The sequence below is a fragment of the Macaca mulatta genome, chromosome 9, assembly GCF_049350105.2.
Source record: "Macaca mulatta isolate MMU2019108-1 chromosome 9, T2T-MMU8v2.0, whole genome shotgun sequence".
NCBI lineage: Eukaryota > Metazoa > Chordata > Mammalia > Primates > Cercopithecidae > Macaca > Macaca mulatta.
In genome coordinates, this window is record NC_133414.1 from 87,496,303 (window position 1) to 87,640,481 (window position 144,179).

Here is a 144,179-nt window from a genome sequence, read left to right on the forward strand (position 1 = left end):
TCGGGGCAGTGCAGATCAGAGACAGCTACTGCCCAAACCCCAAACCGGCGCTCAGGGCAGTTCAGATCAGAAACAGCTACTGCCCAAACCCCAAACTGGCGGTCGGGGCAGTTCAGATCGTAAGCTAGATCAGATGAGCACCAGGGGACGTCTCCCACCGGTCTCTGCTGGCTGTCCTATAGCGCGTCCGCCAGGACTGTGCCAGCTCCAGTTTCAGACCTCGCGAGTCACAGATTCAGATTCAGAACAGACACAGACAGACAAACGGAGACGAGCCAGCTCACCTATCAGTAGATCGATCCTAGTAGATCCGTTGACCAGGGGTCTGGTGGGCTTGGGGGAATCCCGGACGAGCCCCCAGATGTTTTGCCCAGACCCTCTATTCCCCAAAGAAGACCACCAGAGTCCAGAGTCAAAGCCAAGCGGCAAGGATCTTTACGACAAGTTCGAACTTGGTCCCTCCATTACACAGCATACAAAAGGGCTCCGAACAATGCGAGTGTTTGCTTTTTATAGCCTGAAAGTTACAGGGGAACAAAGGAATTCTTTTGGTTCCCGCGCTTTCAGTAAAACTTTGAACGGCTGCCTCCTTATCGGAGACTTTTCCAGGTGGTGTTTGTACTGGGCTCAGGAAGTTTGAGAGATATATGGCGATATATGGTGGGATGGGAGGATGGGATGTGTTTGTATTGGGCTTGTTTGTTTTGAGCCTGGGGCTGAGGAATGTGCCCGGCTCCTCTCAAGGGCAAGAGCTTTATCTGTTTCATTCAGTGCTGTATCCTTAATTGTTGCGGGAAGTCAGAGACCCTGAACGGAGGGACCAGCTGAAGCTATAGCAGAAGAACATAAATTGTGAAGATTTCATAGACATTTATTAGTTCACCAAATTAATACTTTTATAATTTCTTACACCCGTCTTTACTGTAATCTCTGACCATAAATTGTGAAGATTTCATGGACACTTATCACTTCCCCTTGTAATTTCCTATGCCTGTCTTAAATCTCTTAATCCCATCATCTTCTTCACAAACTGGGTAGGATAAATGTCGCCTCAAGACCCTGTGATGATTGTGTCAACTGCACAAATTATTTGTAGAACATGTGTGTTTGAACAATATGAAATCTGGGCATCTTGAAAAAAGAACAGGATAACAGCAATGTTCAGGTAACACCAGAGATAAGACTTCTGGCCACCAGTGAGTAGGATGAAACAGAGTCATATTTCTCCTCTTTCAAAAGACAATAGGAGAAATATTGTTGAATTCTTTTTCTCAGCAAGGAACATCCCTGAGAAAGAGAATGCGCCCTGAGGGTAGGTTTATAGACGGCCCCCTCAGGGCGTGCTGTCTTTTATGGTCAAAGTGGAAAGGATGAAATAAACCCCGGTCTCTTGCAGTGCTCCCAGGATTATTAGGACAAGGAAAATTCCCACCTAATAAATTTTGGTCAGACAGGTTGTCTGCTCTCAAACCCTGTTTCCTGATAAGATGTTATCAATGACAATGTGTGCCTGACACTTCATTAGCAATTTTAATTTCTCCTCATCCGGTGGTCCTGTGATCTTACCCTGCCTCCATTTGCTTTGTGATATTTTATTACCTGTGAAGTATGTGATCTCTGTGACCCACACCCTATTCAAATTACTAATAAAAACTTGCTGGTTTTACGGCTCGGGGAACATGAAGGATCCTGCCAACATGTGGTCTCTACCCCGGACACCCAGCTTTAAACTTCTTTCTCTTGTGCTCTTTCCTTTTATTTCTCAAACCAGCGGAGACACTTAGGAAATAGAAAAGAACTCACGTAACTATCGGGAGCGAGTTCTCCCAATATCTGGCACCAATGTGGTCTTTCTTTTTTCCTAAGTGCTTGTGGGAACCTGATTCCCTTTGGCAGGTGCGGTGAAACGACATCAGCTTGGTTCACAGATATGCGTGTTCGACTCCCTGACGACTGGTGAGTAGTCTGTGTATGGTTGGGGTTAACTATGGGTCACGCTGAGTCCAAACATGCTTATCTCTGCTATATTAAACTCCTGTTAAAACAGGGCGGTGTTCGAGTGCCTATGGAAAATATGGTCACTCTATTCAGGACAGTGGAACAATACTGTCCTTGGTTTCCTGAAAAAGGAACGTTAGATGTAGAAGCATGGGATTGTGTTGCTGTAACATTCAGGGATCTGGTCTCCACGGGGAATTATGCTCCCGTCACTGTTCGGGGTGACTGGGCCTTGGTACCAGCCATCCTGATAACATACCAATCCCGCGACCCCCTACAGTTACCACAATTTTCTGAATCTGATGACCCTCCACCTCCTCCTCAACCTTCCTCTCCCACACTGCCTTCTTATCTGATCAGCCTCTCCTTCCAGCTACTCCTCCCCCACCTGATAATGTTGAAAATTCAATGTCTAACTCTGGGGACTTTGGATTACGGTCACCTTCTGAAGATCTTATTTCTTTTCATGAAGAGCTGGTACTTGCAGCTCCTGCGGCCCCAACTCACACAGCCCAGGACCATAGATATGCTAATTCTTCCCTCTTCAAACCTCTGCGGCATTTGCCTCTGGGAGTCACCTAATGGCTCCAGGACCAAACTACAATTTACCTGTAATTCTTCAGCCCCTCACCCTCCTGTCATTTCGGTTCCTCAACTGGTCATGTTGCCATCCACTCAGCCTGCTTCTTTGTACCCTTGTTCACACATAAACGCCAGTAATCACCAGTATACTTCTGCTTCTTCTACTCCTTCAATTCCCCATTCTCACGCTCTCAACCAGTCTGCATCGATATGCGCCACTCAATCTTACCTTTTTAAAAGAATTTAAGGATGCTTGTACTCAGTATGGCCCTACTTCTTCTTATGTAAAAATGGTATTACAAACTTTTTGCACAGAGGTCATTTTATTTCCTTTAGACTGGGACATTTTGGCAAAAGCTTATCTGACGCCATCTCAGCATTTACATTCTCATACTTGGTCAGAAGACGCCTGTCTGCAGGCTCAACTAAATCAGACTAATGGCATTCCAGTTACTCAGGCTCAGCTCAAAGGTTCCATAGTTTCTCTGATACTCATGCCCTATTAGGCTTTGATACTCTTACCACAAAACAAGTAACGAAGGTGTGTATAAGAGCTTGGGATAAATTACATGCCCCAGGCCAAACTCCTGTTTCTTTTACTACTGTAAAACAAGCTCAATAGCTTTTACTACCTAATAGCCTTTTCAACAAAGGAGATAAGACACGTGGCCCTGGGATGGACTCTGGTGGTGAAAAGTCCGCTTATCGGATTAATGTAATTTCTAAACAACGGCCCACCTATACCGTACACATTCAAGGAAAAAAGTTTTGAGGGCCTAGGTTTAGGTTATCCTTTCTAGTGGCGGTCACTGCCACACCTCCTGGTACTATCCTTTTACAATGAAAATCTGACACGCCTGTGTGGATTCAGCAGTGGCCGCTTTCTAAAGAAAAATTGTAGGCTTTAACTCAATTGGTTTCTGAACAGTTACAACTTGGAAATGTGGAACCCTCTCTTTCCGCCTGGAATTCTCCTGTGTTTCTAGTAAAAAAGAAATCAGGCAAGTGGCGGATGGTAACCGATTTGAGGGCCATTAACACTGTAATTAAACCTATGGAGGCCGTCCAACCTGGCATGCCTGTCCCTGCTTTAATACCGAAAAATTGGCCTCTCATAGTTATTGATCTTAAAGATTTTTTTTCATATTGCTTTACATAAATCAGATTGTGAAAAATTTGTCTTTACTGTACCATCTGTCAATAATCAGGAGTCTGCAGGTCATTATCAATGGAAAGTACTTCCTCAGGGAATGCTGAATAGCCTGACAATCTGCCAGCTTTATGTTGCACAAGTGCTTTCACCAGTTCGAGCCCGATTTCCCCAGGCCTATATTCTTCATTATATTGATGATATTTTAATTGCTGCCCCCATTGATAAAGAATTAATTGACTGATATCAAAGTTTGAGCCGCCGTGTTCCAGAGGTTGAATTACACATTGCTCAGGATAAAATTCAACAGACCACTCCTGTTCAATATTTAGCAATGATGGTCGACAAACAATGCATTCAACCTCAAAAAGTTCCAATTAGGAGAAATTCCTTAAAAACTTTAAATGACTTCCAAAAACTTTTGCGTAACATTAATTATTTAAGACCTACTTTAGGTATTCCAACCTATGCACTGTCTAACTTGTTTTCTACGCTGCAGGGAGATTCCAATCTCCGCAGTCCCAGGACTTTGACCCCCGAGGCTTTACTAGAACTGGAATTCATAGAAGAAAGAATCCAGACCGCCCAGTTATCTAGAGGACAGCCGTTTCAGCCTTTTCAGCTTCTGGTTTTTGCTTCATTATACTCCCCTACTGGACTAATAGTTCAATAAAATGATTTAGTAGAGTGGTGTTTTCTTCCTCATTCTGTGTCAAAAACTTTGTCTGTTTATCTGGACCAAATTGCCATAATAATTGGCCAGGCTCGGTGTAGAATACTTCAAATTTCTGGATTTGATCCAAATTTAATTGTAGTTCCTTTAAATCGACTCAAAGTTCAGGCTGCCTTTCAACATTCATTACTGTGGCAATTTCACTTGGCTGATTTTATTGGCGTTATTGACAATCATTATCCAAAAAACAAATTGTTTGATTTTATAAAAATGACGTCTTGGGTGGTCCCTCGACTAACCAAAGATCAGCCCATTCCTGAGGCCGTGACAGTGTGCACTGATGGCTCCAGTAATGGCAATGCTGGTTATGCAGGTCCTACAGACAAGCTTATTTCTACCTCTTATACTTCTGCTCAAAAGGCAGAGTTAATTGCTGTGATTACTGCCCTGCAGGATTTCTCCAAACCTTTAAATATTGTCTCTAATTCTACTTAACGTGGGAAAGAGGATATGCTTGTGTTTCACCAGGAGATCATCAAAAGAAAACCACAGGGAAAAGACGTCTGTGTCAGAGACCGCCCTCAGACGTGGTGAGATCTATGCCAACCCCTTAGAAGCTGGCACATGGGTCCAATTCAGTCCTCTCTGATGACAATGGAGATCCATCTAATTAATCTGACTTCTAATTACCTTTCTTTTTCTCCTTACAACCCTAAAAATCTCACCGTTTCTATTAGCCTCAAAATAACGTCCCTCTGTTTTTCTCTTCCTCCTTCAGCACTCAATCTTGCTTATAATGGGTTTTATTTAATGATTCTCCTCTTTATACTTTCTGTCTCACCAGTTTCCTCTCACACTGATTTACCTGCTACACATAATTATTCTTATTAGGCTTACGTGCCTTTTCCTCCACTTATTCCATCCTGGATGGACGCTCCTGCGAAAATCTACACCAACGATAGTGTGTGGATGCCTGGAGCTACAGATGACTGTTGACCTTCTCAACCAGTAGAAGAAGGCACCGCATTTAATGTTACCATGGGTTACAAATACCCCCCTCTGTGCCTCGGACATGCACCTGGTTGTATTCATCTAGAAACTCAAGTCTGGGCTGCTTATCTTCCTGATAAATCAGCTACAGAGGAACTGAGACATTTGGTCTCTGGCCTCTCCCTTTCTCTTTTAAAACAAATGAAAGAAGGAGTAATGGGAGATACCCCATACTTTCAATATAAACCTGCAGGAAAACCATGCCCTAAAAATTTTGAGGGCCCATCTAAAACTTTAATTTGGGAAGATTGTGTTAACTCACATGCAGTAATATTTAAAAATGACTCATATGGTTTAGTAATAGACTGGGCACCAAAGGGCCATTTAAAAAACAATTGCTCCTCTGGCGGAAGGGAATGCCTAGAGGCTACTTATTTTATTTCTTATCAGGAGAACGAGAATCATCATTCTACTTTGCATAGGAGGTTCAGCTCATTCTTTCCCTTAAAATGGGAAGATAAAGGCATTACACCCCCGAGTCCTCGTATGATACTCCCCATTCTGAGCCCAGAACACCCAGAACTTTGGAAATTGACTATTGCCATGTCTGGACTGCAAGTATGGGAAGGGGAAACTATTCTGTCTGTTGTCCCCACTACTGCCCCCGTCTCTCAGTATCAACTTAGAACCAGACATTCTGCTTTACTTACCTCCAACCTGACTGTCCCCATACAGAGTTGTGTTAAGCCTCCTTACGTGCTGTTAGTGGGAAATATCAAAATTTGGACGAACAATCAAAGTGTCCAATGCGTTGTCATTTATACAGTTGTATTAACTCCCATTTTGACTCCAGGAAAAGTGAAATGTTAGTTTCAGCTCGAGAAGGAATCTGGATTCCAGTAACTTTGCCCAGATTTTGGGAATCCTCTCCCTTGATACATTTAATTAATGAAGTGTTACAGCGAATTCTAAAAAGATCTAAGAGATTTGTTTTCACTTTAATCGCTGTGATCATGGGCCTAATTACAGTCACTGCACTGGCCACCACTGCCGGAATGGCATTACATCAATCTATTCAAACGGCTCATTTTGTTAATAATTGGCAAGCCAATTCCACCCAAATGTGGAATTCTCAAGAAGGCATTGATCAAAAATTGGCTAATCAAATTAATGATTTAAGGCAGTCTGTTACTTGGCTTGGGGATCGGGTAGTGAGTCTCAAACATCATGTGCAAATGCAGCATGACTGGAATACCTCTGATTTCTGTATCACCCCATATTCCTATAATGAGACTGATCATTCATGGGAAATGGTCAAAGGACACCTTCTGGGTAGGGAAGATAATTTATCATTGGACATAACTAAATAAAAGAAACAAATTTTTGAAATCTCTCAAGCTCACTTATCCATTGTTCCTGGAGCTGAGGCGTTAGATCAGGTGGCAGAAAATCTTCATGGATTGAACCCCATGACTTGGATCAAGTCTATTGGGGGCTCCACTGTAGTAAATTTTGGAATTATGTTTCTCTGTTTAATCGCCTTGTTTTTAGTGTGCCGGACCAGTCAAAGAATCCTGCGCCAAAATCGAGAGAACGAACAAGCCTTCATTGCCATGGCACATTTATATAAAAAGAAAGGGAGAGATGTTGCGGGAAGTCAGGGACCCCGAACGGAGGGACCAGCTGAAGCTATAGCAGAAGAACATAAATTGTGAAGATTTCATGGACATTTACTAGTTCCCCAAATACTTTTATAATTTCTTACGCCTGTCTTTACTGTAATCTCTGAACATAAATTGTGAAGATTTCATGGACACTTATCACTTCCCCAATCAATACCCTTGTGATTTCCTATGCCTGTCTTTACTTTAATCTCTTAATCCTGTCATCTTCTTCATAAGCTGGAGAGGATAAATGTCGCCTCAGGACCCTGTGATGATTGTGTCAACTGCACAAATTGTTTGTAGAGCATGTGTGTTTGAACAATATGAAATCTGGTCATCTTGAAAAATGAACAGGATAACAGCAATGTTCAGGTAACACCAGAGATAAGACTTCTGGCCACCAGTAAGCCAGACGGAACAGAGCCATATTTCTCCTCTTTTAAAAGCAAATAGGAGAAATATCGCTGAATTCTTTTTCTCAGCAAGGAACATCCCTGAGAAAGAGAATGCGCCCTGAGGGTAGGTTTATAGACGGGCCCCCTCAAGGTGTGCGGTCTTTTATGGTCGAAGCGGAAGGGATTAAATAAACCCCGGTCTCCTGCAGTGCTCCCAGGCTTATTAGGATGCGGAAAATTCCCACCTAATAAATTTTGGTCAGACAGGTTGTCTGCTCTCAAACCCTGTTTCCTGATAAGATGTTATCAATGACAATGCTTGCTGAAACTTCATTAGCAATTTTAATTTCACCCCATCTGGTGGTCCTGTGATCTCGCCCTGCCTCCACTTGCTTTGTGATATTGTATTACCTTGTGAAGTATGTGATCTCTGTGACCCACACCCTATTCGTGAACTCCCTCCCCTTTTGAAAATCGCTAATAAAAACTTGCTGGTTTTACGGCTCGGGGAACATGAAGGATCCTGCTGACATGTGGTCTCTCTCCCGGAAACCCAGCTTTAAATTTCTCTCTCTTGTGCTCTTTCCCTTTATTTCTCAAACCAGCGGAGACACTTAGGAAATAGAAAAGAACTCACATAACTATCGGGAGCGGGTTCTCCTGATACTCAATGCTTGCAATTATGCCTGATTCATAGTAAGTACTCAATTAACAATTGTTGAATAAATGAATGAATTGCCACACTAGTCCAAAGTCTCATGATTCACCCTTAGGGTTGAAGAAGAGGCCAATCTTTCCTATGGTCGGGGATCTGTCCTGTCTAACTGAACAAGTCGGACTATTAGCAAGAAAGAGGAGGAGGGAATGGCTACTGAGGAGGTAGCTTGTAGTGGCCGCCACAACATTCTTACTTGGGAAGCTGAAACAGTAGAAACCTTCTGTTGGTTCCACCCCATTTTTAAAACAACTAAAACCAAAATTATAGTACCTAGAAAACTTCCTGGTAACCAACATTATTGCCTCTCTATCTTTTCACCTTTGTCCTTCAACAGGACTAGTGACGATGGTCCTCTCCCCTTCTGCACTGGATGGTCCTTCCAGGCACATGACACTTCTTAACTGTCAGTCTTCTCTGCGTTGACTCCCTGAGAGCTTCCACTTCCCAGAGGTACCCTGTGGGCAGCTCCTTTTCCACACCCCAATTCCCACCTGCTGTGGAAGCTAGAACTCAAAAAACAAGGCACTCTCCTGTACGTCTTGATCATAAATTCCTAAGAAGTAAACCGTTAATATTGGCTTATAGTAGGCCCTTGAAACAAAATACATTAGAAGGCACATGCAAGAAAATATTTAGTAGCAAAATAATTTCAAAATTATTTAAGTAGAATTCCTAGAAGATAAATTCTCATTCTCTTTATGTACTGATTAGAATCGAGATATCAAGATTTTAGTCCTTGGTCAGCAACTGCCACTGGAAATGTAGTTAGATTCAAAATAACACATTCTGAATTTATCTTTTAACTCTCACAAATTGTATTCTACCTCTAAACTTTATCCCTGAGCCTCCACTCCTTCTCCCTGGGTTGTTCCAAACTTGCATTTACCTTTATGATTAACCTCAAAAACGTCTCTTTTTAAAGCAAAATGGTGATCTAATGCCAAGAAACTGGAAGCATGGTGCCTGATTCTGTGTTGCACAATTTGGAGAGTGGATGTACCCACAATGTGGAGAACAGTCGGCGGGGTTGTGGGTGGGAAACAAGAGAAAGGAGGACAGATTCTCCTGTCCCCAGCATGCACGGAACATCTGTTCCTTTATATTAAACGGAAAGTCAGGCTCACCACAGCATGATAAACCAACTTCTGAGGTATAATTGCATAGTTAATATTCAAAAGAAATAGTAGACTCTGTAAAAACAAACCATTTTCTGTTGGCAAGTGAGATTTTTGAAACTTTATGTAAGATTAAATAACCACTTATCATTTCAACACTGAATTTCAAAACCGACCTAAGGGTGTTTTGTACTCATTTGGTCTTCATAATTAATGGAGAGATGGCCCTGTCATCCCCCGTTCCCTGCTTGTTGCCCCAGGTGCATGTACGCATGGGCACGTGTGGTGGACACACATTCATTAAATTAAGACTTGAGTGCCTATGAGTGGGCACTCTAGGTGGAGATGATGGTGTTCAAGATCCATGGGGTCCCTGCTTTCACAGAGTTTACATTGTGGTGGGAAGTGACAGTAAATAACCATCATACAAGCAGAAAAATGTCAGATATAGAAGAATGTTATATCATCTGTATTAGAGGAATAAACAGGTTGATTTTAAGAGCTACTTTAGATCTGGTGGTCAAGGAAGCCATCTCTAAAGAGATGTCATTTAAGATGAGTCCTAAGTGTTAAGAAGTAGCCAGCCATGGAAAGGTCAGGGAGCTTTTTATTCCAGGAAGAGGGAACACCTACATCAAAGGCTCCAAGGCAGAGTAAGTGACATATTTGAAGAACAGAAAGGTCAGTTTAGCTACAGCAGAATGGAGGCAGGAGAAAATGGTAAGGTAGGCAGGACCAGGGCTTTGTAAACCATGGTAAGAAATTGGGATTTTATTCTAGTCATTGCCGTATAGGATCCATTATAGGAATATACTTGCATTTTATTTATTCATTCAATTGTTGATGGGCATTGAGTTGTTTCCAGTACTGTAATGACAGGTTTTACAATAAAGGGATATACGTACACTCCCTTACATGCACACTTCTCGGCCCCTAACACATGCTATGTTTGGATGTTCAGATAATATGTCTAGGGTTTGATAACACTTTTTTCCCACTTTAATGCATGTTCTTTCTTGAAATTTGGAGGAAGAAAACTCTATAATGAAAAAAAAATCATCATCACCACTAATCCTACCATCCAGATATACTGGATACCTCCCATGTGCCTCTGCAAATCCATTCTCCTGCCTTCTTCACCCTGTGTTGTGCCCGGGAGCCTGATCTGTATGGGCTGCATTAACCAGCTTCCTTGCCTTGTGGCTTCCTGTTGGGTTTGGACAATGGGAGGCGCCAGCAGGAGAGTGGAGGAGAGGGGCTAGGGTGTTTACTCTCCTTGTTCACTCCCTGCTGCATCTGTCTATGAAAGGCCTCAGCTCCTGTCAAACGGCCCACTCCACACAGCCACCCACTCGGGTTCTGGCAATCTCTCTCTTTAAATCCTTCTCACACTTTTGTAAAATGTTCCTTTATTAAATGCTTTTCAAAATACCTGGTCCGAGTGTGCTAACCATATCCTGTCAGGAACCTGACTCAAAGACCAGAGAAAATATCTTGTATATTTATTTCCAATATGTTTCTAGTACCAAACAGTTATAGTTTAGCTCATGCTTTTGTCACTTAATGTTATATTGCAAACATTTTGCCATATTATTAAATATTATTTAAAAAGATTACTCGCATGGTAATATTCATTCCGTTTATGATCTAAGCCTTTATGATTATTGAACATTTGGATTATTTCTAACTTATTATTATATAAACAACTGTGATGAATAGCCTTATTTGAATTTTTAATTATTCTGTTTAAATAGGTATTTCCCTACACTGAGGCTATGAACACATTCTTCTATATTGTCTTCCAAAAACTTTATTGTTTTGTCTTTCATATTTAGACCTACGATATAACTTGTAGTTGATCTTTCTTCTATATAGACACTCAGGCTGTCCCAGCACCATCTGTTTAAATGACCATCCTTTGTCCATGGCTCTGTAATGCCACCTTTTTCATAAATTAGATATCTGTCTATGCATAGATCCATTTCTAGGCTTTAGTCTATTTCATTGGTCTGTCTAATCTTGTGACAATACCATACCATTTTAATTAATATAACTTTAAAATAAGTCTGGATATCTAACAAAATAGGTCCTTTCACTGAGTTCTTTTCAAAATTGGCTTGAATATTCTATTTCTTTAGCAGCATAGGGAGTGCTGGGAGGGTTTTTCTATTTTGCTTTTAATTTTATTTATTTGTTTTTTTAAATTTTTTTCTTTTTTTAAAAATTATACTTTAAGTTCTAGGGTACATGTGTACAACGTGCAGGTTTGTTACGTATGTGTACATGTGCCATGTTGGTGTGCTGCGCCCTTCAACTCGTCAGCACCCATCAACTCGTCATTTACATCAGGTATAACTCCCAATGCCATCCCTCCCCCCGTCCCCCTATTTTTTTTTTAATGAACATGATAATATTGATTTTTTTGAAAGGGTATAGTTCTGTGAATTTTGACACAAATACAGATTCATATAACCACCACCAAAGTCAGGATATAGACAGTCCCGCCACACCAAAAACGTTCTCATGCTACCCCGTTGTAGTCATATTCTGCCTTAACCCCAACCCCTGGCAAACACTGGACTGTTCTCCATTGATGCAATTCTTTTTTCTTAAAAAGGTCATATACATGGAATCATATAGCATGTAACATTTTGAAATTTGCTCCTTTAACTCAGCACAAGGTCTTTGATATACATTCAAGTGGCTGCATGTATCAATAGTTTGGTTCCTTTTTGTTACTGAGTAGTATTCGATTGGATATTTGTACCACTGTCTTGTTTATGCATTCACTCTTTGAAAGGTGAACCACAGTTTTGTTTACTTATTGACCCTTTGGGTGGTTTTCAATTTTAGCTATTATGAAGAGAACTGCTATAAACATTTATATACAGATTTTTATTGGAACATAAGTTTTCATTTCGTTTGGGTAAATACCTAGGAGTGAGATTGCTGGACCATAAGTGTATGTTTAATTTTATGAGAAACTGCCAAACTCTTTTCCATGGTGGTTGTACCATTCGGTATTCCCACTGGCAATGTTTGAGAGTTTCAGTGGCAGAACATTTAGAGTTTCAGTGGCAGAACATTTGATATTACCTTTTTTTAACCTTCTAATAGCCTTAAAGTGGTATCTCATTTGTTTTAGTTGGCATTTCCTAAGTGTCTAACAATGTTGAGCATCTTTTCATGTGCATATTTGCCTTCTGTATATTTTTTGTGATGAAGTGTCTAGTCAAGGCTTTTGCTCATTTTTTAACTTAGGGAGTTTGCTTTCTTATTGTTGAATTTTATGTGTACTGGATACAGGTCTTTTTTGTAGAATATGTGATTTGAAAATATTTTATCTTACTCTTTAACTTCTCTTTTCATTCTCTTAAGTGTCCTTCACAGAGAAAATATCTTTTAATTTTGATAAATAATCGTTTATAAATTTTTCCTTTATGAATTATGCTTTTGGTATTACATATATATATATATTTTCCCTACTCCCAGGTAATGAAGATTGCTAACCTATGTTTCATTCTAAAAGTGTCAGGTTAAATTATTCATTTAAATTTAATTTTTGAATAAAGTGAGAAGTTTAGGTCAAAATTATTTTGCTTGATTTTGTTTCGTTTTGTTTTTGCCTATAGATGTCAAATTGCTCCAGCTCCTTTTGTTGAAAAGACTATCCTTTCATCAATAAATTTCTTTTGCACCTATGTCAAAAGTGTTATCTGCCTAAAAATTCATGAATGCGAGATTACTGAGTAAATTATGCCACCACCACAAAATCGACTACTATGAGGTCACTGAAAGTAGAGTCATAGGAGAGGGAGGAGCTGAAAGAGGAAGAAGAAGAGATGGAGGAGGAGGAGGAAGGAAGAGGAAGGAGAAAGAATAATACACATATAAAGTTATCTACACATAAAATACCTGTGAAATTGGTTTTCTCTGGGGAAAGGAACTATCTGGGAAATGAGGTGGAAGGAAAATTTTTCACTGCATTCCTTTTGGTGCCTTTTGAATTTAGAATCACATGCATGCATTACCTATATGAAAAACAGAATAACTTTTAAAAGCTATAGTGCCCTTCATTTTACAATCACAGGCTATTGAAGCCTGTTCATGGTGTCTATCCCTTCCACGTCTTGTTTTCTTGGAACAAGAAAGAACAAGAAGACAGTGAGCCAAGTCTTCAGGACAAGTGATGCTTGGTTGTTTTAATTGTTGCCTTTTTGTCAAAAGCAGAAAAACAGGTGGGAAGTTTTGAACCACCCCAAAGAGAAGTTTGATGCTGGTGGTGCTGTCAAAAATGACTGCAACAATAGTTTTGGCCAAAGCTCCAAAAAGTCCCCTGAGAGTCTCAGAGAGCTGTGTGTCTATAGTTGCAGGGGATTAGTACAGGGAGCCCTGTATGATGAGAAGTGGCCACCCTAAAGGTTTTACCTTCCATTTGCAGTGCATGCACACCAACAGCATAGAGCTGCAGCCAAGACAGTCTGTGATGAGCAGATTGAAGCAACACTGTCTGGAATTGATACTCTTAATAGAAATTCCCTTAATAGTGTGGGATTCCAAGAAGGGAAGACCCCTTTTGTTCAGAGTGATAAATCAAGGTGAGCTCTTTTATCCCAATATATATGAAATTGTAGTAATTTCTGTTTTTCCTGTCTTGGGTGTTCCACGTCACTAACTGAAGCAAGGTGAATATCCAGTTAACTCAGTCCAACCTAAGAACACTTAGTCTTCCAAAATAGCTGCCTGAGTTCATCTACAAAAGGTTGAAACTTTCTAATAAAAGCAAATACAAAGACCTGCTTTAACTGTGTGTGCCTTCTCATAGTTTCCTATGTCAGATTCCCAGAGAAGGCCCATTATTCCTCCAAATGAGTTTTCTGATCACTTAAACAAATGGAGCATTCTGTTCCTCTCATTACTTGTTATAATGAATATTTTCAAATTAATGTATCACACAGTTAATATGTCTGCCATTGTTGTTTTCTTACCAATTTGCTGTCAAACTTTGAAATAAACAGTCCCATAATAGCAGAATAACTCTATATAGTTTCAAATGCTTCTAACGCTCATTCTATTTCTCCCTTTCTAATTTCACAAAGAATAACAGAGGCATGATAAATATCTCCTTTCTTGAGTATAATTTCTTGAATCTGATGAAAAATACAAGACACAAAAAATGCTAAGCCTCAAGACTGAAATCTTTTAATGTTTATCCCACAAATATTAGCTTCTCTCTTATGTACAAATGTTGACTTTAATAGATATTATAATTTTGTATAGCTGTTGATGTTGTTTTGGATTATTTAAAAGAGAGGGTCAAGAAAAAGATTAGAATCTTTTTTATTTCTACAGAGGAAGATGTTTTCTAAGGTGAAGTTCAAGATAAGATTATTCCAAGTTAATATGAATATTAGGACAGATTTTAGAATAGTATAAGTTTTTAAAGGTGGGAGTTATTTTGCAAAAGTAATTTTATAGCATGGCCAAAGTCAAAAGTCAAGATGAAGAATAAATCAGTATTCATTAAATAAAAGATATTAAGAGAAAAAGTGATTTCTTTTTTTGAAGAATAAATAGGTGCCAAATTCAGGATGAACAGTAACCTGACTCATGTTTTTCACATTTCACCATAGGATCTGTCCCAGGAGACATTTTCTCTCATCAACTTTAACCTTCCTGGGGAGTTTCGGTTCCCTTACTTTCTTCCTCTTCACTTTCTGAACTTTACTGTAGTATATAGAGGGCTACAATGGGGGCTCAGTAATTCAGATTTTCTTTTTTTTTCTTTTTTTTTTTTTTTTGAGACGGAGTCTCGTTCTGTTGCCCACTGCAACCTCCACCTTCCTGGGTTCTTGTCATTCTCCTGCCTCAGCCTCCCAAGTAGCTGGGACTACAGGCGCCCGCCACCACTCCCAGCTAATTTTTTTGTAGTTTTAGTAGAGACGGGGTTTCACCATGTTAGCCAGGATGGTCTCGATCTTCTGACCTCGTGATCCGCCTGCCTCAGCCTCCCAAAGTGCTGAGATTACAAGCGTGAGCCACCACGCCCAGCCAGTAATTCAGATTTTCACAATAATTATATTAAATATGTTCCAGCCAATGAGAACACATTGACACAGGGAGGGGAACAACACACAGTGGGGCCTGTTGGGGAAGGGCCGGGGTGGGTGGGGGAGAGCATCAGGATAAATAGCTAATGCATGCTGGGCGTAATACCTAGGTGATGAGTTGACAGGTGCAGCAAACCACTATGGCGCACATTTACCTATGTAACAAACCTGCACATGTACCACAGAACTTAAAATAAATTTTAAAAAAAGAATGCATTTTTGCTATTAAAATAAATTTTTAATTATTTAAAAATACATATCTATGGCCTGGCACGGTGGCTCATGCCTGTAATCCCAGCACTTTGGGAGGCCGAGGTGAGGGGATCACGAGGTCAGGAGTTTGAGACCATCCTGGTTAACATGGTGAAACCCCGTCTCTACTAAAAATACAAAAAAATTAGCCAGGAGTAGTGGCGGGGGCCTGTAGTCCCAACTACTTGGGAGGCCGAGGTGGGAGAACGGCGTGAACCCGGGAGGCAGAGCTTGCAGTGAGCCGAGAGTGTGCCACTGCACTCCAGCCTGGACAACAGAGCAAGACTCCATCTCAAAAAGAAAAAAAAAGAAAGAAAAAAAAATATATATATATATGTATGTTCTAGCATATGGGTAACTGAGTGTGAATGGGCTGTTGAAGCCTCAAAGATCCAAGCTTCAAAGGCAAGCCAAGATAATTTTAGCTTTAAGATGACTTAAGTGTTATCAAAATATATGTCAGCCAAACAAAACAGAACAAAGCAACTCAAAAAGTACCAACTGAACTTTTAACTTTAACAGTATAGCTTCCTGGATAACTCACTGAGAGGAAAATAGTAAAATGTTATCTCTAGAAAATAGGCTATTAACTTTAAAACAGTTAATTTTAAGGAAACATGTTTTAAACATTATGACTTTGTTATTAAGTGGTTAGACTGAAGTACAAGAAGTTGTAATAGAATAATCAGATTCTAAATCTGTAAAAAAAAAAAAAAAAAAAAACCTTAAAACACATTTAAAAGTCCAATCCTGACTACCCTTTCTTTTCTTCTCAACCTACCCACTGTTTATTTTATTTTGTACAGACAAGGTCTCAGTATGTTGCCCAGGCTGGTTTCAAACTCCTGCCCTCTAGCAATTTTCCCACCTTGGCCCTCAGAGTGCTGGGATTACAGGTGTGAACCATTATGCCCAGCCCTGTTTATTTTTGATGAGAAAACAGAGAGGCTAGAACGTTTTTTCAAGTCCAAGAGTTGCATTAACCAATAATTAGCCAAATACACCAAAAGTTCACCTGCCTGTCTGATTTTGCACATGGTGTCCTAACACAACTTACTAAAACTCAGTTGTCCTCTCACCCACTCTTGGAAGATTTTTATGAAAACTTTCACTCACCCCTAGACTGAGGTAGATGCCCCTCTTCTTCCTTTCCTTCGCAAAACCACAACACACAGTACACAAGCATTCGTATGCTGCATTGTAATTACAAATTTCCCTCTATCTCCCTCGTTAAACTGGAAGAGCAGGTGCTCTGTGTTTTCATGTCTGTATCTGCAGCACTTACCTAATACTCAGAATATATTAGGAGCTTAATGATCGACGTCTTTAAAAGATTCAGTAAACAGAACCAAAGTCTCTCTACCACAATTCTGCTTTTTTCACTCTACCTCCTATACTTAGACAATGTAAACATTTATTTGTTTTATTATTGCACTGAACAGCTGGGTTTTTTGTTTGTTTGCTGATTTGTTTTATCGACAGAACATCTGCCTTCATTTTTCAGTTAATGACATTGGGAAATCATTCCACTCTCTGTGTGGTTTGGGTAGGATGGACCCCCACTTCTAGCTCTGGGAATGATCTGGAGACTCAGTCCTTATATTTTGTGTACGTGGCCAGAGGGATAGTTTCAAGATCTCAAGTATGGAACTCAAGTCAGATGAACTGACTAAATCCTAGGACTGCTCTAGAAATATTTTGGAGGAAGAAGCTCTCTTTAAACTGACACTGATATCCGTAAATAGGATATTATTAATAGTTTGAACCTGCCTGGGGCCACTAACTAGGGCCTGATAATGAAGCGAGCTCTGAGGAATATAGAGTTGACAGGAAGAGAAAAGATTTGGTAATATCCATTAAGCTTCTGAACCTAGCTATGCCTCAAGTCAACAATATTAGTTAGAATGCATTTGGCTGCAAATAACAAGACATTCCATTAAAAGTGAGCATTTATTTTCCTCATATAACAAAGAGTTCATCAGATAGGTTTTGCCAGCACTGATTCAGTAGAACAAATCAAGGCTTTCAGCACACATAAAAACTGCACTTAGTTGACTGGGAGAATTGAAACTAAGACGTTTTCTTCTCTTCAATAAAAGATGGAAGAAAAACCTAGCCTACTTCCAGTAAAAAATATATTTATTTAGTGCACTTTTTCTTTTTAATCTTTTTTGAGGCAGAGCAAGACCGGAGTGTAATGGTGCGATCTCGACTCACTGCAACCTCTGCCTCCCGGGTTTCAGCTATTCTCCCACCTCAGCCTCCCAAGTAGCTGGGATTATAGGCAAGTGCCACCACACCTGACCAATATTTTGCATTTTCAGTAGAGATGGGGTTTGACCATGGTGGCCAGGCTGATCTAGAACTCCTGACCTCAGGTGTTCTTTCCGCCTCGGCATCCCAAAGTGCTGGGATTACAGGCGTAAGGCACCGTGCCTGGCTGTATGGAACATATTTTGATCCTGGTTCATGCAAACAAAGTATTACAATTTATGCAACAACAAGAGAACTATGAACACACTGAGTGGATATTTGATGACAGTAAGGAATATTGGAATTATAGGACTATGGTTATGTTCTTAAAGAAAACCCTTTCATCTTTTAGAACACCTATGAAATACTTTCAGAATAAAAGATATGCTGTTTGAGATTTGCTTCAAATTGATCCATGGCTTGGACTGGGAGGAGGGGAGCAATTTAGATAAAACAAGATTGATTATGGGTTCACAGTGTTGAAACTGGATGATGGGTTTATGAGAATTTATTTTAATTAGTCTTTTTACTTTGGATTATATTTAACATTTGCCATAATACAAATTTTAAAAATATTTAGACATGTCTTTTAAAATAATTTTAGGGTCATACGCTATCCCTATATTAATGGCTTAATTTTTTCAGAAAGAGTGATTTAAGTCATTAATTACTAAGTTAATTGCCCAAAGGAAAACACAATGCATTTGTTTTAACTTAAATTGGCTGACTCTATTTATCAACTTTAAAAAGTGCTGCTAAATTGCTGTCTTATATTAAGTAGACAGCAAAATCTGGAACAGTGCCCAGTGCAGCAGTGTTCTAGTAGTGCCCACCACCAACCCTGGACTTCCACAAATATTTGATTCACATTTCACCTTTCACATATTTTCTAATTATGTTTAAAACTGTCATTTTAGGCCGGGTGTGATGGCTCATGCCTATAATCCTAGCACTTTGGAAGGCTGAGGCTGGTGGATTACTTGAGACCAGGAGTTCAAGACCAGCCTGGCTAACATGGTAAAATCCCGTCTCTACTAAAAATGCAAAAATTAGCCAGGTGTGGTGGCGCCCGCCTGTAATCCCAGGCTACTCGGGAGGCTGAGGCATGAGAATTGCTTGAACCCAGGAGATGGAAGTTGCAGTGAGCCGAGATTGCATCACTGCACTCCAGCCTGGGCAACAGAGTGAGACTGTCTCAAAAAAACAAAACAAAACAAAACAAAACTGTCATTTAAAAAACTCAGCTCGAAGAACTACCTGCCTGTTACCATGTATGCAGGTTAATTCAATTTTCCTGACTAAGGAGTAAGATTATTTCTGTCATCACTGTTAAATTGAATAAAGAACATCCTGAGACTGCAAGGTGAGTGGTTGGAAAGTAGTACAAAATTCGTCTTAACTAGTTTATGTGAATCTGAGTTTTCTCAACATTTTATAACCCTCCACAATTTTGAATGTTTTAAGTGCTTTGTGACTGCAACTTACAACCATAATATCCAAATATTAATTTTTTGTTGTTACGTTTGAGCAATATAGTAGCTATGGTCTGAATCTTGGTGTTCCCACACTCCACTCCAAATTCATGTTGGAACCTAATATCCAACATCCAATATGATAGCATTAAGAGGCGGGAACTTTGGGGAAGTGATTAGGTCTTGCAGGCTGTATCCTACTGAATGAAGTTAGTGTCATTATAAAAGAGGTTGCAGGGAGCTGCCTTTCCCCTTCTGCCATGTGAAGATACATAGAAGGTGCCATCTATGAAGAACAAACAGATCCTCACCAGACACCAAACCTGCTAGTACCTTGATCTTGGACTTCCCAGTCTCTAGAACTGGAAGTGCTAAATTTACGTTGTTTATAAATTACCCAGTCTAAGATATTTTGTCCTACAACCTGAACAGACTAAAACAGAAATTAGTAACAACAGGTGGGTTGTTGCTATATAACAAGTACCTAAAAACGTGGAAGCAGCTTTGCAACTGGGTAATGAGTAGGTGATGGAAAAATTTGGAGGTACATGCTGAAAAAAACCTGTCTTGCCATGAATGGACCATAAAGGTGATTCTGGTGAGAGCTCAGAAGACGAGAGCTGTACGGAAAAGCCCTGATATTCGTAGAGATTACCTAAGTGCTGGTGAAATAAGAAACATGTTGCTGGAAACTGGAGGAAAGGCTATCCTTGTTGTAAAGGGGCAGACAACTTGGCTGAATTTATTTGTGTCCGAGAGTTTTGTGGAAGGCAGAACTTGCTGCCAGTGATGAAATACAAAATCTGGTAGAAGAAATCCATTGTATTTTATTCTATTCTATTAATTAAAAAGGTAGTACAGTATGTTCTAGAATCAAACAGATCTGGTTTAAGTCCCAGCCAGGTTGGTCACTTACAGCTGTTTGAATTGAGCAAGTTTTTTTAAACTTTTGAGTCTTTGTGGCTTCCTTTTCTGTATTTACCTGCCTCAGGGTTGTAAGGATTAAACGAGATAAAACATATCTAACCACCATGACAGCAAAATTTAAAAAAAAAACTAAATATTAGCTGTTTCTGCTATCATTATTATATATAAAGTCTCTAACTCATACTTTATATCATAGGACTACTAAAAAGATTTAGTTTTCTAAGTGAATAGACTCCAATTCCATTTTCAAATGGGGAGAATATTTAAAAGGTGAAGAGAACACTTGGAAGGCGGGTATGCTTTTAGCTTATCTGTACTAAGGTCCATAGAAATAATTTAAGAGTGGTTGCATAAGCTGTTAAATCAAAACCATTAGGAAAAAAATACTACTTTTTAGTAATGTAGGTAAAAAAGTAATTGAGTCCAATTGAGTTACATGATAAACATTTTAAATTTTTTTTTTTTGAATTTTATTTTAAGTTCCGGGGTACATGTGTAGGTTTGTTACATAGGTAAATGTGTGCCATGGTGGTTTGCTGCACAGATCAACCCATCACCTAGGTATTAAACTCAGCATCCATGAGCTATTCTTCCTGATGCACAATAAGAATTGATTGGCAGAATTTTTTAAAAAAGAATTGAATTTTCAGGATAATAACTTTGCTTTATCTTTGTTCTGTAGTTATTTTCACTTGTTTGCCATTTTAACATTCACCTGTGACTTAGCAATTGCAAAATGAAGTGTCAAATCCTACAAATGCACAAGGGAAATGACTTTTCTCAAATATAGTAACCACGGAAGAAGCTTAACCCTTTGTAAGAAACCTAGCATCTTTTCAATATGCCTAAGATTCAAAGGTTTAATTTATACTCAACATTGTTTTAATCATATTGCTTTTATTTATTTTATTTTACTTTATATTCATAGAGACAAGGTCTCCCTTTGTTGCCCAGGCTGGGTTTGAACCCCTGACTTCAAGCAATCCTCTGGCATTGGCCTCCCAAAGTTCTGGGATTACAGGCATGAGCCATTGCGCTTGGCCCATACTCAACATTTCAAATCTGTATTCTTTACTATAGCTTCGTAGATAATATGACTCTTGCTCATATATCCTCTGCTAAAGAAAAATCAAGGCGTTTCATTCTTAATCTCTTGGATTCTTGCTTAAATCAATGAGAGATTTGTGTACCTAACATTGAGTCACAAATATCCAACTCAGGAAACAAAATGATTACAAAGTTAAAGACATGAATGTTCCCTTTCTATACTTTTAGCTAAACATCTTGAAAAAGAGCTTCTCCTAACCAGTAGTGTAATAATGAGAGGGATGTTTATACTGTGAAGTCAAATATGATTAATTTGAGAATAAATCCGTTTTTACAAAATGTATTAGAAGTAGAACTAATAAAATTACTGCAGTACTATTATATTAGTATATGATAATTAAAAAGAAAATGAGCATATCAAATTTAAGGGATGGAAACATGATTTATAATATCTGTAAGGATTAATAACTTATAAGAGAATAATTCTTTTAACCATTTTGATTTATTAAAAAATAGAAGTGTGAAATCACTAGGACTCATTTCATATTGACCTATTTTAGAAAAAAAGTAGGTTGATTATTAGGAAAGCAAATGAGAACCAAGAGAAATAATCTATAATAATTGATCATTAATTAATTTTGACTGGTTATTCTTGCTAGACATTTGTATGAAATTATTAATATTGAAAGTACGTCAATCAATTTAGCCAAGTATTTGACATAAGTTATTTTAATGACACATGAAAGACATCTTGTTAACATTCTGGATGAATAATTTTATTCAAACAAGCATAAATATGATGATCATAATAACAGAATCAGATTTGTAGTCTTATTTTTTAAATTGATGACTATGGTATCAAACACTTACTGTTGTGTCATCTTTTGTCATTACTCTTGCCAATTTGAAGTTTGCAAAGCAATGCAGCCACAGAAATAAATAATGGTGATCATGGAAATTATTTAATTCAACATATAGAACTTTACAAGGTATATGTAAGTATGAGGCTGAGAATGGAGGTGGTAGGACTTTTCATCGTACTTTCCATTTGAAAAATTAAAGACTCACAATTCAGCAGATAATATCCTATGTTTGGTTATACTACTAACAGTAACCTTCCTCTGAAGAAAGCTGAAAATGAACTTAGCAACGTTGAGACTGACTCTTGGCTTTAAAGAGATAGATGTGACTATTGTTCAAGAGCTGTATCTTAAAAGAGAGATTTTGCTTTATTTTTGAAGAGAAAAATTGCTGCTACTGCAAGGAAGAAACAAATGAGTTTGTCAGTGGATGAATGAATATATTTGTTCTGCGGTGGGTGCAGCTGTACCATACTGCAGTCGTGGCATTGTCAAGGAAGCATTTTATTTAAAAGACATTGCAGCTGTCATGACCACTGAGTTCCCAGTTGGTTAATGAATTTCATATAAATGGTGACAATTGGGTATGGGAGGCAGAAAAACAAGTAGCACACCAGGATCCTCAGCACTGAGCATCTCTCCTTTCTCAGTCTCTTTTCTTCCCATTTAACAGTCTGTTCCTCCAATAGCACTTACAGCTTTTAGGCTCACAGCTGGAAAGACAAACTGCACCAAGAGTCTTTCAAATGTTGCTGCTGTTGAGAGAGGAACATAAGGGGATGGGCCTTGAGGACATAATGTACCTGGGCGAAGTTTTTGCCAATACCGTGAGCAGTCATTTTTAAACAATGGAAAAATATAGTGGTCGGCAGCCATTAATAATCAATTCACGTCCTTTAGTAAATGCTGTCACGGAAAACGCCACATCAGAAAACCACTTTGTGAAACGTTGTTTTATCAGATACAGAAATTGTACCTGAAGATGCCATAGAGTATACATCAACTGTTACAGAAATACCATAGTAAGTGGAAGCTAACAATTTATCATATTACTAAAAATATTTTGTAAGAGATTGTCACCATGCCCCTGCAGTAGACTAAAGGAACTTAATAAATAGCAAATTATTTTGTTATTTTTATAACATTTTATAATGATTACATTCTATCTACTCTCTTCTAGAAAAGTGTGGTATAGAAGTAGGTAGATACTCTCCAAGGCTTGTTCTAATTTATAAATACTATGATTGAATCTTGTTTGCTTTGAAAGTCCTGTAATACATTTTCCCATGGGTCCTAAAATTCCAATCTAATTAAGTCATAAAGAAATGACATCAAACTAGATCTTTTATGCTAAAATTGTTGCACAGTAGGTTTTATTCTGTACCTTAGAAAAACAGCAAAACATCCACTTTGTACATGATAATAATTACGAAACCATTCTCGTATTCAAAATACATATGGCGGCCGGGCACGGTGGCTCAAGCCTGTAATCCCAGCACTTTGGAAGGCCGAGAAGGGCGGATCACGAGGTCAGGAGATCGACACCATCCTGGCTAATACGGCGAAACCCCGTCTCTACTAAAAAACACAAAAAACTAGCCGGGCGAGGTGGTGGGCGCCTGTAGTCCCAGCTACTCGGGAGGCTGAGGCAGGAGAATGGCGTAAACCCGGGAGGCGGAGCTTGCAGTGAGCTGAGATCCGGCCACTGCACTCCAGCCTGGGCGACAGAGCGAGACTCTGTCTCAAAAACAAACAAACAAACAAACAAAAAAACAAAATATATACGGCAAAATCTTGTATTTATTTAACAAATCTAACCAGTCATTATATTAAAATGAATTTTCTAGTACAACCTAAATCTGCAATTTTCCCTAAAAGTTTTTAGAGGAAAATATTTTGTTTGACTAATGAAAGGTGATAAACAAGATTAGTTTCTCCTTTTGTTTCCCATATTGACTTATTAAGAAATAGAAAAAAATCAGTAAAATATACTAAGGGATCTTAAGAATTGTTTTATTCCTTTCCACAGACAATTTCAATTTACAAACTCATTCTTATTAAAACTGCGTTATGTTAAAAAGTGATTTATGAATATCATGATTTCTTTAACCATCCTTTTTATTTTATTAATTTTATGAATTTAAAACACCAGCAATTAAAAAAAATTAGTTTCAGTAAATAAGTAATATCCAAAAAGGGGAAACTAATTTTATTTTAGATAATAAAATATATATCATTTTGTATATAATTTCTATAATGAGCTTGAACATAAGAAACTATTAAGTAAAGAAGTTCCAAGTAGAATTCAGTTAAATAAAAACTACAGAGAAAAATGTAATATTGGACATTGAAGAGAAAATCTTTTAGAAGTGAGATGACCAGTTCTTTTCTATTAGGAAGAGATCGTAAATATGCCCAGTAGTGTGCTTTTACTACATAATAAATAGTAAATTATTTTGTTACTTTTATAACATTTTATAATAATTACATTATATCTACCCTCTAATATTTATTAAGTAGTATCTGTTTCTGGGCATAGCAACATTTTAAAAGCATGTTTTGGTTCAACACTTTTCACATATGAATCAAGTATATGATTAATACACAAAAGTCTTCAAAATATTTAAAACTACACATTAAGCAACATACATTGAACTTGCAGATAAAATCTCACCTTTTACTTATATACCATGCTAGAAAGGAGTGATGTTGTTAAATAAATTTCCACGAATTCATATAAATGAAACAAATTCATATAAATGAAAGCAAATAAATAAAACGCAAAAGATGAACACATTGGTAGGACACAAAAAATAAAGGCATATATGTGATGACATATTCCCTGGCATGCACAAATGTCCTTTTAAATAATCAGAGCCAGCCTGACACAGTGGCTCACACCTGTAATCCCAGCACTTTGGGAGGCTGAGGTGGGAGGATCCTTTGAAGCCAGGAGCTCTAGACCAGTCTGGAAAGCATGATACCCCCCTTATCTCTACAAAAAAGTTAAAAAATTATCTGGGTGTGCGTGGTGGCACACAATTGTAGTCCCAGCTCCTCAAGAGGTGAGTGTGAGGGATTGCTAGAGCCAAGAGTTCAAGGTTGCAGTGAGCCGTGATCATGCCACTGCACTCCAACCTGGATGACAGAGTGAGACCCTGACTTAAGAAAAAAGTCAGAGCCACATTATTTGGGTAACGAGTGGCAAAAAATTCTTTGTTGATAGTATATACTATTTTACACTTTATTTACTTATTTCAACTAAATAATTTAGTAGGTACTTCAGAAATGAATGATTGCATTTTCCAAGTGACAGAAAAATGGTTTGAAGAAATGAAATTATATTCATGGCAGATTTCATAGATGGAAAAAAATTAGAACAGTGACCAGTAAAAAGCAAGCTTTCACTTAGCATTAGAAATTATTTAACACGAGGCTGGTCGCAGTAATCCCAGCACTTTGTAATCCCAGCACTTTGGGAGGCTGAGGCGTGTGGATCGCCTGAGGTCAGAAGTTCGAGACCAGCCTGGACAACGTGGTGAAACCCTGTCTCCACTAAAAATAAAAAAAATTAGCTGGGTGCAGTGGCAGGCACCTGTAATCCCAGCTACTCAGGAGGATGAGGTAGGAGGATCACCTGAAACTGGGAGGTGGAGGTTGCAGTGAGCTGAGATCTCACCACTGCACTCCAGCCTGGGCAAAAAAAAGTGAAACTCCATCTCAAAAAAATAAAAAAAAAAGAAAGAAAGAAAAAGAAATTATTTAACACCTATAATCAGTAAAATCTGTACAGCTCAAAATGAAACCCGAATATTTTAGGCCTCCCATTGCAAAACTAGAAAGGACAGAGATAAGTAATTCATTCCATGTGTCTAGTACGAGAAGGATCTCAGAGTTTCATGTATAATTATTCATTACACATCATCATCATTACTGTGATAGCACCAGTAAGTGTAGCACTTCATAGCATTACTGTGGGGGCCTGCCCTACCTGCCTGGACATTCATAACAGCAAATGGCAAGCCAAAAACAACATTCCGTAAGGCGCAGAGTTCCTTCTCACTGACAGCTTAAGTGATCAGTGGATATTCTTCATCAACCGATGCAGAACTACTAACAGGCTCACACACTCTGGAAAGTCATCATAGAATGTTCTCCTGCCTTTAGTTTTTCAGAAAATAATAAGAAGGGCACGCTACAAGAGTCTATGATTTGTTCTTTCTAATGTGGTGATTTCATTGGAAGGCGAGGATCAACCTGTAGGTGCTCAGAATTTGGGGGTGAGAGAAAGACAGATGGAGTTTGAAAACATAGCAGTTTAGAAGATTCGACTGCGGAATGTGTAAAAAGCAAGCCAACTCAATCAAGCTTCACTTTGCTATCACACAAAAGAAAAATACAGTGTTTTCTAAGTCCAAAATAAACGTTTTTTTCTTCTAAAAATACCTTTGGTTTTGGCTTTGTTAGTCATAACTTTTAACTTACAATAGAATTTAAAAAACATTAATGACTCTTTAAAGAATTTTATGGTTATAAAATAGGGTGTGCATAGTCATTGAAATATTTTAGATGGAAATATCTCCACTTCATGCTGAACTTGTCAAGTCTTTCATTCCACCGTTATCTAATTTAAATCTTTAGTTTTCATAACTTCTCTAATGTTTTCTTTTTTGGGATTGGCATTACACAGATGGAATAAACCAATTCAATGTTAATGACACTGCTGGCAGATATTTGTACATGCCCTACATTTTTCAAATACTTTCATATACACTGGATACTCAAGATAAGCCTATGAAGCAGACAGAGGAAGGATTATTAGTTGTATATTGCAGATTAAGAAACTCAGCTTTACAGATGTCAAGTGACTTGCCAAATGGATATTAGATGGCAGGACTGAGACTATAATTTAAATCCTCTGTCTCCCAGTTTGGTGCTTGTATCAAACCAGAACAAGCTAAGTAACACTGTAGCATCAAACAATTCCCAGATTCAGAGGCTCAAAATAATGCTAAAAATAACAGATTATTTAACGCTCAAAATAACAAAGATATGTTTATTGCTTTTAATGTGTGTTCAGCACAAGACAAGTGGGTTCTGTCTTTAGTTATTTCACTCTGAACCATGCAATATTATGCCATCTACAATCTGGAAAGTTGCCTGTCACTGGGACAGAGGGGGGAAAAAAATGACAGCAGGTCAAACACTTGCTCTTACAGCTGCTTCACAGACCCTTCTGCTCATGGTTCAGCAAAGAAAGCAAGTCTCATGGTCAAGGCTGACCTCAAACAGGCAAACCTGTGAGGAAGTAAACCAAACTGGAACTATGTTGGGTCACTGATTACAATAGTCTTCCTAGGCACTAAGTATTCAGTCCATTCTCTTTCCTGTTGGCAATATGCACTCCTGGAAGGAGAAAACCCAGAAGTCCCATGTGGTGATGACATCAAGCTCAAAAAGGAGGATCTTTGGTAATACACTGTAGTCCTTACCTCAGGGAACAATGTGCCTCATGTGAGGGTGGGAGTCTTCTTGAACCAGAAACCTATGAACATAAAGGGTAAGTCATCTGCCCCACATATATCCAATATATACTGGGGATACATGTTCAGGATAACCTCCATGTAACTTCCCATTTAGAAAGGAGAAGAAGGCGAGACACAGCAGTGCTGGTCTGTAGTAGCTGTGAAATATCAGCAAGTAGAAATTATAACGATCCTCTATCCCAAAGGGAGAGAAAGGTCCCTTGATTAGACCTTGGAGAGGACTCCCCAGTCTACTATTCCTCATAGCACTTCATTCTACCATTTGAAAAAGTCTTCCTTTTCCATATTCCTCAAAATGGAATATATTCAAAGTGACCATTAAGGAATCTGACCCTATTGGGACACTGACCAGTTTTTTTAGGCAGCTATATCTGCCGGAGAAAAATATAACGTGGTGAGTTTCCGTTAAAACCAGATGAGTGCAATTTAAAGGACAGTTCTTTATTCTTACATTTTATGTATTATTATGTACTTACTATATTTTGGTATTAAACTATCCTTTCTTGTGAATTTCTATATTAGAAGTTTCTGTGGACTTCTTTTCTTTGTGGGGGTGGGGGTGGGGGTTGCACAGAGTCTCGCTCTGTCGCCCGGGCTGGAGTGCAATGGTGTGATCTTGGCTCACTTCAATTTCCGCCTCCTGGGTTCATGCTACTCTCCTGCCTCAGCCTCCTGAGTAGCTGGGATTATAGGTACACACCACCACACCTGGCTAATTTTTTGTATTTTTAGTGGAGATAGGGTTTCACTATGTTGGCCAGACTGGTCTTAAACTCCTGACCTCGTGATCCGCCTGCCTCGGCCTCCAAAGTGCTGGGATTACAAGCGTGAGCCACCGCCCCTGGCCTGTGAACTTCTATATTAGAGGTACAGTGGACTTCACAAATAATGGATCCTCTCATTGATGAATAATTTTTTATAAAATAGATATATTTGGCATAAATATAACTTTTATAGCATTGCTGGTATCTTAGGAAAAAATAAACACCTTTAAGGAACTAGAAATAGAGTAACAACAAAAACAATCAATCAAAAAACTTGAGTTAAAACCATAGTGTAAGTTATTAGCGCACAAATGCATGTGCACACACACAAATGGTTTTTGCTCTGCCAATGGTAAGTGGAAGCACATGCACCTGAGATTCTTATATTATGCTTAGAAACCTGAGTTAACTGGTCTCAGGCATCCAGAGCCTATGACTCCCAGTAAAAGCATATGTAAATCCTCCCTGTAAGAAAGCTGGGATTAGGTAAAAATGAACACCCAGTCAATGATTACAAATCTCAAGGAAATCAATCACCTTGAGTAAATGTCAGTGGAAATGACATCAAGTTAATATCCTTAAGCACTACAAATATTACAATGATTAGAAACAGAATGTAGAACAATTGTAAGATATAAAGAAATAGAAGAATCACAGAAATGAACAGGTAACAAAAGATTGTTCAAAATGACCAGGGAGATTTGTAAAAGTCATTACAACAGTGCTGTTATAAATGAAAAATTTAATGGTTGAAATAAAAAACTCAGTGGATGGATTTAAGAGAAAATCAGACACAGATAAAAGAAAAAAATGAGCATCTGGAAAAATACTCGGAATTCAGCACAAAGAGTCCAGAAAGTAGAGAATATAAAAGAAAAGTTAGGAGATAAAGACAATAGATTAAGAAAGGTGTAAACCCAAAGCTGCAAGGTAAACGATGTGTACTTCGTGAGATAAAGATTAAAATCAGGAATAAAACAAGAATGCCACCTCCATTTAATATTGTATTGGCTGCCTTAGCCAATGTAGTAAGTCAAGTAAGAAGAAATATGAGAATCAGAAAAGTGTTAATATTCACACTTGATTTCATACAGAATATACCTAAAAACCTGTAGATGATTTATTAGAAATAATGAGCAAATTTAGCAAGTCACTTGGATGTAAGACCAACAGATAAAAATCAGTTTTATTTCTATACACCAGCCACAAACAGAAGATATGTTTTTTAAGTATTATTTACAATAGCAAGAAGAGATACAAGGAACCCAAGAATACATGGAACTGAAAATATGCATACGCCTATGTGAAAAAAACTGTAAAACTTCATCAAAAGACCTCAAATGAAAATCTAAATTTGCAACATACATGATGTTCATGGATTGGAATACCCAATATCCTAAATATACAATTTCTCTCTAAATTCAATGCAATTCAGACAAAAACTCGAACACACTTCTTTTTTGTTCCTTCAAACTTGAGGAGCTGAATCAAAATTTCATGTAAAAGAGCAAAAGCACACTAATAGCCAAGATACTCTTGAGGAGAAAAATGTAGTAAATATCTACAAAAAGAACATTTCCAGAGCCAAAGTAGGAAAAGAGGAATCTGTCCTTAGCCTAATTCATAATATTAATCCATCTAAAGAAAAAAAAATTAGCTAAGAAAGGAGCTGAGACTGGCCTGGAAATCAGAGGGGCATGTGAGAGAATATGAGGGATTGCAGACAGTGGCGGAAATGGTCAGAGGGGAATTTGAGGAAGTGGGTCTGGTTCCCTCTGCAAGTGGACCTTCTGCTCTATGTTAGTGCATCTGGGTATTGTTGTGGGTGCCATCAGATAAATAAATCAGCAGTTTTCAAACATTTTTATGCAAATACACCTAAAATATTTTTTCTTTTATTCATATGTAATATTTACATATATATGCAGTACATGTAAATATTTTCTATATGCATAAAATTTGTAATAACCAAGTCAGGGTATTTGGGGTATCCATCACCTACGCATTATCATTTCTATGTGTTGGCATCATATCAAGTCCTCTTTTCTACTTACTTTAAAATATACATAATATTATTATGTATATTATGATGACTATACTAAGTAGAGTCAACCTAGTCTGCTATCAAACATTAGAACTTATTTCTTCTGTTTAACTGTATCTTTGTATCCAATCGCCAATCTCTTTTCATTCCCCCTTCCTACTGTTTTCCAACCTCACACCCTTCCCAGCCTCTGATATCTCTCTCTCCCTCTCTCTCTCTCATATATATATGTGTGTGTATATATATGTGTGTGTATATATATGTGTGTGTATATATATGTGTGTGTATATGTATATATATATTGAGACAACATCTCACTCTGTGGCCCAGGCTGAAGTGCAGTCATATGATCATGGCTCACTGCAGCCTCAACCTCCCAGGTTCAAGCAATCTTCCCACCTCAGCCTCCCGAGTAGCTGGGACCACAAGTGTGTGCCATCACACCCAGCTAATTTCTTTTCTTTGTCTTTTTTTATTTTTACTTTATTTTATTTTATTTTTATAGAGATGGAGTCTTGTTTTGTTGTCAGGACTGGTCTGGAACTCCTGGGCTCAAGTGATCCTCATCCTCCTGCCTCAACCTCCCAAAGCACTGGGATTACAGGCATAAGCCATCGCGCCTGGCTATCATTCTACTCTCTATATCTCCATGAGATAGTTTCTTAGCTCCAACATATGAGAACATGCAGTATTTGTCTTTCTGTGACTGGCTTATTTCACTTAGCAGAATGACTTCCAGTTCCATACATGTTGATGCTACAAATGACATGATTTCATTATTTTAAAATAATTTTAAAAATCTTTTTACCCCTTACATATTTTTAAGGTGACATCTGTCATGTTTTACCATACATTTAAATAGTTACAAAGGATGTAATTGCTGGTATACTGAAAATAATTAAAATTTCAAATTTCAAAAATTCTATTTATTAAATGTATCCAGTGGAATCTAAAATGTTAACAGTTGATACCCATTCAGCATCATCCATGTAAAAAATATATAAACAATTTTATGCTGGAAATTGTACATTATTTCTTTTCCTACTTGAACTTGTATTTTTATTCCACTTCCCCCACAGAATTTTATGCTAAAATAAAATATTTTTATGCATGAGAAGTCTTTACTGCTCACCTTACAATATTTCTCTGCAACAAACATATGTATATAAATTGAAATTTTATACATCACATATCATGTGGTGGATGAGCCCTTTTTCCTCCAATGAGTTATGTATTCATAGGTAACTATTACCTAATGTAGAATCAATACCAATAATTTGTTTTCCTTTTTTTGAGACAGGGTCTTACTCTGTCACCCAGGCTGGAGTGCAGTGGTGTGATCTTGGCTCACTGCAACCTCCACCTCCCGGGTTCAAGCGATTCTCCTGCCTCAGCCTCCCAAGTAGGTGGGATTATAGGCACCCGCCACTGCGCCCGGCATTATTTTGTATTTTTAGTAGAGATGGGACTTCACTATGGTGGCCAGGCTGGCCTCAAACTCCTGACCTCAGGTGATCCACCCTCTCAGCCTCCCAAAGTGCAGGATTACAGGCCTGAGCCACCGCTCCTGGCCCAATATCAATATTTTTAACTGTCTCTTTGACCTCTATATGGCTTTTATACTCCAGGACAATGCAATGGGTGGAAGGGATGGCTTTCTTTTGTCAAAAGGGAAAAGGTGATTGTGAAAGGGTGACCAAGGGGAGGCCTAGACAGCAGGTAAGTTGTTAGGCCCATCAATTTCAGAATGAAGGAACCTAAGTTGAAGATCTTAACCACGAGTTCCTTTAAACAGCCAGACCTTTACAAATACCCAGGCCTTGCAAAGTCTTTGTGTGCCCCAATTTGAGAACCACCGATTCAAATTATACAACTAATTCCTGTGACTGATTTGCTTGGTGAGTAAAGAGCATTCTGATTATAATGTAACTTGAATTTCCTCAGGATTGTGTGTAATATGTAGGTCACACTGGCAGTAATAACTTAAATTGCGCTTAATTTTGTCCCCATCTGCTGACAAGAGCTCTCATCCCTTGCAAATTCCGCCAGACTCCTACCCCTTACTACTCCCAAGCAGTGGTTCTTAAGTGTTCAAAATAAATCTACATAGCCAATTCTTCAGCATCTTTTTTCTGGTTATAGGCACCAATGCTTTACAGTTGTGTTTTCCATGCTTTCACATAATAAAAATACCAAGGTAATGCATCAAATGTCAAGTCAAATTCTGTAAGCCAAAATATGTATTATTAGTTTTAAAATATGTATTATAATATTATAATATGTATTATTAGTTTTTTAAAAAACCACACATTATCACTATTGTTTAACATTTACAAGGACTTTTTTACATATTAAAAATTTCTTATTATGAAAGGTTTGATGGATACTAAATATGTGTTATATATGTAAGTTACCGGGTAAACATTACAGTTAATATTGATGAACCCATCATGCAACTTAAGAATTAACACATGACCAGTAAGGAGCTCTATATCTGCAGGCTCTGTGACTATCCTGTTCTCCTGCCTTCCTTCCAAAGCTGGGCATTAGCCTGAATTTTGTTTTTAGCATTCCTTTCCTGTTAAGCATAAACTTTTATCACACACCTGTTTCCTTAAACAATTTACTGTTTAAAGTCTCTTGTTATTTAAGTTTACAAAGATTATATATTCTGTGTACTCTTCTGCAACGAGTTTTCTTCAGTATTTCTAAGATTTAGTTATGTGTATGTTATTAAACATAATTATGGTTTTTTAAAAAGATATATGTCATTCTACTGGGTAAATCACCACAATTTATTAATCCATGCTCCTGAAATGAGCATTTGGATTTTTAAAATCCTTTTGCTATGATAAGCAATGTTGCCTATATAAATTTGCAAGAATTTCCCAGAGGATACATACCAAGGAGCAGAATTGCTAGGTAAACACATTTTCAACTTTACAAGACAGTTCTAAATTTGTTTTTCCAAAGTGATTGGACATATTTCTATCTCCTCCTCCAGTATATAATATCCCTTGGACTTGCATCTTTGCCAACCCCTAGTATTATCAGATTTCTTAATATTTCTCAATCTAGTGACTGTAAAATATCTCCTTGGGACCTTAATCTGCAGTTTACAGACTAATAATAAGGTTGAGCAACCTTTCACATTTTATTTGTTATTTGGATTTACTCTCCTATAATATGCCTGCCATAGCTTTTGACCATTTTCCAGTTGGATTTTTATTGATTTATAGGAGTTCTTTATATATAGCATATTATTTAGCAGTGGTAGGTGATATATCTTGAATATATCCAATTCACATAATTTTTTCTCATTCAGTTCTCATAGTTCTATAGGTCCTTTACAGTTGCCTTTTGGTACTCATGTTTTCTTCCTACAGTAGTAACCGCTCCTGTTTTTGTGGGACAGTTTACGAAGCACTCCCACAAATCTTATCTGAGTCTCCCAACAACTTTAAAAAACAAGATGGGTATTATTATACTTGTTTTACAAATAAGAAAACCGAGTGGCTTGCCCAAGGTAATCGGGCTAATAAATCCTCAGACTCCACATTCCATAGCCTCCTTATGATTATGTGATGCTTCAGCTATTCGTAGACCATTCATTTAAGAAAATGCTGCACTTCTGCTTAGCACCTTGACCTCAGTTCCTTCTCTCTCTCTGTCTCTTCCATATATAATTCAAAACATAGCTTTAATTTATTCAGTTCAACCTTAACACATTATCTACAAGATGAACAGATGAGTAAAAGGAAGCACCAAGAGAATTTTTAATAGCACTTTTTTTAATATATAAGAGAGGCTAGGAGGATATTCAAAATCACAAGTTACCTGTTCTGTGTCAAACCACATTTTTCAAAATAATGGATCTGTTATGTAACAGAGCTGATTTTAAGTTCAGTGTTTTCTTTGCCTTTAGCCTCTTAGTTTAAAACAAGAATACAGAGAATAAGAGAAGAAAAATGTACTTTGCATATATTAGTATTCTCTAGATTGGCTTCTGTAGTTTTTAATTTATTATAATACTATCTGTTATATAAGGAGTAACCAATATATGTATATTTTTAATTGGCATTAAGTATTGACCTTATAGTGAGAAGTAATATTGGTAGGACAGTAATTCCGTCACTCATCCTCTAGCTGAAGCTACTACATCTGGGCAGTTGGGTGGATATCAACCTTCTGTAAGAGCCCAAGGATGATGGGTTAAGAGATGCCCAAATGTTCTCTCTCAAATATTTGAGATGGTAAAACGTAGTACTTCTCACTTTCTGGGAGTTGTAAAATAAATAGATAGATTGAAAGATAAATCCTCAAGCTAATCAAACTACTGCATGTGAGCTCTTTAAACTTTTGTAGTTTCCATGAGTTATTATATTTTATGTATATTACATACACCAGAGAAAACTGTGTCTGATCAAACTAGCAGTAACAAGAAAGGACTTTAGGATAAATAAGGAAACAGAAGTCCTACTCCAAGGTATTTTCATCATCATATAATAATTAAGTATTGAAGCACTTCCTGGGGACTCTCCCGGTGTATAATAAAAGCAGGACCACATCATAACTTCTTCTCCAAAGAGAAAGGTCTTTTGTAACAACTGTATTCTACAGATAATTACTAAATGTGGCCTTTCCTAACCTTTCCTTCTAGTATCATAAATAAATGTATCTCTAGTTAAATATCTGGTTTTAACTCATCAGATAGTCCTATATCAGTGTCCAATTTTAAACTGGTTGACTCACCTCTGTTTTTATGAAGTGCTGGCTTCTACATGTATTTTGATCTGCAGCTGAGAGCTGTATGTGTTGTAAGTACTACGTGTCTGATATGGGCTCTCGGTGTATTTTTCTTTTGAGTCAGGTGCTATAGCTAGGCTCATGCAGCCTCACATTGAGTAGGGGATAATTACACCACAAAGTGGTAGCATAAGAGAGAGATGTGCATTGGAGGAAGGGGCATTTAATGATTCTGAAATTCAGACCTGTGTTGTAGAAAATGAGGTGAGCTCCGTGTTGGTAATTTTGAACACATCTTTTATTGTTGTAAGGAAGTCATTCATAATGCAAGGGGACCATCATTCCCAACTGGGAAGCTTCTAGTATCACCTAGTCCAAAGGTTCTTAAAGAGGCATTTTACCTATTTGAGGAAGGGTATCCATTATATTTTTAAAATACATTCTCAAACCAACTGCTTTTAAAAAGGTCTTGCAGTTAAAATGACCATATAATATCCACTTCGGGATAAGTGCAAGATTGGTGCAACATTGGGACAACCGACCCAGACAGGGTCTGTCCCAGGCAAATAAAGAACATGGGCACCTATTTATGGAGGAAAAATGCCCAAGGGTTTCTAGGCGATGAGGGCTGGAGGGTTGATTTGGTAGACTCTTCAAGAAGAAAAAATGTCTGAGGCCCAAAGAGGCTTCCTGTTGCCTTTTCAAGGGGGAAATCAAGATAAACTAGGGACAATGAATTTTACGGACTTTTCAAGGGTGTGAAATCTTTGCTGCTTTCATTTTGATTTTTAAAAATTCCACGTTTCCCTTTATAATTAACAAAATCCATTAATTAAAATGGGTCTTTGTGCTCATCTTTAGGGCAGCAAGAAATAGGGCTCTTGAGAAATAGTACCCCATTTTGCTGTCACCTTGGATGTTGGTGGGGAAACAAGGGGAGAGGGAAAGAGAGAGTGAGAGAGCTGAAAGAAATCCTTCGCAAGAAAACAGAGTAAGTGGACAGAGTAGTGGGCGGGGAACATCTGGGATTATAAACACTGGGGGCAAAGACAAGACCTTGTGAAATGGCTGACATAGTATCTTACAAACCTGATGAATAAAACCATTATCTCTGGGTGACCCTGGTGACAACGCTGGGCAAGGTGAGAGGAGACAGCGAGCGCTGTGTTTGAGAGCAATGTTACTGGTTCTCTGAGAGCGAGACCGTGGGCTCGTAGTGACACCGTGGGTTCCTGAGTTGTCTGGGAGTACAGGGACGGCAGCCTCGAGTCTGTCCAGCTACGATCACTTTGTAAGGCCTTCGGTGGGATGCGGGCAGAAGGCTCCCAGTGCAAAGGGCGTGCCACGAAAACCACCAGCCAGAAACCTGCGCTGCAACAGGTGCGCTCCGCCGCCTAATCTTTCCCTGCGGCCCCTCCCACTCCCGTTCCAGGCCCGCCCACATCCCTGTCCCGGCTTTAAGTCCGGCGCCGCCGCCCTCTCCCCCGCCCCGCCGCGCTGGAGCCTGGGGTCTCGGCAACTTCCGGCGGCGGGAGCGGCGGGGCGCGAGGCGTGCCCACTGCGCGTGCGCATCGGCCGGGCTTCTCCTGCGCCCCCGGCCCCTGCGACTGGGACTTGGTACAGCCGGGCGGTTGGCGTCCTCCGCGGCTACAGCCAGGGGCGGGCTTTTCAAATCTTCCTTTGAAAGAGTGGCGACGGCCCGGACAGTTCGCGCTGGAGATGGAGGGGCCGAGTCTGAGGGGTCCTGCGCTCAGCCTGGCAGGGCTTCCCACCCAGCAGGTGAGTTGCGGGAGGGACCCTGCCGCGGAAGGAGAGGGAGCCGGGGTTCTGTTCCTCGCGACTTCGCTTTGTGGAGTCGTCGGGAAAGCCTCTCCCCTGCTCCTCTGTTTCAGCGGTGGCCACAAACAAAGGGAGGGACTAGGAGACTGCACTCTTGGGGCTCTAAAGGGCCTGGATATCGGCACCGCCGGATTTCTCAGAGAGGGAGCTGAGGTCCGGAGTGGGAAGGCGGGGCCGGGGTCCCAGCGCGCATTTGAGGTGCACTTGTCTGCTGCCCTCCCCAGGCTTTGGACGCCTGTCTTTTTGCAAGTGTAGGTGATGCCGGGGAAATGGGAGCCGCTTGATTCCCAAGAAACCCAGCGAGGCCAGTGGAAGACAGTTGGCTTATTACGGATTTAATGGGAAGCACAGTAATGGAGCGATGTCTATGTCTACACACAACACAGAACTGGTTGGGGTGGGGGGTGGGGTTCGGAGTGGAGTAGAGGCAAACTGCAACCTCTGCACTTTAGAGAAAGTTGAAGGTTTGATAGTGGGTTCTTTCTCAAATCATTAGAAAGGAAAAAGAGAGTACACATTAAATTGGATAGAAGTTTGATGTTTGCTTTTGTGCTATGTAAATTGTGTTAGAAACCTTTTTATTTTGCTTTTTACTAGACCAACATTATTTCTTGGCAGCATCAGTTATTAAAATGTTACCACTTTTCACTCTTAACCGTAACTTTAGGGTCTTAAAAGAAAACTCTGATGTCTTTAAGCTGGATCTTCACTTCTATTTTAATCTCTACCTTCTTTTGCCTACTTCAGAAGTAGGTTAAGCCATATGAAAGTGCCAGTTTTGTAGGTCAAAATTGGTAAAATATTTGCAATTTCATTCATATGGAGGCACCTGATATCTTTGTTTAAAAATCTAGAATTTCCTTAGCAGACACAAAATTGTTAGGGAGTTTTCAATAATACTGTGAAAAATAAAGCAAGACATTAAGATTCATTATGCAAAAGAAGTCCAGTGTCTTTATCAGTAATTTTTATGCTGTTTTATGTCAGCATTTTCAAAAATTTCAAAGATTTTGATGTACTTTTTTTCGATCCTGTCCTGTTATATACTTTGGCTGTCCTGATTGCTAACAAAATCTTAATTTATAGTGAATTGGCATTCTATTGAGATTCTTGTATGTATCATATAGGTGTAGGTGTAGGTGTAGCTGTCCAGGTGTATTTATTGAGCTTCAGGTTGCAGGAATAGGAATGGTACAGAAGCGACAAGAGGATAAAATCATGAAGGAAGTTTAGCTGCAAGGAATGAAAATAATGTTTAAATATATATAAAGGCTTGGTTATTTACATGTGGGAAGGTACAATACTTAATTTTTTAGGCAGGACAAAATCGAAATGATTGAAATGCAGAATCTTCAGTTTAGATTTGGAGAAAAAACACAAAATAGTAGTAGGTTTCAACCTAACAGGAATATTGAGGGTCAGTCAGATAATTTTATACTTGACTAATACTGAATTTTTATTTGGCATTTCCTTTGATACATGAATGAAGCTGCCATGTTATCGAGATAAGGCCAAAGATTTTGAGGTGGCCACACACTAGTCAAACACCTCTACTGAAACCCTGGAGTCCTCTGCGACTCCTCACAGCATAGAGTATTGGCTTTGTAGTCAGATTCAGGTCAAACCAAACTCTTCTTGTGGTGCAACCTTAAATAAGTTATCTCTGTTTTCTAAGTTTCAGTTTCCACAGTTGTAGATTGGGTATTCTGCCTATCCCAGACAGCTGTTGGAATTCAAGAACATCTCTAAAGTACTTATCACAGCACCTAGCACTCAGGATGTGCTTGAGAGATGACTATTGTTGTTGTTATCCTTTGTCCTATTCAGCTGAGTGGTTCCGGCAGTCCCCTACCTTTTCTTACAAATGTTTAAGCTTTTGGAATTTTAATAAAAATAAAATTCAAAAAGTAATACTATCTCATTGCAGGAAAGTCAACATAGAAACATGAATTTACGAATTCTCTCTCTAGTTCCATTCCCCAGAATGGCCGCTGTTAACAATTTCCAGACTTTTTTCTGTACATAAACAATTCTTAAAATCCACACAATTTCTTTTAGCAAAATGAGAATGGACTGTATTTACTCTTTTCTTCTTCTTCACCTTGGTCTTTTGGTTAGCATGGCTTAACTATATCCATTAGGTGAATGGTAGTTTATATCTTGATTACTGCAGTTGTCTTTCCAGGAGTTCAACTTCAGGTTTTTTTTAAGTCAGTTTTTAATACCAACAATAAAGCCATTTTCTTTGCACTTCCTTCATACTAGGCTAGCTCTTAAAACCTAGTAGGTTTCTGTTTCCTACTTAATCTAAATTTTCGTTTTTAAGGTATCTTCCTATTTCATTCACAGCCTTGTCCATATATTTTTATCAGCCTAACTTGTTAAAGTACTTACGGGGTCAGGACAGTGACAAAGGCTTCTGTTTGACTTGATTAGAGGCAAGCCCTTATTCAGAAAATTGGAAAAGAAATAAGAGGATGATGGCCTTACCTCATTCTCTCCTCTTTCTGGAGACTGGCATTCAAACACTCCTAAAAGGAATGGTTACAGAGAGACTAGCTTTTGTCTTTGGTCCTAATCAGCCTTGACTCTACCTGGCCGAGCCATTATGGCTGAGGGAGCAACACTGGTGATTTTCCACTCTGTACTCATCCTCTTTGAGGTCAATAAACGTCACTATTGAATGCCCAGTCGGTGCCCTTATTACATGATCATTATTCTTATTGGGGATAGCACTAGACATCAACCCTTACCCCAGATGCACTGTGTACCCTTAGTAACTAAAGACAGCTCTAAAGGGTTTCAGTTCCATAAACCCTTCCTTGCTAGAGCTAGCATTGCTTAACCAGAGAGGCTTTTTCTGCATGTAAAGTATAGATGTGTACTAAAAGAAGTTGCATGGGAAATACAAAACTGGCTAAAACCAGTAGCCTTAAAAAAAAAAAAAAAAAAAACAAACTCAGAATACATTGAAAACCATATGTACACTTAACAACTCATCCTGCTTATGTTAGCCTTCTGGGATCCACTTAACTCACATTTGCCTGAGACCTGCCTCAGCGAGGGAGGTAAGATTATAGTTTACTATGTATGTTAATTTGGCTGGATTACGGGTCAGTAAACTATTTCTATAAAGGGCAAACAGTAAATATTTTCAGCTTCGCAGGCCACTCAGTCTCTGTTGAAGTCGCTCAACTCTGCCCTTGTAGCTTAAAGGAGCCATAGACAATACGAATGAATGTGTCTGTGCTCCAGTATAACTTTATTTACAAAATCAGGTCCCAGCCAGGCCATAGTTTTCTGACCCTTGCTCTAAAGAAAAAAAATCTTCACAGTAGTATCTGTTAGATACGCCTCATTTCCTTAATAAAGAGTACTTTAATCTTATATCATCTTCAAACTTTTTAAATGTACTTTTTAAAAAAATCCTGGCTACATTTTCTTTCTCTACTATTTCCCAAGCTTCTGTAGTTTTATGGAGACTTCATTGTAAGTGATGGTGAGAAGATACTCTTTATTTATGGGACAGAAACCCAAACTGATTCGTTAATGTGGCTGTAGCCACCTGCTGGTTCTTTAAGGTTGTTGCAACTTTCAAGATTGCTGTGGAATTTCAAATAGTCCAGCTATACTTCTCTACCCTGGCTGACCATTGAATCACCAGAAGAACTGTAAAAAAAAAAGGGCTCAAGCCCCACCTCCAGAGATCCTGCTTGGTCTGGGGTAGGTCACAGGTTTAGGTACTTTTATAAGGCCCTTCCTCTCTGCCTCAGATGGTTTGAATATGCAGCCAGCTTTGAGAACCACTGTGCTAGTTCAACTGCCTGTCTCATTGCAGCATTTAAAACCAAAATAGAATTTAGTGGCACCAGATGGTATTTGTTTATATTTGAGTTGTGGGGTAAAACTATTCATCCCAGCTTTAGGTTGCTCCCTATGTGCACTCCCCAATATAGTCAGTCTGCCAGAGTTTATTTCTATAGACATACGGGTCACATAGATAATTCTTATAATTAATTGCTAATTACATTAAAGAAGAATTTACTTTGGGGCTGGTTAACTCATAAAAAGATGAAATGGAGTTGTTGAAATTCAGTCATGTGCAGCGAAGGAAAACCAGCGAATGACTACATTTATATAGTACACCAGTTTTGAGTTACAACACTATATGAGAAGGTTTTTATGTGGTGATTACATGATGTAATTACAGGAGGTAATTAAACAGATCTGTTTTCTGTGTGTAAATAGTACAGTTGATTGATTTGGATAGTCAAGTTAAATCATCTGCAGTTTGTCTTTTGGGGTAGTCTTCAAAGACTGTTAGCTCTCCTAACTTTCATCTTTTCTTTTTGAAAAGGTTGTCTAGACCTTTTGTTACTAGATTTCATTTACATTTTTAAATTTACATTTTGATCCAGTCAGAAGGTAAATTATAGTCTTTATTTTGTTTACCATAGAAACTAGGGTGATCACTTTATCTTTAAGAAATAGACATACTAGAAACATCATTACATGTTTGTGATACAATAAAGAGTACCTTTGATTTATAATTTTTATAAAGTCATTGTAAATTAAATCAGAACTGTACATTCAGTGTGTAGAATTTTAATGTTGCATGTGAAACTTGTATGTAGAATCAGGCCATTAAAAGATAATTATATGGAATAAAAGACTTTCAGAAATAAACTATTTAGTAGTTTCATGGTGAACCCTAAAACTAAAATAAATGGTATGTCCAGAATTATATTATAAAGCTCTGTTCCGGATAGCTAAGGCTTCTGACATTTTCTATGTACAATGCTTTCGCTCTCTTGCTTCTGAGATTGTGTTTACACTGCCTACTATTACAAATAGCCTGTTTCCTCCCTGCTACTAAATGTTGGCTCCTTTACTCAGTATCCGCTTTTTCAGAATGTTTGTCTTGGTTAATTCACTGTCATCAACCACATTGCCATCTCTTAATACAATTTATATAATATATATGTGTGATATATTGTTCACGTTAGTTATTGTATGTTTTCTAAGGCTGCTATAACAAATGACCAAGACTAAGTGACTGAAAACAAGAAAAATTTATTCTCAAACTTATGGAGGCCAGATGTCTGAAATCAAGGAATTGGCAGGGTCACGCTCCTCTGAAGGCCGTAGGAAAGAATTCTCTTCTTGCCTTTTCCAGCTTCTGATTACTGCCATCAATCCTTGGTATTTTTTTGACTTATAGACGTATTAGTCTCTGTCTTCATATGTCATTCTCTCTGTATGTGACTGTGTCTTCATGCAACCTTTCTTTAAGGACACTAGTCATTAGATTTAGGACTTACTCTAATCCAGTATGTCCTCATCTTACCTAATTACATCTGCAAAACCCTCTATCCAAATAAGGCTACATTCTGAGGCACTGGGTGGACATAAAGTTTGGAGAGACACTATTAAACTTCATATAGTTATAGGAACACATAATGTTTGTCACCTTTGTTTATGTTCTGTTTATTCAGTTTCTTTAGATTGTAAAGATTTCCTAATGAAGCAAGAAGTTAAGAATTGCAAAGAGCACTTTAAAATAGCTATTTTTACACTACATATATTTATATTAAAACTTTGTTGCTTTCTCAATATGGTATACAATTATGATATCTAGTACATTTTGCATCTATTATGGGTTAAAATGTAATTTTGGATTTTTGCTATATTTTAAAGATGCATTTTTTTTTTTTTTTTTTTAGGACTGCAGCATTCAAGAAAAAATAGACTTAGAAATTCGAATGCGAGAAGGAATATGGAAACTCCTTTCTCTGAGCACTCAGAAAGATCAGGTTTTACATGCAGTTAAGAATCTCATGGTGTGCAATGCTCGAATAATGGCCTATACATCAGAGCTACAGAAATTGGAAGAACAGATTGCAAATCAGACTGGAAGATGGTTAGTAACATAGTTTACCTGTGACTTTTAATGTACTTAAATATGTAAATTTAAAACAGTATAATTTAAGCTTAAGTACACATGTCAAATCACCAAACTGTTTAAAAAAGCAAATACACTGAAGTAGTAGCTAACGTCATAAACAGTTTGCTGATAGAGCTCAGAGTGAACTTAGCAGCTTTTATTGGGCTGTTGTGTTCAATATGTAGTTATAGAATGAAAATTATTCAGAAGCAATGACTGAGGGAGCATTTTAAGAAGAAAGGACCAATATTGATAGAAATGTAGAGTAAGAAAATTAATTTCTTAGAAATATGTTAATAAAAAGGTACTAGCTGTGAGACATGGAAACTCAAGTATAGAAACTGAGATGAGTGAGCAGCAAAATTATGAAGAGATAAAACCTTATGAATGGAAAGGAACTTCTTGATATGGTGAATGTAAGTCCCAGAGAGGCAAAAAACCTCAAGGACATTCATGCAACAAGTGATGAAAGCTAATGAGAGTGAAGATTTGCTAAGTATTAATAACTTCTGGTCATGTTAATCTATCATCTCATGCTGCTCTTTTAGATAGATCGATGATTTGTATATGAAATTTATATCCTATCTTATTTACAATGCCAAATCTTACTTGAACCTAAAAATTGGTTCAGTTTAGTGGCTGGATATTGGTGTATTTTAAATAAAAACAATCTTACATTCCCTTTTGTTGATTTACAGCTCTGACACAAGGGAAGAATTTCTTGTTAGACAATAGTGATTGTTGAGCTGAGCATAGCATCATTAAATTCTTGAAAAGTAAGTTAAAAACACCAGAGTCTTGAGATTTCTGTAAAAATAAAATTTTGATGAGGATGTGATGTAAAAGAGACCCGGATACAAAGTATCCAACCGTATTAGCTATATTGCCATGGGATAGCCTTTTTTTTTAAGATGGAGTCCCACTCTTGTCGCCCAGACTGGAGTGCAGTGGCGCGATCTCGGCTCACTACAACCTCCGCCTCCCGGGTTCAAGCGATTCTCCTGCCTCAGCCTCCCGAGTAGCAGGGACTAAAGGCGTGTGCCACTACACCTGGTTAATTTTTTTGTATTTTTAGTAGAGATGGGGTTTCACCATGTTAGCCAGGATGGTCTCAATCTCCTGACCTCATGATTCGCCCGCCTCGGCCTCCCAAAGTGATGGGATTACAGGCATGAGCCACTGCGCCCCGCTGGGATAGCTATTTTAATCTCCTTGTGCCTCTCAGTTCCTTCCTTACAGTGGGCATGATATTTACATTTTGAAAATTGAGATTTTATATATTCCAAAACCTAATGTAATGCCTTTTACATACTTAGTACTCAACAAATGTCAGTTTTCATTGTTGTGTGCCCCCAGCATTATACAATTAAATCGTTCCATTATCATAATGTAGGAAAATATTTTTCAGATAGACATACATTGATTTAAGTCAGCGCTTCTCAAAGTTGGTAACATGTAGCACTGAGAGTACATGATGCAAAGTTATAGAATAAATATAGCATGTCTTCTTAGAACATGAATTTTTAAGATTAAGCATGAGAAGTTTAGAATAGTGGAGTATTTTGAGGTTCTGCTTTCTTATACCTGGGGATATATGTTCCCTCTCAGCCTTTTTATTAGGATATTTTGTCGAGAAGGGAAATTTCAGTGGAAAAGTTTGAGAAGCCCTGATTTTAGAAAGTATGGGACTAAACATTATATTATGTCATTATCACAATATCTGGAATATTATTTTTGGGACCATATCTGCCTCCATATTTAATGCTCTTTAAGTATTAATGAGTTATGAATTGACCATTTCTTAAATTTGGCAGTGTGGCTTTTCTGAAGTTGCTGATTTATAAAAAAATATTAAATAAGCCTAATGCCTGTTCAATCTATATAGCAGTGATGGGGAAAAATTAGGACCCCTAACTGGAAATGTGTTTGATTTTCAGTTTCTTTTAATATATCTGTGATCGATGAAAATATCTTTGTCACTATACACACACATATATATTTGTTCATCCATGTATAAACAGTTTTCTCTTAATTATTATTGCTGGAGTTTAAAAAAAATCTTGTATATTCTATATGTATTCTTTGTTTATTGCTTCATTTTGTATATGAAGATATAACCTGAGGTCACTGATCAGATGTAACTAGAAATTATACTTGCTTTGTTATCACAAAAATGACTTGAAGATTAATGATTTAGTTCCTTGAAGAAAGTTATGTAAATTATGCAGATATTTACTGAATATCTACTACTTGCAGAACACTTATTAAGCACTGTGCTAAGGTATCTATATTTAAAAAAGCAGTTTGTCAAAATATGACAATATTGTATATTCAGCAAATATTTTGCCTTTACAGACTCAGCAGTCTATTCCTTAGTTTGGTCAGTCCTTAAGGTGGAAAAATGCTCAGTTTTATATTGCTGCCAGAGTTAAAATTAATAGCATTGTAATGAGAACCCTAGTCTACCTTCTCTAAATTTTATGATAAACTGTCAAAAAATAATTATAGATACTAAATCTAGACTTTTTCAAAGAAGAATCAAGTAATTGTGAAGTGGTGGAATTGAGGAATATCTAATAGAACAATTGGGTTTGGATCTTCTGGATTGTGAAGGATGGATAGAATCCAGGTAGGTGAGCAGGAGGAAGGCAGCATTCCAAGAAAAATAGCAAAATAGGCCAGGCGAAGTGGCTCACGCCTGTAATCCCAACACTTTGGGAGGCCAAGGTGATCAGATTGCTTGAGCTCAGGAGTTTGAGATCAGCTTGGGTAACGTGGCAAAAACCTGTCTCTACAAAAAATACAAAAATTAGCCAGGCATGGTGGCGTGTGCCTGTACTCCCAGCTACTCGAGAGGCTGAGGCAGGAGGATTGCTCAAGTGTGGGATATCAAGGCTAGAGTGAGCAGTAAGTGCACCACAGCACTCCAGCCAGCTCAAAAGAGTGAGATTCTGTCTCAAAAAGAAATAGCAAAATAAAAATTTACATTGAAAAATCAGTATGAATTATTCAAGAGCAGTGAAAAGATCTATTGTGTTGAGTCTGAAGATCAAGGCAAAGATGAAAAGGAAGATCCAAGAAAGATCCAAGAAAGCCCGGAATGCTAGGAAGTTATTTGGTATTAATTAACAGCCTTTCCAGGTGCCAGGCATTGTGTAAGATGTTCACAAATATCACATTAAAAATGGAGAAAGATAGTGTATTAGTTCATTTTCACATTGTTAATGCAGACATACCCGAGACTGGGTAATTTATAAAGAAAAAGAGGTTTAATGCACTCATGGTTCCACATGGCTGGGGAGGCCTCACAGTCATGGCAGAAGGCGGAGGAGGAGCAAAGTCACGTCTTACATGGCAACAGGCAAGAGAGCGTGTGCAGGGCAATTGGGCCTTTATAAAACCATCAGATCTTGTGAGACTTACTATCATGAGAACAGCACAGGAAAAACCTGCCCCCCAGTGATTCAGTTACCTCCTAATGGTCCCTCCCATGACGCATGGGGATTATGGGACCTGCAATTCAAGATGAGATTTGGGTGGGGAGACAGCCAAACCGTATCAGATATAAACCTCTTTTAAAGGCTGTAACTCTTTAAGGATACACAGGGCTTTTGTGGCTAGGTCATGAATCCAGGTGACTTAAAATCCCATGCACCTCTGTCTCCCACTCTTTCCGAAAAAGAACCTGTACTTTTTTTTTTTTTTTAACTATTGCTCCAAGCTGCCATGGTGAGCTATTACAGGGCTTTATATATATTTGCTTACCCATGAAAATATCTTTTATGTTATATATACATATGTATATTTCTTCATCATGTAAAAACATTGTTTTTCTTAATTATTGAGTTCTGGAATTTAAAAAAATCTTGAATATTCTATATCCTGTTATCCTTTATCTTTTTTTTTTGAGATGGAGTCTCGCTCTGTTGCCCAGGCTGGAGTGCAGTGGCGCGATCTTGGCTCACTACAAGCTCCGCCTCCTGGGTTCACGCCATTCTCCTGCCTCAGCCTCCTGAGTAGCTGGGACTACAGGCGCCCGCCACCGCGCCCGGCTAATTTTTTTTTAATTTTTAGTAGAGACGGGGTTTCACCGTGGTCTGGATCTCCTGACCTCATGATCCGCCTACCTCGGCCTCCCAAAGTGCTGGGATTACAGGCGTGAGCCACCATGCCCGGCTTATCCCTTATCTTTTTTTTTTTTTTTTTTTTTTTTTGAGACAGAGTCTGGCTCTGTCGCCCAGGCTGGAGTGCAGTGGCCAGATCTCAGCTCACTGCAAGCTCTGCCTCCCGGGTTTACGCCATTCTCCTGCCTCAGCCTCGCTAGTAGCTGGGACTACAGGCGCCCACCACCTCCCTTGGCTAGTTTTTTTGTATTTTTTAGTAGAGACGGGGTTTCACCGTGGTAGCCAGGATGGTCTCAATCTCCTGACCTCGTGATCCGCCCGTCTCAGCTTCCCAAAGTGCTGGGATTACAGGCTTGAGCCACGGCGCCCGGCCTTCCTTTATCATTTTAAGCAAGGAAGGGGTATGATAAAAACTGGTATTTGGGGAAGGTTATTTGGCAGCAGGGTATTAAAAAAGGTGGTGAGAGTAAATAATTGAAATAACCAGTTTTTAGGGAAAATATTTAACAATAGGCAGACATAGAAATGATCTTATAAAGAAGTAACTTTTTGTTAGAAAAATGAGGAAATCAAAACTGTGTGTGGGTTTCTTTAGGGCTTTTCTAATAGATCTTCACTCAAGGTGCTCTCTGTACATAATCATTCTGCAAGAACTTTTCAGTTACTTCTCAATCCAATGAAATTATTTAAAAAGTCAAATAATCTTACTTCATTCTAGAGGCTTTTAAAACTGGGGTTCCAGGAAAGAATTAAGTCCTAATGTCCCAAGAACTCCATTGTATACATTGACTTAACTTCTGCATATAGAATAGTGCTACTTTTGTACTACCCTTGGAAAAATTCAATAAATGGTTACTCTGTGCTTTAGATGAGGAACCACAGTTGAGAAATCAGTAACATCATTTGTTGTTTTTTTAAAACCACACAATCCTGAGAATATTGACAACTGGTGAAATGTTCTATTACCATACTGTTCTAATAATATAACAAAAACTTTGTTCTAAATTGTGTTTGGGTATGAAACACCTAGTACACTGCCTGTTCTTTATGCTTGAATAAGCCAAAATATCCAGGCTTCTGTATGGTTCCCAGTGGAGTCAGGATGTAAAAACCTTTCTGGATTGGGTAGGCAGTAGGTCGTTAGGATGAGGTGCATAGGTTGCTTACTGCCTCAATTTAGAGAGTATCGTGGCTTGGTTACAGCAGTCTGTTAATTTGCTGGACTTTTGACTAGTAAACTATCATTGTACCTTTCTTTCTGCATGCTGTGGCTGGATATGGCTACTTAAAAGACGATTTATTTCAGTCTACTTCTCAAAAAATAGCTGTTACTTTCCGTTTACTGAAATAGGCATGCCAGAATCTTTGGGGTCTGATCCCAAACTACTTGCACTCTTATCTTTCAATTTCTGCTTTACAAATGTATTGCAGTCAAATGCTTGATCGTATCCCAAAAACAGTTCTTGGATTTTCTTATCTCCAGTGCATTTGCTTACCCTGAAGTACCATATCTTCCATTCCCACTTGATGAAACCCATTTGTTCTGGGACACCATACCTGCCTCAAAGTTTCCTTGATAATTCTATTCAGAAAGTAATTATTCCTTTATGTGCATGGTAAGGACCCAAACAATGACTATTTACCTCCTTTTACTTTTAGTACCATCCAAATCATGAATACCTCACTAGAACATACTACATTCTAATAGAGCTATTTATAATCAACATATGTTTTCATAAATTATAAGCTTTTGGAAACAGGGACAATGATTCTTCTTGTCAGTGAAACAGAGAGGATATCACCACTAATTTCACAGGATTATTGTGAGGATTTGGTGCCTGGAGCTTAGAGGGAACTCATAGCTGAGGCAACTCTTGGTTCTCTCCTTCTTTCTATCTTATATCCCCCAGAACACCAACAGCGTTGTGTACTTACTTAAGAACAATTAAATGTATGCTTCATAAATAAAGTTTTGCCCTGTATCCCCTTAATGTGTATGATGAGCAAATAGGGCTTAGAATTTAATAGGAGTTAATTATATACCAGTTACTCTTTTTTTGTCACCTTCTTTTATGTTCTTAGGTTCTTACTGTCATTTGTTGGTCCAAGTGTCTGCTTATCATGTTCCAGATTATCATTTATTCCCAACTATGTTTGCTTTTTAATCAACTTTTTATATGAAATTTGCATACATAAAAATTATAAGAATAGTACAATCAACATCATGTGTATTCTCCTCCTAGGTTGTCCAGTTAATAGTTTGCTATATATATTCACCTTCATCTCCTCTACCATTTTTTCTACACACACACACACACACACAAATACACATACAAGCGTGTGTATACATGCACACATTTTTCTTTTTTGTTGTTGAACCATTTAAAAATAAGTTGCAGACAACATGGCACACACACCATAATAATTTGGCATGAATCTTTAAAAAATAACATTCTTCTACATAATCAAAATATTATATATAAAATATTAGTAATTCCATAATAATAATCTAATATCTAGTCCATATTCAATTTTACCAAGTTGTCAGAAGAAAACTGTTTATCTTTTTTTTTCCCCAAACCAGAATTCAGTCAAGATCTGTGCAGTACACTTGGTTATATCTCTTCAGTTTCTTTTAATTACTCTGCCTATTTCTAAAAACCTCTTGTCATTTATACTTTGAGAGTCTCGGCCAGGAATGCTGGCTCACGCCCGTAATCCCAACACTTTGGGAGGCTGAGGTGGGAGGATGGCTGTAGCCCAGGAGTTCAAGACCAGCTTGGGCAACATAAGACCTTGTTTCTGCAAAAAAATACAGAAAAGTTAGCCAGGAGTGGTGATGTGTGCCTGTGATCTCAGCTACCCAAGAGGCTGAGGCAGGAGGATCACTTGCATCCAGAAGCTTGAGATTGCAGTGAGCGACAATCATGCCACTGCACTCCAGCCTGGGCATCAGAGCAAGACCCTGTCTCAAAAAAAAAAACAAAAAACAAAAAACCTAGTTTTTTTTAGCCTTTAAAATATCCTGCATTCTGCATTTGCCTGGTTGTTTCCTTGAGGTATCGTTGAACCTTTTCTTATATTCTCTGTTTTTGCCATAGATGGACATTGAGTCTAAAGGCTTTATCAGACTCAAGTTAAACATTTTTTTCTAGGTGAGGCTGGGGACCATTATATGCTCACAATTGATGCAATAGGATATCTGGTCTTACCACCAGCTAATGCTGAGTTTGAACCCTTGCTTTAGATGGCAGTTGCCAGCTTTCTTCTTCATGATAAAATGGTTTTCCCTTTGCAGTTCGTAAGTAATCTGTGGGGTGTTGGAACTGGGTGACTATTCTGTTATCCAGTGAGCTTTAACTTAATGGCTTTATCATCCATTTATGATTCTTGCCTAAATCAATTATATTTATAATGGGGTTTGTGAAACAGTGATTATCTAATTCTAGTATTCCTTCTACATTTATTGGCTGATATTCTTTTTTTTAAATTATTATTATACTTGAATTCTAGGGTACATGTGAACAACGTGCAGGTTTGTTACATATGTATACATGTGCCATGTTGGTGTGCTGCACCCATTAACTCATCATTTACATTAGGTGTATCTCCTAATGCTGTCCCTCCCCCCTCCCCCCACCTCACAACAGGAATCGCCACACTGTTTTCCACAATGGTTCAACTAGTTTACAGTCCCACCAACAGTGTGCAAGTGTTCCTATTTCTCCACATCCTCTCCAGCACCTGTTGTTTCCTGACTTTTTAATGATCGCCATTCTAACTGGTGTGAGATGGTATCTCGTTGTGGTTTTGATTTGCGTTTCTCTTATGGCTAGTGATGATGAGCATTTTTTCATGTGTCTGTTGGCTGCATAAATGTCTTCTTTTTAGAAGTGTCTGTTCATATCCTTTGCCCACTTTTTGATGGGGTTGTTTTTTTCTTGTAAATTTGTTTGAGCTCTTTGTATGTTCTGGATATTAGCCCTTTGTCAGATGAGTAGATTGCAAAAATGATCTCCCATTTTGTAGGTTGCCTGTTCACTCTGATGGTAGTTTCTTTTGCTGTGCAGAAACTCTTTAGTTTAATTAGATCCCATTTGTCAGTTTTGCCTTTTGTTGCCATTGCTTTTGGTGTTTTAGATATGAAGTCCTTGCCCATGCCTATGTCCTGAATGGTATTGCCTAGGTTTTCTTCTAGGGTTTTTATGGTTTTAGGTCTTTAATCCATCTTGAATTAATTTTTGTATAAGGTGTAAGGAAGGGATCCAGTTTTAACTTTCTACATATGGCTAGCCAGTTTTCCCAGCACCATTTATTAAATAGGGAATCCTTTCCCCATTTCTTGTTTTTGTCAGGTTTGTCAAAGATCAGATGGTTGTAGATGTGTGGTATTATTTCTGAGGGCTCTGTTCTGTTCCATTGGTGTATATCTCTGTTTTGGTACTAGTACCATGCTGTTTTGGTTACTGTAGCCTTGTAGTATAGTTTGAAGTCAGGTAGCATGATGCCTCCAGCTTTGTTCTTTTGACTTAGGACTGTCTTGGCAATGCGGGCTCTTTTTTGGTTCCATATGAACTTTAAAGTAGTTTTTTCCAATTCTGTGAAGAAAGTCATTGATAGCTTAATGGGGATGGCATTGAATCTACAAATTACCTTGGGCAGTATGGCCATTTTCACGATATTGATTCTTCTTATCCATAAGCTTGGTATGTTCTTCCATTTGTTTGTGTCCTCTTTTATTTCATTGAGCAGTGAGTGGTTTGTAGTTCTCCTTGAAGAGGTCCTTCACATCCCTTGTAAGTTGAATTCCTAGGTATTTTATTCTCTTTGAAGCAATTGTGAATGGGAGTTCACTCATGATTTGGCTCTCTGTCTGTTATTGGTGTGTAAGAATGCTAGTGACTTTCGCACATTGATTTTGTATCGTGAGACTTTGCTGAAGTTGCTTATCAGCTTAAGGAGATTTTGGGCCGAGACAATGGGGTTTTCTAAATATACGATCATGTTATCTGCAAACAGGGACAATTTGACTTCCTCTTTTCCTAATTGAACACCCTTTATTTCTTTCTCCTGCCTGATGGCCCTGGCCAGAACTTCCAACACTATGTTGAATAGGAGTGGTGAGAGAGGGCATCCCTGTCTTGTGCCAGTTTTCAAGGGGAATGCTTCCAGTTTTTGCCCATTCAGTATGATATTGGCTGTGGGTTTTTCATAAATAGCTCTTATTATTTTGAGATATGTTCCATCAATACCGAATTTATTGAGAGCTTTTATCATGAAGGGCTGTTGAACTTTGTCAAAGGCCTTTTCTGTATCTATTGAGATAATCATGTGATTTTTGTCTTTGGTTCTGTTTATATGCTGGATTATGTTTATTGATTTGCATATGTTGAACCAGCCTTGCATCCCAGGGGTGAGACCCACTTGATCATGGTGCATAAACTTTTCGATGTGCTGTTGGATTCGGTTTGCCAGTATTTTATTGAGGATTTTTGCATTGATGTTCATCAGGGATATTGGTCTAAAATTCTTTCTTTGTTGTGTCTCTGCCAGGCTTTGGTATCAGGATGATGTTGGTCTCATAAAATGAGTTAGGGAGGATTCCCTCTTTTTCTATTGCTTGGAATAGTTTCAGAAGGAATGGTACCAGCTGCTCCTTGTACCTCTGGTAGAATTTGGCTGTGAATGCGTCTGGTCCTGGACTTTTTTTGGTTGGTAGGCTATTAATTATTGCCTCAATTTCAGAGTCTGTTATTGGTCTGTTCAGGGATTCAACTTCTTCGTGGTTTAGTCTTGGGAGGGTGTTTGTGTCCAGGAATTTATCCATTTCTTCTAGGTTTTCTAGTTTATTTGCATAGAGGTGTGTATAGTATTCTCTGATGGTAGTTTGTATTTTTGTGGGGTCAGTGGTGATATCCCCTTTATCATTTTTTATTGCATCTGTTTGAGTCTTCTCTCTTCTTTATTAGTCTTGCTAGCGGTCTATCTATTTTGTTGATCTTTTAAAAAAAAAAAACAGCTCCTGGATTCATTGATTTTTTTTTTTTTTTTTTTTGAAGGGTTTTTTGTGTCTCTATCTCCTTCAGTTCTGCTCTGATCTTAGTTATTTCTTGCCTTCTGCTAGTTTTTGAATGTGTTTGCTCTTGCTTCTCTAGTTTTTTGGAGTGTGATGTTAGGGTGTCAATTTTAGATCTTTCCTGCTTTCTCTTGTGGGCATTCAGTGCTATAAATTTCCCTCTACATACTGCTTTAAATGTGTCCCAGAGATTCTGGTATGTTGTATCTTTGTTCTCATTGGTTTCAAAGAACATCTTTATTTCTGCCTTCATTTCGTTATATACCCAGTAGTCAACAACAGGTTGTTCAGTTTCCACGTAGTTGAGCGGTTTTGAGTGAGTTTCTTAATCCTGAGTTCCGGTTTGATTGCACTGTGGTCTGAGAGACAGTTTGTTATAATTTCTGTTCTTTTACATTTGCTGAGGAGTTCTTTACTTCCAACTATGTGGTCAATTTTGGAATAAGTGCGATGTGGTGCTGAGAAGAATGTATATTCTGTTGATTTGGGGTGGAGAGTTCTGTAGATGTCTATTAGGTCCGCTTGGTGCAGAGTTGAGTTCAATTCCTGGATATTCTTGTTAACTTTCTGTCTCGTTGATCTGTCTAATGTTGACAGTGGGGTGTTAAAGTCTCCCATTATTATTGTGTGGGAGTCTAAGTCTCTTTGTAAGTCTCTAAGGACTTCCTTTATGAATCTAGGTGCTCCTGTATTGAGTGCATATATATTTAGGATAGTTAGCTCTTCTCGTTGAATTCATTCCTTTACCGTTATGTAATGGCCTTCTTTGTCTCTTTTGATCTTTGTTGGTTTAAAGTCTGTTTTATCAGAGACTAGGATTGCAACCCCTGCCTTTTTTTGTTTTCCATTTGCTTGGTAGATCTTCCTCCATCCCTATATTTTGAGCCTATGTGTGTCTCTGCACATGAGATGGGTCTCCTGAATACAGCACACTGATGGGTCTTGACTCTTTGTCCAATTTGCCAGCCTGTGTCTTTTAATTGGAGCATTTAGGCCATTTACATTTAAGGTTAATATTGTTATGTGTGAACTTGATCCTGTCATTGTGATGTTATTTTGCTCACTAGTTGATGCAGTTTCTTCCTAGCATTGATGGTCTTTACATTTTGGCATGCTTTTGCAGTGGCTGGTACCAGTTGTTCCTTTCCATGTTTAGTGCTTCCTTCAGGATCTCTTGTAGGGCAGGCCTAGTGGTGACAAAATCTCTCAGCATTTGCTTGTCTGTAAAGGATTTTATTTCTCTTTCACTTATGAAACTTAGTTTGGCTGGATATGAAATTCTGGGTTGAAAATTCTTTTCTTTAAGAATGTTGAATATTGGCCCCCACTCTCTTCTGGCTTGTAGAGTTTCTGCCGAGAGATCTGCTGTTAGTCTGATGGGCTTCCCTTTGTGGGTAACCCGACCTTTCTCTCTGGCTGCCCTTAACATTTTTTCCTTCATTTCACCTTTGGTGAATCTGACAATTATGTGTCTTGGAGTTGCTCTTCTCAAGAAATATCTTTGTGGCGTTCTCTGTATTTCCTGAATTTGAATGTTGGCCTGCCTTGCTAGGTTGGGAAAGTTCTCCCGGATAATATCCTGCAGAGTGTTTTCCAACTTGGTTCCATTCTCCCTGTCACTTTCAGACGTCACCAGTCAGACGTAGATTTGGTCTTTTCACATAGTCTCATATTTCTTGGAGACTTTGTTCATTTCTTTTCACTCTTTTTTCTCTAAACTTCTTTTCTCGCTTCATTTCATTAGTTTGATCTTCAGTCACTGATACCCTTTCTTCCAGTTGGTCGAGTCGGTTACTGAAGCTTGTGCATTTGTCACGTAGTTCTTGTGTCATGGTTTTCATCTTTATCAGTTCGTTTATGGACTTCTCTGCATTGATTATTCTAGTTAGCCATTCGTCAAATCTTTTTTCAAGGTTTTTAGTTTCTTTGTGCTGGGTTCGTAATTCCTCCTTTAGCTCAGAGAAGTTTGATTGTCTGAAGTCTTCTCTCAACTCGTCGAAGTCATTCTCCATCCAGCTTTGTTCTGTTGCTGGCGAGGAGCTGCATTCCTTTGGAGGGGGAGAGGCACTCTGAGTTTTAGAATTTCCAGCTTTTCTGTACTGCTTTTTCCCCATCTTTGTGGTTTTATCTACCTTTGGTCTTTGATGATGGTGATGTACAGATGGGATTTTGGTGTGAATGTCCTTTCTGTTTGTTATTTTTCCTTCTAACAGTCCAGACCCTCAGCTGCGGGTCTGCTGGACTTTGCTTGACCCTATTTGCCTAGGTAGCAGCAGCGGAGGCTGCAGAAGAGTGAATATTGCTGAACAGCAAATGTTGCTGTCTGATCGTTCCTCTGGAAGCTTCGTCTCAGAGGTGTACCTGGCCGTGTGAGGTGTGAGGTGTCAGTCTGCCCCTAGTGGGGGATGTCTCCCAGTTAGGCTACTTGGGAGTCAGGGACCCAATTGAGCAGACAATCTGTCTGTTCTCAGATCTCAAACTCCATGCTGGGAAAACCACTACTGTCTTCAAAGCTGTCAGACCGCGACATTTAAATCTGCAGAGGTTTCTGCTGTCTTTTGTTTGGCTATGCCCTGTCCCCAGAGGTGGAGTCTATAGAGGCAGGCAGGCCTTCTTGAGCTTCGGTGGGCTCTACCCAGTTAGAGCTTCCTGGCCAATTTGTTTATGTACTTAAGCCTCAGCAATGGCGGGCGCCCCTCCCTCAGCCTCACTGCCACCTTGCAGTTAGATCTCAGACTGCTGTGCTAGCAATGAGGGAGGCTCTGTGGGTGTGGGACCCTCCAAGCCAGGCACGGGATATAATCTCCTGGTGTGCCATTTGCTAAGACCCTTGGAAAAGCGCAGTATTAGGGTGGGAGTGACATGATTTTCCTGGTGTTGTGTGTCACGGTTTACCTTGGCTAGGATAGGGAATTCCCTTCTCCCTTGCGCTTCCCAGGTGAGGTGATGCCTCGCCTTGCTTCGGCTCTTGCTTGTTGGGCTGCACCCACTGTCCTGCCCCCACTGTCCAACACACCCCAGTGAGATGAACCCAGTACCTCAGTTGGAAATGCAGAAATCACCCGTCTTCTGTGTCGCTCACGCTGGGAGCTGGAGGCTGGAGCTGTTCCTATTCGGCCATCTTGGCACGGATCCTGGCTGATATTCTTCTATAAAGAACATTCCTCTCTTTAGTCTCTCCATTCCTGGATTTTTATTCAATGTTTTATTATCGTTTATAGTCACTAAGAATCTCTTGCTTCCTGACACTAAAAGACGATCCATTCTTGCTTTATATTTTCCCTGTCCCATGCCTAGAGTCAGCCATTTTTCTGACACCTGGCTCCCTTTAATGGTGAATCGTATTTTGAATGCAAACCCTGGGCCCTGGGTATGCTCATGCTTACTGGGGTATCACTGCTCATGCTTACTGGGGTATCACTGCCTCTTCTGTGGACCTAGTGATGAAAGAGATGAAAAAATCATGAGTTTATGTCAATGTTTATAGGTTTGTGATTACAGTACCAATATTATTACTGACCATAAACCTACCTAGGCAAGTTCAAGATTTCCTTACAATTCTTTTTTTAACATACAGAAATTATGAAAATTTTCCAACATACAGAAAAGATGAAAGAATTATACAGTGAATACCCATATACCTACCACTGAGGTTCTACAATTAATATTTGTTTTATCCCTCTGTCAATCTATTTTATTTTATTTTATTTTTTAATTTTTTTAGAGATAGGGTCTCACTGTGTCTCCCAGGCCAGAGTGCAGTGACACAATGATAGCTTGCTCTAGCCTGAAACTTCTGGGTTCAAGTGATCTTCCTGCCTCAGCCTCCCAAGTACCTAGAACTAGAGGTTCATGCCACCCTACCCAGCTAATTTATTTTTTGTCTCTCAGCTTGCTTATTTATTTATTTTGTAGAGACAGGGTCTTGCTATGTTGCCCAGGCTTATCTTGAACTCCTGGCCTCAAGCAATCCTCCCACCTCAACCTCCCAAAACACTGGGATTACAGGCATGAGCCACCATGTTCAGCCTAATCTATTTTATTTCTTTATGACACAATTTAAAATAAGTTCTTTGCAATTCTTTGTGTGTGTATATGTATATGTACACATGTATGTACATCCCTGTAGATATAGCGTAGAGAGTATTCAAAAATTACTTGATTATATTACTTTGTTCTCACAATGCTATAAAGGACTACCTGAGATTGGGTAATTTAAGAAAAGGAGAGGTTTAATTGACTCACAGTTCTGCAGGCTATGCAGGAAGCATGGCTTGGAGGCCTCAGGAAACTTACAATCATGGCAAAAGGTTGAAGGGGAAACAAGCACTTCCTTCACATGGCGACAGGAGAGCAAGTGAACTAACGGGGAAATGCTACACACTTTTAAACAACCAGATCTCATGAGAACTCACTATCACGAGAATAGCAAGGGGGAAATCCGCCCCCATGATCTAATCACCTCCCACCAGGTCTCTTCCCCAACACTGGGGATTACAGTTCAACATGAGATTAGGGTGGGACACAGAGCCAAACCGTATCAATGAACTTTTTCTTATGGTCTTCTTATTAAATCATAAACGGACTTATTTGTTTCTGTTTGCTTTTTTTCTCTTTGAATTAATTACATTTTTTGGATAGATAGTGTTTCCGTGTGCTCCTTCCCAGTTTCCAATTAGTAGCTCTTGCCACAGTTCCCACCCCAAGAACCAGCCACTATTCTGACTTTTTTTTCCACTGTAGGTTAATTTTGCCTGTTCTGGAACTTAGTATAAATAGAACTATACAGTGGAGGTTTCTTTCTTTCAACATAATGCTTTTGAGATTCGTCATGTGTCAATTATTTTTTTTTCCACTGTATCACTTTTTCCAGTGTTGACTCTTTTCAAATTTCTGTATAGTTTTGGTTGCTTGCCAGTCACTTCAGGTAGATGTTTTTTAAATTTTTTGTTGTTTTCTGTGGGAAGATTTCTCCAGCATGAGCTACTCTGCCATTACCAAAAGAGGAATTTTAATTGATTAAAATTGCTTTTTAATCAAATAAATTTTTATTTTTTCTACTTTATGGAACATCTTGAGGTTTTCTTTATGACTTAATATGGTCTGTTTTCATGAGTGTTGCATTGGCTTTTGAAGTTACATTTCTTTTTATAAGAGTGTAACGTTAGTCAAAGGTGTTTGAAAGATCTGTGTTAATGACTACATTAGCTTTTCTGTAACCTTCCTTATTTTTTTGACCAGTTGAACTGTCTTATACTGAAACAGATAGCTTAAGATTTTTTATTGTTAAGGCTTAATTGTCTTCATCCTTGTATCTTCTGTACATTGTGCTTTAGGAAGATGCTTTGTAACATTTGGTACATTCGGTACTTGTGGTATATTCATTGTTAGTTGCAGCCTTTTGCATTATAAAGTGTCCTTCTGTTGTTGTCTCAGGTAGTGTTTTTGAACCTGAATTTTACATTGCCTGGTAACAAAATCACATCATCTATTTTCTTATTTGTATTTGTTTCATATATCTTTGTCCATCTCTTTATTTTTAGCCTTTCTGACTCACCTTTGAAGACTTGTTTCTTGTATTCATCCTAGAGTTGGGTTTTACATTATGAGCCAATCTGGAAATCCTTTTAATGGGAAAATTAAGACGTTTTATATTTGCTGATATAACTAATATATCTGATTTCAGCTACTATAGTATTCTTTTATATTATGTTAACTGTGGATATTATAATTACAGTCTTTTACTATGTGGTCTGTTTCCTTTGTTTTTCTTAAATTTTGGAAGCATTTTATAAGTCATAGTAGTTACTATAGTTTTATATAAAAAACTTTATATACTGATAACTATATAATGCCCTTAGTTCTTGTAAGTTTTTTATATATATTGCCCTTAGTTCCACGAGCCAACTAAACCTCTTCTTAAGTTACCCAGCCTTAGGTATTTCTTTGTAGCAATGCAAGAATGGCCTAACACAGGCTTTTGCTATTTTGATTTTTTGTTTTAAGTAATATCTTTTTTTTCCAGTTACTATCTGTGTCAAGATCAATGAGCTTATTGTATTTCCCCCTACTCCACTTTTTTTCAAGTTGTGTTTTTTCTACTTTGGTGGAATGGATAATATTTACATAGTAATCTTATAGTCGTATCTTCACCTTTGTTTTAGTCTTTGATATGCACTCAAGTAGGTATAATTTTCACTTCTTGTTCTTCCGTTGTACTTTCCAAAATCATCTCTTTTGGAAGAAGCTCATCAGCTAGAAGATTCTTCCATATGAGTACAGTTTTCTTCACTTTCTTGCATGTTTAAAGTGGTTTTTTTTTTAGTGTTTCTACTTTTAGGGTCAGTTTGCCAGTTATAAATTCCTTAGCCAACACATTCTTTCCTTGAGTTTTGTGAAGACTTTGCTCCATTGTTGTCTTGTTGTTGAGAAATTTAATCTTTCATTTTCTTTCCTTTGTAAATGAGTTTGACTTTTTGCCTGGAGACTGAAAGTACTTTTCTTTATCTTAAAGTCTGATTATTTTACTGGAATGTGTGTAAGGCTGACCATTTGGCACATTTTGGGACTCTTGATATGTGGATTGTTCTTTTTTGTTTTCAGAACGTCTTTCTGAATTATACAGAAATATTCTTTCTATCTCATTATTTTGTTTTTCCTGTTTAAGAATTCTGATTACATATAAGTTGGATCTTCTTTGCCTGTCCTCTATGTCTATCACTTTCTGATCTTTTTTAATACCGTATTTCATTTTTGTTCTTTTGGTTCTTTTCATTCCCATTTACTATGTCCCTTTGTGTACTTTTGCTTCTATATATTTATCCTTGGACACCTTACATTTTAATGTTCATTTCAGAAATGATTTTATTTTTCCAGTTTCTCTGCTTGTTCTTTCCTCTCATTCTCTCCTCTCTTTGCATATCTGCCTGTTGTTTTTTCTTTCCTAGTCTCAAATTTTGGATTTTAGGTTCCTGGTTTCTTTCATATTTGCAATAATTTGTATAAATGCACTTAATTCATTTTGGAGTATTGTGTTAACAGTTTTTGTTACTTTTTATATTTGTTGGAGGTGGAGTTGGTAGAGTATTTTAATCAAATGAAGAGTTTTGATTATCTACTTTTATTTATAGTAGCTTTCTATGGGTAATTGGAGTCCATTTTTGTCCCTAAGGAAATATGTAGGATTTTTCTGAGCCAAGTGATTAGGAGTCAGGAGTCAGGACCCCTTATCCTTAAGGGGTATGTTCCATCATCCTTCCTGGATTCCTGAAACCACAGATAATACTAAGCCCTATGTACATTATGTTTTTTTCCTACACATACATACCTATGATAGTTTAATTTGTAGATTAGGCACAGTACGAGAGGAACAACAATACCTAATAATAAAATAGAACAATTATAACAATATACTATAATAAAAGCTATGCAAATGTGTTCTCTCAGAATATCTCATTTACCCTTTTTGTGATGATGTGAGATGATAAATTGCTTTTGTGATGAGTTTAAATGAGATGAATGTCATAGGCATTGTGGTATAGCATTAGGCTACTATGAACCTTGTGCACAAGCACTGTGATACCTTGAGAGTTAGTCTGATAATCTAGACGGCAGCTAAGTGACTAATGAGCAGGTGATGTATACAGCATGGATACACTGGACAAAGGCATGATTCACATCCCATAGGGCAGCATGAGATTTCATTACAGTACTCAGAATGGTATGCAGTTTAAAATTTATAAATTGTTAGGCCAGGCACGGTGGCTCATGATTGTAATCCCAGCCTTTTGGGAGGCCGAGGTTGGTGGATCACTTGAGCCCAGGCGTTTGAGACCAGCTTGGGCAACATCGTAAAACCCTGTCTCTACCAAATAACATTAACATTAGCTGGGCATGGTGGCGTGTGCCTGTAGTCCCAGCTACTCAGGAGGCTGAGGTGGCAGGATTGCTTGAATCCGGGAGGTGGAGGTTGCAGTGAGCTGAGATTACGCTACTGCACTCCAACCTGGGCAACAGAGTGAGACCCTGTCTCAAAAATAAATAAATAAAAATAATAAAACTTATGAATTATTTATCTCTGGAATTTTTCATTTAATATTTTCAGACTGCAGTTTACTCTGGATAACTGAAACCATGTAAAGCAAAACCATGGCTAAGGGGAGAATACTGTATTTGGTTTCTTAGTTCAAGAATGTTTTTTATTATTGGAACTGTGAAGAGTAGTTTCCTTAATAAATGATGTCTTTTGGGATGCTGGTTGGTTAATTTTCTGTTCTTTGATACTAATGTGTTTCTTGGGATTTTAAACTTCATCTACTTTCTTCCTTTTTCTTCGTAGCCAAGGCTCCAAAGGACACCTCTCTCATTCTTGTGTTGCTCACAAGACTTAACTTTTGAACCAAAGTACTTTTGGAGCCCTTTCTTTCACCTCTCCAGGAACCAGTACTGTGGTACCCACTAGGTCTTAGACCCATTCACTCTTCTTCTAGGGGAAATCCTAAGTTGATATTGCTTGTGGTTTGCAATGCCCACCGCACTCTTATATGCAAGGCCTCTACAAGCTGGTTTTGACGGTTTCAGATGTTAGTTTCCCCATTTACTGTAAATTAAAATTCGTAGAAGTCTCTGTTTTTTAGTTATGCTGTTGGTGTTGACTGTAGGTCATTTTATTTGCTTTCCTTGTTGATCTGAAGGCTTTTGTAGAATGTGTGAAATAAATCTGATTTAGATGGTTACTCCTGTTGTACAGGAACTGGTAAGTCATTCTCTGATCACTTTAACTACTGGGTTACTGCCTCTTCTGTGTGAGCCCCAACCTAAATACTGAGGCCAAAAATATAAATACTCAGAAAGTAATCCTTGTATGTGTGTAACATTTTAAAGAATGACATAGGATACATTTAAAATATTCATTTAGTAGCTCTGTGAGATAGTGAATCTTTTCCCCATTTTACAAATAAAGATGCTGAGGCTAAAAGGTTAATAGCAACCCACTTATATAATTAGTTAATAATGAGTAAAATCCAATGCTAAGTATCCATGTCTACTGCCTGCTCCATCAAAATGACCATATCCTTATTTCATTTAACAGTCCCTAAACATTCATTGAGTTCTTTAGAATGTACTGAGCTGAGTACCAGGCACTGGTGATAGAGCACTGAACAAAATAGACACCCCATCCCCCCCCCACAAAAAAGTACACACGGAGCTTATATTTCAGCAATATCCTCCAGTCTGTGCCCTTCCCACCACCCGCACCGCCCCGCACCCCGCAACCCCTTCTCAACCCGGTTCATCTCTTGACTTACTTCTGAAATGCTTTATTTGGCTTTGTAAAAACAATACTAATCAGTGTCATTTATAGCACTTAATTATGTGTGTCATTCAACATAATTGTGATTTTTAATTGTGCCAAAATAATTTTGTGAGTTTTGTATGATTGTTATACTACTCTCTCATCCTCCAGTTTTTTTGTTCATTGCTCAGGTACTATAACTCAAAAAAGAAAAGTATAGGTTGGAAGTGAAAATTGTGTACTCTTAGTTCTATAATACTTGTATTTAAAGACATTACTGATTTTATTTTTAAGATATTTATGAAGCTATAAATTTTATACCATAGTTTTAGGATGCGTTAAAATTTCATGCTAAATGTTTCTGAGTATCTTAATCTTTACTTATTTGCATCAGAGGTAAAGGATTTTATAACCTGCTTTCAAATAATAGACTCCCATTTAGAATTATTTTAGTGCTTCATTAAGAAAATGTAAAATGCTTTCATCATTGGGCTATTTCTTATTATAACTTGTTAATTTTGGCAAAGAAATGCTGTTTTAAATTCCCACTTGGAACAGCATAAGATAGGATAATCTGTATTTACTTAGTCAGTTTTAATACAGATTTTTGAGCAACAATGTGGCAGATTGGCACCCTCTTTTGGTCATTTTATTTACCTACAGGCAGAAATATAAGTAATACAAATTAAGTTGTCTTTTATATGTTTATCTCTATCTTTTAAGTTAGCATTTACAAATCTCAACCAAAATAATGCTCTAGACTGGGTTCGTATGAATAAGGTACACTATTATCTAGCTGTGCTTTGTTTTGGTAATTTTGTGCTTATTTTCTGTTTCCTCAGGCTGGCTCTCTAATTCTAGCATTCAGAATTAGCATTAATATTGCAGATTTTTGAACAAGTATTTATATTAAACTATTAACTACAGTAGCACATTATTAGACAGATAGTGTCTAACAATTTCATTGTCAATTTGGATTAATTAGAAAAAACATCACATTTTAGTACCATAAATAGCAGTTTTGTTATTTGAATTGAAAGTAATTCAAGCTTCAGAAAATTAAGGCTGAATTACTTCAGTTTTTCTCCTCTCATTTTTTAAAAGACAGACTTAATTCTCTAAGATTATATGGTTAATTGAATTTATATTATAGTTTGACAATATTTGTGTATAATAAGTTTACTCACCAGTCCTGGAAATGCCTATGCAAATAATTTATAATTGCAGGGGAGAAAGCTATACTCTGCCAGGTAGTTGAATAGTTTGGAAGGGGGAAATTTTTCTTGGTAAATATTCAGCAAGTTTGCTTTTGGTAGTTCTAGTATTTCAGAATTTCGTTTGCCTGCCAAAGCCTCAAATTTAATCCAATTTAATAATACCTAATGGATCTCAACTTTAGCATAATCTATGACCTATTCCATAATACTTAAGTTACTCACTATATTTGAGCTTCCTTGTGCTTTTTCACTAAAATAAGTATTTTAAGAATTTATATTATGCGTTGCTCATATAGGCATTTTTAGAAATATTACTTTCAAATGCCAACCAATTATGTTTGTATTGTATTTCTTGTACAAGTTCGAAGAAATTGAGATTTGTGTTTGATTTCTAGTGGGCCTTTCAGTATATTATTTCACTAAAATAGATAATAAACTGTTCGATTGAACTGTTGAATTGAACTTAAGTAATAAGCAAGATAATCTTCTCTGACATGACAAACTAATATAAAATGTTGAACTTCACTCTTTAAAATTTATGATTCAATGAAACTTTATTTTGAAATAAACAATGAGTATTTGTATGTTTCACTGAGTGAATTCCCTAGTTTTAATACCAGATATGGCCATAAAGTAATTAGATAGAATTCTGAGAATATATGGCTTTAAATATACTGCATTATTTTAGTGATACCTAATGTATAATTCTATAAATACTATGTAAATATCTCATAAATTTATGAACTTTACATCAGTAAATTATTTTAGCTCATTTGAAATATACCACCTATATACTTATGAGTTTAATCCAGTAAAGGGGCAAAAAAGTGGGATGATATATTTGTTTTCATATTTGGATGCATTATAATGAATATATTGGCAGTGTTTTTAACAGACCTACTGAAAGCAGTGTGTTGCTGTCATCTCCTTCTGAAAACGTCCCATATCAAATTCCCATCCAGTCTTTCTCCAGAAGCCTTCTTAGAATCCAACAGTATCCAAATGGCAAATTTCCGTCTTATCACTTATTTGAAGTAACAGATTAAATTAACTGGTAGTTAATTAGCTGACTAAATTAAATAGGAATGAAAAATACAAAGAATAGTCTTGGAAATATTGCCCTGTAAATGGAATGCTAATCTCTAAATGCAGTTTATTAGGAAAATAGGATATTGGGGAAATAGTCAAAGATTGGATTGTTTCTATCTATTTTTAAAGTTTTCATGGTAATAAAATATTCTAACTTCAGATTTGTAAGTGTCTTATATCCCCATAATTTCCTTTGAATCATAATATTTTTCTCTCTAAATTTTATTCTGTCTACAGAGCTACTCTGTTTCTCATCTTAGTTTGTTACTTTATTGTTTTAGCATACACTTAGTTCTTTGGAATCTTGAAGAAATTAAATATGATATTAACTGTAGATATTTATACAGCAGAGGGTACTTTTTTGGATATTTATCAGATTCTATATGTATTAGATACTCCTGGACAGCAAATTACATGATTGGGAAGTTCATTACTGTTTCAGGCCACTGTATTTAGTAAATTAGAAATGTAATTTATGAAATTGTGATCTAAGGTATTATGCTTCTGGGGACATGGACAAATATTGTACGTCTTGTTTACAGATACAAGTGATCACAAAAGTCTTTCATCGTAAAGTAACCAGTATACAGTCATCAAGGAATATAAAGTTTATATGAAAAATCAGGGAGTGGCTCCAAATATTTCTTTTAACTTGCTAACTGTTGACTAAACATCTTAAAGTTTGAGTCAAATAGTTTACATTAACTGGAAGTCATTATTCATGGATACACATTTGCTTTTAATATTTCGACATTTGTGAAACACTGTTAAAACAATTGCTTATTAGAAAAGATCTTTTTTTCCATAAGGTTTTTTGTTTTGACAGTGATGTGAAATTTGAAAGTAAAGAACGAACAGCGTGTAAAGGAAAGATTGCCATATCAGGTATGCTATAAATGAATCTTTTATATTGCTGAATAAATTCTATAACATAACTACATGGTGGATTTTGGTTCATGCCCTGTCTCCATTCTCTTCATTTTGTTTTTCATGCCTCTATCAGAATATTTGTTCTAAAACACTGTTTTCAGCATTATGTGCTACATTTATATAGAACTTTAGAGTTTAAGAAAACTGTTTTATACATTACATACTCTACAGTTTTCTCCTTAGTGCACCCTTGTAAAATAGATAGAGTAATTGTTATTTTCTACAGATTCAGAGGGTAAGTGACTGAGGTGGGCCAAACCCAAGTCTTTTGACTCTGTTCCTTTCCTGCTCAGAAGCTATAATGTTTTTAATGTTTTGTCTGGGTCAGAAGTTCCATAAGGTTTTGGTACCATGTTTATTTTGGTCATCACTTTATACCTAGAAGCTAGCACAGTGCTTGGCTCATAGTAATTGCTCAGTGACTCTTGGATGAATGGCTGCTCTTCATTGCCTGTAGTGTAAAGACCACACATTTTTCTTCAGTCTTCCAGTTTGACCCAATTTTTTTTCTAGTCATATCTTCTGTTACTCCTAAACATAAGCTGTCTGCTTTAGCAGACATTTCTCGTCCTGGCAACATAACCCATGCTTCTGACACCCAATTAGCTTGTGAAATAACTACATTCTCTTAAAGATCTGTTTGTTCATCTATATATAATATAATCTCCGTTACCATTCCAGCTAGAAATGATGTTTCCTTTCTCTGAATTCCTCATGCAGTTAGGAGACCCTTCACCACTAGATGGCACTTATGCTGTGCAGTCTCAGTTTCTCCAAAGGGTTCAGGAAGCTAAAGACAATGGCTTGTAGATGCCACAGACTGAAATGAATACATGGCTGACTCGTGTGTACAGTAGTCAGATAATGCACTTTTACAACTATTTTCTTGTCAGTACATTTTCGAAACAACAGTATATACCTCCGTGGGTCCTTAAGTAATCACTAGATTATTGGCCAAAAGTCTTGTACTAGAGAGCCTGCTACATTTGAGGCACCGTCACCTAAGGGACTGTTTCTAGTAATATTTTTCTGGATAAACAAAATTATCACACAGGATGGTAGACCTACATTTTACAAAGTACATAAATGGCCAAAATCTGAAGAATTGCATTCAGCTAAGCACAATATTCTTCAGAAAATAACTGGAATATGTAAAAAATTGTTGCTTGTTTTATAGTTATTTATAGTTGTTTTTATCTTTATAATACAAAACAAAACATGTTTTATCTTTGTATCCTTTTGCTGTCAAACATGTACTTTTATGTAGTATTGTTTATTATGTGTAATAAATTTTTTGTGAATAAATTACTGTACATCTTTGAGATTTTATAAAAACTAAACATATCCTTCGTTTCTTGCTTCTAATATAGTGCCACTCAGTATATAAATGCGATATGTTAAGTTGCTGTTAAACACTCAAATGCCATGATAGTCAACATCTATTGTCATTTCATAAATTTATTGATTGTACCAATTCATAATAGAAATAACTGTACATTTAGAAGGAGTCTATTAAGTAAAAGTATTTAAAATAAAATAAAAAACTATTTCCTGCCCACAATTACTCAAATGTAAAAATTGAACATATTTCTACATGTGTTTCTTCTTTCCAAAAGATAATTTTAAATTAAATTAAGGAACGGAAACGCTGAGAAAATCAGATACTTACGTAATGTCTTTTCATCTTTGCCTAGACTTAATTATATCTTGTATGTGTTTGTAAAAACAAAATAAAAAATGAATTCACCTTTATAAATCCATTTTCTTTTGCTACTGGGATGAAAATGTGACCTTTGCTTCGGTAAAGATGAATATTTGCAACGAAGTTTCATAATGTTTTGATACACTCATAGCCAGAAAATACCTGAGTTTTTTGTTTCCAGCTACACCACTCCCTGGCCAGGTCTTTATGAAACTAAATCACTAATTTACTCTTATTATTTCTGCTGAACACCAAATATTTACCATATGTAAATGTAGTACTTACCGTAATTATATTGTGGTAATTAGCTTAGTCACCGACTACTAATTTAATGAATAAACCAAATCAGTTCACCAAGTACCTTAGTTTTCACTTTTGAAAATGATAGACAGACTTCTGGGACTTGATAGCATCAAGTCAGCTGTCTTCTTATGACTCTCTCAGTTTACCATTAAAATGTCAATGAAGACATAAAACAAGACAAAGGTTAGAGTACTGCAAACTGAAACTGAGCCATTTGCAAGAACCTGAAGGAAGTTCTATTATTGGAAGCTGAATTCAGAAATAGAATTGATGGGTTACAAATCCATTGCTGTCTGAAGAGCGCAAGACTACCTGGGAAATCGGTATCCAACTTCTCCTCTTGTGGAGCTGATATCTACCCTCCTCTCTTAGGCATGGGATAGAAGAAGGCTGACCCACAGGTTGTGAGTGTACAGCAAAGGAAGTCAGGATCCGTGTCCCTCCCATGATAGTATAAATAGTTAATGCTCTGTTAATCCTAACAGAGCAAGAACAGCTGTGAATAAGTACAGTTGTGAAATGAAATGAGTCAGCAGCTGTGGTCAAGCAAGAAGAAGTGGACTTTTTGGCAGCATATCAGCCAAGTCATAATTACAAAACAATAAAGCATTCTCATAGAAATCAAAAACAAAATTACAGTGTCTGTTATATCAATATAATTTAACAATTTTAGAAATTCTAGCTAAAATAATAAGGATAAAAGATGAAACTATTGAAAATAAATAGATAAATTGAATACTGTTTTAAGATAATAGATTGTAGGCCCAGCATGGTGGTTCACGCCTGTAATCCCAGTACTTTGGGAGGCCAAGGCAGGCAGATCACTTGAGGTCAGGAGTTTGAGACCAACCTGGCCTACATGATGAACCCCTCGTCTCTACTGAAAATCCAAAAATTAGCCAAGTGTGGTGGCGCATGCCTGTAATCCCAGCTACTCCGGAGGCTGAGGCAGGAGAATCACTTGAACCTGGGGACAGGGGTTAGGGGGAGGGTGGAGGTTGCAGTGAGTAGAGACCACACCATTGCACTCGAGCCCGGGTGATACAACAAGACTGTGTCTCAAAAAAAAAAAAAAAAAAGATAATAGATTGTAAACTTATAAAACTTAAGAGAATTTACTTCAACTCTATTTGAATGAATAAAGATTCAGCAAAAATGGCTGGATTCAAGATAAATATACAAAAAGTGGTACTTTATCTTAAAATCAATAATAACTAATTAGAAAATATAATACCAAAAAAGATATCCTTTACAATAAAACCTCCAAAAAACAAAAATATTAATTATTCAAGAATAACCTTAATAAAATGTAAAGGCAAATTGTTATGCTATTCTATATAAAGACAGAATATTATACAGTTATCAGTTCCTAAATTAATTTAGATAATGGAATACTAATAAAACACTTGGGGAAGGGGGATTTTGACAAGATTTGTTCTAAAATTTATATAAAGAAATTAGCAAGTAAGAATAAGGTGTTTTCAGAAAAGAAATATATCTAACAGATTAGTAAGTATATTATAAAGGTACAATAGTTACAATAGTATAATGTTGCCAGGCATGGTGGCTCATGCCTGTAATCCCAGCACTTGGGGAGGCCAAGGAGGGCAGATTGCTTGAGCCCAGAAGTTGGAGAACAGCCTGGCAAACATGGTGAAACTCTGTTTCGACGACAAAAAAAAAAAAAAAAAGGTGTAAAAAGTAGGCAGCCGTGCACAGTGGGTCACGCCTGTAATCCCAGCACTTCAGGAGGCCTAGGTGGGCTGATCACAAGGTCAGGAGATCAAGACCATCCTGGCTGACATGGTAAAACCCCATCTCTAGTAAAAATAGAAAAAAATTAGCCAGGGGTGGTGGCACATGCCTGTAGTCCCAGCTATTTGGGAGGCTGAGACTGGAGAATCGCCTGAACCTGGAGGCAGAGGTTGCAGCAAGCTGAGATCGCGCCACTGCACTCCAGCCTGGGCAACAGATGGCACACACCTGTAGTCTCAGCTACATGGGAGGCTTAGGTGGGAGATTTGCTTGAGCCCTAGAGTTCAAGGCTGCAGTGAGCCATGGTGGCACCACTGCACTCCAGCCTGAGCAACAGAGCAAGACCCTGTCAAAAAAAAAAAAAAAAAAGGAAAAATAATACGGTGTTGGTATTTAGCTAGACAGTAATTAATAAATGATTCAGATTCATAAAAGTATAGTCAAGGAACAGGTATTTACTCAGAATGGCATATATGATAAAGATGTCATCATTAATCAGTAAGGAAGAAACATATATGGAGTTAGAACAGTTATTTTTATAAGAAGAATATATTTTTACATCACACAGTAATTTCACAGATTAAATAACTTTTAAAAGTACAAACTATAAACAACATCTAGAAAATGTGCTGTTAAACGACAACACTTTATGTTAGCTTTAATAGAATTATTATGGAATGCAGAGGTTCAGGTCACTGTAAAGAATAAAACTTAACAAAATTATTACTTGTCATTTCTTTTTCCCTTCTTTGTAGATATTCGAATACCACTAATGTGGAAAGACACTGATCACTTCAGCAATAAAGAACGTATGTATGATTTTAATTTGTAATTGAAATGTTTTCTTTAGTATGTAGTATATCTGATTTTTGAGAAAAAAGACTGCTTCCTTACTGAAATAAATTGATGTCATTTGAATAAGCAGCATCTTGAACCGTTTTCTGATTTTTAATATAAATATGTTGCAGTTACTTGATACTAATTAATATAGTGCATATGTAGTGTACTTTTAGTTGTTGATAGGAACCAGTGCAAGGACAGTGAGTACTGGGTTCAGAGTGGGAACGGGGGAAGGGAAATGTTTAGCGAATAAAGGTAAAGCAGAAGAAAATGTTTAGTGAATAAAGGTAAAGCCAACATTTCTTGTATTTGACCAGAGTCTGGAAGATTTTTCTGCCTTATTTCATTACTTCAGGTTATTTAACAGGATGAAATAAGGAAAAATTTTTAGCTTGATCTGATTTTTTTTCCTTCAGTATTTTATGGTTTTATATAGTCTTTACAAATCCATGTATTGCTTAGGTCATGGAAATTAACCTCAAATGATTTCTAGCTGTTAGAGGCAAAGCAGGAAAGATATGATAATACTTTATCTTCGTTGTCTATTGTGATAGCTTTGTTCCTTGTACTTTAAAAACTGAATCATATTAAGCATAATTAGTTTTATATGAAGAATTTAAAATCAGGTTAGTGTTTGTTATTCAATTAGGAAATATAATTTGCTTTACAAAGGAATACATGTGGGAATTAAGTAAAGCTTTCTGATTACTAAAGAGAATAAGTTTTTCTGAAGAGCAACATTTTCTAAAAATGAGGATTTAGCCCTTTAATCACCTAATACTTTTTAAAACACCACCAAATTAAAAGGCCCAGCAGCTATGTTTTTTGTGTTCTCATGTCTATTTTATTGTTTTTTTTTTTTCTTGTGGTTTCCTCCCTTGCTGTTAGTTTGGTGGAAAATATTTTGCTGTCGTTAATGTGCCTACTCTTAACCTCTTCTAATAAAAAACATCTTTTTCTTAAATAGACTTGGAAACCAAAATGACAGAGGTAGTAGTGTGTGTGTGAGTGTGTGCGCGTGCATGTGCATGTATATAAAGTTTACTATTAATTAAAGCTTAAGGAGTTTTAATAGGAATAAAATTTATGAGTTTGGTGGTTTCTTTAGGCTGCTGAGAGGCCTATATATTTAACTTTATTTTTGCTTCCTTGTTGAATTGTTGTGTTCTAGTTGAGTAAGGTATTCCTATATACTGGCAGAACAGTCACTGTAAGACTTAAGGGTTACAATATACAATGTATGAAAAGAGTCTATTAATAATCTTTAAGCTAATATTTTTCATTTTCAAGTAGATTTTAACATAATGATTTATTACATGGATCGTTGCTTAATATGTTGTTATTTTTCCTCCAGGATCGCAATGCTATGCCATTTTTTGTTTATTCAAAATGGGAGCTAATGTGTTTGATACTGATGTGGTGAATGTAGATAAAACAATCACAGATATATGTTTTGAAAATGTAACCATATTGTAAGTATTTTTTAATCTTCAGAGAAAAATCTAAAATTCTTTTTTAAAAGGAAGTTCTTATTGGGTTTTTGGATTCTTTTTATGTTTAAATGTTTAAGTGATCTTTAAATGTTTAATATGATTTTAAAAATTACTTTGTTCAGAAGAAGTCCTTTTCTCTCTGCAATTTTCTGATGTAAAATAAAAATGGAAATATTGTAATTACTGTTAGCAATAAATATTTGACTTATAGTTCAGTTATTAACTAAGCTTTGCATACAACAGAATATCCTGTAATGTTATTTGATATAGAGATAATTTAAGCATAAAACAGGATTTTTATCTCATGTAGGATATTTGGTTGCAGAAATACTACAATAGTATAACAACTTTATTTACAAAATAGTCCTGAAGTACATGCTATAGGAAGAGCACTTTGAAATTTTGGGGTGTTCTTTTTCTTATGGTGCACTTCTTTCATGTACTTCAAAACAATAAAAAAAATGGGTGATCCTCAGGGCTGTTTTTATGGTCCCTGCTCTTTTACAGGCTCATTTTATTGTGGTCATAATACAGAACAAGAAAGAACTCCTTGGGTAGCCATAGAAATCATTTTTAACTAACATAGTTTTTCCTGCCCTCCTTCAAAGGTTCTGTGTGCCTAAATCAGTGTGGGATTTGTATTTTAGACTTTTGAAGACATGATCTTTAGATCTAAATGTTAATAGCGACTAACTATTAATATAAAAACCCATATGCATGGTTTTTGCCATTTTCAGCTATGGAGCTAGACAGGTGAGATTTCAGAGGCCTAGTTTTGCCACTCACATAACATTAAAAAAACCTGTAGCAAACCATATTTTGTGGCTTCTGGTCCAGTGTCTCATAGTAATAGTATAGCCTGGAAAAATAAAATGCATTGTTCTGAGTTATAAGTAGTAATGCAGGCCTTCTTATAAGCTGTATTGAACCAAAGGAATTTATTTAGGGTCCAAAAGATATCCCCAAATGCTTACATAATTGAGGCTAAAAAAAATTACTTTTTTCTTAGTTATCTGGATACATTTATTTCCATTATCAGCTATTGCTAGTGAATTTTTTTTTTCCTGCCAAAATTACCCGTTAATGGGCCCTTTTCTTCACATCACTTTGCTATTGTTTGTTTTTATCATGGAGACAAAAATCAGACTTTTTTTTTTCCAGGGAAAGAACAATAGAAGTTAGGAAGACAACACATGATTTATAATTTTTTGAGAATTCTGTAAATATTTTAAATTGTTCTAAAAATAACTGCTGACAAATGTTATAAATGTTGAAAAATGTGCTTTTTGTTATGATGATTGTTTTTAATAAGTATTCAATATTTATGAATCTCTGGTTTTTCTCTAAATACTGACTTTTTTAGTCATTACCAGGAATACTGTATGTTTAAAAGTTGCCAAATAATAAACTATAAAAATAGCTGGAAGTTATTCCTGGGATTTATTCAAACTATAGATTGGCCATTTCTATCTTTAAAAGTCTGTGCTCCATTTTTTAAATCTCTGAAACTGATGGATCTTCCATCTGCAAGTAACATCTGCTGCTGATGGACCTCTTTTGCAGTCTTAAGTATATTTTATTGTTAGTAACACTACCACAGTCTTTAATGCTAAAGGTAGTTCATTGTGTCTGAAGAAGGGCAAAGCCAATCTTAACTTTTGCTAAAATTGCAGAATTTTGTATATTGATTTAATAAATATATATCTAGTACTTTCTACATTCCAGGCACAATACTAGATTAAGAACACAAAGATCACCCAGACAGCAGCCATTCTCAGGAGTTCATGCTTTGAAGTATATATTTTCCCCTATATAACCAGATAGTAAAATGTTATTTATAGTTATTAGGTGCAAAAGTCGGGGCGGGTCAGGGGACACAGTGAAGAGTGCACTATAAGTGACTCTTTATAAAGAAGAAATGAAAACTAAAGGTTTAGCAGATTTTTTTTGGAAGAACAGTCATTTCAAAAAATTACACTTATAAATACCTTAAAAATGTATTAAAGGAATGACAAGGGGAAATAGTATTGGCAACAAAATGACCAGGGTATTTTATTCTTTCTTTAACATCCCTATGTATATATTGGTTAAACTGAATTAAGATTGCCATAGTTTTGAAGCTGATATCTCTGAAAGTTGCAGTAAGTCTCTCAGGCCATTTAGATGCCAAGTAAACACTGAGAGATTCTGTCTCATTAACGTATTTTAACATAAACTTATTCCAAATTCTTACTTTCCCCCCCATAAACCTTGCACTTAATTGAGGAGATTCTGCAATCTTCTCTTGGCTCCCCTGCAGTCTTTTCTTTATTTTAAAAAGAAAGTTTATTGTGTATATTTGAGGTTTATAACACGATGTTACAGGATACATATAAATAGTAAAATGTTACTATAATCAAACAGATTAACATCTGTCATCTCACATAGTTACTTTTTTGTGACAAGAGCAGCTAAAATCTATATAACAAAACTCTCTAACACAATTTTATTAACATTCGTCCTCATGTTGTTACAGTACATTGTATCTCTAAACTTGTTCATCCTCCATATCTGCTATTTTGTGTCCTTTGACCTACATCTCCCCATTTACTCTCCCCCAATCCTTGCCCATGGTAACCACTGTTTTATTCTCTATTTCTATGGTTTTGAGCTCTTTTTAAAAAATATTCCACATATAATTGAGATCATACAATATTTTTATTTCTATGCTTGACTTATTTGACTTAATATCCTCCAAGTTCATCCATGTTGTAGCAAATGGCAAGATCTCCTTTTTTAAGGCAGAATGGTTGTCTGTTGTGTGTGTATACACACATACTTTATTTTCTTTATCTGTTTTACCGTTGGTGGACATATCTTGGTGATTGTGAATAATGGTGCATTCTTATAGTTTCTTCAGTATCTTGGCTATTGTGAATAATGCTGCAATGAACAGGTGAGTGCAGATAATTTCACAAGGTAATGATTTTATCTCCTTCGAGTATAAACCCAGAATAAGGACTGCTGGATCATGTAGTAGTTCCATTTTTAATTTCTTTAGGAACCTCTATACTGCTTTCCATAATGACTCCACCAACAGTGTACTAGGGTTCCCTTTTCTCCATACCCTCGTCAACATTTATCTCATGCCTTTTTGATAATATCCATCCTTATGGGTGTGAAGTAGTATCTCATAGTGGTTTTAATTTGCATTTTCCTGATGTCAAATGCTGATTTTAAATGTTACATAAACATAAAAGAATGTTGTAATTTTATTTTCTACTGAGTTAAATTTCTAACATTATGAATGCCCTTGTTTTTAGTAATGAAGCAGGGCCAGACTTTCAGATAAAGGTGGAAGTATATAGTTGCTGTACAGAAGAATCTTCTATAACCAACACACCAAGAAAGCTAGCTAAGAAACTCAAGACATCTATAAGTAAAGCTACAGGAAAGAAAATAAGTTCAGTGCTTCAAGAAGAGGATCATGAAACGTGCTTGCTCCTCAGCCCTGCTGTTTTGTAAGTTTTTAATACTGTATTTATGGTGACATAATTATACATTTTTGATATTTTAAAGTATTATATGTGAAGTGTATGTTTACTTTATAAATGGAAAAACATCATGAAACAAAAACAAAACTTAGTTATTTGACATTTACTCAACTGAGGTATCCTTAATACCCTCCTTAAAAGGTAGGACGTTGGTTGAGAGTGTTTTTAGTGATTTGGAATTCTAATGCAAGTTGAATATCCCTTATCTGAAAGCCTTCACGCCAGAAGTGTTTTAGATTTGGACTTTTTCAGATTTTGGAATATTTGCATATACATAATTAGATAACTTGGGGATGGCACCCAGGACTAAACATTATATATATATACACACACATATATATACATACATACACATACACATACCTTATAGCCTAAAGGTAATTTTCCATGATATTTTTAATAACTTTATGCATAAAACAAAGTTTTGACTTCAAACATCACATGAAGTCAGGTGTAGAATTTTCCACTTGTGGTGTCATTTAGGCATTCAAAAATTTCAGATTTTTGAGCATTTCAGATTTTCAGAGTAGAGATGTTTAGCTTGTATCTACCAAAAAAATGAAATGTTGTTGGAAAGGAACTATGTGCATGTCAAGGTATTTCTTTACCTATTAATCTACTAATTAAATTGCTCTATGTATGTCATGCTTTATTCTTATGGAAAATATTTTATCTCTTTTTAACAAAACCACATGATTATTATCATACTTAACTAAAAAAAAATAAGTCCTTTATATCCAGTCTATATTCATATTGCCCAATATTGGAAAAAAAATCCTGTTTTGATTTGTTCAAATCGGAATCCAAACAAGGTCTACAATATTACATTAAAGTGAATCTTTTAAGTTTCTTTTAACCTACTACAATTTCCTGTCCTATTTTTTTCTTGTCATTATTTATTGAAGAGACTAGGTCTTGTAGAATTTTCCATATTTTGAATTTAGTTGATTTCATCTTTGTGGTCTTTTTTTACATTTTTTTCTGGCCCTTGTATTTCCTATAACCTCGCAGTTAGATCTAGAGGACTGATTAGGTTCAGTTCTCTTTTAGGGGAATACTATTCATATTATTAGATGTACTTCCTACTAGCTTCTAGTAGGAGGCTTTGTCCCACTTTCAGTAATGTTAAAATTGATCAGTGGGTTTAGGTGTTGCCAGCCTAACCTATCAGGTATAAAGTTCTCTATCAGTCTTTTATCTAATGGTTTTTAACAGTCAAGGCTCATCATTTATTATTATGGATTATAATTTGGTGACTTTATATATCTGTCCTGCATTTTTCTTCCAAACTGGAATTCTTGCAAAGAACGTGTCCTTGTAAACTCTCTGGATACAACTACAATAACATTGGTGGAGGAAAGGGAAGAAAAAAAATGCCTGATTCTTCTGTTTACTAGATTTTAGAATATTAAGTTGAAACCGTAGCAATCATGGAGGTGATCAGTGTTGTTTTATTTGAACTCTTGCATTTTCTTTTCTTTTCTTTTTTTTTTTTTTTAAAGACAAGTCTGGATCTGTTACCCAGTCTGGAGCGCAGTGGAGCTCTCAGCTCACTGCAGCCTTAGCCTCCTGAGTAGCTAGGACTACCGGCACATGGTGCTGCGCCTGGTGGCTAATTTTTGTATTTTTCTTGTAGAGATAGTGTTTCACCACATTGCTCAGGCTGATCTCAGCCTCCTGGGCTCAAGCAATCATTCGCTTGCCTCAGCTTCCCAAAGTGCTGGGATTACAGGTGTGAGGCCACCACACCCAGCCTTGAATTTTTATAATGTTTGTGTTTCAATCTGCTATTCTCTTTGATGCCCAAGTTGTTCATCTTTGATCAGTGGGAAACCGTTAAACTGACTTCTACATCCTTTGAGACAACCTAATCTTTGATAGCTTTTTTGCTTTCTGACACAGTAAGATGTTCCCCTTTCACCTTGTATTTTTCTGCCAAGACTTGGAATCACCATTTCTCCAAGGAGCGTGGTTTCCTTCAGATACCTTCTTTAAACATTGTATTTGTTTCTTCACAAATAGTTTTCTGTTGATGTTTCTTTGGAACACTGTTGATCAAGCTGCATTCCTAGAATTTCTTTGCATGTTTCGTAGAGTTGGCTCTTCAGTATGTCAGTAATTTTACTGTATTATAAAAAGCAAAATATTTGAGGTATAGATCCTGGAAACGCCAGTCATCAAAATTTAATTAAATTACTCTTTTCATGTGAGATGTATTACATGCAAAATATACTTTGGCACTCTAGCATAGTGTCTTTCAATCTCTTTGGATTGATGCTTATGCTAAAAAAATACATTTTAAATCATGACTGAGTGCACAGTTATGTAAGCAGATAGATTTTATGAAGTAATTATTAACCCTTACTATTTACAATGTAATTATCAGGCATTTTCTTATTCTGTTGCTTTCAGTTTTTTTAATGCTGTTTGTAAATCATTAAATTGATTTCATGACCCATGAATCAGTCCCAGTCCACATTCTGAAAAACAGTCATAGAAGATGTCTTTCCAATATAAATGTCATTTAAAAGGAGGCAAGAGACCTTCCATTTTCTTCTCTTAGATCTTAGACCATCTTTAAAACTTTTCTGCATTAATATTATATCAAGGATTTGCTGGAAGGTACTTTAATTCAGTCATTAGGTGGTGGAATTAATTCTTTTTGATTATTAGATAAACAATTCTATTTCTAGGTTTAAACAGGTTTTAGTGCAGAAAGAGACCTTAGAGATAATTACCCAGTTCAATAATTTTTACATTTTTTAAGTAGCAAAACTCCTATTTTAAAAATGACAGGACCAGTAGTGTCTCTTATCCAACTGCACTATATGATAGAAAAGTTACATTTTTTCCCTTACTTTCTCATATGAAAGGCAAAGATGTTCATATATAATCATTTCTTTTTAGAAAGCTTTTCAGAAACATTTCTGGAGTTTCATGCACCTTTACAGCATGTAAAAACAGTGAATGTACTTCCAAAATAGTTTAAAACTTCATTGTATGGCCACGAATACTCAATTTTTAATTTCTGTAATTTATTACTTCTGTCACCCAAGAGAGATTAATTTACTCTCTGAGTTTTTGTTTTTCCTTCTGTAATAATAATAAATAATAATATCTCAACTCCATAGGATAATTATGAGATTTAATAAGATAATTCATGGATTTGGTTTGTAAAGGAAGCATTTTATAGTAAGCTCTGTTACCATTATGGGTACTGTTTTTACTGTCCCCAGACCAGTGCTTTTTCTAGGCCTTTTTTTTTTTTTAAACTCACGGTAAAACTTCACGGTTTAGAAACTTGACATAGGATTATAAAATGTAGCCACATGTTTTCATTTAAACTATGTTTATAATTTTATAGGAGATCATTTAAATGATGTTAGAAACTATATTTAAGGCCTGGGGCGGTGGCTCATACCTGTAATCCCAACACTTTGGGAGGCTGAGGCAGGCAGATTGCCCCAGAGTTCGTGACCAGTCTGGGCACCAGGGTGAAACCCTTCTCTAGTAAAAATACAAAAAACCAGCCCAGGTCTAGTCCCAACTACCCAGGAGGCTGAAGTAGGAGGATCACCCGAGCCTGGGAGGTTGAGGCTACAGTGAGCTGTGTGATCATGCCACGAGAGAGAGACAGAGAGAGACAGAGAGAGAGAGAGAAAAGAAAACCATATTTAATCTATATTTCTTTTTGAAGCCTAGAGGAATTTTTGAGAATAAATTTTTTGTGCATTAAGTTCTTTTTACTAGACAGGCATATTTATCTTGGAGTATCTATTTTCCTGTTCAGAATTTTTCATTCTATTTGGTTTATTTTTGAATCCAAACACTAATTTTCTTTATGAACATTTCCCCCTTGAAACTTGCATGCCATTTGTTTATTTGATACCATTAAAGTTGGTTAAAAGATAAAATAAAACCTTTTACAGCATTTCACAAATCATGGCCTTCTAATACCAGCATTCTGTTGATACTGTAGTATGACCCTAGAGTCTGCTAGGTGAACTCATAGCCCAGGACTACTCTTACCTGATGCTTCCTTAACTGGACCACTTCAGCACCGTGGTAGGAGTTTAAAATTCAGAATGCGTAAGGAGATCATCTTGTGTAGTTAAGTGATCTAGGTCAGTGCGAAGATTTCTAATACAGATTTTAGTCTTTAACCAAAATGGACACATATAAAATGATAAAATTTTCCCTAGTAATATGACATGTGACCAAATATAGCCGTTCTTCCTGACAAGAGTGCATTTTTTAGACTACCATTTAAAGCAGCCATTTTTTTTTCATAACATTCCCCTTCCTCCAAAAAAATGTTGTAACAATTGGCCTATTTGATAGAAAAAAAAAGTAGCTGATTAAACTTTTGGGAACTCAATATTAGGGTTGGCTAAAAGGAATGAGTGTAATGTTTTAGAAAGAAAATGTTATCCTGACAAGAATGTTTTAAAAGTGAGGTCACTGTTGGTTTTGGAAGCACTGGCATTGTAGTTAGTCATGTTTTAAAAATGAAGCAACTTGGAATACCGTAAAGTATTGTTTGATCTGAAAGAAGACAGTGAACATTTTTGGTAATTTTTAGTATGCTCCCTGATAAGATTCATTTATTCATTTTATTGTGGACTTTAGCTTACTAAAATTCCTTTAGCCAGACTTTCCCAGTGCATCTAATAGCTGAATTAACTATTTTATGCTCCTTGATAACTATTTAGTACATTATTCTTTAACTATACATCATTCTAAACAATCATCTTGTGAAAACTGGTAAACTTCAGAGTGATTATTTACTTGACAAAAGATGTATTGTTTCTTAAAAATAAGCCACTAATACTACATTTTAAATATGATTAAACTTATGAAACCTGTATCCTAACACTTGTTCAGAATACATGGATTATTTATGTTTTGAGGAACTAGACTTAAAGATTTGGTGATGTGACAGATAATACAGTTTGTAAACGTAACTAAGGAGTTACTCAACTATTGTACATAATTAATTAAATCATTGTAGAAATGATTATCCAGCAGTCATGTCATTTGTTAAATTCAAAGGTTAATAGATCCCTGCACTCAAAATTCTTCCAGTTTAGTAAAATGTGGTCACTATTTGTTTTAAAAGAAAAAGTATCTTAAACTATTTCTTAATGAGTTACAAAGCCAATATGATACACTGGGGCTCTCTTTCCAGTATACCTCTTGCTAGCTACAGGCAAGTCAGTTACCTTCTCTGAACATCAGTTTCTTCATCTGAAAATGTGGAACAAAATATCTGCCCTGCCTATCTCTAGTAGTTTTTTTGAACCTTAAAAAAGATGTTGCTTGTCAAAGTGCCTTAAACTGCACATAGAGATGAAGTATGACAATGCTTTGCATGCAGTTGATTCCTAGGGGTGGTTTTCATCCTGTTACCACTTAACCACATTAATCATTTTGTTAGAAAAATAATAGGCCCAGTGCATTCACTCATGCCTGTAATCTCAGCAATTTGGGAGGCTGAGGTGGGTGGATCACCTGAGGTCAGGAGTTCGAGACCAGCCTGGCCAACGTGGTGAAACTCTGTCTCTACTAGAAAAAAAAATACAAAAAATTAACCAGGCATGGTGGCGAGCACCTGTAATCCCAGCTACTTGGGAGGCTGATGCAGGAGAATCACTTGAACCCAGGAGGTGGAGGTTGCAGTGAGCCGAGATCGTGCCATTGCACTGCAGCCTGGGCAACAAGAGCGAGACTCCGTCTCAAAATACAAAAAGAAAAAAAGAATAATAGAAACTTGGAAATAGAACCTAGAAGGAAAAAAAGTTAGTCATAGTTTACTCTAAACCAAATACTTCTTATCAGTTTGAGCTGATATTTTACTTTCAGGTTTTTAAATGTCTAGCTTTTGGGGATATTTACATAATAATTATACTGCACATTCAACTTTCTTCAGAATTTATTCCAGTCTTTACATAATTATTTTGATGGCCACATTATCTGTTATTTGGCTATATCATAGTTTAACTGTTTTTAGAGGAGGCTATCAATAATTTTTTTCATGTTGTTATGTGTCACTCATTGGAAATAGAGGTAAATGTCTTACATATTAACCTTAAAGTAGTTAAAAGATGTCTCAGTCACAATCATTTCTTAAGGCCCAAGAAAAAAATTTAAACATATAGTTTGGTTATCACATACTTTTAGTCAATTCTGCCACACAAATTGCCTTCTAAACATGCCATCTCTTCAGTGCACCCAGTACAGATGCAGTGAATAACATAGTTCCTTCCTGTGCACACTAGTAGCAGTGTTTAACATTCTACAGTATATTGAAATGACTCTTCCTAACGTGAAGACTACTCCAATTTTTTTAGTGGTCAATGAGAATAAATTACAGTGTTGGTCCTCAAAATAAAACCCAAAAGTGTCTTCATTCTCTTTCTTTCTGTATCCTACCATTTCAGATATTTTTCTTGATAGATTTAACATACATGTGTTAAGAATAATACAAGTATTAGCCCATGTAATACCTTGACCTCTGGGTTTCATGACCTTGCCCCAGTAATTTTGTCCTCTTTCAATTTCAGCCATCTACCTCGTGATTGCATTCTAGATCTTGTCATTACTAGTAATTGCATGTCCTCTGTAATCTTTGTAGTAGGTATCCCACTCTCTTCACCATCTCCCACATTTCCAGGTTCTTCCCTTCAGTACTCTGACTCCAGTTTAGAATACATAATTTACTGTTTTATCCTTTCCTAGCATCTCTGTTGTCATACTTTCCTTGGAAAAACTCCAACCTTGGTTAACTCCTACTTTGAGCTCCTTTGCACTCGTACTCTTGAGGAATAGATGAAGAAGCAAGAGAAAAACACAGTTATACTTCCTGGTCTTACTTGAGATACATAATCCCTAACCTTAAGTGGGTTCTCAGTATGACTGAGCAATTCTGTTTCTACAGTCTTCTACTTTACCTCTCTTCAAGGTAAGTATTTCACATGTCTTCTCTCTAACCGCCAATATCTTCTCTCTGCCCCTTATTCATAGCTGATGACTTTGTTTCATACATCATTGATACTACTGAAGTAATTGGGAGAGAACTTAAATATGCTCCATCCTCCAAATCTGCCAGCCTACCCACATCTGCCTCAGCGTTTGCTGTTTCCTTTCTTGTGACCTGCCTTCACTTCATCTAAGGCCTGTCTACTCGTGCACTAGATCCCATCTTCTCACTCACAGTAGGCTCCTGTATGTTTCCTCCCCTTTTGTACAGCATCATTTCTGTATACTTATAAACATGCTGAAATACTTTCAATTTCTTAACTATCCTTCTTGGAAAATAATTTTTTATATTCCTATCTCCACTTCCTCTTCTGCCATTCTCTGTTGAACCATTTCATTTGGCTTACCTCATGTTACCTCCATCCCGTCCTACAGAAACTACTCTTGTCAGGGTCAACAGTGATCTAATGTTGCAACATTTGATTGTCAGTTTCCTGGACCTTTTGGTATTAACACAATTGATCACTCTCCTTGAAATACTATTTTTATATGCCGTCTAGAATGACACTTTCTTGATTTTTCTTCGACCTCAGTAACCATTTATTCATTGCCTGTCTCCTTTGTTCATTGCTCTTCATTTAATGGAGTGCTCATGTCCCAGTATTTGGTCCTTGGATTTCACCTAACTAACTTTCATTAAATTTCATGTATATACTGATAACTCCCAAATTTATATCTCCAATACCTATTCCTCTTCTAACTCCAGACTCATATATCCAGTTGCCTGGCTGCATCTAGATACTGAAAACAATCTCAAATAATGATCTAGATATCAAAAACAGTCTCAAACGTACTTGCCCCAAACTGAATTCTTACCTCCTGTATCTGTTTCTCTCTCAGTCAGCCTCATTTCAGTTAATAACAATTCCATTTTTCTGGTTGCTTGGACCAGAAGCCTTGGAGATGTCTTTAATTCTTTCCTTGCTTTCACATCCTGTCTTTGCACTGAAACTTAGAGAATGTATCAGGAATCTGAACCACTTCTCACCACCCCACCACCACCATTCTGTTCCAGGCCTGCAACAGCTCTCGCCTGGTCAGTTTCAGTAGCCTTTTAGTCGATGTCTCCATTTTTCACTCCTGGCCTCTGTAGTCTGTTCTCCACACAGCAGCCAGAGGGATCATTTAATTTTGATACAAGTCAGATCATGGTACATGACTCTGCTGGGAACCTACCATTTGCTGCACATTTCACTCCAAATCCACTGTTCCTTACCATGCCCCACCAGGACTGTGGTATTGACTGTCTGTCTGCCCCCTACTTACCTTTTGGACATCTCAAATCACTCTGCCTCCTTCACTACTCCAGTCACACTGTCCTCCTTGTTTGTCAAACACACCTAGCATGTACTCACCTTAGCCTTTATATGTATTGTCCTCTACCTGAAATACTCTTCCTTCTGTTCTTCTTATGGCTCCTTTCTTCCTTACAGATTTTCACTCAAGTGTTACTTTTGCAGATAGGCCTTCTTTTCCGTGGGCCATCTGAAATAGCAGTCTCCCCTCACCTTAATCCCTTCTCCATACTTTACTTAGCTTCATGGGCCTGATATATATTTTTCTATCTATTTTTCTTCCTGTATAAGACAGGAAAAGTAGATAAATATATAAATGTATGTTTACATATTTATACATTCTCCTCCCCCATTTCGTTGATTATTGTAGTTTTAACACCTGGAACAGTGCCTGGCAAATGCAGGCAAACCCCACTTATTGTCAATAATCTTTTCTTGAAAACAACATATTCTGCCCTAAAGTGCTCACAGGGAGTCTACTTCCCATTATTTTAAGTGGGAAACATTATAATGTGTTATCAATTTAAAACTCCTGTTTAGTTTTCTAAAATATAGTTCCATAAAACTCATTTATCAGGGACAAATTATTATGTTGGGATAATGCTTAACATATTGAACCCTGATAACCAAACAACTAATATGAACGTTAGTGGGCAGTTCGTGTGTAATCACATTTGCTCTTCCATTGTAGTTGCTGTTCTCAATTACTTAGATTGCTTTTTATTTATTTATTTTTGAGACAGGATCTCTTTCTGTCACTCAGGCTGTGGTGCAGTGGCACGATCTTGGCTCACTGCAGACTCCACCTCCCGAGTTCAAGCGATTCTCCTGCCTCAACCTCCCAAAGTTCTGGGATTATAGGCGTGAGCCACCATGCCCAGCCTACTTTGGTTCTTTCTCCACAGTTTTAATACTTCAACTTTTTTGGGATTCATTTTGTGAACAATAGGGGAAAATAAAAGCTTACTGTGAAAGACACTGTAGAAACTTGTTCAGAATAAGTGAATAATAGCAGAGAATGGCCACTTGTCCCTCTCTTAGTTCTAGCAGCAGTAAAGATTTGTTGATACATAGTGAACTTTTGAAAAGCCTAAGTGTGAGTCTGACATTATACCAGTTCAGAACTGTAACTCAAAAATATACTCATGCATTATTTTGTTTAAAATGTTATGTTGAAATATGGAGACAGAAACATAAATTTTCTTATATAAACATTGACCGAAAACACTGGGTATAGAGAGTCATCTTTGGTCTGTAATGACTATATAGTAAAAGCCAAGAGGCATTCTCCCAGGGAGTAGTATTTTATGGAGTATGCTGTTATTTATTGAAGTGCATGCATACATTGTAAGTGTATGCATATTTTTTCTTTGTAATACAGAGATCTTATTAAAGATTTAGTAAGAAACAAAGGAGGTTTATGAAACCTAACACCTAGCACAATTAATATAAATTCCCATCAGACACCACAGTCTTCTATATCTCTCTTTGTCTCTCTCTCTCTTTTAATATACTCATTGATGTTTTGAGATTTTACTGATTTGAAAAATAAAATAAAATCAAGAAAATCATGAAAAAAGTTAGGATTACTAGCATACAAAATACAGTTGTTGCTGGGCATGGTGGCTCACTCCTGTAATCCCAGCACTTTGGGAGGCCAAGGCGGGCGGATCACGAGGTCAGGAGATCAAGACCATTCTGGCTAACATGGTGAAACCCCATCTCTACTAAAAATACGAAAAATTAGGCAGGTGTGGTGGCAGGTGCCTGTAGTCCCAGCTACTCAGGAAGCTGAGGCAGAAGAATGGCATGAACCTGGGAGGCGGAGCTTGCAGTGAGCCAAGATCGCGCCACTGCACTCCAGCCTGGGTGACACAGCGAGACTCCGTCTCAAAAAAAAAAAAAAAAAGAAAAAAAAAAGAAAATACAGTTGTTACTGAACATAAATTCACTTTTTATCACCACGAAGTGCCAGAGTATGAAATTCATCATGAGAAATTCTAGGTGTTTTGGTAAGAGTGCTATTTTAACATAAGTACCACAAAGGGAACTATAATGGAAAAAAATGGAATGAGTGTAATGAAGTCCTCCATGTCCTCACACTATAGATAAAACCCTCAAATCTCTGATGTAGATAACCAGAAGAAGGAGATTCATTCTGTGAAAAATAAACAAAGCTGGATGCTAATTAAAGTGGTAAGGACAGATTTGAATCAGTAATATGCTATTACAGTAAGAAGAGTCACACATGAACTGCACTCAACTTTGATTTGTGTAGAGGCGACTGGGCATTTTAAAGGGAGAATGAGGAAATTGGGAGAGGTTGAGTCAGGCCCAGAGTTAGCTAAGTGAAAAGTTCCAGATAGTGGGAAGGGGGGATTGGTCCATGTGGAACCCACCTGGGTGTTCTAGCTGGTATTTATCAAAATTAGTCTCCTCCCCTCCCACAGAGACTGAAAGACAAAGGCACTGTTTTCAGCTCTTGGCTGGAACAAACAATAAGTTCTTTTGTCAGCCTTGAGTTTTCTCAGGCAGGCACTTTAAGAAGACATCTTAGGGATGCAACTTTGAGCTGCAAAAAACAATGCTAGTGTTTGTTCAGGTCCTTAGAGGGCCAGGTTGAGGCCTAGTTGAGAAAAGGACTCAGAGGAGTGTGGCTGGAGTTTGGTCAAGAAGACAGCCTTTGTCCCTGGGAAATTAATGTAAATCAGACCCTATCATTCCACTTTTTATCAACTTTCCTGCTAAGAATTAAATCCACCCCTCTTCCAGGGCTCACAGAGCCTCCAGGTGAGCTCATCACTCCCTGTATTTCCAGCCTTGCATTGCACCATGCTTGCTGCTTGCCTGTTGTGCACCAGCCACACTGGTTTTCCTTCAGCCCTCCCTTTGCACATACTCACTCTGCTTGGAATATTTTCCCGCATTCTTTGCTTGGCTAGATTCTTTTATGACTGGATAACTGTTACCTCCTCAGAAAATCCTTCCCCAGTTCACCTACCTACCACAGGTCCTCAGTTTTCTCATCTCCTTTGTTTCTTTCATAGAAAAAGTTGCATTCCAACTTGTAAATGCTGGTATTTGGTTTATTCCTATGCCTACCTTTTTTTTCATTCTGGCTGCATCAGAATGTAATGCTGGATCTTGTTTACCATTGAATGCCCATCACCTAGCATTGGACTTGGCACATTTTAAGTGTTCAGTAAATATTTATTAAATGAATGGGGACCCCGATGGCTCACGCCTGTAATCCCAGCACTTGGGAGGCTGAGGTGGGCAGATCACGAGGTCAGGAGATCAAGACCATCCTGGCTAACAGGGTGAAACCCAGTCTCTACTAAAAATACAAAAAATTAGCCGGGCATGGTGGCGGGCGCCTGTAGTCCCAGCTACTTGGGAGGCTGAGGCAGGAGAATGGCGTGAACCCGGGAGGCGGAGCTTGCAGTGAGTCAAAAAAAAAAAAAAAAAAATGAACGGGGACCCTTCAGAGAAACATTTGTGTGAATTAAAACAAATAATTTGCAGGTTTTTATTGACAAAATATAGAGATAAACTTGCTAAATCAATAACTTGTATCATCAAAAAATGTCATCCGTACTATCTAAATTTTTTTTGTGGTAAAGCATTCTTGAGTATACATTCAGAGGCATTAAGTATATTCACATTGTACAACCATCACCGCCCTCCATCTCCAGAAGTTTTTCATCTGCTCATGCTGAAATTCTGCACCTACCCTACACTAATTTCCTTATTCTTTCCTCCTGGCAGCCACCATTCTAGATTCCATCTCTATGAATTTCACTACGCTAGGTACCTCCTATAAGTGAAATCATATAGTGTTTGTCCTTCTGTGACTGGCTTATTTCACTTAGCGTAATGTCTTCAAGATTCATCCATGTTGTAGTATGTCAGAATTTTCTTCTTTTTTAAGGCTGAATAATATTCCATTATGTATATGTATGTGTATATACACACACACAAACACACACCCCACATTTTGCTGATCCCTTCATCCCTGGATAGACACTTGGATTTCTTCTACCTTTAGGCTATTGTGAATAATGTTGCTGTGAACATGGGTGTATAAATATCTGAGTCTCTGCTCTCAGTTCTTTTGGGTGTATATCAGAGTAGAATTGCTGGATCAGTAATTTTATTTCTTATTTTTTGAGGAACCACCAAAATGTTTTCCACGGAGGTTGTATCATTTTACATTCCCACCAGCAATGTACAAAGGTTCTAGTTTATCCACATACCAGCTAACGTGTTGCTGGTTTTTTCTGTCTGTTTTACTAATCTTAATGAATATGAAGTGATATCTCATTGTGGTTTTGATTTCCGTTTCCCCAGTGACTAATGATACTGAGCATCTTTTTATGTTTTGTTGATCATTTGTCAACAAAAGAGAAATAGACATTTCTGTCTTTAGAGAAATGTAGTGCATCAGAATGTAATGCTGGATCTTGTTCTCTCTTTGAGGAAAGGTCTATTCAAGTCCTTTGCTTATCTTTAAATCAGGTTATTATTTGTTGTTGAACATACAAATATTTTGTGTAGTAGTAGAAATACAAAAATACTTAAAACATGTCTTCTTTCTTACTATTAGTGGTGTAAAGTATAATTTGCTAGCTCACACTACCCTAACCTTGGAAAGTGCTGAGGATAGTTTCAAGACCCATAATCTGTCTATTAATGGAAATGGTAAGTATAGTATATATTTTACTTATTACATATATTCTGCCTATATTTCTAATTATAGTATGTTCCCCTCAAGTGAATATCGGCTTAAATAATGGAGACATGAGTGATTCTGTTGGTGCTTTCAAATATATATGCCCTTCTTCCCCAAAGGAGAAAAGTTTATTTTCCTTTCTCTACGCTGAGATTTGTTTGCAAGGCTTAGTGGGAAAAGAAAGGTCTCGGGTATGCTCAATCCTTGTTTTTGACTTGGAATTTATGACTTCACCACTTTCTAGCTGGAAATTAAATACCTGACTTATTTTGAAATTTGAAATCAAGGAAGCCAGCCTTTCTGTTAGTAGGAAGCAGAGAATGTAAGAAAGAGAAAGTAGGGTTCCTTAACCTTTTTCTCTTTGGATGGTAGTGGTAGTTATAGTTTAAATAAATAAAGATATAGGAAACTGAAGAAGGGGGTTAGGTCATTAAGACGATTGGTAAAACTTAGCATGAGCACTTGCCACTCTCCCAGGTTATTTTACTCGTGATGAAAAATATGGAGCAGTGCTGGTAAGGCAGTTTGGAAATATGATTTGGGTTATTGACTTTTGTTCATTTTCTCCAAGCAAATAAATAAAAATATGTGGTAAATGTCCTAATTATACTTACTGTTGTAAGGATTATGGCTCTGTACTGATAAGGTTGATAATGTTATACCAATATTTTTTTGTTTCACAATGAGAAATTATGTTAAAAATATGGAAAAGTTCATGAAATGTAAATATATAGTTTAAAAAATAATTAGGAAGCTAGGTGTGGTGGCTCTTGCCTGTAATCCCAGTTCTTTGGGAGGATGAGATGGGAGGATCACTTGAGCCAAGGAGTTTGAGACCTGCCTGGGTAACATAGTGAGACCCTATCTCTACAAAAATAAAAAAAAAATTAGCTGGCCATGGTCATGCGTGCATGTAATCCCAGCTACTCAGGATACTGAGGTAGGAGGATTGCCTGACCCCTGAAGTTCAAGGCTGCAGCAAGGTATGATTGTGCCACTGTTCTCCAGCCTGGGCTACAGAGCAAGACCCTGTCTCAAGAAATAGAACATATCAAGAAACAGAACATTACTACCACTCCTTTCCCTCAGTTACCCTAGGTGTACATATGTCTCCATTTTTATGGTATATACTTCCTTGTTTTTCTTTATGGTTTTATTAATACCATCTTTGTGTGCTTCCCTAAATAATATAATTTTGCCTAATTTGAACTTTGGTATGGAATCATGTTGTCTTGGTAATTTGCTTTTGGTTCATCATTCAGTATGTATGCTTTTCATTACTTATAGTATCTCATTGTATGATAATACGTATTTATCTCTTAGACTGATTTAATTATTTTTAATAGTTATAGGGTTCTTCACTTTTCTATTTCTTGGGTCAGTTTCAATAAGTTATGTTTTTATAGATACCTACCCATTTGATCTAAACTTTGAGATTTATAGGCATTAAATTTTCTATAATGTCCTTATATCTATTAATTTTCTGCAGCCTCTGTAACGTTGTTCCCTCTTTTCTATTCCTGATACTTGCTTTCTGTACCATCTCTGTTTTTTAATTCTCATTCTTGTAACAGATTAGTCAGTTTTATTCACCAATGTGTTCCATATTTGTTAATTATTTGTTAGGAGTAATGATTGTAGTCTATATACTCTATATTACTACAAGAGGTGTGATAAAATCTCATTCTGTGATTGTGGATTTTTTTACCCATAGTTACATCTATTTTTGCTGTATATAATTTGAACCTTTGTTATTTGATTCATGTAACTGTTTAATTCTATTTTCTTCTTTTACCTCAAAACTGTACTTATTTTTATGTTACAAACATGCCTCTTCAAACAGCATTATATTGGATTTTAATTTTTCTCTAATTTGACATTCTTTTTTTTACTGAAGCTTTTAGTCCTTTTGTATTTAATATCAAATAGCTGTATATTTGGGTTTAAGTCTATGATAACCTATGTTTTCTATTTGTCTCCCCTATTCCATGGTTATTTTTTTCTTGCCTTTTAAGGCAATTTTTCCTTGTTTGAATTAAAGTTATACATCCTTTTTCTGATTTTTTAGAATTTACCCCTAAAAATTTTATTAATCGTACTTATTAAAAACTAAACTTAATAGATAGTTTTGTGCTTTTCTCAGACAATACAAGGACTTTAGAACAGTTAAACTCTTTTTTCCCTAACCTATGTGCTATTGTTACATATTGTAATTCTTTTTTTTTTTTTTAGCAAGATATTTTATAGATTTAATACTTACTTAGATTTACCTACATGTTTCTATGACTACTTGTATCTTATGCCTTGCATCCGGGATACTTTTCCTTCTGCTTGAAGTATAAGCCCTAGAATTTCTTTTAGTGTGTTATGCTGATATCAAACTTCTTGCTCTTTTTGTTTATCTGGAGGTGGCTTTATTTTGCCTCATTATTGAAGATTTTCTTAATTCTGCATTTTTAATTTTGTCTTGTTGAATATCGAAGATATAATTCCAATATTTTTGGCTTCTATTATTTTATTACAAATATTGTAAATAATTTGCCAGTGTGTCACCACTATGAGTGTAATCTTTTTATTCCTTTTTGCCTTTGGTTTTCTAAAATTTTACCGTGGTATAATTAGGTGTAGAGTTTATTTATGCTGCTTGGAGTTTGTTGAGCTTCTTTACGTTGTTGGTATGTTTCATCAGTTTGGGCAAAATCTCACTTAACTATTTGAAACTGCCTCTGCTGTTGTGTAGCTTTAGTCCTTTTTGCATGCCTGTTAAACCTATGTTAGTCTTTTTCATTGTATCCTTCATGTTTCTTACTCTTTATGATGTACTTTTCAACTAACTTACAGATATTTAGGACATAAGCTATTCATAAATCTGAGATTGCCTATATAAACAAGTTTGCTTTCAAACTTTTAAATTTATAAATCACAAAGTTAATTTCAGATGTATTACTGAAATACATGCTTTTACAGAATTTCTATTTCATTTGCTGCCTGTTTTAGGAAAGATAACTTTTGTTTATTTGTGTTTGCATTTTGGAATAGTATGTATTATGCTTGTGCATTCATTTTTCCCAGATTAAGCCCCTTATTTCTAAAATGTAGCAGCTTTAAAAATGTATTAATGAAAATGATTTGAATAGTCTCAGAACATTGTCGTGTGCTATTCTATAGTAGAATCTTGGGCAGGTAAGTTTAAAACTTTTTGGTTTTACTACAAACCTTTGCTGCCTTGCATGTATATATTAACTATTTTTACAAAACAAAATTCTGGGGTAATTAAAACTTTTGGGTAAATAATAGTTATGGCCAGTAGCTAGCCATTTTGTGGGCACTACCAACAGGGCACAGCAAAAACTTTAAAAATCATTTTTTATGTGGTCCAGTGTGAACTAAGGGCCATATGTTGGGTTTTTATTTATACTCTGATGCCTAGAATCATTTAATGCTTTCCTCCATATAGATAGGTAGTACACAGGTAGGTATCTTCATTAAAGGAGTATCTTAATGTTTTTTTGAAAGAACTTTTTTAAACAATGTCAGAGTTACAGAAAAGTTGCAAGTTGAATGTCAAGTTTTTTTTTTTTTTTTTTTTTAATTAGAGATGGGTATCGGTATATTACCCAGTCTGGCCTCAAACTCCTGGGTGCAAGCACTCCTCCCAGCTTGGCCTCCTGAGTAGCTGGGACTACAGGCACACATTACCATACTCAGCTTGAATGTCAAGATCTTTTTTTTTCTCAAAAAAAAATATGAGAGCAAGTTGCTTACATGATAGTCTGTATCCCAAAATGCATTAATACGTATTTGCTACTATCAGGACATTCAGCTACATCACCATCACTCTCAAAGTCAAGAAATGAATACTAATACATTACCACCATATAATCCTCGGAGTCCATTCAAGATGTTGCCCATCGTCCCAATAATGTTCTTTATGGCAGAGGGATACAGTGCAGAATCATATATTTCATTTAATTATCATGCTTTTAAATTTTCCTTCAATCTGGACTAGTTCTTCATTCATTGGGCTCTAATGATCGATGTCAGGCTCCTCTTCCCAGGCATACCTCTTTTACTCTGCTTGCTCAAGACAGTCCCAATCTAGGCTGCGCCCCAGTGTTATCACCCTCTCAGCCCCTTCAGCTGCTGATACCTCCTGCAGGCAGCTCCTGCTATTCACCATTCTCACTCTGCCTGTCTCCATCATCCCTTTCTTTTCTTTTCTTTTTTTTTTTTTTTTGAGACGGAGTCTTGCTCTGTTGCCCAGGCTGGAGTGCAGTGGTGGGATCTCAGCTCACTGCAAACTCCGCCTCCCGGGTTTACACCATTCTCCTGCCTCAGCCTCCCGAGTAGCTGGGACTACAGGTGCCCGCCACCTCGCCCGGCTAGTTTTTTGTATTTTTTAGTAGAGACGGGGTTTCACCGTGTTAGCCAGGATGGTGTCGATCTCCTGACCTCGTGATCCGCCCATCTCGGCCTCCCAAAGTGCTGGGATTACAGGCTTGAGCCACCGCACCCAGACTCCATTATCCCTTTCTAGCACACCACAGCTCCTTCTCCAGTCTTGGCACAGATGTTTATGTTGGGGTCTCTCCCTAATGGCTTATGACTGAATTGTTCAGCAAGAGAAGGGGAGGAGGAGGGGTCAAAAATGTTGATTAAGTTATCTTAAGTTCTCTAAAATAATGTTTTTTGTTTTTGTTTTGCTTTGTTTTTGAGATGGAGTCTTGCTCTGTTGCCCAGGCTGGAGTGCAGTGGCACAGTCTGAGCTTACTGCAACCTCTGCCTCCCGGGCTCAAGCGATTCTTCTGCCTCAGCCTCCCAAGCAGCTGGGACTACAAGCATGCACCACCATGCCCAGCTAATTTTTGTATTTTTAGTAGAGATGGGGTTTCACCATATTGGCCAGGCTGATCTCACTCCTGACCTCAAGTGATCCGCCTTGCCTTGGCCTCGCAAAGTGAAATAATGTTTCATTCGGAGGATCACCTTTCTAATTATTATAATGAAAATTAGAGCAAAAATTAGAATTTGACAAACATAAATTACTTTATCAGAATGTTTTTATATTAAATGAGATCACATTCTCTGAACAACTTTCATTGAATAATTAAAATCAAACAAGAGACTAAAGAGTTCATATTTATTCAGATGGTAGCATGCTGTAAACTATCAGTTAGAATGTTATCCTGTCCTTTCTATTCTCGTATTTGATTTTCTCACTAAATATGGCACTGGTATTTGGGTAGGATGAATCTTTACATAAAAGTAATTATAAAATATGTTCTGTACAAAGCAAAACAAAATTGTAAAAAGAGAAAAATCAAAATGTATGATGACCTTAAATAAACTTATATTTATAACTTGATTTTTTTTTCTTTCTCCTTTAAATAGAGGAGTCTTCATTTTGGCTTCCCCTATATGGCAACATGTGCTGCCGACTAGTTGCCCAGCCAGCTTGTATGGCTGAGGATGCATTTGCAGGATTTCTTAATCAGCAGGTTAGAGGACTTTAAATATCCTACAACAATTGTAGCTCTACTTTAAATCTTAATATACTGGCAGTTGTTTCACCTTCTGATACTGAGAAATATTTTTTAAGTCTTTTTTTAAATGTCAATTTTCTAAATGTTACCAGATATAAATGGTAGGGGATGTGGGGTGAAAAAAGAATGACAAAGCAGGGAGGGATCTACTGCAATGTTGATGGCTAAGGTGCTACCTCTCCATGCTCCTCTGCTTCATTAATAGCAGCAACAGGATAATCAGCAACAGAGGGCTCCTTGTGGAAACTGATGAGGTCTGCTCAACACCTTTCGCATAAAGGTCTTTCTGGCAGACAGCGTTTGGCACGGTTTAGGACTCTGAGCTTCCAGAGCTGCCTCTGTGCCACCTACTCCTGATTTATTTATAACCATAGTTATTTATATTCAGTAAATAATTAATTGTGAACTTCAATGAATCAATAGCTTTTTCTAAAAGATTCCATTAGGAGGAAAGAAAATTTGCATTCTAACAGGGTAGTTGACATTTTCCGATGCTCTGAGAACAGTAAGGGAAAATAATATTTTGAATATATAGAATTGTTTTTATAATTTTCCTGAGTCATTTGATGAATTGCCATAGAATTCTAAGCACTAATTTTTAATCAACTAGATTTTCTAAAACACCATTGATCTATGGTTTTATGTGTATAAAAGTTAGGTGGTGGATTGTTGCCTCCATTTCATTTAATGCCTTTAAGAATTCCAAACTTTTCTTCTCTGATATTAACATACTCTTGGATTTGGGGCAATTAACCTTTTGTATATCAAATTAATGGATAATTCTATCACATTTTAAAAATTCTAAATAATTTAACTTTGATAAGTATTTTGATGAATTTAAGGTGATAACTTAAAATTGATAATCTCTTGATTTTTTTTTTTTCCAGCAAATGGTAAAAGGTCTGATTAGTTGGAGAAGGCTGTATTGTGTTTTGCGAGGAGGTAAACTCTATTGTTTTTACAGTCCAGAGGAAATTGAAGCTAAAGTGGAACCAGCTTTGGTAGTACCCATTAACAAGGTAAAGGAAATGCTATTTTTAGAAAAAAAGATACATCTTAGGACGTTTGTTTTTGTATGTGCAGTTTACATTGTTGTTGTCTTATAAATAAAAGAGAAGCAGTGGTAAAAACAGATTACTTCATAAATATGATTTAATCTGTTTCTTTTTTTCTGTTAGAGCTTATCTGTTATAAGAAAATGTATATTTCCTAAGAAAACATAGTAATGGACATCTATACCAGTAAATAGGTTTTAAAGCAGAGAATGTAACTCCGCATTAACGGTATATTTAAATTTTTTATGAATTTATTTAAGAGATTAAACATAAATTGTTTAATTGTTTAAGCTCATGTTATAGTGATGCTTTTTCTAGTTAGTATTCAAATGAAGCCATAAAAAGACATTCTTGACTATACTTCCTGATTTCTTATGGGATTGATGGGCAATTGTCCCATCTTCTGTCAGAATAGAAAAGCCTGCCAGTCCATTTAGAATAGTTGAGTGCTTATACTGCATTTAAAAAGTAGTACCACACCACCTAGAGAATTTGTCAAGTATATATATAGTGGTTTGATACAAAGGAGACTATTGAAATCTAGCTACAGTTTTTTCATCTAGAATCCTATAGGACAACTTTTCAGTATAACGCAGACTTAGTTTCTTCTACTTCACGGTCTTAAATTTAGCTTTGTCTATTATTCAAGTCTAGCATTGATTAGAGGATTTTTCTTTCTTCATTTTTAGAGCATTCGTACTCTAGAATAATTGCATTTCTAGACCGAAATATCATGGTTTTTGCCTGTAGGCTGCCCCTAATTGTTTCTAGTTGTTCTACTTTGCTTGTCTTTGGCGTGAAGTGTGTGATAAAACATGAGACATCACATTTGTTCTCCTTATCTTTGAAATTATCCTTTAAAGAAGAATGTAAAGTTGTATGTCCTTTTATGTAATAGCTGTATTCCTGAACAGCCGTGGGTACCAGTCTACTAATCTATAAAGACTTGAGTTTAGTTTCATGATCTTTTCCAATAATAACATTTTTGTCTATTTCTATTCTGCTTTTAGAAATTACATTGCTTTTTACCTACAGGAAGTCTTTTAGTGAGACCTTTTATTATATAAATTCACCTAATTTAACTGTTTTGTTTAAACTGTTTTGTTTTGACAAAACAAATAAGGACATAATACCTCAGTATTATAATGAATCTATTTTGGCTTAGAAAATTAGGTTTTTGAAATATATAATTTTATTAATGAAAAATTGACCTGCTTTTTTCATTACTTGCCAACTTTTTATTTTGTTTGGTTTGTGCAGAGTTGTCTTTCCTGCCAGTTTTTCACACTTTAGTCTTTTGAAAATTTCATATGGAAAAACTGAAACAGAATAATGAACACCTGTATACCATTCATCTAGACACTTCAGCTGTTGTTAACATTTTGCCACATTTGTTTTCTCTCTAGTTAAAATTTTTTTCGGAACCATTTTAAAATCAGTTGCAAATAACAACATTTCTTCTCTGAATATGTTAGCATATTTCTCCTAAAACCAAGGACACTTTTTCATAGCCATAATAGTATTGTGATGCTCAAAAAGTTTATTGTTGATACTTATTAAGTAATATACAAAAGAAATTGTTCTAATTGTCCCCACAATATCCTTTCTAATTTTTCTTTATTGTTTGATCCAGGACCTCATCAAGGATCATGTACTGCATCTGGTCAGCATTTCCTTGGATTCCTTTCATCTAAATTGTGCCCTTCACCTTCTGCCTTTATTTATTTATGCCTTTCATTACACTGACTTTTTTTAAAAGTCCAGGCCAGTTTTCTTCTTAGAATTTCTCCACATCTATATGTAACTAATTATTTCACTAGATTCAGCTTAAATAATTTTGTTAAAAGTTCTATGTATATGATTATGTCTGATTTGGCTTTTACTAAATAGCTGAGGAGTAAAAATGAAATCCTAGTTTTTTTCTTATATTTTATACCATATAATATTCAGTCATAAAATAAATTAAAATGTAATCTAAACTAATGATATTTTTAAAGTCATTTGTTTTATTTGAAGACAGTCTTGAAGGAATTCAACTCGCCTTATCTCAGCCCTTTAAGATAGGCAAAGCAGGTATGGCAACCCTGTTTTATAGGTACAGTATTTGTTTTACAAGTGAAGAAATAGACTTAGAGATCAGATAGGACTTTCCAACTAGTAAGGAAGATTATATGGCTCACCCTTTTCCTAATGAGTAGGAAAAAATAGATAAAAATTCATGGACTGTTTTTGCTATTTCCTCATAGGCATACTGCTAGACTAGATTTGGAAGGCAGAATTAGACTTTTTCCTCTCTTCATATCACTGTAAATCAATTTTGAAAGTTAAAAAGTAGTTGTAAAATGAGGTTCTGAGCACGAAGCCACAGTAGACTTATAGGCGATTGCTTAGACATGTGTGGAAACTTTATGATTTAAATTTAAGAGAACATTTATAATAAAACTGTGTTATTGTAATCAGTGTGTCTGTATTTTCAGTCTGATGACAAGGATCTAATTCCAGAAAAGTGGTGACAATGTTTATATGGCCTGTCTGAATTGACCTTTTTTAATTGATTTACTTTTCCTTGTGGTAATAAAGGCTGATGGCCAGGTGACTAATGAGATTTTGTAGTCAATCAGTGCCATTGTTAAGATGACTGAAATCAGCAGACTTACAAATTCCAGTGTTTCTTCCACAATTGGCCATTACATATCACAGGAAAATTATTAATTTAGTAATTTGTATAGATTTAGCCTTGTACTTAAAGACAATGTGAGCTACATTTGACCTTGAGGACTGGTGACTCAATTATCTCTTCCATTGTATATAACTTGTATCTAAAGTACAAAAGAGCATTTTAAAATTAGAACATGAAATAAGCGTTAATGTTGGAAAGATATATTTATTATTATTATAGATTATAAATAAATATAATTTAGTTGTTAATCTCAAAGATAAAACTGATGACAAAGTATTCTGTTTTCCTTCTTTGCAATATTGCCATCTTAATTTTCTCCAGTGTTGGTTTCCTGTGTTTTTCTCTTTAGAAGCTTTTTTCTCTTTGTAGTTCTTACTTCTACCTCAGGCTTCCTTTGAATTTTTCCATTCACCTGAAAACTTCCCATTTAATAGTGAATTCACTGATATTCTTATTCAAAAAATCAAGCAGTATTCCAGTCAAGAAATATGTTTGTTACTTCCTAAAACATGACTGTTATGTAATTATTTTTCCTTTTAAAGTAATTTTTGTTTTTGCTCAACTTACAAAATGATTCAAATGTACAGAAAAGTTGAAGAAAAAAAAACTATACTGATGGCCCATATACATACCACCTAGACTCAGCAGTTAACATTTTGTCATATTTACATTATCTCTTTGATTAAATCTATATTTTTTGATGACCCATTTGAACTTAAGACTTTGATATCATGATTCTTCATTCCTGAATACTTCAACATGTAACTCCTATTAATAAAAATAGGGGCCTTTCATATATATACATAATCGTAATACCATTATCACAGTTAAGAAAATTAAAAATAATTTTCTTATGTCACCTAATATTCAGTCCATATTCAGATTTCCCTGTTTTCCCAAAATGGCCTTTTAGCTCAGGTCTTCAGTCCAGGATTATTCAGGGATTATGCATCCTCTGCAGTTCTTCTGATTTGTAAATGAGGTCTGGAGGCTTGATTGTATTTATGTAGAACATTTTTATTAGAAGATTTTATGGTTGATGACAGACAAGTACTTTATAGAGCCTCCCGTTAGGAGACTCATGATGTCAGGTTGTCGCCACTGCTGGTGATGCCCTCTCTCCAACATAAAGTAATCTTCCCTCTTTACAACTAGCAAGTAGTCAGTGAGGAGACACTTTAGCACTGTGTGACTGTCTTGGTTTCCTAACAGTCTTTCACATAATGGTTTTAGCCACCTGTGATTGTCTTTGCCTAAATCAGTTATTACACAGGAGATTCTGGGTGATTTTCTCATACTACTTTCCTTCTACATATATCCTTCCTTTTGGCATTCTTTTCGTGAAGAAGTTTTTCTTATAAACTGGGGGTGAATTACAGTCTCTTGTGAAAAGGCAGGATAAATACTTGATATATTAATTGCCAATTTTCAGGGTAAGAAGTTGGTCTCATGTATTGGTGTTGCACTGGTATTGGTAATACATATTGGAGCTGATATTATCTCTCCAGGGGTAGCAGGTGAGTGTTATCTTCCTCCCTGCCCTACCTTCACTGTCTCATATAGTGATAAATTCATAGGTCTTTAATCTATTCAATGTTTTAAATTACTTGGTTTTTAATTTCTAAGGTAGATGTTTTGATTGTTTTTCTTACCTTGCAGATTTGTAAGGGAGACATGCTATTAGCATTTTCTTTTTGGTTTTTTGTTTGTTTGTTTGAGACAGGGTCTGGCCCTGTCACTCAGGCTGGAGTGCAATGGTGCCATCACAGCTCACTGCAGCCTGCACCTCCCAGACACAAGGGATCCTCCCTCCTTAACCTCCCTAGTAGCTGGGACTACAGGTACATGCCACCACACCTAGCTAATTTTTATATTTTTTGTAAAGACAGGGTTTCACCATGTTACCCAGACTGGTCTCAAACTCCTGGGCTCAGGCAATCTGCCTGCCTCAGCCTCCCAAAGTGCTGGGATTACAAGTATGAGCCACCACACCCAGCTTTTTAGTATATTCTTTTTTTTTTTTTTTTTTAACTATTTATTTATTTATTTATTTATTTTTGAGATGGAGTCTTGCTCTGTCGCCCAGGCTGGATTGCAGTGGCACGATCTTGGCTCACTGCAACCTCCGTCTCCTGGGTTCCAGCTATTGTCCTGCCTCAGCCTCCCGAGTAGCTGGGATTATAGGCACCCACCAACGTGCTCAGCTAATTTTTGAAGTTTTCTGTGTACCCTGTTGGTAGTGCCTACAAAATGGATAGCTACTGACCTGTAACTATTATTTACCTAAAAGTTTTAATTACCCCAGAATTTTTTTTTTTTTTTTTTTTTTTAAAGTAGAGATGGAGTTTCACCATGTTGCCCAGGGTGGTCTTGAACAATGTATTCTAAAATAAACAAAGGATAAAAACCAGTTTGGTACTTTCTGATACAGCAGGTAAGGATCAAATAAAACTTTTAAGAATAGTGTTTCTCAGCTGGGCGCGGTAGCTCACGCCTGTAATCCCAGCACTTTGGGAGGCCAACATGGGCGGATCACGAGATCAGGAGATCGAGACCATCGTGGCCAACAGGATGAAACCCCATCTCTACTAAAAATACAAAAAATTAGGCATGTTGGCACACACCTGTAGTCCCAGTTACTTGGGAGGTGGAGGCAGGAGACTCTCTTGAACTTGGGAGGCAGAGGTTGCAGTGAACTGAAATCATACCACTGCACTCCAGCCTGGGCGACAGAGTAAGACTCCGTCTCAAGAAAAAAGAATAGTGTTTCTCTTTTAGTTTTTAGTATATTTCTAATGGTTGGTCTCTAAGATCTTTAAGCCTAATAATGTTAAACATTAAATACAAATCAGAGTTTTTTTGTCCTTTGGTTGTCTTCTTTTCTCATGAAAATAATTTTCCTTAATGCTACTTTAAAAATTGTTTGAAAACATAAATTTCACGGTTGCTAAGGTATATAAATAATAGTTCTGTTATTTAGATCACAGGATCTGTTCTCAAGCTATAATTCTTGTCCTTCTAAATGGCATTTCCTGTAAGGCTAAGTTAGTTCATTAATTTTCATAGGGAGCCGTCTGTGGAAATAGTCACATTAAGGGAAGAAAAGCCTAAAAGCTTTTCCCCTCCTATTTTCAATCCAAATTTGAAAGGGTGATTTACTTCAAAGCGATTGCTTCAAATTCAGAAAACTTCACAAGAATGTTCTTGAGCAAGACATTCTCAATAACAGGTACTTAACTGAATTTCCTACACATTATAGAAAGCATTTTGTTAACCAAAGCTTTATCTATTGTCAATAGGGTGAGGAGTGTGATGGTTAAAAAAAAAAGTGTGAGTCTTTGAGATCAAGCCTTTTCTTGTTTTAAATATTATATACATCATTCATTTTAATAAAATCTGTACTAAACAAGTCAATAACACTACTTACTGTAGTAGACCTTGGTTAAATTGTTTTGAAAATACTTTTTAACTATTATATTTATCATAGACCCTAGAAAGCAAAATTATTATGAAGCACATGGGATTTTAATCCAGTTATGTTAGTTTCCTTAATATCTAATCATATCAACTATTCAGATTTTTAAAAGTAAATATAACAAAATTAATTTTTCAAACATTTTCCTGTTGGAGTTTACATCTGATTTAATTAATATAAATTTAAAATAATTATATTAAACTGATACTAATCATACTTCATGGCTGGTTTAACTTATAGCTATGGATTACATATTTCAAACATTCCTTGTCATATATGTGAAGGTATCCTTTTTTGTCAGTAGAGTGTATATAAAGTCTAAAACTTGTTCTTAGCACCAACATTTTGTCTTCATTCCTGATTAACAGGACTTCAGATGAAGCACTTTTCAAATAACTCATTTGTCTTTACAGCATGTTTGTAAGGAAGATGTGAAATATTATCTGCATTACAGACAAGAAAGAGGCATTAATAATAGACTGACTTTGGTTTTTGTGTTTGTATTTTATTTTTTAATTGTTTGCTTTGGAAAAAAATTCAAGGTAATTTATACATAGAATAGTATAGATGAACCCATTTGTACTCTCACACATTGCCCCCACATTACATATATTTTGAAGCAAATCCTAGAGACCATATCATTTTGCTTGTAAATATTCCAGTTATCACCCTTAAGAAAATTTATGCTTTTATATATAAGTTGTCATGTAGATATAATTATGTGTAGTTAATATATCGTCAAAAATCCAGGCAGTCTTTAAAATCCCCAGTCTCAATTTTTTTAAGTTTTTTGAGTTAGGATCCAAATAAGGGCCACATATTATGGTTGATTGATTAGGTCTTTTAAGTCTCTTTAGAAAAAGGAATGCTTATACATTGTTGGTGGGGGTGTAAATTAGTTCAGCCATTGTGAAAGACAGTGTGTTGATTCCTCAAAGACCTAAAGACAAATACCATTCGACCCAGCAATCCCATTACTGGGTATATACCCAAAGGAATATAAATCATTCTGGAGATCATTATCCTTAGCAAACTAACACAGCAACAGAAAACCAAATACCACATGTTCTCACTTATAAGTGAGAGCTAAATGATGAGAACACATGGACACATAGAGGGGAACAACACACTCTGAGGCCTATCGGAGAGTATGGAGGGTGGGAAGAGGGAGAGGATCAGGAAAAATAACTAATAGTTACTAGGCTTAATACCTGGGTGATTAAATAATCTTTACAACAGACCCCCGTGACACAAGTTTACCTATGTAACAAACCTGCACTTGTACCCCTGAACTTAAAAGTTTACTACTACTACTAATAATAATAATGAATATGTTGGCTTATGTTTACTCACACCTCAAACTCCCCCCTTCACACACACACACACCATGCACAATGTATTTGCTGAAGAAATTGATACTTTATCCCACAGGGTTTTTCCATAGTCTGGATTTTTCTAGTTGCATCCCTGGGTTGCCATTTTTCTTTTCTTTTTCTTTTTTTTTGAGATGGAGTTTCGCTCGTGTTGCCCAGGCTGGAGAGTAATGGTGCGATCTCAGCTCGTTGCAACCTCTGCCTCCCAGGTTCAAGCGGTTCTCCTACCTCAGCCTCCCTCGAGTAGCTGGGATTACAGGCATGCGCCACCATGCCCAGCTAATTTTGTATTTTTAGTAGAGATGGGGTTTCTCAACATTGATCAGACTGGTCTCGAACTCCTAACCTCAGGTGATCCACCTGCCTCCGCCTCCAAAAGTGCTGGGATTACTGGCATGAGCCACCGCACCCAGCCTGCCTTTTTTCTTACATTTTTGGATCATATTCAGATTTGTTCATTGATTAGTAAGAATACATTTTAGGAAGGGTCATATACTTTCATCGAGAAGCATATCATATATCTAGGTCTTCCACTCATTTTAACAACCACTGATGAGCATCGTTTAGATCCTTTATTTCATTAAGGATTGCAAACCGGTAGCATTTTTGCATTGCTTATAGCTGGAATGTCTCTACTTCATCAGCTCTTTGGTTACCCTGAAGTACAATTCTTACAGGGAAGACAGGATACGTGCTTGGGTTTTTTTTGTTTGTTTGTTTGCTTGTTTGTTTTTTCCCATTTATATGTCAGTTACCAAAATAATGAGATAGTTTCCTACCGTCTTTCACAGGTGACCAATGAGTTAGTGTTTAAATATCATTATGAATTTTTGGATTTAAAAGATATGTCGTGTGTCTGTCCATTGCCATTGCTATTCTAATCGATGTTCTAATTGTCCAATGTTTGACTGGTAGAAGCCCCTTAGAGTTGACTCTTGAATCCTTTTGACGTAACCCTAGGAATCTTAGATTTCTGATAGGACAAGATGTTCCAGAATCATCTTATACATTTCCTGGCCCAGGCTGAGAGTCAGTCATTTCTTCAAAAAGCTCTGTTTCCTTTTTGTAGTAAAGAGTATTTAGAGACCATAATCTGGGTGCATTTTTTAGGGTTGTATCATCAAAAGGAACATAATTTATAAATCTAGTCCTGTTCTAGTAATTTTCCATGTACATGGAAATGAAGAGGTGAAAGGAAGTACAGTTTTAATTCAAAATAATAATTTTTAAAACGTAAATGAAACTTCCCTGTGACTTTAGAGTTTTTGTTTTATTACAAAATTGACTTCCCAGATTATATTTTTATTGATTTCACTTGGCATTCTCTAAGTAACACCACCATCTCATGGAGTGAAAAATTGCAGACTGACAAAAAGCAAACCCAGCTACAGATTAAAATTTCACAGTGAATAATCTCAAATCTATTTACAAATCAAGGAAAGTTGACTATAAAACCTCCTAGATAATTAAAGTTTTGAGATTAGCAAAAACAATACAGGAAAACGCTGGGCTTAATAGAATACTTCTCAGAGAACATGCTTCCTCATAAAGAATTGGATTGGAGATTATTTCCAGGATCTGGGCCTTTTGGTACAAAATTTTTAAATCATTATTTGAGTTGTTCTTTTCCTATTTCATTTATTTATTCTTTAAATATTTTTTAGCCATTTACTGACTACTAGGCAATATTTTAGGTGGCAGAAATATGGGGGGAGGCAGGGAATTACCAAGTTCCTTGTTTTCATACCCTAAGAGGAGATACTTCCCTTATGTAGACACATAAACCCATAAATAACAGTCCTAAAATTCACCTTAGTGTTTTCTAATCGCTCCCTTTTTTGAGAATTGAAGACCTGAGCACTATTGTAGATATTTTCCCACACTGAAAAAACAACTTGCATGAACTGTCTGACACGCTGAGAAACTTTACTTGTATTAATCACTTTTTCTTCGACACGCGATTTTTTGGTTAAAAGTTTTCCATTAAATTATTTTGGATAATAACATATAGAAGTTAATTCAAATTCTGCATTTCATTTGCACCTTTTAAAAACCTCTCATGTTTTAAAAATGTAGCGATATTTATGGCTACCAGAATTAATGGAGTATATACAGTAGTATTTATATATTTTTGCATTATATTCTCTTAGAAGGATATAAATGATTGAGTTCATCAGATTTTCTATGTAGTGGTTTCATTTGAAATGAAACCTTGGTAAAAATATCCAAATTCATCGATAAAAATCAAATTTCCCTTATTTAAAAATTGAATCTACTTTAATCCTTTATACAAAAAGTAGTCAGAAATGTTTATTAAAATGGAATTGGTGGAGGGAAGCACGATTTCAGTAACAAGAATACTTTTTATTTTGTAATACAACAATAGAGGGTTTTCCCCCACTATGATTTAACCTTTGATTAGTCTGATAAGAGTAGCATATCAAAGATTCTTCCTAGAGCTTAAGTCATTCTCTGCTAGCTATAAGCTAAAACAAAGCTTATAAATAAGCTTTATATTTACAGTGGATGATTAGGTGCATCTTTGAGCTCCAAGGATACCATTTAGGGCAAAATCTGTTACATAATAAAAATACTTACTTAAAGGAATTAATTCATGAAGTTTATTACCAAGCCATAGAAGTGTGAAAAGACTCTATTATGATAAAATCAAGATACTGGGCATAAGTCCCATTACAGCCCTCTAAAGACACTCACATTCCTAGATTTCTTCAGTGACAGGATAGACTGTCTCTAACATGGTTGACTATTGTTATATTTTGTGATACTCTAAAGGTTCAAAGTTATGTTGCTCTTTATACAACATACATTTTTCCCCTGTGGTTTTTAAATAAGAATTTATTCTTTCAGAAAGGAATTCCTTGCGTAGTATATATGGTGTTCACCTGCCGGTATTTATCCATTTTTCAGGGAATGGATAGCTTTTCTTCCTAACCCTGCTACTTCTGTAATGACCACATAATATCCACATTATATGTATATGTAGGTTTTGGTGTGTGACTGTATAGCCTCTCTTCACACTTTACTCAGTGAAGAATTTCTTTCTATTCTTAATCAGCTTTTATTACTACCAGCCAAAATATTCTTGTCACACATTACAGTAGGCTTAACCATGATTCTCTTGAACCACTGTGTGCAGTGCAGTAGCCACTATCCTGTAGTGACTGTTAGACACTTACAATGTGGCTGATCCAGATCGAGAGGTGCTGTAAGTGTAAAATACAAACTGGATTTTGAAGGCTTAGTATGAAAGCCTTCAACATATTTCAGATATGCTGAGTTACGTGAAATACATCATTAAATTAATTTCAGCAGTTTCTTTTTACTTATCATGGTTTTTAGAAAATTTTCAATTACATACGTGGCTCACATTGTATTTCTACCAGACAGCATTGCCCTAGAATAGTGTAAATGAATCATTATCTAGGCATCAAATCTCTATCTTTGTGCAATAGATAGTTCTAGTACAGACTTTATCCCCCAATATTCCTTGTTAAAACCACATGTAGTTGCTAGCTTACCATGTGGCATGGCTGTGCCTGTGTGTGACTTGGGAATAGACTTCTCAGAATCTTCTAAGTGTAGAATCAATAAGTGTCACCATAATAGCATATCTAGTATCACTCAGAAAAAAAGGTTTAGACTGTCAGCGTGAATGAAACCATTGCGTTTGTGATAGTCTTGTACTTAGCACTTTAAAACTAATTTTAACTATAAGATTATATTACTTTATGGATCTTTAGCTATGAACTTTGTAAATGAATGTTACATACAAAATAAATGTTAATGAGGAAAACCTAACTTTTGCTACAGTAAACACTAAGTTATGGTTTTACTGCTTTAACTAATAGCACTAGATATTATGCATGAAGATTAGAATAGGAAACATACTTTACTGATTATTTTATTAATTTGAAATATAGTTAATGTATAATCCACATTACAGTTATGACATGCTGTACTTGTTTTATTGGAAATTTTAAGATGTATATAAAAGACAGCAAACTTCCACTTAAACTGAGATAGATCAAAACAGGGGTTATGTTTTAATCTCATGTAATTTAGCATAAGTGCTATATATAGCATACTTTAAGACATTATTCACGTTTTTTTATATAAGGCATTCTTTTTTAAAAACCTTCTAGATTGGAGTTTGAATATAAAAAATTCTCAAAATTACATGTTTTAAATTTCAAATGATGAGCAATAAGATCATGGTTACATCAGGTGTAAATATGGTCGCTAAGCAATAAAACATTTTTTATTTGATCTGTTTGATCATTACAGAAATTTTCTCATGCAAAACCCCACTTCTTTTCTTAAATTTTAGGAAACCAGAATCCGGGCAATGGATAAGGATGCCAAGAAAAGAATCCATAGTTTCTCTGTCATCAATCCTGTTCCTGGACAAGCTATAACTCAGATTTTTGCAGTTGACAATAGAGAAGATCTTCAGCAGTGGATGGAAGCCTTCTGGCAGCATTTCTTTGATCTTAGTAAATAGACATTTGGATTTTTTAGTTGTGTATTTATGTAGCCTAAAACGATGTGCACAGCAATCTTACAATTATAATCTTATAGTTTATAGCAAAACTTTTTTATGTTCTTGAAAAAAATGGTAGTATATCATCAATGCAGTGATGCTTTTTGCTCTCAGTCTCTTTCCAGTGCCTGACTGACTATTGTGTAGTATATGTTTGGATTCTAGCATCTCTACCTCCTACTTTTTGAAGCTCCTTTGGTCACTAAAACAGTCAGATCATATTGTCTCAAAATGTTAGGATTTAACTGTTGAAGGCAATGTGTTTGATCAAAGGGATAAGAAGCTATTTGAGGAACAAAAAACTTTTCCAGGATAATGATGATCCTAAAATACTGAAACATTCAAGAGTCTCACTTTTGTAGCCTTCCCTTAACTCCAGATTCGTTACCATCTTCTTGGACATCATCCAGACAGGTTTTTTTAAAAACCACACACATGATTTTCTCATGTCAATAATACATTCCAATGACATGGATATAAAAACAATGGGATGGTAATGTAATAGGACTCTAGTGTGTAAAATATATGAGGTTCTAATATTTCTCAAGGAGGAATTTTATCAACAGGAAAATATTGAATTCATAACAGTTCTTTGTGTTTACTGACAATAAGTCTAACAGCATATTATCATTATATTGAAAACTTAGAATGTTGATAATATCTGTTTCTGATCAAACAAAGCCTACTGATGGATACTACCAGTATTTTGTCTATTGAATGCTATTCCATAGAAAGTTGAGACATTTCCAAAAAGGAAATTATTTCTGAAACTCAGAAATAATCCTAGGGACGGACATTTTAGGAATTCTGTTTTCTGGAACACTAGGAAGAAGAGGTAATACCTGCAAGCCCTCAAGTTAGAAGTTGGGGAAGAGGCAAGAAAGGGATCTAAATTTATGGATTATTTCCCATATAACAGATTATTTCATTTATTTCTCTTAACACTCTTGCGGGGTAGAAATTATTTCCCTTTGCTCTGAAGATGAGAAAACTTAGGCCTGAAGAGGTTTCTGGTTCACAGCATTGAACTAGAGGATTCCCTCCATGGCTTTCTTGGATTTTGGACTTGTTTAGGACTTATTTTCCTTAAGTATCATCCCTAGAGACTCAATAAATGTTCAAATATTCATTTCATGCTTATCAGCATGTACCACATTTATTTAGTTAAAATTTTCAGGCCAGGCACGGTGGCTCATGCCTGTAATCCCAGCACTCTGGGAGGCCGAGGCAGGTGCACCACCTGAGGTCAGGAGTTCGAGACTAGCCTGACGAACATGGTGAAACCCCATATCTACTAAAAATATAAAAATTAGCCAGGCGTGGTGGCAGATGCCTGTAGTCCCAGCTACTTGTCGCTTGAAGCTGGGAGGTGGAGGCTGCAGTGAGTCAAGATCTTGCCTGTACACTCCAACCTGGGCGACAGAGCAAGACTTGTCTTAAAAAAAAAAAAAAAAGAAAAATCAGCAAATCTCAGGTGTGTAACTTAAAAGACAAGAACTTCCTTGCTTTTGCTAATCATAGCTAAAACTTTAACCATTTTCCTAAATGCTCTTAGAGAATCCATGTTATAAATGACTATCTTATGTTTAGAAATGATTCTGGTATTTTTATTTTATTTATTTTATTTTTATTTTTTTGAGATGGAGTTTTGCTCTTGTTGCCCAGGCTGGAGTGCAATGCCATGATCTTGGCTCACTGCAACCTCCACCTCCTGGGTTCATGCGAATCTTCTGCCTCAGTCTCCTGAGTAGCTGGGATTACAGGCATGTGCCACCACACCCGACTAATTTCGTATTTTTAGTAGAGACGGGATTTCTCCATGTAGGTCAGGCTGGTCTCAAACTCCAGATCTCAGGTGATCCGCCCACCTCGACCCCCCAAAGTGCTGGGATTACAGGCGTGAGCCACCGGGCCCAGCTATTTTATAATTGTTACGTGCATAAAAACAGGGGGAGAGGTAAATGAAGGTGATAATACCAAAATCTTGTAGTGTAGATACCAATTACTATTAGATGATCATCTCATGCTTTCATTCTCTAGATTATGTGAAATAATTTATCATGCTAAAATGGTGATTTGAAGGAATAAGAATCTCATGACATTTTTGTACTGTCAACATAATAAGTGATGACAACTTGGTCTTGGGTCTGGTTGCTTTTTTGGTATTTAATGCTTTTTTGCATAAAAACTGCCAACCTATGTAATTTTTAAAGTACAAATTCTATTTATACTTCAAAATTCAGAATTCATTGTGTATGGATATATGAAGCAAAGATGGAGGTATTTATACCATACTAAAAAATTGACTTGTACTTTAAAATTTTAACTTTCCTAGTGACAGGTGCAACCTCTTGTGATTCTGGTTGAAGTATGGTACATAGAACAAAGTACAGGATAGATATTCAGGGCAGAGTAAAGTAAGAGAAATTTAATATTGAGAGCAAATCTCAATTATTTGGCGCTATTTAAGAATAGAAAACCAGGAGGGTGTGATAATTAGAACTCAGGAGGAAACACTTATGGAAATGTATCTGTTTAGCCTGGGGAAGAATAGCCTCGGGTGGATGTTGGTGGGCAAGAGGGATGTAATAGCTATTTTTAATATTTGTGGGTTAACAAACATGTAAAAGAGGAGTGACGTGTTCTGGATGGTCAATAGGAGTGGAGCAAAGAATGAATCGAAGGTCAAAGATATCAAAAATTGAGATAGATTTGGAACATTAAAACTTTTAAAATATTTAACAGTATAAATATTGAGTTACATTAAGAGCATAGCATAAAAAATTATTTTGACTGGGAATACTATAACAGTAAATGATACTTTAGGAAACATCTTCATTATATAAATTGTTATGTGAACAAAACATACCCATTTAATATTTCATATTGCACCCTTGTTTTCATGTTAGCATATTGGCTAGCATGTATAGCTATGCATAGAGATTTATTTGCTGGCAAAATCAATGGTTCAATCGTGAAGTCTTCACCCATGAACACATTTGTACCTCTGACTTTAGTAACACGTGGAATAATGTGGCATTATATTCCAGTTTTCATTGTAACTCGTATTCTGATACTAGTTTAACAATGAAATGCTTTCATTTATCAATACAGAGAAGATACTGTACTTTATAATAATTTTTCTAAGAATGTGACAGAAATGTGTGCCAGTTTAAAGTGTTTCATTATTTTTCCATTAGATATGGGTTTTTTTCCCTGCCCCCAAGAAGAAAAAAACTGACTTTTATATATTTATCTATAAAAGGAAGTGTGGGGAGGAATAAGTTATCAGATCTCAGATCCTAACATTCTAGAGATCAACCTTTGAAGCCTTGTACTTAAGAATTTATTCCCTTCATCAGTTGCTATGTTGCTTATTTTGAAATTTTTACCATATTCTGTGCTTAGCATCATAATAAAACATACTGAAAGGCTTTTTTATGTTTCTTAACTAATGGTGGTGGATTTTAAATTTATGCATGTATTATCATATTACTGTGATAGTATATTTAACTACAAACAACAAAAATGAGTAATTTTATTAAACATGAAGTATCCTTAGTTTTTAAGTCATAGAAAAAAACCAAGTTGGATATTAAATATGGATATACAACATAGGTGTATTACATTTACTTTTCTACTGGTATAAGATAGGCTATAAGAAGGTGAACCCCAGTAACTTACTCTTATAAAATTAATATATAGATATGTAGGAACTAGCATAGTTGCTTTCCAGCATGCAGGTGCACAATAAGTAAGAAAAGATTAAATTTTTAGACATCACTCAGGAGAAATCTAAAAAATTTAAGACTAAAATAGTGTGAATTAAAATAAAAATTAATGTCCACACTTAAATTTTAACTTAATAGTTGAAGAGTCAAGAGTATTTTTTCTTATTTCAAATGCCTTTATTTAATGTGTCCTTCCTAAAACAAATTAGACTCAGAATTTTATTGAGTGATATGACTTTATAGCAATAGGTTTTTTATATACCTTTTAAAACCTAAATGAAAATATAGTGATTTTCTTTTTTTTTTTTTTTTTTTTTTTTTTGAGACGGAGTCTCACGCTGTGTCACCCAGGCTGGAGTGCAGTGGTGCGATCTCGGCTCACTGCAAGCTCTGCCTCCCAGGTTCACGCCATTCTCCTGCCTCAGCCTCCAAGTAGCTGGGACTACAGGCGCCCGCCACCACGCCCGGCTAGTTTTTTGTATTTTTAGTAGAGACGGGGTTTCACCATGTTAGCCAGGATGGTCTCGATCTCCTGACCTCGTGATCCACCCGCCTCGGCCTCCCAAAGTGCTGGGATTACAGGCTTGAGCCACCGCGCCCGGCCATATAGTGATTTTCTAAAGTTAAATGATTTTGAAAAGCATGACAATCATCTTAAAGGAACAGTTATTAAATAAATAATTTTTCTTTCTTAATCAAAATTTTCATAGTTAAAACCATTTTTGAGAACCTCACTCCTTTATGTTTTTTTCTATTTCCTTCCAGGTAACTATATTTCAGTTGATTGTTTAACCTTTCAACGTCTTGAATACTTAATGTTTAATATTTAAAAAAGAGAACCTGCACAAACTTTTGCAATAAATAGAAATTTTAAAGTAGTTATTAACCATTTAGTGAAATAGAGTAGTATTTAATAGCTTAGAGAGATTTTAGCCTAATGTTTGCATAGAAGTATTTTTTTTCTTTTTCTTTTCTTTTTCTTTTTTTTTTTTTTTGAGACGGAGTCTCCCTCTATCGCCCAGTCTGGAGTACAGTGGTGCAATCTCAGCTCATTGTAACCTCCACCTCCAAGTGATCCTCCTACCTCAGCCTCCTGAGTACCTGGGACTACAGGCACCTCCACCACCACACCCAGCTAATTTTTGTATTTTTAGTAGAGAAGGGGTTTCCCCATGTTGGCCAGGCTGGTCTTGAACTCCTGACCTCAGATGTTACCAGTCAGAAGAAACCTAGGCCTTCCAACTTGCTGGGATTACAGGCGTGAGCCACTGCACCTGGCCGAACTTTTTTTTTTTGAATAGATTACTTTTATGTTCAGAACTGGACTTTGAAATTATGGATAGTACTAGGTTTTTCTGCAAGCCTCCCTTAAGGAAGTGCTTTATTTATAAATTCACTGATTTTTATTCAAAGCAAAAATGTATTGCTATCTATTAAAAATGAAATACATATCTTCATTTATGTTTTGAACTGGTCTGCCTTTTTTCTGTCTGTCTTAGGCCAATGGAAGCATTGTTGTGAAGAACTTATGAAAATTGAGATTATGTCACCACGGAAACCACCTTTGTTCTTGACAAAAGAGGCAACCTCAGTCTACCATGATATGAGTAAGTGGTGTTTGTCTTTTCTGTGCTACAGGATAACAAAAACAACATTGTCCATACACACACAGCTTATTCTATTGACATTAAAATGCTAAAATTTTCAGGGCACAATCAAAATGAATGAAAAAAGGCTATGATTATAGACTAAGGAACTCATGTTTAATAGATGAATTAATACAGAATAATGAATACACATATTTTTCATAGTCTGAATGCTCAAGATCAGACAAAAAATTTAAGGCTTAAAATGAGTAAAGGCGCACTGAAAATAAACATTAGCTGAGTAGCTGATGAAAATTCTGAAAATAAACACTTGCAGATTCTAAAATGTCATCATGTTCAGTAATTTTTTTCTGTATTTTATTAAATTTGTTGTAAAGTAGTGTTGATAGATGCATATTAATGAATGGAAGCTTTCATCTCTAACCAGAAAAAAAAATTGGTTAAGTTTAATACTTTGGAAAATTTTAAATTTCTAGACTCACTTTTATTCAATTTCCCACACCTTCAAGGGTGTTTATTTTTTGCCGTTGCCTCAGTAAATAATGTTGTGAACAAGAGCAAGTCAGTCTAAATTCTGTTTAATTTATCACTAATGTACCTGTACTTACATTCACTTTACAATGTTAGGTTAAAAATGGTACATTTGGGTTCACACATTTTAAAATACCAGTAATTTATTTAATAGACATTTATCTCTGTTATTTTATTTTTCCCAAGGAAAATTTCACCTACCACTCTTATTGCCAAAGTGGTATGAGGGCATTACTCTGTTCTCCTGGGTTTTTGGTTTTAAGCATTTTCCCTTTTAACAGAGACTTTGCTGGTCTACAGGAAAGAATACTCATCCAAATACAGTCATCCCAATATATATCTAGCTTTTGTAAAAAGGAAATCTCTTACCTAGCAGTTAGAATAAGGTTTTAAATCCAAGAAATGTTATCCCATATATACTTAATGTATAGAATTTTTTAGAAAACACATATAACTCCCCTTTGAAAGCTGGATTTTGCTGATTTATATAGGAATATATTTATACATGTGTATGTATTATGTACATTATATGTATATTATATATGTTTTTTATATATACTATGTATTATGTGTGTTTACATATATAATGTATGATTAGTGCAGTGCATGATCTTTTTAGTTCTGGTGGTGTGGTTATTTTTACAAGTGAATGTTTTCCTTATCACAGTCTTTGATGACCATTATATATAGCATACTAGTTTGGAAAAGAAGTTATTCAGATAAAGTGCGTACTGGTTTTGAATTTTTTCATGTATTTTTTTCTAAAAATTATTATAGGCATTGATTCACCTATGAAACTTGAAAGTTTAACGGATATAATACAAAAAAAAATTGAAGAGACAAATGGGCAGTTCCTTATTGGTCAGCATGAAGAATCCTTACCACCTCCTTGGGCCTCACTCTTTGATGGTAACCATCAAATGGTCATCCAGAAAAAGGTACTGTCTCCTGCAAGTGAGCCATTACATGATGAAAAAGGGAAAAAGAGACGAGCTCCGCTTCCTCCTCCTGATAAACTTCCATTCAGCTTAAAATCACAGAGTAACACAGATCAATTGGTTAAGGACAACTGGGGAAAAACAAGTGTATCTCAGACATCGTCTTTGGATACCAAACTATCAACCCTAATGCATCACTTACAGAAACCAATGGCTGCTCCTCGAAAACTTCTCCCTGCCAGGAAAAATAGATTAAGTGATGGTGAGCACACAGACACTAAAACCAATTTTGAAGCCAAGCCAGTGCCAGCTCCAAGGCAGAAATCCATCAAAGACATTCTGGACCCTAGATCATGGCTGCAGGCACAAGTTTAGAAAACTCTTAATGATAAAACATTTAACAAAATCTATAACTGTGAAGCTTAATTCAGAGGCATTATAGAGTAATGTGTAATTATATAGGTAAATATGATAGTGATTTATACCAATAATTAATAAGCTATTAGGTATAGAAAAACATTTTATAATGAAGAAATGGATTTCTCTTTTACTCCTGATTTTCAGAATGTGAGTGATTTTTCCAGCAGTGTGCAAGAGGCAGTTTCTAGACAATATCCTAATTGTTGGAAGGGTTAATTTATTCCTAAATTAGTACCAGGCAGTGAATAAGCCCTAGGCGGAATAAAGCATTAAAATTTCTTTTGGGGAGAGACTGTCTAGTAATTTAAAATGTGTTAAATATGAGCCATATTCTCATTGTGAGAATTTTAATACTAATGGAATGTTTCAAAGGTTTTATTCAAACCACAAATTATAGAATCCACCCAAGAAAATTTTCTTAGCATTCTGGAATTCTCATCTAATGGTTCACTGGCTCTCATCTATTGTTTAACTCACTAGTTTATAGGCCTGACCTTTTAAATTCCTGGGATAAATTTTGGAATATTAAATTCTTCATCTTAAAGGGAATTTGTAATGTGCTATTCAAACTTGTTTCCTTGATGAGCCCTGAAATACTGTTGACATTAACTTTCATAAATGAAGCATAACACTTATTAGAGAAATGGTAGATGAAATACTCTTTACATTCAATTTTCTGTGTGTGGTGCTGATTTCCATTGTGACTTTGGAATTTAGGGAAGTGAGTAGCTGATCAACACCTTAAAATTCATTTAATACGTATTTAAAAAGAAGATGGGAGATTCAAAAATATCAGAAAAGTTGGCCATGGTAAAAAATTTTCAGAATTCTTTTTTAAAATTTTAATTAGATTTCCTTTTCCTAGTAAGAGTTGATGTCTGCTAGTGGTATTTTTCATTAAAAGTCATATTCTTACAACAATGACATTGGAATCATTTCCATAGGAGGTAATTTCCATAGCAACTAATCATAGTGACCCAAACAGGATTATAAAGTCAAGTGAGGAATAAATAGCAGAAAAATACCTTAAAGGAACAAAAAAATCCATTTTTTATAATAATGCTTTTTGTAAACAAGAGAACAGTTTTAAAAATCTAATCAGAATTTCCAAATAAAACAGTTTCCATCAGGTGTCAGCAACAGCACTAAAAATCTCAAATCACACTGAACCCTAAATGTCATTGCAAGAAATAAAAAATTAAGAATTAAATTGCTGCCCCGTGTATAATCTCGAGATCTTTTTAAAGCTAGGAAGAACTCTATTTGGATCAGAACTACATGATTACAAAGTAAAATGAACACTTGACCAAAAAACCACATTAATTTAAATGGAGCCTTTCATTATTTTCAGATAGCAGGGTCTTTTTCATTTATAGAGAATGATGTAACTGCCAGGACACTTTTGTGTTTGCCCAGGACTCCTAGTAAGTATTGAATCGTGAAGGGAGTGATGATAACAAAAGGTTTCTTGTGACTGGTAACACCAGGACAGACACAGGTTTGGGTGAGAAGAAAATACTATATGCCTGCTTGATGGCATATAGAGATCATCACATGTGTGGAAACCTTAAAAAGTGGATATATTTTTCTAATTAGAAGGCTCTCGTAAGTTTCTGTTATGATTGCCATTTCAATAAATGACATTAAAAATCTAAAGGATAATGTTTGAATTTTTGGTTATTTTTTAAAACCTCATTGCTGTTTTTGACAGCATTTGTGATTGTCATTGCCACTAAATTATTGAGCTAGAAGATGCTGCAGGCAAAACTGTTTCTGAAGCTGGCATCTAAGCATTCTTTTTTTTTTTCCTAGTTGATGCCTGCCTTTATTACAAATCAGTATTAAAACTTCCAGATTATATTCTTGTCATTGTTCCTCATGCAAATAATAGCAGGAAGGATTTAAGTTGTATAAGAAAAAGAAAATATTCATATAGAAATTACCTGGCAGTTACGCCCTCAGAGCAGAACTTTGAAACAGGTCTAAAGCCCTTTTTACCTAGAACCATTTAAAAGCCTGAGCAAGGACCACCACCCCCTCCCCACCAAATTATTCAGTCTCTTTCTGGGGAGGCCTAGCTTACTATATGTTACAAGTCTGAAATGGGCCTGGTGTGGTCAGCTCCTGAAATGCTAATTTACCTCTTCCCAAAAGAGTGTAGTTATAATACGAAGTTGGTTATTTTCTTTCTTTCCTTTCTTTTTGTCTTTGTTTCTTTCTCTGGCACCCTCTCCTCTCTCTCTGTCTCATCCCCCACTCCCACTTTCCCTCTGTCTCTCCTCCTTCCCTTCCTTTACAGTTATAAAAAAAAAAAAATCTAAAAATAGTAAAGCACTGGGTTAAAGAGTGTTTCAAAAGAAGTGTTTGTTTTCTCATTTCTTAAACCAGAAGTTTATGACAAAGAAATATGCCATGTAATATGAAAGCTGCTTCAGCTTTTTATGAGCTTTCACATTCCTTGTTTGTCCTTTTAATTTGTTTCTTGATATATGAAGACTATAAACTTGAAGCAAAGAGTTAGCTGTCAGCTCTTGATAATATAATTGGGGAAATAGAATAGATATTTTATGATATGATAATTCTGATGATCTAAAGATAATGTCTTAGACAATTACATTTACATTTCAAGCTCTGGGATATAAATTACGTATTCAGCATTAAGATAGTATTATTTTTAATTGCTACTAAGTGGTAACTTTTGTATTTTAATATCTTGCAAGGGCAAAAAAGACATTTTTAAAATTCTAAATGCACACCTCCTAAGGTAAATAGTCTTTCAAAAATATCAGGCATGCCAACTCTTGCTGAGTTTTGTTAAATCCTCCTTAGCTGTCTGCAGTGCCCCCTGACTTCTTTTAAATGGTTGTGAATATATGTGGAAAACTAAATCCATTTATTATAAATGCCTTATCTTTACCCTTTGGGATCCTACTAAATGCATTTTACCTGGTACTATTTATTAAAAATGGAAGCTGTCTTGAATTAGAGACACCTCACGTAAGGTAGGTTAAGCAGTCAAGTATTTCTTTAGGCTTATGTTGTTCAGCACCTCAGCCACCTACTGAGAAGTTAATTAATTCAGTCCAAAATGAAATTATAGGGCAGTTTGGTGCAATTTATGTTAAATGCCATTTGAATGTAATCACCTGTGTTACCACGACTGAGGTACAACTGTACTACATGGACAGAATGCTGCATTGCACCATGAGCAAGAACTGCTCTGCAAGAAGAATATTTGTCCCTGTGGTCTGAATTTATCAAAACTCATTTTCTTGTTAAAGAGTGAATTATCAAATAGTAATTAAACTTTAACTGATGACCATTTATATTCTAGTAGCTATCTTCACTGTTAGTCTTAAATTATAATGTAGACAAAGTTGACATTTTCCCCTTACATTTCAAAGGCATTACTATTTTTAAATGTTTACATATGTTTACATGTTTGTGTGTAACTGCTTCATTGCTATTAATAGTTAAATGAAATCTGCTGGCCGGGCGCCGTGGCTCAAGCCTGTAATCACAGCACTTTGGGAGGCCGAGACAGGCGGATTACGAGGTCAGGAGATCGACACCATCCTGGCTAACACGGTGAAACCCCGTCTCTACTTAAAAAAAAAAAAAAAAAAAAAAAGTACAAAAAACTAGCCGGGCGAGGTGGTGGGCGCCTGTAGTCCCAGCTACTCGGGAGGCTGAGGCAGGAGAATGGCGTAAACCTGGGAGGCGGAGCTTGCAGTGAGCTGAGATCCGGCCACCGCACTCCAGCCTGGGCGACAGAGCGAGACTCGTCTCAAAAAAAAAAAAAAAAAGGAAATCTGCTTATTCTGGATCATAGATGTTCTTAGTTAACTCTGGGAAAGATGTTACCTTTGGGTTTTTAAAAGAAAAGTCTTCGTTCGAAAATATATTACGGTGTGTTATTTTCCGACGTGCTTGTGTAATTGGCTTTGTTTATAATTTTTATTTTTTAATTAAATATGGTTCCAGCTTCTGGATTAAAAAGTATTATATCATGAACATACATTTTTTAAAGTACCAAAGGCATTTGGTAAGCAAGCCCAAGTCATGTAATTGAAACTTCTATACATTAAAAGAACTGATTTCCGAAGACATTTTCTAACTTTTTATCTTTAAGTGCTCCTCTAGACTAGACTGATGTAAGTAGACAGTGTGGTGGAATCAGTTTAATCAGAAAAAGACATACCAAGTAGCTGATGCTAATTATTATAAGACTAACATTTCTATAGCCATGTTGTATAATTAACATTATTAAAATGTTTACATATAATCCTTCTTAAAGTATACTCTTTAAAAAATCCATTGACATAACCTTACTTTTAGTTTAGTGATGCATAATTTCCCCAGAGCTTAAGCCACTGCAATAAATTAGGTACCTAGGATATTCAGTCGCTGCCAGCCACAAGGAGTCTCCTTACCTATTTAATGTACCTGCCTCAGTACTTTATTCCCGCAGAGCACCTCAGAGACGGGGGAGAGAAATGAGCAATCCTGGCTCAGTTGTATTATTTCAGCATTTTATGTCTAAATCTGTAGTGTGGTCAGAAATATTGAACATTAAAAAAAAAAAAAAACTTTAGGGAGAGAGGCCTACTAATCAATGTGCTTAGAGAAACAAACTACATTCAATTAACAACAAAAAAAAGTTACAGAGATTTTAACAAACATTTTTCTTTATCTGAGTATAGGAGAAAATACTAATCCCGACACATTTGAAAATTAGGAAAGATCATTCCAGATCTTATGGAAAAGTGTGTTTTAAATTGCAGCAGTTTGCTTTTGAGACATGGTAATCTCGTAATGTAACTACTAAAGAAGAGGTAGATTGAAAAGATCTTGTATATACATAATTATGTCAGATGTTTCAAGATATCAAAATAGTTTTGTTGAAAATGAATACTTTTTGGTGTCTTGTTTAAAATATTTTTATATTTTGTTTATCTACTCAAAATTATTTTTATGAATGGATGCATTTTTGTTGAACTTAGCCCTCTTAATAAATATCTTTAACTGAATTAGTTTTAACAATTTTATAATTTTATATTAATAGGGAGAAGAGTAGTAAGAGGAATTATTCACTTATCTCAAATATTAAAATGTGTGTTTTATGTATACAAAATATAAAAGTATAGATATGAGATACATACATGCATACATACTCATACACATACTGTGTTAGATTCTTCAGGTATTTTCAGTTAGTTTTAAAAAATTCTTTTAAAATGTGCTTCCAGTGAAGCAGAATAAAAAGTTCAAATCACCTTCCACAGTTTACAGAAACCATTACAACCCAGCTCCAACCTGCCATGCCCTACTGGGTACTTCATGCTCAGTTCCTGTGCTTGTAGGACTAGCTGTTGGCTAGGGGTCACTCTTAGCTCCTAGAAACTGTGCTGTGGCCCTTGCAGGTAGCCCCTTCAGCCTTCAAAGTCAGCAACAGTGCATCAAGCCTCCCTCATGCTTCAAATCTCTGACTATTTCAGCTGCTCCCAATTGAAAGTGCTTGCTTTTAAAGGGCTCATATGATTAGATGAGGAATGCCCACCATGATAATTTCCCTTTTGAGTAATTCCAAGTCAACTGATTCGGAAATCCCTTTTGCATGCAATATAGTCATGAGTGTGATATCTCATCGTCTTCATGGGTAAAGAGCCATTGAATTAGAGCCACTGGAGTGCTATTTTAGAAGTCTACCCACCACACCCTATTAGATTTTTCAAGGGCAGGAAGCATGTTTTGACATTTTAACCCTGTCATAGTATTCTGTAATGAGAGTGAGTACAGATTATTGGGTAATATGTGTAAGATACTATGCTGTGTTAAATATTTTGTATAAATTAATCATTACCATATTCTCTCAATAGCCCCACTTAACACACATACAAGAGTAGAAGACTTGCTCTGGGTCATATACTGCATGGTGGTTGACTATGGACTCTGGAGTTAGACTTGGGTTGAATTCTAGCTCTGTCATGACTTAGCTATATGATTTGGGGCTTTTCTTAACCTCATTTGGGTTTTTTATTTTAATGTTTAAGATTTTAAAAAAACCTTATAAGATAGTTGTGTTTATTAAATAAGATAACACATAGTCTAGGACCTAAAGATACTTAAGTTCCTGCCTTGTTTCTACAGGTTGACATATAGTATGTAACACGTGTATGAAGAGGGAAGAGGATACAGCTGATAGAGACCCAACACACACATAGTAACTTAGTCATTTATAACCCCTCTCCTATTTTCATTTCTTGCTTGATGTGAACATGCTAGGCTCACAGTGCATAAAAATTTAGTAAATACCTAAAAGTGTGTCCAAATACTTATTGTTCATTGTCTCTTGAGCTCTATATTTGGCATTATTGGGGCTTATGAATTAAAAGACAGCCTATTCTTAAGCTCACGTGAATTCCAGTGAGTTGAACCAATCATTAGAGCTTATAGAGATGAAGCATGGTTTGACCTGCCTCCCATATAGCTAACATAAATCTATCTGGATACAAACAATCTCTACCTACCACTGGGAAACTTAGGTTATAAAGATTAAAAAATACATAAAACACTATGGGCAGTATGAAAGAGTAATCAGTATTACACAATTTAGCATCTAATTTTAAGTGCTATGAAAGAGCTGTGAGGGATTGAGTTAAGGCTGGGCACGGTGGCTCATGCCTATAATCCCAGTATTTTGGGATGCCAAGGCAGGCAGGGATTTCAAGAGCAGCTTGGCCAATATAGTGAAACCTTGTCTCTACAAAAAATTTTTTAAAAAATAGCCACCTGTGGTGGCACATGCCTGCAATCCTAGCTACTTGGGAAGCTGAGGTGGGAGGATAACTTGTAACTTGAGCCTGAGAGTTCCAGCTGCCATGAACTCTGATCAAGTCACTGTACTCCAGCCTGGGCAACAGAGTGAGACCCTGCCTCAAAAAAATAACAAGTTAAGAAGTGCAAACGTATATGAATATCTTGCAAAGATGTAAGGATTAATAATAATAGGGTTTTCAAATCTAGAAGGAATAAGTAAAATAGAAGATAATTCATCTAATGGGTTCCTGGAGGAGTTTCAATTTTGCAGCTTTCAAAGGGAGGTTAGTAGAAGTGGAAAGGAATGAGTGGATAGGGCAGTTGGCTGGGCAGAAATGGAATAAGCATACTGTAAAGTAAATTGTAGGTAAAACAAGTAGGCATGATTGAAGCAAATGTGGCAGTAGGGGAGAGATGGGATATGTTGTACCACACAAAGGACCTTGAATGGCAGTTCAGGAAAATAAGACGGGTTAAGCTAGAATAGTTGGCATCAAAACTAGAGCTGACAGAGTTAGAATGGGCACCCAGCTCCTGGCTACCATTAACTAGCCATGTTGTCTTGCACAATGTATTTACTCACCTGTTCAACTTCCTTATTAACGTTAAACAGGTGAGTAAATACTGTGTTCGATACAACATGGCTAGTTAACAACTGGGATGGCTACTGGTGTTTGTCTCAAACTGATTTAGACAGCCCTAGGTCCCTGAGTTGATGCTGTTGGAGGTGGCAACCAGTAGGGTGATGCCAAGTGAGGGAGTCTCTGGGTCTCTCCTAATTTGGCCAAAGCAGCTCTAAGTTTGTCTGTTTTATGTTTTAACCCCATGAGGTAGTATTTTAACAGTCCCCAATTACTCCAGATTAGTAATTGGAGGCACAAAACAATTAAGTAACTTGCTCACAGTCTCCCAGTAAGTAGAGAAGACAGGATTTGAACCTAATCGGTTATTCGAGACAGTGCACTCATCCTCCTCAGTATACCAACAGCCTCTAATAAACGTGAAATAGCAAAAAAGCATTGAGACCAAGGTTTGCCAGACTAGCCTCCAAACTCTTTTTTTCCCCAGTAATGTGGTCACTTGATGTATTCCTTTGCATTAAAGCCCCAGATGAAAATCCATTTCCTTTACAATTAGATCCAGCCTATATTATTCTGTGCATAATGCTTGGCCCTGGGTTAAGAGAACATTTGGGTATATGTAAACCTAGATAGACTCCACTATCAGGCTGCAGAAAGCACTAAAAGAAATATGAAGGAGAAGAAAAGATAAATTCTATCTAGAGACATCTGGGACTACTAGAAGAAGTGGTATATGAGCCAGACCTTGAAGTATGAGTTGGTTTTCATTAATTACATTTCTTTAGGTAGAAGGCAACAGAAACTCACTTAAACTGAAAATGAAGGAAAAAAAAGGTGGGTGAATTTATTTATTTATTTATTTATTTATTTATTTATTTATTTATTTATTTTAAGGGAGGGGGGAAATCTCTGTTGCCCAGGCTGGAGTACAGTGGCATGATCTTGGCTCACTGCAACCTTCCCCTCCCAGATTCAAACCATTCTCCTCCCTCAGCCTCCCGAGTAGCTGGGACTACAGGTGTGTGCCTCCACGCCCAGCTAATTTTTGTATTTTTAGTAGAGATGGGGTTTCACCATGTTGGCCAGGCTGGTCTTGAACTCCTGACCTCAGGTGATCTGCCTGCCTCAGTCTCCCAAAGTGCTGGGATTACAGATGTTAGCCACTGCACCTGGTGGGCGAATTTATTGATAGGCTATTGGAATCACTCAGAGGACTGAAGAATGCCTAGGAAAGGTTGGACAGGAAAACTCAGGGGTTCTCAGCAATATCAAGATTGAAATAAAGTGCGTTCCTCTCCTCACTTGTTAGAATGGCCTTTCGGAGCCATGAGTTGGAAATTCAAAATGAATCACAGAACATAATTGCCTAGAACTATGATTTCAACCAGGGGTAATTTTTTTTTTTTTTTTTTTTTTTTTTTTTTTTGCCCACCACAAAACATTTGACTATGTCTGAAGACATTTTTTATTGTCGCAACTAGGGTCAGAAGGCGCTGCTTGTATTTGGTGGGAAGAGACCAGGGATGCTGCTAAACATCCTATAATACACAGGACAAGATCCCCACAACAAATAATTATCCAGCCCAAAGCATTGGTAGTGCCAAAGTTGATAAACCCTGGCTTGGAATACCAAATAATTACCATCTAAAATAAGAACAAGTGTAGTTAAAAAAAAAATGTAGAAAATAAAACAGGAATGAAAAGAAAGGAAAGCTCTTAGGAGGCATTTGGGAAGGATTTTTGGAGGAAGTAACAGTTGAATTGGGCCTTAAAAGACGTAGGATTGATTGGGCTCCGCAGATACGGGGAAAAAGCATTGGGAGCAGCGGGAACAGAATGAGCAAAGGAGTAGGAGCATGATGGTAATTTAGAATACGTTCACAAACTCTCTGACACTCTTCCCTTCAAAGGTGGAGCTTAGTTCCCCTCCTATTGATTGTGGGCTGGACTTAGTAATTCATTTCTAACTCAGAGAATATAATGGAAGTGATACTGTGTGACACATGAGGCTAGGTCATAAAAAGATAGCACACCCTTACTGTTCCCCTCTCTTGGGATCACTCACTTAAGGGGAAGCCAGTAGCTATACTCAGACAGTCCTGCGAGAGACCCATGTGGAAAGAAACTGAGGCCTGTCACCAATAACCAGCCCCAACTTGCTAGTGAGACACCTTGGCAGCAGACCCTCAAGTCCAGGCATGACTGCCACCTTCTGAGAAATTTCAAGCCAGAAATGCATGGCTAAGCAGCTCCTCAATTCTTGACCTATTGTAACTGACAATAGGATAATGAATGCATATTGTTTCAACCACTAAGTCTTGGGGTTGTTTCCACTGTAATTGATTGCTAAAAAAGCATGAAAATGTAGCATCTACCTAAAAACCCGAAACTGTTTCATTTGTATATAGTTAGGGATTACTGAGAAATAAGATTAATAAGGCAGATGTGGTCAGATCATGGATGGCCTTGAATGTCAGTCTAAAGTTTGCTTTTTTTTCTGGTATGCTGAAGAAATTTGCCATATGGGCTTTAGTGGATTCAAATCACATCTCTGACAGATTCTCTCTGAGTAGTTGGGGCAGGGATAGCTACAGATAGTATTGGGGAGCATCCTCATAAATTGTCTCTAGAAGAAGAAAAGCAGCCTGTAAATGCCACCACTACACATTAAGTTCACTGAGGGCACAGGCCACTTTTTTAAAAAGGCATGCTTTGTCAATATAAGTATGCTGAGAGAATCATGCCTCACCTGACTTGATTTTAAAATTTCTAAAAAAGAAAAAACAGTGGTTCACATATATCCAGGTCACTAATATGACACTATTGACTTGATTTTTCTTGCCTGGCAGCTCTTTTGCAAGAAGAGGGTGATACATTAAATTGCATCAACCTGTGACATCTTAAGGTGACTGAATGTATCAAATTCTCTTTTCGGTTCGCAAGAGGAAAGGAGAGGCCCGAGGGCTCTGAAGGGTGACACAGAGGGGTGAACAGATTGAAGGGAGAAAACTTTAGGGACCTCAGGCAAACCTCACATGTGTCCAAGGACTTTGAATAGAGTTCCTGATTTCTGCTTCCCTCTGAGGATTATTCAACTGAACTTTTTCCCTATTTTTTTCTTTTTTTTTTTTCGTAATTTGTGATGCCAAAAGTGTTCCTTAAATAGTCAGTTATGAGAACAAAGCTGCCGTCATCCCTGAATCAGTCACTCAGAGGTTATCTGGGAAATCAGAATAGTGTGTCTGGTATACTTCAACATCTTTGTTGTATTAGGCAGCAAAGCAGCCCAAGAAATTAAGTTTAGTAAAACTTTGAAATCATTTGGAGATAATAATTCCACTTTAGACCGATTTCAACCCAGATCAATTACTAAAATAAAATGCTTAGGGTGGAGAACCCAGAAAGCTTTGGACTAAATGCACCACAAGTCTTATCAACACCAGGTCTGTTTAATGTTTTTGCCATAAACTTCCTGGGACGCAATCAATAACTTGTACTATTAATAAAATATTTTGGGAAAAAAGTACTCAGCCAACTTATTGCTAATTCCCGTCATATACAGGACTCTGCTAGCTGCCTGGGCATCTGAGGACGGAGGATGAAATTAGTTGGATTTATTCATAGGGTTTAGTTCCAGTGTCAGGAAAAAAAAAAAAAAGTTTTTCTGACCAGTAACCAGTAGTAAAATAACCATTGTACAATGTTGTACTTGTGTTGTAGCAGCAGAACTGTATTTCCAAACAATACTTTATGTAGACTTTTAATACATAAGACAGAGCCAAGTGGAACTACTTGAAAGCGGGAAGGGGGTGAGGAGCAGTTGGCCTCCCACCATGCCTCTCCCCCACCCCCACCCCAGCACTCTAAGAAGCTTCTCTATAGGACACACATCTGTCAAGGGGCAGAAAGCTACTTTCCCTATTGCTTTAATCTCCTTTTCAGCTACTGCGTTTTGTCTTCCTCCATAGTTGAAAAGTCTCCATATTTGTCATCTTCAAAACAAGATAAGGTTCCCTCATCAATCTTATTTTTAGTAAATCAGCAGTTGAACTCACCTTTCTTTAGCAAAACCTAACTACATACACAGAAAGGAAACTTTTTTGGAACTTCTCACTCTCTGAATGCATTAAGTAGAAACATTAGCTGAATTATAAAAAGTGCCCCTAATATAAAACAAAAAAAGATGAAATGAAAGCATATACTAAGAATACGCAAGACTGAGAGCTCCAGGGCAGAGGAGCCAGGCATGGAGCAAACAAAAGCAAAGGTATGATAGCCCAACTCCCTCCTGTGGCAGCCACACCTTACAGTCTCCAGCCATTGCAACACTGAAAGCACATTGTCGTGGGTTCAAATCCTAGCCTTGCTACTTTCACCGACTGGCCTTTGGCAGTTCAACTTAACTCTTTTAAGGCCCAGACCCTGTAAAGTGGTAATCATAGGACCACTGCAAGAATTCAATAAGAGTTTATATATAAAGGCGTAAAATTCCAGGAAAACAGCAAATAATCAATACATGTTAGCTACTGTGGCTATTACTATTATCCCAACCCCAGAGGTTGTTCTAGGCACAGGAAGCACCTGATGTACTGTTTTGGAGACTCCCCACATTGGGGTGGCTGCAAGATGAGGAGTCAGCAGTCACATTTAACTGCCATGAATTCAGATGTTAGATTAACCGGGTCTCTTCCTAAAGGAACCAAACCAAGAACTTTTTCCTTTGATGTCTCAACACAATTTGAAACTGAGTCAATGTCTTTGCCAAAAGCAATCTTTTTTTTTTTTTTTTTGAGATGGAGTCTTGCTCCAGGCTGGAGTGCAGTGGCGTGATCTCGGCTCACTGCAACCTCCGACTCCCGGGTTCAAACAATTATCCTGCCTCAGCCTCTGGAGTAGCTGGGATTACAAGCACCCACCACCACACCCAGCTAATTTTTGTATTTTTAGTAGAGATGGGGTTTCACTGTCTTGGCCAGGCTGGTCTCGAACTCCTGACCTCATGATCTGCCCACCTCGGCCTCCCAAAGTGTTGGGATTACAGGCGTGAGCCACCGTGCCTGGCCTGCCAAAAGCAATCTTTGAATCAAAGCTGGAAGAACTGATGCAATCAATATTCATTAGTTTGGGACTGACTTGGTGCCTGAGTACCAGTCAACTTGGAGGGTCTGCCATCAAAATTATGAGGTTTTTTCTTTCCTTTTTTAACTGTGGAGGTCCTATTTTTGATAGATTATAGAAATAAGGAGTGACAAGTCAAGCCGTCATGAGAGGAGAGTCATCTGAAGTTGGTACTGAAAACAAATTTGGCTGGCAAATTAGAAAAGGGAAGCAGAACAATGGGAAAAATGTTAGCAAGATTTCCTGGGAGTTGGGGATGGTGATGATGGCAGGGGCCCTGGAGTGACCGCTTACCAGTTAGTGGTTTACCTGTTAACTTTGGCGGATGTTTTACTAGTGAATGGTAAGATTTCTGATTGAGCTTCAGGCAAGACTGTCTAGTGAAAACTATACTTCTCTTACTCTTCAGTAACTAACAAGGCCTGTTCTTTACTCAGTTCTTATTTGAGATCTTTGTTAAGAAATTATAAAATATAAATAGAATATTAGCCTCTTGGGTTATTTGGTTGTTGAGAAATTGTTCTCTAGAGAAAATATAATTTCATACCTGCGGTACTTAGTTAGACTAGGAAGGCTCCTCAGAGATAACCTACTTCAACCTCCTTCTGTAGGCAGAAGCCATGCTCCCAACCCATCATATTGATGAAGATCCAGCCTCTATTTGACATTATTCTTTAAGGTTGTTTGCTTTTAGAATTTTCAGCCCATTTCTTGTAAGTTCCAGTTCTAAGAAAGACTTTTTTACATATTAAGACAACTCATTTTTCCTGAAACTTGCAATCTTTTCCACTGACTGCCTTTTGTGATTCTGATTGGTGGTGACTTTCTGGTTTTCTCTTCACCTTTGTGGGGGACTAAAGGTGATTTTTTTTCCGTAATAATAGTAATCAACTACATAATCTCCAGAAACTGATAACTGCCAGCAACTTCCAAATTCCTCTTCACATAGCTTCTCAAATACTTCATTAGAACCAGTGTGAAAAATTTAAAATACAATGTGACATTTCTCTAGTAGAATATAAGCTTCATGAGGGAAAAGACACTTGTCTTCTTCCTATATTCTTAGCACCCAGTACAGCACCTGACACATAATAATGACCTTGGAAGAATATTTAAGAGTCACTGAGTAAACATTTTGTAGAGCTGTCCATGTTTATTTTCCATTCAGTGTTTACCAGGTGTCTGCTATTTGGACAGTCACTTCCAATTGTTCATTAGTACATGACTTTGGTAAATATATCCCCTGTGAAGAGAAATATTATAACTGCTATGGCATTCAACACTGGTATTTCAGTTACTTAAATAATCCACCCACTGATGGAGTGAACTTTGAATTAAATGCTTTGAAGAATAAAGTGAATCTTGATGAAAATCAAAGGCTGAAGAAATCTTGTTTGACAGAAGGCATGAACAAAAATGCTAAAATTAATACTGTTTGTGGAGAAACACTCATTCCACCGCAGACTAAATGGAGTTCAAGAGTATCAAAATGCCTATGTGATCAAAAGGCAGAAACAACTTCTTTTTACTAGGTCTGTTAATATTCCAGGACTCATAATATTCTGCCTACATGAGCACCTGTGTTTGTGGTAACTCAAAGTATTTGAACACCTTATCTCATCCAACCTCAAATTTCCTGTGAGGTAGTTAAGCACCGAGAGCTCTTGGTACTGTTTTCAAGATGAAGCAGATGAATTAGAGAGGCCGTTCACATACCGAATTTCACAGAAGCCTATGGAGGAAATGACGGGGAGACTTACCAGTTAACGCCCAGTTGCAGAAATCAGTGTCAGAGCTTGAAAGGACCTTATAAACCCCTGATCCAATGTGGACTCTCCTAGTAAGACTCTTGTTTGCAGTGACTTGGTTCATTTCACCAACCACACAAATTTCAAGTAATTTTTAATCATAAAAGTAACAGAGAACATAGTAATACATATATACATACAAACGTGATACAGAAAGGTATCAAAAAACAAAAACATATATTACTTCCTCCCCTAACATTCCAGAGCCGCTTTCCAAAGATTCCTGTTACCCAGAGGTAACCACTGTTAACAATTTTTAATGTATATTTCCAAACATTTTTTATGCATTTCAAAGTGTGTGCATGTGGGTGATGGGTGCACCAAAATCTCAGAAATCACCACTAAAGAACTTACTCATGTAACCAGATACCACCTGTTCCCCTAAAAACCTATTGAAATAAATAATAACATAATAAAAGACTTAATAAAAAAATAAAAATGTGTGCATGTATATATACACGAAATGACAGCTGATCTTCAAATAACATCATTCCGTTCAATGTCATTTCATTATACTGTTAATTGGAAAAAAATTGATTTCTGCCTGGGGCCCCTGTTTGTGTGGAGTTCTCATGTTCTCCCCATGTCTGTGTGGGTTTTCTCTGGGTACTCTGGTTTCCTCCCACATCCCAAAGATGTGCATGTTAGGTGAATTGGTGTATCTACATTGTCCCAGCCTGTGTGGGTGTGTGTGTGAGGTGCCCCCTGCTAGGGCATGGCGTCCTGGCCAGAGCGGCTTCTGCTTTGCGCCCTGAGCTGCTGGGATGGACTCTGGCCACCCTCAACCCTCAACTGGAATAATTGGATAATTATCTTGTTTTTATTAATCTTTCTTAAATGTATATATAGTTCACATTTATTTCAGTGTTTAATGTTAGAAGTGTTTTAGTCTTTAGAAGTCTGGTGATGTTTCTGTGACCAGAAATATGCCATAGGAACTTAACTCTTGTTTATATCAATTAGCCTGCAGTAAATTTGGTTCCTTTGTGTGTTTCCTTAAAGCCGAAGTTTCCAAGTACCTACTGATGACATCAAGTGAGGACTTAACTTGTGTGTTGCAGCTCCTCTTAAATTGCTACACTTGGAAACATAGTAGTCATTTCAAACTTTAACAAGATCTGCTATTCTGTTCCAATTCTGACCTTCTCACAGTTTTATTCATGTAGTAAACACCACCTTGATCCTTCTAGTTATTCAAGTCAAAACCTTTAAGTCATCTTTGGTTCCTCTCTATCCAGAACACCGTATGTCCAATTCACCAGCAAATCTTATTGAGTATATGTTCAAAATATCTCCAGAATCTAACCACTTATCACCATCTCCATTGCTTCCACCCTAACTCAGGCCACCAGCATCTGTTGCCTGAATTATTACAATAGCCTTCTAACTGGTCTCCCTACTACTACATAGCTTTCTACTGTCTATACTCAGGATAGCAGACAGAGGGATCCTCTGAAAACACAAGTCAGATCATATACCTTCCATGCGCAAAAAACATTCAAATGCTCCCCAGTTAATTCAGAGTAAAAGCTGAAGTAAAAGACTGTCCATGGTCTGCTGACCCCATTACCTACATGACTTAATCTCCTGCTACTCTAGAGAAACTTCACTCTCTTTGTTCCACATATACTGGCTTTTGCGCTATCCTGAACATGCCTGGCATGCTCCTGCCTCAGGGCCTTGCACTTGGCTGTTTCCTCTGCCTGGAATGCTCTTACACCAACTATCATCACTTCATTTGAGTCTTAATTTAAATGTAACTTTCTCAATCAATCCTTCTCTAGCCCCTCTTAAAATTGCAACTCCATCCCCAAACTCACACTCTGTATTCCCTTTCCTGCTTTTGTTTTCTCCTTAAAATTCATTTTTACTCATTTGTCTTTTTAGTTATCTGTCTCTCTAAGGTAGATTATGTTTCTAAAGATGACTACATTAACTTTCATCCCGCATGTTGTTTTCTCATGTGACATTGTCATTCTCCATCAAGAAATGGAGCCTATTTTACCCTCACTTGAATCTGAGTTTCTGCCTTCCATGCTTGGGATGCCTCCTCTTGGAAGTTCACAGCTGTATTAGAAGAACAAATACCCTGAAACAACCATGCTGTAAGGGGGCCCAAACTAGCCAGGTGAAGAAGAGGCCATGTACCAAAGCTCTGGACATGTGAATAAAGCCTTCTGGAACCGTCTGTGCCAACGTCACCAATCAGCTGAAGGGAGTCAAGGAAGAGATCCAGTCAATACTGGATGGAACAGAAGAACTGCCAAGCTGAGCTGTGAATTCCTGACTCATAGAATTGTGATGAAATAAAGGTTGTTGTTTGAGGACACTATGTTTTGGAATAGTTCGTTAAGCAGCAATAGATTCTTGAAATATTCCCATACTATAATGCAAGCTCCACGAGGATAAAGATTTTTATCGTATTTGTTTTATTTTATTTTTTTGCCTGCTGCATCCCTGTTGCCTGCTGTAGTGCTCAGAACGAGGTAGGTTCTTGGTAAGTATCTGTTGAATGAATGAATATATGAATGAAAGAGAGAACATAATGAAGAGAACATTACTAGTGGATCCATGTTTATTTCCAGTGCCATGAAAAAATAGGATATGGAACCTAAATATGGCAGTAATAAGAGAAATTAGTAGCCATGGGCATGCTGCCTTGCAGGGCCAGCTTCCCAGGCTGGCCAGGATGCAGAGAACACTTGGCAATATATCTCAGGAAAACCAATTTCACAGACATTGTCTTCAAACTTTTTTTTTTTGAGACATTAAATCAACCTTTTAATAAGCCAAATCGTCTTTTAAGATGAAGCTTGTCTTTTTAAATGTAAAGTAACACAGACACATGGTAAAATTTTATACAGCACAGAAAGTAGTAGGAGAAGAGTTTCATTTTACCTTGTTTAACAGTTCCTTTGGTAGTAGTTAGAAAATGTCTAGGTATGAGCGAGGACTTAAGATTCATTCTATTTTGTTGCCTCTTTTTTCACTCTACGTAGTATCTTAAAGAGATTTTCCTAAAGGCATCTACAACAACAATTAGCTTTTACTTATTGAATGCTTACTATAGCTACTCTTGTTAGTCTGTGTAGTGTTGCTCTAAAGAATTACCTGAAGGCGGGCACGGTGGCTCATGCCTGTAATCCCAGCACTTTGGGAGGCTGAGGCGGGTGGATCACCTGAGGTCACAGGTTCAAGACCAACCTGGCCAACATTGAAAACCCTGTCTCAGCCGGGCGCGGTGGCTCAAGCCTGTAATCCCAGCACTTTGGGAGGCCAAGACGGGCGGATCACGAGGTCAGGAGATCGAGACCATCCTGGTTAACACGGTGAAACCCCGTCTCTACTAAAAAATACAAAAAAAACTAGCCAGGCGAGGTGGCGAGTGCCTGTGGCCCCAGGTACTCGGGAGGCTGAGGCAGGAGAATGGCGTAAACCCGGGAGGCGGAGCTTGCAGTGAGCTGAGATCTAGCCACTGCACTCCAGCCTGGGCGACAGAGTGAGACTCCGTCTCAAAAAAAAAAAAAAAAAAAAAAAAATACCTGAGACTGAGTAATTTCTAAAGAAAAGAGGTTTATTTGGTTTATAATTCTGCAGACTGTACAAGAAGCATGGTGCCAGCATCTGCATCTGGTGAGGGTCTCGGGCTGCTTCCACTCATGGCAGAAGTTGAAGGGGAGACAGTGTGAGCAGAGATCACATAGCAAGAGCAGAAGCAAGGGACTGGGGGAGGTGCAAGGTGGGAAGGGCTGGGCACAGTGGCTCAAGCCTGTAATCCCAGCACTTTGGGAGGCTGAGGCGGATGGATCATAACATCAGGAGATCAAGACCATCCTGGCCAACATGGTGAAACCCTGTCTCTACTAAAAATACAAAAATTAGCTGGGTGTGGTGGCATGTGCCTGTAATCCTAGCTACTCAGGAGGCTGAGGCAGGAGAAACGCTTGAACCCAGGAGGTGGAGGTTGCAGTGAGTGGAGATCCTGCCACTGCACTCTAGCCTGGGCAACAGAGCAAGACTCCATCTCAGAAAAAAAAAATAAAAAATCTCTGGCAGGAACTAATAGAACTGGAACGCACTCACACACCCCTGAGGTGAAGGCATTAATCTATTCATGAGGGATCCACCCCCATGACCCAAACACCTCCCATCAAGCCCACCTCCAACATTGGGGATTAAATTTCAACAAAAGATTTGGAGGAACAAATATCCAAAATATAGCAACCACCATACAATAGACGATTTCATCCTCACAACAACCCAGTGAAGTTGATGTCATCATTATTCCCATTTTATAGATGAGGAAACTGATACTTGAGGGGACAAAGTAACTTGCCCAAAGTCAGACACTTTGAAAATGAGAGATTCAAATTCTGACTCCACGGCTATGCTTTTAACTTTCTTTCTCTACTGCCTCTGTCACAGAAAGTGAACTCCTTATCTCTAAGTGCTGCATTGTTGTATTCCATAGCAATGACTGGACTAGCAACTCTGAAACAATCTTTTGTGCAATCTAGGCTCAATAAATAAGTATATATATTAAGGATAGTGGAAACCAGGTTTCTTACTGTTGGTAATGGAACTTGCATGTACGGAAAGGGGAAGACTAGAACATACACTGTAGTGTTGGGTTTGAGTTGGAAGTATCACTGTGGGCTATTTTTTTTTTTTTTTAACATATCTATCCTAGCTCTGTCCATTGAGAAGGCCTAGAAATAGTGACTTACCAGTAGCTGTAAACATACTGAGCCCCCAGATCTTGGTTCTAAATACTATTCTCCAGTAAAAGGAACCAGAGATCCTTGACTGATTCTGGTGCTGGGATAGGGACAGCACATCATGAGCCTGGAATATCTTGTTGCTCCAAAAAATACCCTCAAAAACCAAAGCTGGAAACATTTGAGCAACAAAATAAAGTATTATTGGATGATAACACAGAATGTAAAATAACTTTTTTATCCATACTGATATAAATTGTTGAATACGTAAATAATAGGAAAGAATTCAAAATAATTTATGCAGATTCTCTACTATCAAGGAGGTGAAGCATAACTTCACTTCTTAAGCCAGTGCTTCACTTGGTGACTTCCTTTCATAGAGTACAGTATGAAAAGGTAGGAAAAAAAACCCGTAGCTTCCAAATAGAAGAAGCTGACAACACCATGTCGGGCTGGTGGGAGCTTTCAGTTGGCTCCTCTGTTCCTTTGACATGCCTCCATCAATGTGTTTTTGTTTGAGCACTTCTTTTCTTTTTGGTAAAACAAAATACTCCAGGCTCTTCCTATATATTTCCTCCCCCAATCCCAGAACCAGCCATTTTTCCAAAGAGCCCTAGTTTATTTTATTTCGAGAATGGTATTAGAAACCAAGATCTGGTAGTTCAGTGTGCTCATTTTTACTGGGATTTCATTGCTTCTAGCCTCTGCAGACAGAAGAAAATATATGTGTATATATGAATGTACATATCATATCTATAAATATTTCTATCTATATTAAGTTAAACATGAGTTTAAACTGATGTCTCCAACTCTAAACCATGACCACAAAGATCAGTGTAGCCCCCTCCCCTTCATCATCTGTAACCTCTCACTGGAACAGTGAAAAACCTGGCTCCTACTATCCATTATCCACTTATGTTCAATTTCAGTATATATGTATAGTGGTACCTAACTTTTTTATTTTAGCCATTCTAATTAGTAGATAGTAGTATCTTCTAAAGGTTTCAGTTTCCATTTTCCTTGTGATTAAAGATGTAGAAGATCTTTACATGTGTATTCTTCGCATTGGTATGTCTTCTTTGGTTACATATCTGTTCAAATCTTTTGCCCACTTAAAATTAGACTTTTTCTTCTCATTATGTTTCAGAAGTTATTTGTGTACTTTGGATTCATGTCCTTTATCAGATATGTGCTTTATAAGTATTTTCTCCCAGACTGTCGCTTATTTGTTCATTCTCTGACCAGTGCTTTTAATTTTGATGAGATCAGCTTTATCAGAATCTTGGTTTTTATTATTTTACAAACTAGTTTTTGTTGTCATGTCTAAGAAGTGTTTGTCTAACCCAATGTCACTGATATTACTTATACGGTTTTTACTTCAAAAAATTGTACAGCTTTGGTCTGTGATCTATTTTATAGTTTATTTTGTATATGGTGTGATATATTGATTAATTTTTTTGCATATGAATATCCAATTACTCTAGCACCCTTTATTTAAAAGACTACTTTCTCTTCACTGAATTGCCTTTACAGTTGTAGAGTTTGTAGAGTTAATTGTTCATGTTGTTGTGAGCAATTTTTTAATGCAGCAACTCCCTATTTTGTTCCATTGATTTATTGTTCTATCTTTACACCAATACTACATTGTCTTAATTACTTCAGCTTTCTGATAAGTCTCAAAACCAGGTTATTATTTCTAAAACTTTATTGTTTTTCAAAATTGTTTTGGCTATTTGAGATTCTTTGCATTTCCATATGAATTTTAGAATTGGCTTGTTGATTTCTACTAAACTCCTGCTGTCATTTTGATTGGGATTATATTTAATCTATAGATTAATTTGGGAAGAGTTACATTTTTTTTTATTTTTTGAGACAGGGTCTTACTCTGTCACCCAGGCTGGGTTGCAGTACACAATCACAGCTCACTGCAACCTTGACCTCCTGGTCTCAAGTTTTCCTCCTTCCTTAGCCTCCCAAGTCTCTGGGACTACAGGCATGCACCACCATGCCTAGCTAAGTTTTGGTTTTTTGTAGGGATGGGGTCTCACTGTGTTGCCCAGGCTGGTCTCAAACTTCTGGGCTCAAGTGATCCTCCTGCCTCAGCCTCACAAATTACCGGGATTACAGGCATGAGCCATCATTCCCAGCCAAAAGTGATATCTTAACTGTCATCTGGCCCAGGAACACAGGATATTTTTCCATTTGTTTAAGTCTTCCTTAATTTCTCTCAGAAATATTTTATAGTTATCAGGGTACAGATCTTGCATATCATTTGTCAAATTTATTCCTAACTAGTTCATTTTTGTGGTGCTATTATAAATCATATTTTTTAGTTCAATATCTTCTTTCATTGCCAGTATATAGAAATGCAGTAGATATTTGTATATTAACCTTGTATCATGCAACCTTGCTAAGCTCACTTATTAGTCCCAATAGTTTCTTTACAGAATCCATTGGATTTTAACATAGATGATTATGTCATCTCTAAATACAGTTTTACTTTTTTTCATTTCTATCTGAATTTATTTCTTTTTCTTGCCTTACTGCACTAATTAAAACTTCCACTATAATGTTGAATAGAAGTGGTAAGAGCAGAAATTCTTGTATTATTTCTGACCTTAGAAGGAACATCCAGTTCTTCATCACTAAGTGAGATGTTATCTATAGATCTTTCATAGATGCTCTTTATTAGGTTAAGGAATTCTCTTGCATTCCTAGATTGCTGAGAATGTTTATCAGGAATAGTGTTATATTTTGTCAATGGCTTTTTCTGCATCTATTGAGATAATCACATGGTTTTTCTTTTTTAGTATGCTAATGTAGTAAATTACATTTGTGACTTTTATATGGTGATTTTGAGAAGTTAAACTTATATTCATGGGATAAATGACCACTTTGTCATTATCCTTTCTATATATTGGTAGAATCAATTTGCTAAAATTTTATTCAGCGTTTTAGCATACATGTTCATGAGGGATTTGAGTTTGTAGTTTCTTTTCTTGTATGTTTTTGTCAGATTTTGGAATCAGGCTGATGCTGACCTCAAAGAATGAGTTGCAAAATATTTCATCCTCTTCAATTTCCTGGAAGAGCTTGTCTAAACTTGGTATTAGTTTTTCTTTAAATGCTTGATAGCATTCATCAGTAAAGTCATCTGGGCCTAAATTTTTCTTTTTTTGAAAGTTTAAACAAAAAATTTAATTCCTTTAATAGATTTAGAGCTATTTCATTTATCTATTTATTCTTGAGGAGTCTTTAGTAGTTTGTATCTTCCAAGGAATTTATACATCTCTTCTGGGTTTTCAAATTTACTGGCATAACATTGTTTGTAATATTCCTTTATTACCTTTTTAATATCTGTAGACATTATTGTAGTGTCACCTCTCTATCCTTATATTGGTAATTTCTTCTTATTTTTTTCCTGACTATTCTGGCTAGAGGTTTATTAATTTTATTGATCTAAAATATCACTTTTCATTTTATTGATTTTCTTTATTGTTTCTTTGCTTTCAAGTTCATGGATTTTTACTTGTTTTCTATGCTTTCTCTTCTGTATACGTTGGATTTCATTTGTTTTCTATTTTCTAGTCTCTTAAGATGGAAGCTGATTTGAGACTGCTCTTCTTACCTACTACAGGCACTTAGTGCATCAATTCTCTCCTGTGTACAACTTTAGCATTATCCTACGAATTTTATTCCACAGTTTTCATTTTTATTCCCTTCAAAACACATTTTTGGGCTTTTTTGTTTGTTTTTTTGAGACAGAATCTCACTCTATCGCCCAGGCTGGAGTGCAGTGGCACAATCTTAGCTCACTGCAACCTCTGCCTCCCGGGGGTCAAGTGATTATCCAGCCTCAGCCTCCTGAGTAGCTAGAATTACAGGCACATGCCACCACGCCTGGCTAATTTTTGTATTTTTAGTAGAGACGGGGTTTCACCATGTCGACCAGGCTGGCCTTGAATTCCTGACCTCAAGTGATCCACTCGCCTCAACCTCCCAAAATGCTAGGATTATAGGCATGAGCAACCATGCCTAGCCTCAAAACACTTTTAAATTTTCCTTTCGGCTAGGTGTGGTGGCTAACACCTGTAATCCCAGCACTTTAGGAGGCCTAGGTGGGCAGATCCTGAGGTCAAGAACTTTTATGTCTAGCCAGAGGATTATAAATGCATCAATCAGCACTCTGTGTCTAGCTAAAGGTTTGTAAACGCACCAATCAGTGCTCTGTGTCTAGCTAATCTAGTGGGGACTTGGAGAACTTTTGTGTCTAGCTAAAGGATTGTAAATGCACCAATCAGCACACTGTGTGTAGTTCAAGGTTTGTAAACACACCAGTCAGCACTCTGTCAAAAGGGACCAATCAACTCTGTAAAACGGACCAATCAGCAGGATGTGGGTGCGGTCAGATAAGGGAATAAAAGCAGGGTCCCGGCAACCCGCTGGGGTTTCGTTCCACACTATGGAAGCTTTGTTGTTTCACTCTTTATAATAAATCTTGCTGCTGCTCACTCTTTGGGTCCATGTCACTTTAATGAGCTGTAACACTCACGACGAAGGTCTGCAGCTTCACTCCTGAAGCCAGCGACACCACGAACCCACTGGGAGAAACGAACAACTCTGGCCAGGAGGAAGGAACAACTCCAGACGTGCCACCTTTAAGAGCTGTAACACTCACTGTGAAGGTCTGCAGCTTCACTCCTGAAGTGAGCGAGACCACGAACCCACCAGAAGGAAGAAACTCCGGAAACCTCTGAACATCAGAAGGAACAAACTCCTGATACACCATCTTTAAAAACTGTAACACTCACCGGGAGGGTTCAGTGGCTTCATTCTTGAAGTCAGCGAGACCAAGAACCCACCAATTCCAGACACAAAGAAACTGAGACCATCCTGGCCAACATGGTGAAACCCCATCTCTTCTAAAAATATAAAAATTAGCTTGGCATGGTGGAACATGCCTGTAGTCCTAGCTACTTGGGAGGCTGAGGCAGGAGAATCACTTGAACCGGAGAGGCAGGGATGGCAGTGAGCCGAGATTGCGCCACTGCACTCCAGCCTGGCAACAGGGCAAGACTCCATGGCGAAAAAAAAAAAAAAAATTCTTTCATCTTTTATCATGAGTTATGAAGAGTGTTATTTAATTTCTAAACATTCGTAGATTTTCTAAAGATCTTCCCAGTATTGATTTCTAATTTAATACTATTGTGTTAGAAAACATGCTATCTTATGGCTTGAATTCTTTTCAAAATATTCAGATTTGTTTTATGACCCAGAATGTGGTTATCCTTGTAAATATTTCATGTGCAGTTGAAAAAAATGTCTAATCTGCTGTTATTAGGTGGAGTTTTCTTTAAGTATCAATTAAGTTCAGTTGACAGATTGTGTTGTTCAAGTCTTCTATATCCTTACTGAATTTTATCTACCTGTTTATTATTGAGAGAGAGGCATTAAAATCACCTCGAATTATGGATTTATTTTTCTTTGCAGTTCCGTTTTTACTTAACGCCTTTTGAAAATCTGTTACTAGTTCATTAGTAATTAGGATTTTTATGTCCTCCTGATGAACCAATCTCTTCATCATCATGAAATGACCTTCTTTCTCCCTGGCACTATTCTTTGCTCTGAACTAGTTCTGCTGATATTAACATAGCCTCTACAGCTTTCTTTTTCTTTCTTTTCTGTGTAATACCATGGTTATCTTCTTCCATCCTTTTACATTTAAAGCCATTTGTTCTTTGTATGTAATGCAAGTTTTTTGTAGGCATTATACAGTTAAGGTCTTGTTTTTTAATATGACAGTCTCTGCTTTTTAATTGAGCTGTTTAGATCATTTATGTTTAATGTGATTATTGATGTGATTAGGTTTAAATCTATCATCTTGCTGTTTTCTATTTGTGCCATCAGTTCATTGTTCTTCTTTTTCTGCCTTCTGGATTAACTGAGCTTTTAAAATTATTTCGTGTATCACCCTTCTTACCTTTTTAAGATACAACTCTGTTGTTTTAGTGGTTTCTTTAGGGTGTACAGTAAAGGCCATCTTGTTTGATAAGCTATGGGGCTTCTCTGTTGTATCACTACCTACCTCCTAAAACTTTCACAGGAACATTTTTACTGTCTACTCTGTGCCATGTACTTTTCAACACTTTAAATACATGAGGTCATGTAATATAACAATACTAGGAGAGATGGACTGTTACTCCTATCTTAGACATTTGAAACTGAGGCCTAACAGTTGTACTGACACTTGCTCATGGTTACATAGCTAGTAAATGGTTTGGAGTTTGGATTAAACTCCTCTTTCCTTAGCCCTGGGTCTCTGAGTTTTAGTAAGTTTATGTTGGTGACGTCAAATCAATACTATATGTGGTAACTGCCTCCTTTGAAAATTTAGTTTTGTGTTATTGCTTTTATTGTTATTGTTTTAATTCACAGACCTGTTTGTGGTAACTTAAGCATTGAGGATTTCCTTGCATTTTTAATTTTATGTGATTTGGAAAATTGCCATACCGCATGTCTCATTGCATGGCCCTCTCAGTTCCTGCAAAGTAATCCATCAAACACAAACCACGGCATTTATTGTTCTAAATAGTCTTCTACTGGGTATTACATTGAATTCCACCAGCTCTGAGAGTGATTTTCATTTCTTTATTTGCTTTTCTTTTTTTTTTTAACCAACTTTACCAGTCTGAGTTTTTAAATTCTCCCCTAGAACTGATTACTAAAAAGTTATAATTTATTGTTTTTAAAATGTGATCTTTTCCCATTTAATATGAATGTATATTTCCTTTTTTTTTTCAAAAAGATAATATACCAAAATAATAAATTGCTCTAAATTACTCAGTGATTTCAGTTAGTATGAATCTATGTTTTGCAGGTTGGCACATAACAGTGGTTATCAAAGCGTGGTCCACAAATCTCTGGTGGTAGGGGCAGGTAAAGGGTGTGTCTCTGACACCTTTTGGTGATCTGAGAGGGCAAAACTATTTTTATAAAAACACTAAAAAGATTGGGAGGCTGAGGCGGGTGGATCATGAGGTCAGGAGATCGAGACCATCCTGGCTAACACAGTGAAACCCCGTCTCTACTAAAAAATACAAAAAATTAGCCTGGCGTTGTGGTGGGTGCCTGTAGTCCCAGCTAGTCGGGAGGCTGAGGCAGGAGAACGGCGTGTAACCAGCAGGCAGAGCTTGTGGTGAGCCGAGATCACGCCACTGCACTCCACCCTGGGCGACAGAGCGAGACTCAGTCTCAAAAAAAAAGACACTTGCCTTCTTATGTTGACATTTGCACTAATGATAAAAAGGCTATATTGGATAAAACTGCTGGTACCTTAGCAGAAACGCCAAGGCTATATTAGTAGTCATTATATTCTTTACTGCAGTGCATTCAAAGAGAAAGAAAAAGACGGTTTTATTTAATATCCTTGATGAAGCAGTTAAAAATCATTAATTTTATTAAACATTAACCCTTGATTACATGTTTTTAATATTCTGTGTGACGAAAGAGAAAGTATGTGTAAGTATTTCTTCTGCATACCAAAGAACAATTGTTTCAAGGAGAAGCACTTGTGTGGTTGCCTGAGTTGTGAGTGCAACTAACCTCCTTTAAAAAACAAAATAGAACCTTACTTTTACTTGAAGGTGCAACTGAGAGACAACTTATGGCTATTTATACTTGGCTATTGGGCAGACATTTTTAAAAAAATGAATGAAGTCAGCCTGTCATTATAAGACATACAATTGACAGTATTTGTTGCCAATGCTAAAATGTATGCTTTCAAGTGAAAATTAGAACTTTAGAAAACTTGTATCTGTCACCTTGAATGTGACAGCTTCCTAATACTTAAAAACTCTTCTGATAAATTGATAGTGATATTAGAAAATATGATTTTTTACGTTGCATAATAAAATGTATCAACATTTGGAAAATCTCTGTAACTCAGCCAATATTTTCCAAATGGCCAGTGCATGATCATGCCTGAGTAAAAGTGCAAGATAAACCAATGGATACTACTGTAACAGAGTACAAAATGTTAGTTGATATGATCTCAGATTCTACATTACAGCTATTATTTGTCAGACTTTGGTATAGTATCAAAAAAGAATATCTATGATTATATGAAAAGGCTGCTAAAATACTCCTCCCTTTTCCAAATACGTATCTGTATAAAACCAGTTTTCTACATATATTCAGCCAAAATAACATATCACAACAGAGTAAATGCAAAAGCAGATATGAGAATACAGCTATTTCTTATCAAGCCACACATTAAAGAAACTTGCAAAAATGTAAAACAGTGCTACTTTTCTCACTAATTTATTTTCATTTTGGAAAATATGTTTATTTTATATATATATATATATATATATATATATATATATATATATATTTTTTTTTTTTTTTCTGAGATGGAGTTTCGCTCTGTCGCCCATTATAGAGTCCAATGGCAAGACCTAGGCTCACTGCAACCTCCACCTCCTGGGTTCAAGTGATTCTCTTGCCTCAGCCTCCCAAGTAGCTGAGATTACAGGCATGCACCACCACACCCAGCTAAAATTTGTTTTTTTAGTAGAGACGGGGTTTCACCATGTTGGCCAGGCTGGTCTTGAACTCCTAACCTTAGGTGATCCACCCACCTCGGCCTCCCAAAGTGCTGGAATTATAGGCGTAAGCCACCACACCCAGCCAAATATATTTATTTTTAATAAAAATTATATCAGGCCAGGTGCAGTGGCTCACGCCTGTAATCCCAGCATTTGGGAGTCCAAGGTAGGCGGATCACGAGGTCAGGAGATCAAGACCATGTTGGCTAACATGGTGAAACTCCGTCTCTACTAAAAATACAAAAAATTAGCCGGACCTGGTGGCGCGTGCTTGTAGTCCCAGCTACTCAGGAGGCTGAGGCAGGAGAATCGCTTGAACCCTGGTGTTGCAGTTAGCTGAGATTGCGCCACTGCACTCCAGACTGGATGACAGAGTGAGACCCCATCTCAAAAAAGAAAAAAAATTATATCAATATTAACATTATGGGTTTATTATTTTTAATGGATTAAAAATTAAATGGTTTTAAATTTCTCAATTTTAAATTCTAATACGGTAAATGTTGGTAACTATAACCCCACAAGCAAATGCTTTTCAGGGTCCTCAATAATTTTTAAGACTATAAAGGGATTCTAAGAAAAACAAGTGTGAGAACTGTTGGTAGATTCCCAGCTCACATTGATTCCTTTTCTCTGATAACTGCTCCTCCCTCTATCCATGAAGGTTATTGTTTTACCTAGGCTATCATCCTCCTCTCCTCCTTGGATCAGTGTATTGAGGGATAGAGGAGTTAATGGGTAGGGGCATGGGGTGTGGATTTTGACCCCAGCAGGGCCTATCTTACTCTCACCTTACAATTCAAGTAGGGTCAAAAGTGTGTTAGTGTGTATCTAAAGCCTGACCCCATAGTATATGATGTAAATTACCATAAAGGATCCAACCTCCCACGTAGTGGAGAGAACAAGAGGGGAAGCTGGTTTGAAGACTGTGAAGAGAATAAAGCAGATACACAAAGAGGGGGAAGGAAGAGAGACAGACAGAAAAGCACAAATTTCTAGGGTTTCCCAGATCTCTATTCTTTGGTTCTAGTTTATGCCTGAAGATGGACTTGAGTTATATAAAAGATATATATATCTTTACTATCTTCAAAGAATTAGAACTCTATCAAACATTCTTCCCAGAAAATTATGCTGAACAAAATTTAATCTTTCTGTGACTGTTCAAAGGATTTTAGAATCTTGTAATGCTCCAGTGTCATGTTACTAAATATTATCTTTTCCTTTAGCCAGCTTGAGTGGGTTTCTTTTACTTGCAACCACATTGAATCACTTATAGTTAGGTACCACCTGCCTGCTTGCTGCCGTTACTCACACCCGTAATCACAGACCTTTGGGAGACCATGCCAGGAGAATTGTTTAAGTCCAGAATTTTAAGACCAGACTTGACCACATAGCAGGAAAAAAAAAAAAAAAAAAAAAAAAGAAAATAGCCTGGCTTCGTAGTACTCATCTCTACTCTCAGCTACTTGGGAAGCTGAGGTAGGAGAATCCTTTGATCCCGGGCAGTCAAGGCTGCAGTGAGCTATCATCATGCCACTGTGCTTCAGCCTGGGCAACAGAGCTTGACCCTGTCTCTAAAAAAAATAAAAATAAACTAAAATATGGTAAGGAAGAACATACGTGATCTGTTCTCAACCTTTGTAAGGTTTATGATGTGCCATACATTTTAGGGTCTTATCAGCTAGAAATACGAAACCAAGGTTTTATGGAAATGCAAAGATACTATTTCTATATTGAAGTTAAAAAAGAATTACCATAGGCTACACATGGATTAATTACTATCTTCAAAGAATTAGAACTCTATCAAACATTCTTCCCAGAAAATTACGCTGAACAAAATTTAATCTTTCTGTGACTGTTCAAAGGATTTTAGAATCTTGTAATGCTCCAGGGACATTACCATTTTATAAATTGTACAAAAAATTCTCATTATTTCAGCTTTCTGGTAGTTTGGATTCAGAATAAGTGAGAATTTACCGTAATATTTTGAATTATTAAGTTCTGGGGAGCTCAAAGTACTACTTCAAATATACATGCATTATATCACATCTTTTTGAACAGAATAATGAAATTTACAAATGGAAACAGCTAGTAGTGGGTGGGTTCA

At 36.7% G+C, this 144,179-nt stretch overlaps 1 protein-coding gene across 1 annotated transcript; it reads left to right on the forward strand.

Moving 5' to 3' along the window:
* Positions 1-36,364: 36,364 nt before the first annotated feature.
* Positions 36,365-116,081, forward strand: RTKN2 (rhotekin 2). The gene is made up of 12 exons (XM_015147537.3): positions 36,365-37,085; positions 42,869-43,065; positions 65,717-65,775; positions 70,336-70,389; positions 71,775-71,892; positions 75,216-75,413; positions 88,386-88,480; positions 93,903-94,009; positions 94,942-95,073; positions 106,986-107,151; positions 112,429-112,536; positions 113,845-116,081. Exons 1-12 carry the CDS (start codon positions 37,026-37,028, stop codon positions 114,378-114,380), a joined length of 1,830 nt encoding a protein of 609 aa, XP_015003023.3. The 5' UTR covers positions 36,365-37,025; the 3' UTR covers positions 114,381-116,081.
* Positions 116,082-144,179: the final 28,098 nt, after the last annotated feature.

Excerpts from the sequence above, each read along its gene's own strand:
- RTKN2 (XM_015147537.3), top strand. The coding sequence starts at position 37,026 with ATGGAGGGGCCGAGTCTGAGGGGTCCTGCGCTCAGCCTGGCAGGGCTT. Across the intron at positions 95,074-106,985 it reads TGGTAGTACCCATTAACAAG|GAAACCAGAATCCGGGCAAT; the intron begins GTAAAGGAAATG and ends CTTAAATTTTAG. Across the intron at positions 112,537-113,844 it reads CTCAGTCTACCATGATATGA|GCATTGATTCACCTATGAAA; the intron begins GTAAGTGGTGTT and ends AAATTATTATAG.